The sequence below is a fragment of the Vulpes lagopus genome, chromosome 6, assembly GCF_018345385.1.
Source record: "Vulpes lagopus strain Blue_001 chromosome 6, ASM1834538v1, whole genome shotgun sequence".
In the NCBI taxonomy this organism is placed as follows: Eukaryota; Metazoa; Chordata; class Mammalia; order Carnivora; family Canidae; genus Vulpes; species Vulpes lagopus.
The window spans coordinates 50925657-51047552 of record NC_054829.1 but is presented as its reverse complement, the minus strand read 5'-3'; the positions used below and the strand labels follow the sequence as shown (position 1 = coordinate 51047552).

The 121896-nt window shown below is 36.9% G+C and overlaps 1 protein-coding gene, 1 long non-coding RNA gene and 1 pseudogene across 6 annotated transcripts; 2 read left to right on the top strand and 1 right to left on the bottom strand.

Annotated features, from left to right (window-relative positions):
- Window positions 1–1473: 1473 nt before the first annotated feature.
- On the bottom strand, window positions 1474–48272 carry MIS18BP1 (MIS18 binding protein 1). 5 transcript variants are annotated; one of them, XM_041760042.1, is made up of 17 exons: window positions 48196–48272; window positions 42605–43238; window positions 37976–38101; window positions 37271–37755; window positions 31075–31148; window positions 28433–28563; window positions 26122–26209; window positions 24912–25069; window positions 24151–24302; window positions 23391–23487; window positions 21363–22230; window positions 12613–12785; window positions 11531–11691; window positions 8601–8749; window positions 4267–4354; window positions 2094–2148; window positions 1474–1924 (listed from the first exon to the last, which is right to left on the bottom strand). In XM_041760042.1, the coding sequence occupies exons 2-17, from the start codon at window positions 43143–43145 to the stop codon at window positions 1821–1823; spliced, it is 3450 nt and encodes a 1149-aa protein (XP_041615976.1). In that variant the 5' UTR covers window positions 43146–43238; window positions 48196–48272; the 3' UTR covers window positions 1474–1820. The 5 variants fall into 5 exon arrangements, 3 of the variants coding, with proteins under 3 accessions (XP_041615976.1, XP_041615975.1, XP_041615977.1); XM_041760041.1 differs by lacking the exon at window positions 48196–48272 and adding an exon at window positions 47876–48188; XM_041760043.1 differs by lacking the exon at window positions 48196–48272 and adding an exon at window positions 47876–48188 and having other exon boundaries at window positions 42605–42694.
- On the top strand, window positions 43638–44573 carry LOC121493795 (annotated as a pseudogene).
- A 133-nt stretch (window positions 48273–48405) lies between the features above and the next one.
- LOC121493920 lies at window positions 48406–59330 on the top strand. The gene is made up of 3 exons (XR_005988587.1): window positions 48406–49896; window positions 52996–53041; window positions 59020–59330. It is a non-coding gene; the product is annotated as an uncharacterized LOC121493920 (long non-coding RNA).
- The last annotated feature ends 62566 nt before the right edge of the window (window positions 59331–121896 follow it).

Sequence of the window (121896 nt, the reverse complement as noted above, 5' to 3'; positions counted from 1 at the left end):
AGACACCATTGTGCTCAAATTCTTTGTGTCCAACCACCAAACGAAATATTCCATAAATAAAATGGCATGAGGGACGTAACCTAGAGGATTTTATTTACTTACGCTTGCTGTGTACAGAGCTCAATCCATATTTAAGCTGCAACAGCCCTCTTTATACTCTCATTGGTATCACGTAACTATCAGCACTATTGATTATTAACTCATCTTGGAGCCTACTTTAAGTCTCCTTTGGAGGTTACTTGATAAGCCTTACTAGCTTATCTTATGACCTGATGGGAAGAAATGTGACTAATCAGGAACCTGGCAGGTGGGATACAACAAAATAGACCAGGAAGGACACTGAAGAAGTTCCAGCAGGACACAGGGAATGTGGCGGTGGTGGTGGGAGGCCACATTTTTTGGTTTGTGTTAAGTCTGTGCTATATCAAAATTATCGGTTTCCCATTATGGAATTTAACTACCTTCTAACTAACTCCTTAAAAAAATATCCATTAACATTAAGCAGAATAGTATAAACCCAAGTATTGGCAACTTAAGTTCTACAACAGTATTTGACTCTAAAATAATCCCTTCTTTATTTGTTCCATCCTCCATCTAAATTCTTTGTGGCAGAAACCATTATGATCTAAGTCTAGCTGCAATATTATTTTTAAATCTTGTGTTGCTGTAAATTCTATAGTTCTAGAACTGCTGATTATTACTAAACTCTTAAGAAACATGAACATGTAGTTTTTAGTGAAAGTTCTGGTAATTTTTGAGGCAAGGAGCTGAACCAGTAACAGAATGCATATTTGTTTACTTTCTATGATCCAGTAATCAAACAACAACCAAAATACAAATGTTTCAAAAGTAAACCAAGTTTATTTAAACAATCTAACTGGAGAGAAAGAGTAAGTGTGTATATACACTGTAACCAAAGGAAAAATATTCTATGTCAAATTTCAAAACAGAGTGGTAGAATAGGCTAAAAAAAAGGTTTATTTCTAAAGGAGCTTTCTGAAAGGAAAATAATGTTACTATGACATGGCACGTTAACTTGACTCCTAGTGGTAGATCAACTACTTGAATGTTGAAAGTCTAATCCAGTCCTTTTAACATTGAGACCAAATGTAAACTGCATATGTACATAAGGCATAGTGCAACAAAATTTGTTCTCTGATTTCTACCTAATAAAATATCGAAAAACAACAAATTTACATAGGTTTCAGAGATATGCTAATCACAAGTTTTAAGAAAAAAATCACAAGATAGAGTGTTACATAGTTTTAACAACATGTAATTTAAACATTAGATCAATTCTGGCTTGTATACCAAGTGGTAACAAATGCTGACTTGGAAGTTTTCATGGATTTAGTAGCTGGCAGTACAATCTACTTCTCATTCTCCCTCCCCTACCCCTTGAGGATAGCATTTTCTGGGAAGCTTTTAAAAAAAATGGAACATGATTTTCTTAACATAAACAAACTTGGACGGTTAAGAGATACTTATGTAGAATATTTTAATAATGCAAAACCCAGAAATTCACAAGTATCTATACAAGCAAAACAATTTTCCTTACATTTTAGTAACCTGCAGCAATGAGGAATAGTTACAGAAAGATGTTTTAGATGAATTCAGAGTAAAAAAAAAAAAAAAAAAAAAAAAAAAGAATTCAGAGTAAAACATCCCTCTGTTAACTATTCATCTCCTAAAACCTCTAAGGAGGAATCCACAATTTCGTATGATGGTATATTATGAAGAAAATATATGTATTCCAAAAGAAGATACAAATGTATTATCTGCTTCTTGATAAGAATCCTGAAAATATTTTCTCATTTTTACTAAGAAGAATCAGAGTCTGAAAAATAATAATCTTTCTCTTCTTCATCTAAAGACTCCATAGCATTAGCAAAAAGTTTTCCAATACCAGAGTTTTCTCCTAATTCTGTAAAAAGAAGTTTAATAAAAGATTAATATACTTCTAAAAGTAATTTCAATGAAATTGAAAAGAACTGAGAAATAGATCTGCCTGCTTCAGAGCAGTTAATTTTAGTACCATGTTAATACAGAGACTAACTTATAATAGACTGAGTTACAAAAGAAAAATAAATTACCTTTGTTAAACAGGGTTTTTTTCCTTGATGTTGGAGTTGAAAAATCAGTTTCAACCTGCAAGAGAATTCATGTTAATAGCTAAATAGTACCTCCTATGAGTTCTGCCTCAAACACAGACAAAATAAGTATGCTTCATCCTGAGTACCTTGAACACATGCCTATAATGATACCTAATCACATTATGATTATCTGTGAAATGTCTAATTCTTTTTTCACAGTTGAATCTATCTAGGGTAAGAACACTTCTTCAATGTTGTTTCCCACCGCTGGCAAACATGACTATAAGAAAATATTACCAATTAATGCTACAGGGGTGAAAGCATAGTCTATGGGCCTCTGACAGTTACCAAAATCTAAGTACTCATGCTATTCCATTACACTAGCAAAATTTCAATTGTCTAAAATAGTAATTTATATCACAAAGTTTAAGTGTAAAATACATATTTATTACATCAATGCTTTTTAAAACTTTTGGCCATGCCTGGCTATCTTTAAAAAATGAAAAGGAATAGAAAGGAAATATGACAGGGTATATAGTATAGTGGTGTACTAAGGGTAAAAATAGAGTTCAAACTCTTGAGATACAAACTCTTGTTCAGATTGTGACATAACTGTACTTTTTCTTGTGAAATGAGTTAAAAACATTATTCTATCATTCAGCTCTCAAAATCATTCAGCAACATTAAACCAGTATCATGATTCCCACATTGATACCATACATGAATAAAATGAGACTAGAAAGCCCAAGTAGCTTGTCTTATAAAGCTGGTATGAGGAGTTAGGGCTTGAAATCAGAACTTTTAACACTAAATCCTTTGTTCTTTCTATCCTCACACACGACAAAATATTAGTCTATGAAAAAGAACTAAATCACAAGGATATTATATAGTTCAGGAGACTGCTAAAATTATGACCCATTAAGAAAAACAGAAGTCCAGTAGTGTTTAGGATGATGCCAGAAATACAAAGAAACAAATATTCTTAATAGGAAGTGTCCTTATTAGATCTGTCCACGTGAATTTTTCATCGCTGTGCAGAGAACAGAATGAGTGGATTAGGGTCTTGCTACTAACTCAGTATGGTCCATGGACAGCAACACAGGCATTAGCACCTGAAGCCTGTTAGAAATGCAGAAATCGGGCAGCCCGGGTGGCTCAGCAGTTTACCACCACCTTCAGCCCAGGGCGTGATCCTGAAGACCCAGGATCAAGTCCCGCGTCGGATTCCCTGCATGGAGCCTGCTTCTCCCTCTGCTGTGTCTCTGCCTCTTTCTTGTGTCTCTCATGAATAAATAAAATCTTAAAAAAAAAAAAAACAGAAATCTCAAATCTACTGGGTCAGAATCTGGTGTTTAACAAGATCACTAGGTGATGCCTTTGCACATTCAAGTTTGTGAAACAATCGTCAAAGCAACCAACTTTCACAGGCAAAATAGGGACTAGAAGCCAACCAAATCCTTCTTGCTATGTTGATTCCGGGTCCTCTGCAACAAACTAAAATTTCATTCTCATAAAGAATGTGGGACTGGGAAAAGGGAATCTAAGAAATAGTTTGTCTACACCTTCAATTTTGGAGATATCCTTTAAAGAGTTTAGTCTCCAGGTTGATTTTTAAACCTGTGTCCAGAAGTATCTACCATTTCCTGTGGACAAATGAAAAAGTATCTACCATTTCCTGTGGACAAATAAAAATTGGATGTGATTATGTAATCCCCATGTTTTAGAAATTCTCTGAGAAGAATTATACTCTAGGAAGTATGCAATATAAATATTTCAACATGCCTAAGGGAAGAAGATATTGCCGTAGTCTGGTGAGAAGGAATATACAATCAGGTGATAAGGTGGTCCTCCATAAATTGTCATTCTCTAAGATTAACTACTTTGAGGGCAAGAACTTTTTTTTTTTTTTTTAATTTATGATAGTCACACACAGAGAGAGAAAGAGAGAGGCAGAGACACAGGCAGAAGGAGAAGCAGGCTCCATGCACCGGGCCCGACGTGGGATTCAATCCTGGGTCTCCAAGACCCGCCCTAGGCCAAAGGCAGGCGCCAAACCGCTGCGCCACCCAGGGATCCCAAGAACTTTTTTATATAACTTGTAACTGCCACAATCTGCCATGTATTACAGTTGTTCAATAGACATGATGAATAAATGAAGAATAAATATACTTACTGTTTTTTTCTTGATATTGCCCCAGACAATGCCACCTTTACTTTTATGGTTTTTTTGCATACGAAAAACATATTTATCACAATCATTCCTGTTTGAATACAAAATTTTAAGTCAATAGTTAATTACCATATTTCTATCCACAGCTTGAATAGCAACTGACAAAAATAATTTTAAATGTGTCTCAACCTTTAAGAAGTATATTTTCTGGGAAAAGGTTAAGAAGTATATTTTCTGGGAAAAGGTGTATTTTCTGGGAAGTATATATATATACATATATATATATAAATTTTTTTTTTCTGGGAAGCAAAAGCAAAACTAAACTTTTGGGGCTACATCAAAATAAACAGCTTCTGCACAGGGAAGGAAAACAATCCACACAAGTAAAAGGCAGCCTATGGAATGGGAGAAGATATTTGCAAATGACATAGCTGATTAAAGGGTTAGCATTCAAAATATAAAAATAACTTACACAACTCAACACCCCCCCAAAAAAAATCCAATTAAAAAAAGGCAGAAGACATGAATAGACATTTCTCCAAAGACATCCAGATAGCCAATAGACACTTGAAAAGATGCTCAACATCACTGATCATCAGGGAAATATATCAAAACTACAATGAGATATCACCTTCCACCTGTCAGAATGGTTAAAGTCAACAATACAAACAATGGGTGTTGGTGGGGATGTGAAGAAAGGGGAATCCTCTTGCACAGTTGGCAGGAATGCAAACTGGTACAGCCTCTGTGGAAAACAGTATGGAGGTTCCACAAAAAGTTAAAAATAGAACTACCCTATGATCCAGCAATTGTACCACTAGGTATTTACCCAAAGAACACAAAAATACAAATTCAAAGGGATATGTGCACCCCAATGTTTAGAGCAGCATTATTTAATACAAGTGCACATATATATATATATATATACATATATATATGTGTGTGTGTAAATATACTAGGTATTTAATATATTTTATATAATATATAAACAAATCTACTATACATACACACACATACTGGAATATTACTCTACCATATAAAAGATCGAATCTTGCTGTTTGCAATAACATGGATGTAACAAGAAAGTAGAATGTTAAGAAAACTAAGTCAGAAAAAGACATATCAGACTCAAAAACAAGTCTATTTGTCTTTTCCACTTTGTAAAAAAGATTTTATTTATTTATGAGAGAGAGAGAAAGAGAGAGAGGTAGAGACACAGGCAGAGGGAGAAGCAGGCTCCATGCAGGGAGCACGACATGGGACTCGACCCCGGGTCTCCAGGATCAGGCCCTGGGCTGAAGGTGGCGCTAAACCGCTGAGCCCCCCGGGCTGCCCACGTCTTTTCCATTTTTTATTTTTTATTTTTATTTATTTATTTTTTTTAATTTTATTTATTTATGATAGGCACACAGTGAGAGAGAGAGAAGCAGAGACACAGGCAGAGGGAGAAGCAGGCTCCATGCACCGGGAGCCCGACGTGGGATTCGATCCCGAGTCTCCAGGATCGCGCCCCGGGGCCAAAGGCAGGCGCCAAACCGCTGCGCCACCCAGGGATCCCTTTTCCATTTTTTAAAAAACAATGGTGTACTCATGGAAATGGACAAAATATTTCAACTTAACATTTTAAAGGAACATTAAATAAGAATAGGAAATTATAGTTTTGCTCATTGTTCAGTGCTCTTTCTGATCACTATCTTGCTGCCTCTCTTTTCCAAAATTCACTGTGACTTCTACCTGGACTCCCTTTTATTAGACCTCTTACTCCTTTCTGTTTACTTGCTTTCCTGTCTACATCAAATAGTTAACCACTTTAAGGATATACCTGGTGATGAAAACCCTCAATTTATAGCTTCCAACTAACTCCTGAGTCATTTCTTTTTAGCTTATTTTCTCCCCCTCTCATTCTTAGCAAATAGGCTTGGCTCATTTTACAGACACAAATGGAAGCCACAGAGAATGGCTATTCTTTTTTTTTTTTTTTTTAAAGATTTTATTTATTCATAAGAGACATAGAGAGAGGTAGAGACATAGGCAGAGGGAGAAGGAGGCTCCCTACACGGAGCCTGGGGGCCAAGATCACGTCCTGAGGCCAAGGCAGATGCTCAACCGCTGAGCCACCCAGGTGTCTCAAGAATGGCTATTCTCATTTCCCCCTACAATTCCTAGTCCTTATGACAGTAAATACCAGCTGAACACCAATTGTAATTCTCTCTTAGCTTCAAGATCCTTTATGATCAATTATCCGTTCCTTTATGAAAACTTGGGAGCAACCTTAAAGGTATAACATATTTCTAAAGGTGTGACTGTATTAAGATATTAATGTGAACCACAAGCACTGCTGCATAGCTAGTGAATAAGCCTAGCCAGCTATTCAAGGATCAGCACCTCATGAGTCCGTTGCCCTGTATGAAATAAATGTTTTAGGAAATATAGTCATGATATAAATGAATCTACCATGTGTTCTATTGGGGAGGAGGGGAAAGTATATTTCCATCATTGCAAAAGTGATATTTAAAAAAACACCACCACCAAAACTCACTTCACTATAATTCTACAACCTAGAGATAATGGCTATGATGTTTATAGTCAAGAAATTTCCTTTCTGAATATGTATTATGTAAACTGGGATATTGTTCATAATTTAACTCTTAGCTTTTAAAATCTATTGTCAACTGAACATTATTCTTGGTTGTTAAAAATTCTTGAAGGTATGATTTTTAATTGTTATATCCTATAATGTGGACAAATCCTCATTTCTTAACTTTCTTTATTGGACATTTAGGTCATTTCCATATCTTCAGTATTATGTTTCATGACAAACATCTTTGTCCATACAAATGTACATACATACTTGCCCAAATGTATTTCCTTATAAGTGACTAAGAAAATTCAAGGGCCAAAGGGATGAATATTTTAAAGCTTTTGATGATTTGGCCAAAGTACTTATCAAAAGCTTTGCCCAAAATTATATTCTTAGTATACTTTCACCTGCAATGAATACTAAATCAAAAATAATCTGCAGATTTCTGGGGAAAAATTATGAAAATTATGTTTTTACCAAATAAACGCAAATTAAAATTTCACCAACCCTCAGGAGAGGACTGAATACTTTTTTCTCAGTCATTATTACTTGGCTTCTGCCTCACAACCCACAGAATTACTCTTAATAAAAGTCCTGCTTGATTGCCAAATGGAATGACTTATTTTCAGGCCTCATTTTTATTTCTTTCCTTCTTTTCTCTGTCATTCAACTGCTGGTTGTCCCTGATTTTTCTTAGTTTTATTTATATTTCAAGTATCTATATTCACATAGTTCAAAATTCAAAAAGTTTCCCTCTCTCATCTCCAAGTAATCTAGGTCCTCTTTGTAGTGATCAGTAGTGTTTTCAGTTTCTTATATATTCTTTCAGATATTTAATCAAAGGAAAGCAATTAGGTATATATACATGTATATATGCAAATATACACAAGTATACACACAGCCCGTTTACACAAATTTTACACAATTTACATTTACACAAATGTTAACACATTATTCACTGCATCTATTTTCACTTACTAGATCTTGAACATTTTACCATAATAGTACATTAAGACTTTCTTCATTAATTTCTATGGCTACATAATGTACCAGTTTGATTAGTCCCTTACTGATAGGCAGGAGCTGTTTCCAGACTTTTGCTATTATAAGCAATACTCTAATAAGCTGTATATTCACTATGTGAGAAGCAGGACTGACAGGTCAAATATGTGTATTTATAATTTTGATAGATATTGACAAATTGCTGCCCACAGAGACTGTACTAATTTACCTTCTCACTAGTGATGCATGAGAATCCCTTTCCTTTCCTCTTAATCCATAGGAGTGCTGCGTTAGGAAAATTAGCCTTTTCCTTTGATGAGTTCCATATATTCTTTTGTCAGATCACTGTTTATCTTTTTATTGCTTATAGTGGTTGGGTAAAACTTTTTATCTGGTTGACTTTATGATTCCTTTTGTTAGTGTATTCTGAGTCTAGCATCATAGTGTGAAAAGACTTTCACTTATCAATGATTATAAAATAATCCTCCAAGGTTTCTTTAGGTATATTTTATAGTTTAATTTGTTATGTGAAAAGATTTGATCCATTTAGAATTTATCCTGATGTAAAGTGTAAGTTGGGTCCCTACACTACTGAACAATATTCTCTACTATTGAAACTGTCCATCCTGAACTTCTAGGAACTATTCTTGATTTTTTTGTTTAATGATGATTCTTCTCATTATTGACATCTACTCTCTGACTCATGAAATGTTAAATGTTGATGCAGAGAATTACAGTCTATATGCATATTTACCTATTTATAGAAGCTAGCATGCCAGGACTGACATGCTGACACTGAGGAGTTTTTGCCAATGGAAAGACAACTGATGATGGAGTTGTTGGATTTTTGTCCATACTCAGCAGAATATCATCTTCTTCTGCACTGTCTTGGAGACTTGGCAACTAGAAAACAAATAATTGTTACCAGCCAGCAGGCAACCCTAACATGGAATTTCTCATTGTCACTAAATATTCTTAGGTGGGCTGATAAGTTGTTTTCCTCCTTATAATTTTCCAGCTGAGATCTCTAAACACATTAGTAGTTAACAGAGCCTCAGCCTCTAAAAAAAACTTTGGTTCTATTGTGTTAAGTGGAGACAATGACACCTATTTCTAAAAGTTGTGGAAAGACCAGGGGTCAGCAAATGTTTTCTGTCAAGGGTCAAATAGTATATTTTAGGCTTTATGGTCCATACAGTATCTGTCCCAAATATTCAACTCTGCCATGAAAGCAGACATAGCTATGTAAACAATAAATATGTCTCTGTTCTAATAAAATTTTGTTATATCAAATATGGTCTGCCTGGTTTGACCCATGGGTTATGGTTTCCTTACTTCTGGGTAAACAGAACAAAACAGAACTAATTCACTGATTACTATGCTTGGCACTTAATAGGAACCAAAGCAGTATTAAACTTTTGTGTATACACATTTCCAATAAATAATTCAATCCTTCATTAAGATTTTGCCTATCTTTACATTAAAGCCTTAGAGAAAGTGGATTTATGCTACAGAAAATGAACTTACTTCACTACTTGTTTTATTATTTTTGTCTTTAAAATGTTGCTACTATTGCATCTAAGCCAAAAAATATATAAAACCTAAAATGATGGTAGAATTATGTAAAGGATATAACCCCTAAATGACCATGGCTGTTATGTAGTTGGAACACAGTAAAAGCCTCAGATGGCTCCCTTAAAATACTATTTTTATTTATTTATTTATTTATTTATTTATTTATTTAAAGATTTTACTTATTTATTCATGAGAGACACACACACACACACAGAGAGGCAGAGACACAGACAGAGGGAGAAGCAGGCTCCATGCAGGGATGTGGGACTCGATCCCAGGACTCCAGAATCGCACCCTGGGGCTGAAAGCAAGCGCGCTAAACCACTGAGCCACCCAGGGATCCCCTTAAAATACTTTTTATATAAAATCCTTTATAATCTGTATAGGTAAAAAGAGCCCAGATAATGATTACTAAATTCTTAAAGCATTGTATAGCCCTTTAATATTGGAGACGTATAACAATATTAAAAAAATGAATAAAAATATTATTCTTGAAGTTAAGCTCACTAAACTCCTTGAACTTTTACACCTCTATCATTGTCTATATCCATTTTGCATTAATCTTAATATTCTTAACATTTATATTTATATTCTAGAAATAGTTTCAAATTTGCACTTTCTATTGTATCTGTTTATGAAGAATATCCTTCTTGGACATAACATTCCTTCCAGTTTCCTGCTGTGAAGAGAAATCTGTGCGACTATCTGTGTCAGGAGTTTGGCTTCTTTTGAATTTCTTAGGATAAATTCCAATGAATAGAACTGATCTAATGGTTCTTGAAAATGGCCATGCTTTCCAAAAGGTATGATTCATTTTACATCCACTGATGTATGACTACATCAGTATCTCCACTGCTTTTTGTTAGTAGATAATTTAACTTATTTTGTAAAAGATTCTGTAACTTAGAATATATACATATGATTTATTTATTTTTCCTTTGATTATCAGCTAACATAACCACTTCCCTCAGTATTCACTCAGCCTTCGGAATTTTTTCTTGCCCACTTTACCCCTGTGATCGTGACAATTTTTTTAAAAAGATTTTATTTATTTATTTGAGAGCGAGCGGGCAGGAGTGGGGAAGGAGGGGCAGAGGGAGAAGCAGACTTCCCACTGAGCATGAAACCTGATTTGGGGTTCAATCCCAAGACCCTGAGATTATGACCTGAACTGCAGTCAGACACTTAACTGACTGAGCCACCCAGGCACCCCCTGACAATTTTTATTCTAGTAATATGTGAATTAGTTCTTCATATTATCAACATTACTGGCTTTATTTGTTGTAAATATTTTTTCCCAATTGCTGAAGTTTTTAGTTATACAATTTTTCATACTACAAAAATTCTTTTATACATTCAAATGTCAACTTTGTGCTGTCATTTAATACCTCCACTAAATTTACTATACAGTAGGTAATAATTTCATCACTTTTTTTTTAAGTTTACCTCATTGCATATGAAATTTTAAATATAGGGACACCTGGGTAGCCCAGTGGTCAAGTGTCTGCCTTTGGCTCAGGTCATGATCCTGGGGTCCTGGAATCAAGTCCTGCATCAGACTCCCCACTGGGAGCCTGCTTCTCCCTCTGCCTATGTCTCTGCCTCTCTCTGTGTGTGTCTCATAAATGGATAATATCTTTTTAAAAAAAATTTAAATATGGGCAGCCTGGGTGGCTCAGCAGTTTGGCGCCGCCTGCAGCCCAGGGTGTGATCCTGGAGACCCAGGATCGAGTCCCACGTCAGGCTCCCTGCATGGAGTCAGTTTCTCCCTCTGCCTGTGTCTGTGCCTCTCTCTCTCTCTCTCTCTCTCTCATAAATAAAAAAAATCTTAAAAAAAAATTTAAATATATACATTTAGCCTAATTAAACATTTCTGGGTTTTCAATTTGCCTCTACAACCATTATCTATGAAACTCACTGAAGGGTAGACTCTGGACACTGATAAGAATAGCATGTACTGGCAGGCTACTTCCTATATTTTGGGTCATGTTTGTGGAACTATCAATCCTTGGCCTAAACATTAGGGATGAACACTAACCAGACATAAAAATGAAAAATGTTAAAGTCAGTATTAAGAAAGCAATGATTTCACACATTTAAGACTCTTACCAGTACTCTTTGATTCTGCACAGGTGTTGTACTGAAAAAATCATCATGATCATCTTTTGGCAATTGTTCCAGAAAATCCCTCATTTGTTGCTTCCTTTTAAGAGTTCCCACTTTGGCAGTTATCTTAATAATTTGCTTCTTATCAGCATCACCTATCTTGCCTTAGGAGTCAGCAAAACATTTTAATAAGGATTTGGTTATTTATAGTAACTGCTCTAAATTTAACAGACTTTGTAAAATATAAATTGTCTATTTATATTAAGTAAATGCATCCTCTATTAATAAGTCTCCTACATAACAAAAGATTCTTTCTATACTGGGATCTATGCAATATAATTAGCTCATAAGATACTCATGAAAAAACTACATCAGATTAGCCAAGGTGAGAGGGAAAAGGTCTTCACCCTCTCACATTCTCCTTGCTGAATGCCTAATTTGTTGATTTTCTAAAAATATAAACCTTATTGAATCAGGACAGGGATAGGATACTCCCAAAGGTTAGTCAGTATAAGCTCTGTCATAAACCCTGAGCAGGAATGTATACTCGGGAGGAATACAAAAACTAAATTTATTTAGAATTTTACTATGAATTTCTATGAGGCTCTACCCAAATGGCTTCAAATTAAATTACTTTAAGGGGCAGCCCCAGTGGCTCAGCAGTTTAGCGCCACCTTCAGCCCGGGGCCTGATCCTGGAGACCCGGGATGGAGTCCCATGTCTGGCTCCCTGCATGGGGCCTGCTTCTCCCTCTGCCTGTGTCTCTGCCTCTCTATTTCTCTCTGTGTCTCTCATGAATAAAAAAAGAAAATCTTTTTTAAAAAAATGAGACTTTTAATAATCCAGATACTGAAATCTTTGGATTTAGCCACAGATTTCCTGGAACAAACTCAAGCACAAGTTTGCTCAGGCTATTACTGATGTACTTGATATCTAGATTAAAAATTGAACAGATGATCTTTAAAATACTTTCTAGCTTTAAATTTTGTAGAAAACACCTTTATAAAACCACGACAAATGGAAAAATATATTTAGCAAGTAGAAATCAATACTGAGAACTAGGAAAAACAATTTACAAAGGTTACCATTTTGGCCTTTGGGATTGACTGTTTGTTTCTTAGTGACAGGTTTCTGGGTTCCTTTTCCTCTGGGATCTTCCAGGTATTTCCTCTGGCACTCTTCAGCAGATCGAGAACCTACAGCCATAGCTACATCTGACCAGAAACCAGGTTTGTGCTTTGGAAGAGATGCAAAAGCACTATGGAAGACCAAAACCAGTTAAAGACCAAGAAATTCAAATCAATAAACACAACTTCCTGAATGCGTACCACTGTATCAATGAGATTTATCGAGCTAAAGGAATTTTAACCAAAATCATTCTAGATAAAAGGGAAGAAAAAAATTCTTCCCTCCACACACAGTAACTTACTTGAGTGCTTAAAATATGAAGATGTAATTTGACGTATCTAGTACGTATCTTCTATTTTTTTGTATTCTATGAAACCTGAAAAATCATCTCAGGTCTTTCAACATCTTTTTCCTAAGTCCAACCATCAGTGATTTGATCTTTTGGGGTGATTCTAGCATGACTAACTTTTCAACACTGTTGTTCAAATCTTATTGGTGCTAAGTATATTGGAAAATGAGTTCTTAGTTCCTATATATTCTTGGTTATAAATTCTTACTATAAAGTGTTATTCTTGTTCTCGTTCTCGTTCTATCATAATTTATAGAATGCAAGATTTTATATATATTGAGGGAAATGAAAATTGGAAGAGAAAATAACCTGACAATATAATCACCCAATTTAATATATGAGTTACATTCTGAAAGTTTACTTGTAAATATTTAGAAACTGGTACACATTTCTGCTTCCCTCACTCCCCAGATTTTACATGTTGTAATTTAGCTGACCGTTCAGCCAGAAAGGATCTATTTAACTCACCAATTAACCTATGAAGTATTATGCTGATAAATTTTTTTTTTAAGATTTTATTTATTCATGAGAGACAGAGAGAGACAGGCAGAGGGAGAAGCAAGCTCCATGCAGGGAGCCCGATGTGGGGACTCAATCTTGTGTCTCCAGGATCACACCCGGGGCTGAAGGCGGCACTAAACCACGGAGCCACCCAGGCTGCCTGTATGCTGATAAATTTTAAAAACCGGCTCCCTGGGGTTAAAAAAGTCCTTATTTGTAGTGTTTGTCACTTTCCATACTGTAAATACCTCTATGATGGCCGGTTTCAGGCTACCAATGTGATTCCCTGAATGTGGAGTAAGAAATGTGTGAAAGGACACAATTATACAGAAATTCCCACCATACAGATAAACTTGATATAAAGAATCTTAAGGCATAGATAATAATAATAAAATATATTAAAGTAATTAGGAAGTGAAGAGTTTAGGGTATTAATAAATTTATTTAATTGTAAATCTATATGAATTAGCTTTTGTGAACAGGTACAAGTTGACTACAGAATACCGCTCACTCCATGTAGAAGAAGAAGAAGAGTACAGGCATTAAACACTAACAAATTCTCTACTTTTTTGCATAATCATTCCACAGATGTTCTAAAGTGGAGAACTAAAAGGATTTGGAGGCTCAAGCTTCCCTATTTGTGTACACCATTAATTTGCAAGTGTAGAACTACCAACAGGACTATTTCTCATAATAAAAATACTTAATTCATTTAATAAATTAGTCTGTAATTAACCCATCTCTAGTTTATCCTAGATAATAAAAGGGCAAATATAATGTCACTCCAATCCTACTTAAAACTTGCTTTTACAGGTAACAGAGGGAGAAAAAAAAAAACTTGCTTTTATAACTCACTAGCATAAAATCCAAAGTATTTAATATGACTTACATTTTTCTTGTCTCTCTAATCTCCTCCTGTACCGTTCTTCCTTCATTTTCTGTACTCGTTATTTTGATTTTCTATTATTTTGGTCTTCCTTCGGCATTTTTAAATATGCTTTCTTACTTCTACTTTTATATATGCCATTTTATTTAAAATGAACTTATAAAATTTGGCTTAAATATTTTTTATTTGTCCTTTAGATCTTAGTTCAAGTATCTGCTTAAGCTAAGTTAGATCTCAGAAACCTCTTAATTATTTGCTAACTAGGTTACAAGCATGATGAGTACAAAACAGTGAGATGCAACTAAGAATCACTTGAGGAGCTTACATCAAATGTACAAGCAAGCAGATGGGTTATTAAAATAAGCTATTAGACTACCCCTGTAGATTTTAATTTAGTAGGCTTGCAGTAGGAACACTTTGAATTTTTCAAAAGCTCCTCAGGTGGTTCTTCTGTATAGTCAGGATTGGAATTGCTTTATATTCCAAGAAGCATTAAGTATCATATCTAATTAAGAAAGAAGCATTATAACTAAGTGGATAGTAGGAAGAGGTGATGACAAAGAAAGGTTACAGGGAGGAGGTGATTGACATGTGAGATAAAATGTGAAGGATGGATAAAATGTAACAGGTGAAAATGAGGCAATGGCATTGGCAAAAAAAAAAAAAAAAAGAAGAAGATGGAGAAAAGGCCTAAGGTTAGAGAACAGGAAGTACTTCATATTTGTAGTATGGTAAATTTCAAAGGCATGGCTGCAGGTTAGAGCTTTGAAAAAACTAGAAAAAAAGCAGAGCCTAAACCCAAGCCTGCTGTATCTAAATATTTTAATAGTATGCAGTCTAGGCAACTTAACATTCTTTTAAAGTTAACATATAGTAAGATTGTCTTTTTTGGGTATGGTTCTATGAATCTTAATGGATATGCAGATTTGTATAGCCAGGATCACAACTGGGATACATAACAGTTCCATTACACTGAAAAAATTCCTAGTGCTCCCTCTTTGTTGTCCAACACTATAACCGTTGGCAATCACTGATTTGTTTTCTTAGTTTGTCTTTCCAGAGTGTGATATAAATGGAATCATACAGTATATAAACTTTTTTTTTTTTTAAAGATTTTATTTATTTATTCATGAGAGACAGAGAGAGAGGCAGAGACACAGGCAGAGGGAGAAGCAGGCTCCATGCAGGAAGCCCGATGTGGAACTCGATCCCGGGTCTCCAGGATCCCGCACTGGGCTGAGTGCGGTGCCAAACCGCTAAGCTACCCAGGCTGCCCTAGTATATGACCTTTTGAACTGGCTTTTTTTTTTTTGTTTCACTCAGCATAATGCCTTTGAAATTCAATCATGTTGTTACATGTATCAACAATTCTTTTTTATTACTCAGTAGTCCATTCATTCTAATTCTGATTTATTTATGTAGAAAGTTCCATAGAAATCAAGATATAAACTCTATAAAACTACCCTGTAAAGTTGTTTGTGAACTTCTGTGCTCACACCACAAATTTTGATAAATCTTCATTTCTGTCCAGTTATCTTTTCTCCCACGACTTCTTCCTCTTTGACTTATGGATTATTCACAAGAGTGTTATTTAATTTTCAGCTGGTTGGAAACATTCCTGTTAGCTTTCTTTATTGATTTGTAGTTTAATTCAACTATGGTTAGAAAACAAACACCCTATGCATGACTTTAGCGATCTTATATTTAAGATTTATGACCTGGTTAGTGTTCTACCTGGTAAATGATCCATGTATTCTTGGAAAAAAATGTATTTTTCCCCCTATTGGGTGAACTGTTCCACAAATGTCAATTAGATGGTTGGTTGATGGTGTTGTTCAGTTCTTCTACAAATTCAAATCTTCAAATCTTCCTGCTGATTTTTTACCAATTACAGGAAAAAGCACTGAAGTTTCCAACTATAAAAGTGCTTTTACCTCTCTTTTCAGTTCAGTCATTTCCTTCTAGTTCTTTCAGATTTTGATTCATGTATTTTGAGGGGTTTTTTGTTAGGTGCATATACATTTAGGATTATTGTCTTCCTGGAGAACAGACATTTCTATCATTTTTTAATGTTCTTTATCCTTGATAATTTTCCTGGTACTGAAATCTTTGACAGCTTTTAGTAACAGCTACTTCAGCTATGAGTTTTCAAGGTATGTTTTTATCCTATTTTTAACCTATCATATTTGAAGCTTCTCTTACATGGCACTAAGCAGGAATGTTTTTAAATTCATTCTGACAATCTGTTTTTTAAATGCTGCATTCAGACCACTAATAATTTTACTTGCTTTCTGCTTTGTTCTGATCTCCATTTCTCTGTTTCTCCTTTTCTGTCTTCTTTTTGGTTAAAAAATTTAAAAATATTTATCTATTATAAATTTAAAAATATCTCTGGTTTCTTAGTAGTTGCTCTAGAGATTGCTACAAACATACTTAATTACCTACTTAGAATCAGTATTTTACTGCTTCAATGCAGGAATGCAAAATTTGCCAGAAGTCTGTTCATCCTTCCTCTTTATATTGTAGTTGTTTTATGTATTAAATTTACATATATTGAAAACATCATACAAGGTAATATTTGCTATCAACCATTAAAAATTGTAAAGAACTGAAGTCTGCTGTATTTATCCAGGTGGTTACTATTTCTCCTTATTCCTTCATTCCTGATATTGACAGCCTCCTTCGTCATTTCCATTGTTATTGAGCCTTTCTAGTAAGTTCATTTATTTTCTCAGTTCTAAAATTATTTGATCCTTCTTTTGATCTCTTATATCTGAGATTTTCTAAATTTCTGTTCAAGAATATTTGCTTTCTGGGGTACCTGGGTGGCTCAGCTGGTTATTAAGCATCTGCCTTGGCGTATGCTTAGGTACTGGGGTCATGAGCAGTCATGATCCTGAGGTCCTGCTATGGAGCCCCTCAGCAGGCAGACTGCTTCTCCCTCTCCCTCTCCCTGCCACTCCACCTACTTATGCTCTGTCAAATACATTAATTAATTAATTAAAATCTCCAAAAAAAGTTTGCTCTCCGTTCCTGGAGGTTTTTTTTTTTTTTTTTTTTTTTGACTAGCGACGTCTGTTCAGCCTTTATTGGCAGAACACACTACATAAGAGGGTTGAAGTGGGAGGAGTGGGTAGCCCAGATGCCAGGCCTGCTTCACAGGTGGTGAAAAACTTGTCCAGGTAGCGGCCAATCATCTCCAGCTTGATTTCCATCTGGTTCAAAGTCTTGCCATTTAGACACCCACCTTACTGCCCACTATCTTGGACATGATGATCATGTCCCCCAGGTGCTCCTTAACCCCCCGAGATTTCTCCACAGGGGCAAGCTCCTTGGCCTTCCACAGATGCTCTTGCAGTGAGTGCAGATTCCTCAGCAAACCCCGGTTCAGCCTCTGCTGCCGCTGGGTGCTGTATAGCTTCATCATTGCTTGTGAAACTGTTCAGCAGCTGGTCAGCGTCTGTGTTACATTAGGTGAACTTGTAGAAGAAGGTATGCTGCTTCTGCTCCACTTCGGCCATCTCGTCAGCTATTTGGAAAGTCTCCTAGAGCATTTTTATATACCTGCTTCAGAACTTGTCAGATAATTACAACATCTGTGCCATCTCAGCATTAGCATGTTTCCCACCCCCCCAGGAGTTGAAATTTTCCTGTTTCTTTGTATACTAATTCTGGATTATTTCCTAGGCATTTTGAAATACTGTAAAACTCAGTCATGTTTATCTATGCAGAATGTCCCAATGTTTTTGTTTTAGCAGGCAGTCAATCTGACTATAACCTGAGCTATAAAATCCAATCTGTTTGGTGGTTGCAGTTTCAGTAGTTCTATTTTTAAAATTTTCCAGTGCTATTAAAATATCCTGTGACTGGCTTGGAGACTGGGTGGCAGTCTGCCTTAGTCCAGTTCTCAGTCTTTGGTAGGCTGTGTAGGATCAGATCCTCACATGCAGTTCGGGGTGAGCCCAGAAGTTCATAAACAACTTTATATGGGGTTACTTTCCCTAGCTCCTCCCCTTTGGAATTTTTAGTGCCCCAGGGTTCCTGTTTTTTGGTTCTCTGGCAGAAATCTAGGTCTTTAGTTACCCAGCTCTGCATACACTTCATACAGCTGCATCTTTCTGCAGTACTAAGCGGAAAGAGGACAGAAAGGACAGAAAGAGAAAAATGCAACATAGGTTGCCCTACCCCCATTTTATAGAAAAAGATTTTATTTGAGAGAAACAGAGTGTGTATGCGTGGGAGCGGGGAGAAGGGGTAGAGGGAGAGGGAGAAGCAGACTCTTTATGGAGCATGGAGTCCAAGTTGGGGCTTGATCCCAGGATCTGGGATCATGACCTGAACTGAAGGGAGATGCTTAACCAACTGAGACACCCAGGCACCCCAGCTGCCCTATATGTAATTAGAAGAAGGTTCCCTATTTTCAGAGTTTTAAGTACACGTGCGCCCCATATCTGCTGTGATTTTCACCCTTGCAGGTTTACATGAAGACTGTGGTGTAAGAGGAAGGAGCAAAGAAAAAGAGAACTCAGGGACTTCTGTTTTAAGTTTTATAGTCCCCTTCCTTCCCCTCAAATCAGAAGTGGAGGGCTTTTCTCTGAACTTAGTCCTCCCCCAGTGCCCACTTCTAGGTTTTAAGTGACCTTAATCTAGGTTAAGGAACACCAAAGGGAAAACTAGAAATATGCCCCCACTTCAGTGGTACTTAAAATTCTGGTCTTTTCCAATCAGCCTGTAACTATTTACCTTCCTGAATCAACAGAAAGCTCTCCATGCATCCTGTCCAGGTTTCATAGCTGCACAGGAAAAAAAGACTAGAATGTGCTTTCCTTGTCTTACTGGGAAACTAGAATCTTAAGTTCAGGCATTAAAATAATCATAGACAATAAGGATATACAGTAAAGGTTGAGAATATTTACTATAACAAAATGAGGGGATATACAGCTGGAAAGGATACTAAGGTTAAAGTATTGTATACTGTCAATGCAAGGCAGAAGGACCTCTATATAATTTCAAGATTAGTAAGGATGCAGTAAATGCTTTTGATGTCAGAAGCACAACTATACATTAAAACTAATCTGGATATATATAAAACAGATTACACAGATGATAACAACGAAGTAAAAATAAAAGGCTACTTCCAAAGTTCAGGTAGGTATCAGAAGTCTGAAAAAGAATAATGTGAAGAGAAAGGGTACAGATGGAATGATCTTGTGGAAAAATCTAGAGCTCCTTGGGAATTACTTTGATTTAAAACCAAAATCAGTAATGCTAAGATTTAAACCTAGTTAACTGAAAGAAATTACACTTTCAGAATCAGAAATGTCAGGCCAAGCAGATTGGCAGGGGAAAATAAGTTTAGTTTTTGACATATTAAGTTAGAATCTCTGTAAGTGAGATCATGAAGAAATGTCCAACAGGCAAAGAGAAATACAATTTTTTTTTTAAAAGATTTTATTTATGACAGAGAGAAAGCACTGGGTGGAGGGCAGAGGGAGAGGGAGAAACAGGCTCCTACTGAGTGGGGAGACTGACCTGGGGGCTTTATCCCAGGACTCTGAGATCATGATGCATACCTGAATGACCCACCCATTTATTCCCATGGGAAATACAAATCTAAATACAAAAATTCAAGACTAGAAATATAGATTTGGAAATCCCTGTTCAAAGAGTGAAGTTAGATCTTGGAAGGAATACATCAGTGAGGACTACATTATCATAGCAAGAAAGCACCCAAAACCAAGAACTTTGGAAAAGGAAAATTCTCTGTCTTAAAAATAAGACAGAGAAAGAACATTTAGGAAAATGAACAAGAACAGAGTGGCACAGAAATTTCAAGAAGAGTGTTTCAAGAAGGTAGATCTGAAAATGAATTCCAAGTGTTATAAAGTTAGGGAGTACCCAAGCAAATGAATCACTGAACGTGGTTTCTATCTTCTTTCTTATCAATCACATCTTTTCTTTCCATGAGATCATTTCCATCAGCACACCACCATACTCTGACTAGAGTCCTCTTATAAACAAGTAAGCAATCAAACATACATCTTCCCTTACCTTCACACTTTTCTATTACCTATCCACTTTTTTGTTCCCTATCACTGCCAATTTCTTGTGCTGTCCATCTAGGTCTTTACTGTTTCATTCACTCTCATTGCTCACTATGCTCTAGCTTCCAATGCTACTGCACTATTCAAATTACTTGTCCAGTCTATGCAGGCAAATCCAATTCTTGTCATACTTGGTTTATCAGCAGCACTAACCATGAAACCTTGGATGTATCACCTAATTTTTGAAGCTATTTCTAGTCTAGAAATGTAGGGAGAAAGGCCGTATTAAGTAATCTGCAGGTATGAATTCAGTTTTAAGGTTTCATAATAGTAAATTTAACTATAAAATATTTCTTAAAATATGATGATCTGAGACATCATGATCATAATATAGACAGCAGCATTTGTCTATATTAAAATTTTTTTCTCCACCTTAATTGAGGTATAATTGTCCAATAAAATTATATAAACCATACATGGGATCACTTGATATACATGTACAATATGAAATGACAACCAAAATCCAGTTAAATATCACATCCATCCCCTCACCCTTTTCTTGAGGGGGAGGGTAGCTCTCTTATAACATTAAATGGGAAGAAAGGAAGATTAACTTTTCCTTTTACTCATATGCAAGCTGTAGAGACGGCCACAAAGTACACAAAGTACACAAAGTACTTTCCTTTTACTCATATGCAAAGCTGTAGAGATGGCCACAAAGTACACAAACTACTTAGAAGTTATCTGTATTCTCCCTCATTCTTTGTATAGATTGTTATTTTTCTCCAAAAGTTTTGGGTTATCTTCCATATTAATGATTAGAGGTCACTAAATCAGCTCTTCATTGGTATTTTTAGGTTTTCAACTGTTTGGTGACGACTCTTGATATTTCGGAGTGGTCTACTACTTACCAATCTTACTACTTACCAATGAAGTTTCTGTAATTCTTTCTCATTCCATTCTTCATCCTGAATTAGACCAGAAAAGCATTCAAAGGAATGCCTATTCATCTCATCAGTTACTCTTGCCTCAATAATTGGAGACTCATTCCTAATACCAGATTTCTGAAGACTGTCTTTAACAGAACATCTAGCTTTCTTTTGTTTGATATAAAATTCACTTTCACTTTCTTCAGTTTCAGATTCAGAAATCACTGAGATTTTCCTTGTGGCAGCTCTTGTGCTTTTCCTCAGGTGAACCACTGTTTCTTTGGTATTTCTTGCTCTGGTTGTCTTAGCAATTCCAGATTTCTTTCTAAATCCCTTTTCTGTTTCACTTTCTTCACTAGGCAAATCTGATGAGGACTGATGCTTGTGAAATGACACAGTTGTATTTTTTATTTTCTTCAATTTTGGTAACAACCTTGTATTTTTCTTAGAGTCAGAGGTGACTGTTTGTTTCTTTTTAGGACTAGGTATTTTCATTTTCTGGTTGACAGTGAGTAAATCACATTCATTGCAATCTTCCTTGTTTTTACTTTTATGATCCACACTATACTCAAATGCATTTTTAAAGGTCTTTGTGGGCTTACTGATCAAATTTGTAGTTCCATTTAAATGTGATTTGCTTTCTTTTTGATGCTTTGGCACTGCAAAATCTGTTACTGCTTTAATGGTATCACAGGACAGATCATACTGCATGCATTTTTGTTCTATTATTTTTTTAGATTTAAGAGGTGTCACTAAAACACAAACTTCCTTCTGATTAAGAGTCCGACATTTCCTTTCTTCATCTGAGAAAAACAGTTGCCTTGAGGTTAGAATGTCAATGGATACATTCGACTCTTCAGTTCTTTCTTTTCATAAGACAAAACCAAAGATCAAAATCTCAAATTAGCTACAATAAAATAGAGCACAGAAATTTTTTTCTAAAATAAAATATATTGGTTTCCCCCCATAAACTCCTTTGTAAACACTACTGTCATTATTAGTCTTCCTGAAGCACCAGTCTGTTCAATTGTAAACATAATTTTTTATGCCAACCAGACTAAGTATTCTTATGGTCTACTTAGTGTACACATAAACCCTGTCTGGCCTTAAACATAGTTCTAATCTCTCACAGTAGTCAAATCTGAACAGTATTCTATATCTACTAGACCACTATTTCTCCAATTTTCTTGATTCTCAATTTTTACTAATATCATTCTACTTGGAAAGTTTTCTTCATTCAAACTAAATCACTACCTGTTTCAATTCCATTTTCTAATCAGCGTAGTCCACAAACTTTGTCCTGATTCCCTCAACTAAATGAAAGTTCTCCTTCAAATTTCAAGAATACTTTTAAATAATGCCATGTTTGACAATGTGCCCTTCATTATAAATACAGACTTGTCTTATCTTTGAATAGAGGAAAAAAATCCTTAAGTGTAAGAATTTTGTCTTCATTTTTTTGGATTTTTGTTGTAGTTGTTGGAGTTAGTACAGAACCTTTCACATGTACAGCAAATTATAAATCCAGTAAAGATGTATCACCTTAAGTATTTGAAAAAGCGTATTTAAAATGATGTATAGTTTTGTGATTTAAAAAAAATTAGGGGTGCCTGGCTGGCTCAGTTGATAGAACATGTGATTCCTGTTCTTGGGGTTGTCAGTTTGAGCCCCATGTTGGGTATATAGTTTACTTTAAAAAAAAAAAAAAGGTTAAAAATATAAAAATTATTTAGTACCTAGATAAGGCAGGCAAACCTACAAGTAAATATGATATGTAAAGTAATGCTTATTATACAAATCATGTTATATACAAAAACCTGAAAGTAATAACACTGTATGTTAATTATGCTTCAATTAAAGAAAAAAAGGTATTCTTAAAAAGAAAAAAAACAAAAAAGAAAAAAACCCCGACATTTATAATCATTGAAATTCTTGGTTGCCATTTTAGATTTGGAAATTTAATCACTTTTATTAAAAACATTTCAAATAAGAGCTGTTTCTTACAAAACCAATAAAGATATATCACCTTGCTTCTGACTTGTAATTATCCTTTCATTTGTTCTTTCACAATATTCAAGTTTCTCTGAAAACAAGTTTTCATATTCTTTCTTTCCAATTAATTCCTTCAAAACAAAAAGATAGCTTTTTACTTTAATAACGACTACCTATAAACATTACCTCATGTATTTTCACAGTATATATTAAGCATATAAATATCTATAGGTACTTTTAGTTCATACTTTATTCATGGAGGGATTCAGAAACTCATTTGCCAGAGCTTCAGCTTTGGAAGCACCATGTGGGTATCTACTATCTTAGAGATTTCCTTTATTGATTTAATACCTGTGATATGTCAAGTGTATATATCTACACACTCTTTATCTAACTTAAGCCTTACTCTAAAAGCTAAACTTTCTGTTATTATTGACTGCACTCTTCCTTTTTAAAAGAATGTTATCTATTTATTCATGAGAGACACAGAGAGAGGCAGAGACATAGGCAGAGGGAGAAGCAGGCTCCCTTTGGGGAGCCTGATGTATGACTTGATCCCAGAACCCGGGATCATGCCCTGAGCTGAAGGTAGATGCTCAACTGTTGAGCCACTCAGGCACCCTTGACTGCACTCTTCCAATGAGACACTGAGAAAATAAGTATCAAGACATTGCCAAGACTAACAAAAGGCTGATATTTACCAAAAAGAATTCATGATTTCTGACTTGGTCCCAAACATTTTTAGTAGCATTATACTACCACTCTACATACCACAATGTACAGTAAAAGCTTACCTGATTAGGTAAGTCATTTCTTTCTCCATTTTGGAAAGTATTATCTATTTGATCATCTGGAAGCCTTCCTGGTAGCTTATTTTGGCAATTACCATGGCACACGTTTAATTTTATGGTTCTTGGCAACCTACTGTGCTTACCATTTTTCAGTTCTATGAGTACAAAGAAGAAGATTTCAACAAATTATTATACAGAAGATAAGCTGCCTTTCCACGTTAATGAATTCATTTTCAAAACATGTTATCTAGAAAGAGCAGTAAGTTAATGTTCATATTTTTTTCCAGCAGAGGGGAGAGTGGGATGTGAGGCAGATTATAGTTTTGACAGAGTTGACACAACAGTTCTGCCAGCTATCTTTATAGCAATGATCATTCAAAAAACATGCCATTCCCTCCATGAAAGCAAACTGGTTTGTCTATTAACAAAAATGTAATTTAGTATAAAAATATAGGTATCTATAATACAGGTCTAAGCTACGTTGGTAGCCTAAATACCTTAAATCTAGGAAACTGAAATAACAATCATTTTTTCACTGACATGTTTATCAGTGTTCTTGGTACTCTAATTACCTAAAAGGTAATATTTAAAGAAGTAAGCTGAATGCTAAGAGCAGACTGTACTGCACTTTTTCAAGTATTAAAAAATAAGAATTTTAGGGCAGTGGTAAGTCAAAAACTCAATACAGAATAAACTATAAACAGATAAATGTGGAGCTCACGTACGAATCTACCACTATACCAGGAGGAAAAAAGCAAACATACCCAAATGACAACAATCAACGTCATAAGTAGTTCTGGCTCTTTGGAGAACATCCGTTTGGTTTTCTCTTGCATTGCTTTTGGATGATTTTTGTACGTCAGGGTCAAATCTTCCAGATTTCTGTTTTTGTCTGGCCTTTTGCTTTTTCTTTTCACAAGCCCTAAAAACAAGTGTAGTATTCTTCCTCTAGTATTTTTTTCTCAAAAAACAAAAACACTAAACATACAAATAAAGTCCCTCTGATAAAGCTTTTCTCCCCTCCGCAAAGATTACCTTTACTCTTACATTATTTAAGCCTTTATGGCTTCTACCCTATCCCCCACAAAGAACTGAAGGGTAACACCTTAAGTCAAAACAATCAAATAAAACCTGTGTTTACTACTCTATGCTTCTATTTTCTACCTAAGCTAATATTCTAAGAAAATTATAGGACAAATCCTGCCAGTTGCCTATTTTTGGAAATAAGTTTTACTGAAATACCACCATATTCATTCATTTAAGAACTGTCTCTGACTTGACGGGATGAGCACTGGCTGTTATGCTACATGTTGGCAAACTGAACTCCAATAAAAAAAATACCAAAAAAAATAAAATAAAATAAAAAGAACTGTCTCTGGTTGTTCTTCCATTACAAAGGCAGAGCTGAATAGTTGATAGAGGTAGCATGCCCATAAAAATACTTCCTATCTGGCTCTTTACAGGAAAAAACTGCTCACCCTTGCATTATAAGTTATTACAATTGTATTGTCATTAGTTAATTTAGATCACTTTATCTCTTATGAGTTCCTTTAACTCAAGAGTTAACCAAATTTTCTTTGCTTTTCCTGTGGCAACACAGTGTCTGCCAAGTAACTGACAGTAACTACTGAAGGAATGAATGAAAAAAAAAAGGACCAAGAACTTTATATTCATGTTTAACAGCCTCTTAAAGGGTGGGTGAATGTGGATGATCTGTAAAATGTCAACAGTGTTTTTTTCCTTTTAGATTTATTCCACACGACAGAAATTCTAGTAAAGTATTACTGCTTTATAAAAATCCAAGATCAGAGAACTTAGAAACTAGCATTCCCCCCACAAAAGAAATTAAAACCAAAATGAACAGATACATTTATAAAAGCTCCTCAAATTTTATACCTAAAATGGGTACATCTTATCATATGTAAACAATACCTCAATAAAATTGCTTTTTAAAAAAGTTAAGAAGTACTTTACCTTAATTGTTCTAGAAAATTATCAATATGCTCTTTCCATTTTTCTGGAAAGCCAAACATAAACTTCCTTATGAGATAATATGGATATCCTATTTAACAATAAACAAACAAAAAATTATCTAAAAGCTGATAATTTTAAAGACATGTCATTGGTTCATTAGATCACTGAAAAAATATATACTTATTGCTTACTTTGTGCTCAGGCACTGCCACAGATACTAAGGATTCAGCAGTTAACAAAACAAAATAAAACAAAACTTCTTGCCTTCATAGAACTTGCCTTTTAGTGTGAAACAGAAAGCAAACCAATTAGTAAAAACATCCTGTTTGTTAGTTGGTCATCAATGCTATGGAGAAAAATTATGCTGTCAAACGGCAACAGGATAGTAGTGTATTTTTACTGGGGGAGGAGAAAGGGAACAGGTAGCATTTTTATAAAGACAGAGAGGTTCTCACTGAAACAGTATCATCTGAGTAAGCTTTGAAGGACATCAGGGAGTGAATCATGTGGCAATATGGGATTAAAATACCAGAAGCAGAAGGAACAAAGTCAAAGGTATGAAGTAAGAGTGTGCTTGGCTTGTTTGAAAAATTAGTATGAGGAACATGGAAGATGATAAGGCTTTGGGGTCATTTTATGGACCTAGTCTTTTACTTTGGATGACATGGGAAGCTACAGAGAGATAGCAGGGGAGCCACAGGTTTTGACTTACTTTAACAAGACTGTATTAGCTGCTATTTTGAGAAGTTTATGGAAATACAAGTGATAAAATAATGATACCAGTTAGGATTCTGCAATGATTCAGACAAAAGATAAGGAGGTCTGGACCACAGAGGTCAGCAGAGGCCTGGCTTCCAGAGAAATTATGGAGATAATGTCAAAAGGGTAGATGTGGGTGTGAGAGAGAGACTGTAGATTCAAGAGGTCTCCAAGGCTTCTGGCTAGCCACTGGAAACAAGAGAAGAGGGGGAAGACTGTTACCTATACAGATTTCAGGGTAAAGACCAGGTTTTAAACATGTGAAGTCTGAGATGCCTGCAGGCATCCTAGTGGAGATGTCAAATTGGCAGATGGAAAATGAGTTGAATGGCTTGTGGAGTTTTTTTGGTAAGAGATATAAATTTGGCATTTGTCACCATACAGATGAGATTTAAAGCCTAAAAGAAATCAGCACAGCATTGAGTGTATACAAAGAGCCATAGTCTACCCCATTATTTAAAGGCAAAGAAGAAAGAGCAAAATAAGCAAATAAACTAAGAAGGAGTAGGGAATCAGGCAGCATGAAAATCTGAATAAGGTATTCCAGAAGGCAAATAAACAAGTATTTTAAGGAGGTAAGTATGACTAACTGTGATAAGCATATACTAGGTTTAGCGATGTGGAGGACACTGGTAGCCCCGATAATGGCCGTTTGGTAAAGAACTGGAGTTTAAGGCATGATTAAAGAGGATCTTTTAAAAATGGGAAAAGAATTCAAGGAATTAGAATCTTCTGAGCTATTTTTGTTGTAGATACTGGCTGAAATAAATGAGGTTAAAAGGGTTTTTGTTTTTGTCTTGACAGGATAAGGAAGAATTAATGGAGTGAGATCCTTAAGTGAAAGAGGGAAAATAGGAAGGAGAGTACAAATGGAGAGGTTGACATAGACAGGAACATGGACAGTTCATTCATAACAAAAGCAGGTACAAATGCAAGCACGTCAGATGTGACAGTGAGGTTCTCATCTGATTATTTCTATCGCTCAGGTGCTCCCCTCCTTCTCCCTAGCACCTCTCCTCTGAGAGGAAAAAAGGAGGTATTGAAAGTCTGTAAAAATAAAATAGTCATCAAGGAGGATGGGAGAGTGAATGCAATAGGGAAACATGGTAGGATACCAAGTGGCACTAAGAGACCACAACTTGTTGCTGGTAATCACAAACTTAAAGTAGAATACTCAGGTGTGTTTTTCTTCAGTCACATTCTTGTGTACAAGGCATAGGCAGAAAATTAGATTATAACAGGACTGGGGTTATGTTGGGCACGTTCAACAAATGAGAGAAATTATAGCCCTATAAAGCAATTCCTCATATAACAACATTTCACTTGAATAATTTAAAAAACCACTGGACTTATTTAAACTGTCAATAAGAGTGATTAAATCAGAGAAAAATAACACAAAAAAATAATCAACACATATAAAATAGTTTTACATAACGTGGTCAATTGTTTTAATTCATATTTTTTAAACACCTAATTAATAGTAAAAAATATACATCACCGTTAGAAATATGGTTAATTGCTTTACTTAATTTCTAATAATCAGAGTTATTACCTGCTTCTTTCATGGAAATCCGGTCTATCATTCCTTTTAATATATAAATATTGCCTGATAAAGTCCTAAGTGTGTTGTGTGCAATCCGTTCTATAATGACATTACTGTGCCAATATACGTTAGTGATGTCTCTAGGAGAAAATAGCTTAGTTAAGGCCAAAATATTCACATTTTACCAGTAATCACAATGGACATATGTGAGTATACAAACTTATAACAGAAAGTAATAAATTCACATTCCAGCTACATTAGTAATACTATTCATCTAATCAGAAAACATCTGAGGGCCAAACATTGCATCAGAACTCAACTGCCTGGCTTATGTGATCCATTAGAGTATGTACCAAGAAACTGTACGGTGGCCAAACCAAACCACTAATATAAAATTTATCAGCAGGGAAGCTAGGGGCTTATCTAAATAACTGGTGCTGACAATGCTTGCAACTTCATCTTATCTGATGCCATTCCAAAGAATGATTTTGCCGTCCACCTCCTCATAGTCTATACCTATGACTGTGTTAGCTTTCATCCAGTTACATAGTTTGGATCCCTCAATCTGTGTTTTTTTTTTAACCCTCACTAGACACCCAAATACTTTTACCTTCCTCTTTGAAAAGTACCAAAGAGATTCTAATTGGGAAAAAGACAAACTGCAAGATCAAATCATTAACCCATAGATCCACTCTTCATATTTTCTTAAATGAAGCTAAGAACATAAACAGAAGAGGGCACCTGGGTGTCTCAGTTGGTTAAGCATCTGCCTTTGGCTCAGGTCATGATCCCAAGGTTCTGGCATCAAGCCCCACATTGGGATCCCTGCTCAGGGAGGAGTTTACTTCTCCCTCTGCCCACCTCTCCCTGCCCCAGCTCATGTTTTCTTTCTCTCATGCTCACTTGCTTTCTCTCAAATAAATAAATAAATAAATAATCTTAAGGAAAAAAAATAAAGATATATTAAATGTTGAACATTCCCAATTCATCAATTAGTAACAAACACACTAAATATAAGCATAATATGACTGTTTGGTCAAATGGGATTAAACTCATACATACTTTAAGACAGTCATCTGTGCTTTTTTTTTATTTAATATTTATTTATTTTTTTTTTTAATTTTTTTTTTTAAATTTTTTTTTTAATTTTTTTTTATTTATTTATGATAGTCACAGAGAGATAGAGAGAGGCAGAGACACAGGCAGAGGGAGAAGCAGGCTCCATGCACCGGGAGCCCGACGTGGGATTCGATCCCGGGTCTCCAGGATCGCGCCCCGGGCCAAAGGCAGGCGCCAAACCGCTGCGCCACCCAGGGATCCCTTATTTAATATTTAAATAGCACTCCAAAAGCACTGTTCTGAAGTCTTAAAAATATCAACTACTTTAATATTCAAAATAACCCAAGTAATAGGTAATATCATTATTACCATCGTGCAGATGAAGAAACTAAGAGTGAAAAAGTAATAGCTTGCCCACACCATATAATTGGTAAGGCAGAGCAATGGTATTACAACAAAGGCAACACAAACTGCCTCTCTCATATTAAGGAAATGCACACAAGACAATAAGATATTCAGTGGGCAAAACAGATTTTATTCATTTATTTTTTAATTTTAATTTTATTTTTTTAAAGATTCTATTTATTTATTCATGAGAGACACAGAGAGAGAGAGAGGCAGAGACACAGGCAGAGGGAGAAGCAGGCTCCATGTAGGGAGCCTGATGTGGGACTCAATCCCGGGACTCCAGGATCACGCCCCGGGCTGAAGGCAGGCACTAAACCGCTGAGCCACCCAGGGATCCCAAGACTGATTTTAAATAGTCAACTTATAAACTTCTGGGTAAGTACGCTGAACAGTGATATCCTATATTATTACAACCTTTTATAACATTTTTTTTAACCACTAAGAAACTGGTTTTGAAAAAGAGAAAATGGTGCAAACAGAATAGCAGAATTAGGCAAAGCCCACTTACCTGATGATGCTTTCACTTTAGGGAGAACCAGAGAGTGCCAAGGATTACTTAACATGTAGCTGTATGGCAAAGTTTTAAATAATTCTGATTCCTTTTCTGGATCAGTAATTTAGATCTGGTTGTCCCAGTTTAGATGTGAGAATCTGGACTGAAATGCATGTAGTAAATATTAACTAACCATATATAATTAAGCAGAGAATACCAGTCCACTTATTAGTACCTCTGCAAAAAATAAAGCACTCTATATACAAATTTGAGCTGTTACTCTTTAAAAAAAAAATTATTTATTTGTTCATGAGAAACAGAGAGAGAGAGAGGGGGTGGGTGGGAGGCAGAGACAAAGGCAGAGGGAGAAGCAGGCTCCATGCAGGGAGCCCGACCTGGGACTCGATCCTGGGTCTCAAGGATCATACCCCAGGCTGAAGATGGCGCTAAAGCGCTGAGCCACCGGGGGTGCCTGAGCTGTTACTATTCTAAAAGTAACTTAAACAGGTGAAAACAAGAAATCTGGTCACAAGCAACATGGCCAGCTTCTGCACAGGTCTTTTACTTTTCTGGCTTAAGTTTGTAACCTTGTTACAAAGTCTTTGTTTTGTAATAAGATGCATCTCTTTTTACCTCTTATGCACAAGTTTTTGTTACAAATTTTATTAGGATGCCGAAATGTTATACTTACGTCAATTTTCCTTCGACACATACAGCAGTATTATTATTAATGATTTTAATCATCCATTCCTGTAGCTGGACCACCTAATCAGCATAAAATGAAGTGTTTACTGTGTTACTTGTAGCAAAAATTACAAAAATCTATTTATATTAAAAAACTCATATAAGTAATCCAAATGATTCTTTAGTGCTCATCTCTATATATACATTCTATTTTAAATAGCATTTAGGTAAAAAAAACTCTTGTATACAATGAATAGAAAAGAGAGAGATTGAATGGAGGTTATACTGCACAATTTGTTCTCCAATCCAGAATCAGTTATACTTCAAATATTCTTCTAACAAATACTTCAGCCATTGGAGAGAAAAAAAAATCACCTAAAATTCTAGGGTATCATTAAAGACCTAACTTAAAGAGTCAGTTGTATAGTACACACTTCACCATCATTCTTATCCCTAGCATAGCATTTTTCTTCCTTTCTTTTTTTTTTTGCAAAGTTGATTTGAAGTTGCATTCAATTTTTTTTTAAACTACAAACGTGATTGCTAATAATCCATATTTAACAGCATCCTATTCCAAAGCAAACATCTAAACAGCTCAGAGAATGTTTTAGGACAGAATCCTATTGTAGAGGAAAATTTCTATGAATGTGTTGAGAAATTGATTCTATTGAGTAAAACTTAATACTGAACTATTTCTGATGAGAAATTCAGCAAAAGCCATAAAATAATTTGAGTAGCCATTTACTTTACATACAAAAAATTATAATTTTATAAGGAGAAATTCTTCAGTGGTAGTTTTATGCTGGGCCAGAAAAAGATGCTAAAATGGAAGGTGCTCTTTGTTATTGCACTTCTCCCCAATTATGTTTATTTTTATTTTTTCCTTAATCATGTTCATCTTTAATATCATAGGTAGTGGAACAAACAATGAAATGCCTTTCTTTTTAAAAAATATTTTCATATTTGGAACTATCTAAGGTAGATAAAGAACAGTCACATGGAAATGAGTAAAATAATAATACAAAGCAATGTTCCAAGCCTCTTAAGATTCAAATGACTCATGTTATCCTGTAACACTAGGAGGCAGATAATATCCCATCTTCATTTTATAGATAAAGAAACTTTAAAGTCCAGTTAAATAATTTGCCCATGTCACACATAGCTAGTTAGGGGCACAAATTGATTACAAATCTGGGAATTGTGGCTCCGGAATCTTGTACCATCCTGCTTACATAAAATATCAAATAGCAGATTTTTTGAGCTCTGCTATGTGCCAAGCCCTGTTTTAGGCAGTGGATTCAGCAAGAAACAAAATGGCTGCCCTATTAGAGCAAACGTGTGTGTGTGTGTATGCTCTCGTGCACTCATAGGGGTTGGGGGGTAGATGTGTAGAAGCAAGTGGAGTGGTGGTGGTTATAATCAAACAAATGGACGAATAATGTATGGCAGTGATAATTATAAAAAATAAGGCATGCTTACTCAGATATGACAGGGAAGGTCTTGGAACATAGAACCAAATAAAGTAAGGGTAAGACATGGGTTAACTGGGAGTTGATTCTTCCAGGCAGAGGGAACAGGTACAAAGGACCTAAATAGATAGCACAGAAGGCACAGTAGTAGTAAGCAAGAAAGCAAGGTGGGGAAGGGTTGTAAGAGATGAGGTTAGGCACGTCAAGGACTGAATTAGGTAGAGTCTTGTAAACAAACTACGGTAAAGGCTTAGGGTTTTCTCTTGAGATGTTATTGGAGGATTCTGAGCAGAGTAGCCAGATGACTTAATGAGTTGATGGGTAGACATTGAGACTATATAAAAGATTCTAGCAGGGCACTTGGGAGGCTCAGTTAGTTAAATGTCAAACTCTTGATTTCAGCCCAGGTCATAACCTCAGGGTAATGGGATCCAGCCCCACACAAGGCCTGCTCCATGGGGAGTCTGCTTAAGATTCTCTCTTCCTCTGCCCCTTCTGCTCATGTATAATTTTTTTTTTTTTAAATTTATGATAGTCACAGAGAGAGAGAGAGAGAGGCAGAGACATAGGCAGAGGGAGAAGCAGGCTCCATGCACCGGGAGCCCGATGTGGGATTCGATCCCGGGTCTCCAGGATCACGCCCTGGGCCAAAGGCAGGCGCCAAACCGCTGCGCCACCCAGGGATCCCCCTGCTCATGTATATACTCTTTTCCTCTATGGTAAATAAATAAAATCTTAAATAAAAAAAAAAAGAAAAGAAGAAGATTCTGGGTTCTGTCTGGAAAACAAAATGAAGGAGAAAGAGGCAACAGAGAAAGCAAGGAAATAATTAGGCTATTGTAGTTATCCAAGAGATTATGGTGCTCTGGACTAGTAGGCACTGGTTGAATAGTGAAAAGTAGACAGATTCAGGATAGCAGAGCCATCAGGATTTCCTCATGGTTTGGATGTGGATTATGATAGAAAAACAAGAGTCTCAAATGAAATTTTTAACCTAAGTATCTGGGGAAATGGTATTACTATGTACCATTAGGGGACCCAACAGAGAGAAGTTTTGGGGGAAGAAATCAAGAGTTTAGTTTTGGACATATTAAACCTGAGATGGCTATTAGATATCAATGGAGAAGTCATATAGAGAATTGATTATGTGAGTAGAAGGTTTAGGAGAATGTTCTGGACTGGAGATATATATTTGGGAACTATCAGTAGAGAAATGGAAAAAAAGAAAGAAAGAAATGGAATTCAAAGCTACAGCACTGGATAATACAGTTTTACAGAGTGTGTATGGGTACTAGAGAATCAGTTTCAAGGGCTGATGCTGGGGAATTCCAACATTATAGGTTATGACAAGAGGAAGCAGCAAAGGGGAATGAGAAGAATGGCCAGTGAGATAGTAGAAAATTAAGAGTGTGATATGGAATTCAAAAGGAAAAGAAATACAATGTTTTAAGAAGGATATTTTGATTCACTGTGTTAAACCCTTGGAAGCAACAGAATAGTAAGAAATAGTTAATTATTGGGTTTGGTGATACGGAGATCACTGTGAACCTGAAAAGGGCAATCTTCATGGAATGATTTATGAATGTCCAAAGTAGAACATATTTAAGAGGGAGTAAGAAGAAGCAAAAACTGTGAATACATATACTTCTTTCAAGGTTTTTTGCAGGAAGCGAAAACAAAAAAAATGGGGTGATAGAAGGAATGGGACAGGGAGTAAAAGGAAGGTGGACCTTTTTTTTCATTTTTTAAAATGCAGGCCATGTTTCAGCACATTTATACACTATGAGAGAAAATTACGGGGATAATTAGAGGGACAAAGTCCTTTAGGTAGTAAGAGGAAATGAATTGGCTTTGAAAAGGGAACACAAATTGTTCATCCATTATAAGAAAAAGGAAAGCAGAATTATGTGGATAGAGCAGCAAGTAGATTGGCAGATTTGGTAATGGGAATATGAGGTTCTTAATACACTGAGAATAAGGAAGAAGAGAGATGTGATTTGGAGGTTTTAAGAGAGAAAAGCATGACATACTATTCTGGGAAGGTCAGAGTATAGGATGGATTGACAAGTGAAGTGTAGCAGGACTGATATGCCATACTGAGAGCCTACTTAATGTTTGCTGTCAAATTTATTTTTTTTTAAAGATTTTATTTAAAAAAAAAAGATTTTATTTATTTATTCATGGGAGACACAGAGAGAGGCAGAGACATAGGCAGAGAGAGAAGCAGGCTCCATGCAGGAAGGCGGATGTGAGACTCAATCCCGAACTCCAGGATCACGCCCTGAGCCAAAGGCAGACGCTCAACCACTTAGCCGCCCAGGCGTCCCTGTTTGCTGTCAAACTTAAAATGAGACCAGTTGGTGTGGCTGTGCATTTTGGTTCCAGTCACATGTTACCTTTTAAAAAAATATATTTTAGAGAGAAAGGACTGGAGAGAGGGAGAAGGAGAAAGAATTTTAAGAACTTTGTGCTGAGCACAGAGCCTGACTCAGGGCTCAATCTCATAACCCTGAGATCACAACTTGAGCTGAAACTAAGAGCTGGATGGTCAACCAACTATGCTACCCAGGTGCCCCTACCTGTTGCTTCTTAGGTATATGAGTGAAATTTAACTAGGGTCACAACTTTTTTGAAAGTGAACAGAGGGAAAAGCTATAGACACCTGAGAGTTAAATCAAGGGAATGGTTATAATGATAAGACTGTGCAATCTGTATGATAAAGATGGAGATGAGGACAGGAGAGCACTGAGGGGACTAAAGGGTTGCCTTAGTAAGGTGGAGTATTGATTGTGGGGGAAAGGGAAGAGTGCTAGGGGTAGAATGATCTGGAAAGGCAGGAGTTGGTGAGAGCAGGATGCTTAAAAGAATCTGGTGCATGTACAGGCAAAGACAAGGTATGAGTTATGACTAGGGTAGAGAGTAATGGTAAGGAAAAGGTCATTTAAAATCAAGAATTCAAGAAGGCTGGATGGATCATCTATATAGATGTTAGTGTCACCAAAGCTGATGACAGAAGTAGTAACAGGTGTTAAACACTTCAATGGTAATGCAAAGTCATGTAATGGAAGGTCATGACTAGCAGGTTGTATTACATGTGACTACAAGACGGAACAGGGAGTGATAAAATCCTAAGACACTGCCTTCAAAGAAGCTGGAAGGGGGGTTATATTAAAGAGAAGGAAGGGGGATGCCCAGGTGGCTCAGTGGTTGAGCTTCTGCTTTCAGCTCAGGGTGTGATCCTGAAGTCCTGGGATCAAGTCCCACATTGGGCTCCCTGCATGGAGCCTGCTTCTCTCTCTGCCTGTGTCTTTGCCTCTCTCTTTCTGTGTCTCTCACGAATGAATAAATAAAATCTTTAAAAAATAAAATAAAGAGAAGTAAGGAAAATGACCTGAAATAGTAACGAGGAACAAAAGAGATACTTTATATCACCTCTAGGTCCAACAATGTGGGATATGGGAGAAAATAAAGAGTCACCACTTAAGAAAAGCCATATTTTGGTTAGAGCAAAGTTAAGGAATGTTCACAGAAAACTGAGAATGTAACATTTTGCTGAGAGTGTACCGTGAGTTCAAGAGGATACAATAGAATGTTTGGAGAACTGGGGGAGAGACAGATTGGGTCAGAACTAGGGGATGTACAGAACTGTATAGAGATAACAGTCTTGGGGGGCTTGTTCTTCTTGTAGTAGGATAAATAACATCGGAGCAGTGACAAAATTAGTGCTGTGGGATCTCCCATTATAGTTGTCTTCAAACTTTTTTCCTCAACTATCTCACACATTCTTAAAGTAACATCTAAAAATTTTCATCCTGTTAAGTCTAAATATTTGCAAATAATGCAATTTCCAAAGAATGCATTGAGATATAAAACTCTCTTATGGGGTCCCTAGGTGGCTCAGTTGGTTGAGCATCTGACTCTTGATTTAGGCTCAGGTCATGATCTTGGGGTCCTAGGATCCCTCGGATCAAGCCCTGTATTGGGCTCCACACTCAGCTAGGAGTTGGCTTGAGGATTCTCTCCTTCTCCCTCTGCACCACTCCCCTGTCCCTCACTCATGCATTCTGTCTCTCTAAAATAAAAATAAGTAAATCCTAAAAAAAACCCAAACCCATATCTGTTACATCACATTTCCAATGTGGGGCTTGAATTTACAACCCCAAGATCAAGAGTCGTAAGCTTTACTGACCCAGCCAGGCACTCCTCAAATTTAGATGGAATTTAAATATCACTATCATCCTTTTAAAAATTTATGAACAAACTTTTAACAATTGGAAAATTTACACTGTATCTTTCTCCTTGAACTTGTATTCTATTCCACTCCATTCAGAGAATTTATCCTAATGCAACATAGTATGATGGCCTAAAGTGTTTTCTTGATCACTCAACAGGAAAAATTCTCAAGTCTTCGGATGCTATAATCCCGTTCTCTTTTAATTGCTGTTAATAGTAACTCAAGAATCAGAACAAAAAATTAAGAACAGAAATGAACTCCGTGTTCATCCCTAAAGGGAGTAAATTGTTGAAGATTATATAAATTAGTAATGGAGTAAGATTAAGACTTAACATTGGATTCTCTTACTTTCAACCCACTGTTCTTTTCGCTGGCCCACAATGCCTCTGCACTGAATAATAACACACACAAGAACGAAGCTATTGTTAATGAGAGCATAAGAGTTCAGCTCTTGAATGAGGGTAAAAACATAAATGTAAATCTGCCTGACATTGTCCTACCTTATTTTCTTTAACTCCATTTGTAAGAGTTTGAAGTGTACTTGGAGGAAAATGATTTGAAGCATTTCTTTTTGATTTCCGAGGTATTGCTATATGAAATCTTGGACTTGCAAGCACAATTTTACATGTATCATTCAAGGAACCCAGAAGATCAGTCTCTCTGGGGATTGTGTTCTCATTTCCTTCCTTAATTTCCTGTTGTGAAGTCTTTCTCGTTGTCACCTTACTATCAGAAACCATTAATAGACCATCATTTTTAACAGGAACACAGTTAGTATTGAGAGTTTCAACAGTAGTATTTTGGGATTTTTCAATGACAGAATCAACACCTTCTAAAACAAAGGTGTCCTTTTTAGACTTAGTAGTTACAAACGTATTCTCCCCTGAATGAAGAATTTGTTTAGCCAACTGAGCTCTAGGTAATGCCTTGTTTGAGAATTCTGCAGTTGAACCATTTTCCTGTTTTTCGTTCAGAAATTGAACTTCTGCAAAAAATACAAAACCAAACAAAATTTAGAGAAAAATTATATGAAATTAAAAGAGAGAAAAATAATAATATAAAACTATTTATATTAAAAAGAAGTGCTCAGGTTAGGAATGCTCCACCCTTCTTCCCAGTTTTTCTCTGAAAAGGACTGCCTACACAGGAAGTACAATTATCTAGAAGATTCAACTACATATTCAACAAAACAAAAAGCACTTTACCATAAGTTAAATTATGCAGAGGTGCTTTCTTTTCCTGCAGAGGTGCTTTCTTTTCCTGCTGACATTGAATCTTTTTCTTTATTGGAAGGAAAGTACTATTTGATGATTCCAGAGGAACTTCTTGCACTGAGGTTGAGTGTTTTTTTTTTTTTAAAGAAAAGAGGAAATTGATCAGATCAATATAGTATACTTCTGTAACATACGTTTCCCCTTATCTTCTCATGCTTTCATCCCATTCTCTATATCTACATTATCCTAAGGAAGCATTTAAAAAAATATTCTACATGCTATAATTGGTCAGCTCTAGACAGAAGTCTATTACTGGACTTAGACTGGAATAAAATTCTGGTGCTGCCACCAATCAGAAAAGTATATCTTAAGATTATATACAAAGTACCACAGTCCTGAAAATACTGATTCTGCTTCTGGTTGCTGTAAATTTCTAAAATGTGAAAGAACAGTTGGAGAGTACGTGTAGCTTATATGTTAAAAGTTGCAGTGTTGTGACTCAATAGCAGACCGCAACCATAATTTATACCCCTTGGACATCTCTTTAATAGACCTTCAAAGGCAAAAATCGAGTAGGCTTATCAATTAGACAAGTACAGACTAATAATATTTCTTACATATTATTCTACTTTATATCCTAGCTGGTTCAAGTTTTGTTTCTTGAAGGTAGAAATGAGTTTCTTTCATACAAAAAGGGGAATGTAATAGACATAATTAGAAGAAAAACTGAATTATTTCATACTTTTTAAGATTTTATTTATTCATAGACACAGAGAGAGAGAGAGGCAGAGACACAGGCAGAGGGAGAGGGAGAAGCAGGCTCCATGCAGGGAGCCCGACGTGGGACCCGATCGCAGGTCTCCAGGATCACATCCCAGGCTGCAGGTGGCGCCAAACTGCTGCGCCACCAGGGCTGCCCATTTCATACATTTAATTTCAAGTAGTATAACTGACAAAAATTACAGTTTTAGCCTTAGGAATCTTAATATAAAAATTTTATTATAATGACGTGTATCATAAAAGAAGGATAAGTTTCTATTTCTTTAACTCATTCTACTAAAAATGGCATGGTAGTGCAGTAAAGACAAGGTAGTAATTCAATCAGATACAACATAACGTAGAATCTAGGTCACTTATTTTAGAGTACAAAGTCCATGCAGATTCTCCAAAAGGTCTCTGAAATTACACACAAAATTTGTATTTCTATATATGTGAATTTTCTGGGGAAAAGAGCCATCAGATTCTCTAAGTTATTTCTTCCTAATTCTACTTGGCAAATAAAACATGCTTTAATGTGCATTATTTCATTTGCTTCTCCCCTTTCTCCTATTGTATAAAACATAGATTTTGTGCACTCCCCTACCTCCATCCTAAACTCCCTTAGAAACTGCTTTTTGTGTCAAAATATATCACTGTCTGAAATGCAATATATCCACCGTCTACTGTGCAGTAAAGACATGGGCTTTCAAATAGGTACCTGTATTAATTCTCAGCACATCACTTATTAACTTTGAGACATGCAGACATAACCTCTTGTAAGCCCCATTTCTTTGACTATTAAAATGAGCATCTACCCATAGTGCCCGCTGAAAGGATTTTATGATAGTGCATGTAAAATCTGTTTATCAATTACTGCACCTTATTAAAATTTCAACTTCAAATGTACCAAATTCTAATCATTCTATCTTTCCTAATCATTCTCTCAAATTCAATGATGATCCTAACACCACCTATTACTTCACACTTCCTCATCCTTCAGGTGTTTTCTGTGTAACTAACTTAAATTTCATGGTTTCCTTAAACACACACCTCAACTTCTTTATCCTCTTCATCCTATTTGATAAAAATTATAATTCTGATAAAATACAACTCCCTGCTTATTCCTCAGCAGCACCTATTCAGCTAAATAAGGCTAGAGAAAAACTCATAAATAACCATATTGACTGCCCTTATTTAAGTTCATGCTCACAAGTCTCAAGTAGGTCCTTAATGTTACATAAGAAATCAAATTTAGGCTAGCCTACACTGTTTACTCTTCCATCCTCCTGCATTATTTAAACCTCCACCTCCTCAAACTTTAATACCAGCTTCCCAAGCTCACTCTCAGCTGATGACTTTATTGCCCACTTCAGATTATTTAATATAACACTGCCTATCTTCTTGTTTGATTTATCATCTGTTTATGTTCTTAGCTAAGGCCAAAACCATCACTTTTAGATTCTGTTCCCTCTCAACTACTCAGTGGTACCACACTACCAATTTTAGATTTTCTTTCCCTACCTGGATCATTCCCAATAGCATACAAAAATGTCCTTTCGCCACACACACACACACACACACACACATTTATATACTTTTTTTTTTTTTTAAAGTAGGCTCCATGCCCAACATGGGGCCTGAACTCAACCACCCTGGTCAAGAGTCGCATACTCTACAGACTGAGCCAGCCAGCCACCCCAAAACAATAAAATACTTTGAAATTATACTTCTGGGCAGCCCTGGTGGCCCAGCGGTTTAGCGCTGCCTTAGGCCCCGGGGCTGATCCTGGAGACCCAGGATCGAGTCCCACGTTGGGCTCCCTGCATGGATCCTGCTTCTCCCTCTGCCTGTGTCTCTGCCTCTCTCTCTCTGTGCCTCTCATGAATAAATAAAAATTAAAAAAAATTTTTTTAAATGTAAAATTATACTTCCCATATTTCTTTGCTCTCTTCAAAGAGTTGTCTATATTTACCATCATCAATTTCTCTCCTTCATATTTTCTCTTCAACTGTCTTGAATCACTTTTTTATCCTGTCACTCCACCAAATCCCTTCATCAAAGCCACCAATGACCTCCACATTGCTAAATCCAATCTCAGCCTTCATCTTACTTGATTTATAGCAGCATTAGATACAGTGAAGGACTCTTTCCTTAAAGCATTTTGTTCTTTTGGCTTCCAAAGTATCACTCCTGGTTTTTCTTCCTCATCTTCTTGTGGTTCATTTATTCTTAACTTCTAAATTTTGGGGTCCTCCAGGACTCATCTTTAAATGCTTTCTCTTTCTACACTTACTGCTTGATGATCTATTTTTCTCACCTGGACCACTTCCCTAAATTCCAGCTAATTTTTTCTCAGTAGCCCAATCACATCTACACTTCAATTTTTAATAGATCAAAAGTAACATACAAAAAACTTAATTACTAAGTACCTCCCCACCCTGCCTATCCCATTTCAGTTAAATCATTCCATCTTTACAGTTACTCAAAGAAACCCAGAACCAAACAAACGAAAAGAACACCCTAGAGCCATCCTTTATATCTTTTATATTCCAAACCCAGTCTATGAGCTCTTCCTTCAAAAAACACCCAGAATCCAAACACTTATTATTTTCACTGCTACCACCTAAACCAAACCAATATCTTACCTCACTTAGATTACTGCGCTATTTCAAATTGACAGCAGGTGATACTTTAAAATATAAGTCAGATCCATGTCACTTCTCTGCTCAGAGCCCTCCAATGACTCCTTAATTTGCTCACATAAAACCCCAAACTCTCAGGGATCCCTGGGTGGCGCAGCGGTTTGGCGCCTGCTTTTGGCCCGGGGCGCGATCCTGGAGACCCGGGATCGAGTCCCACGTCGGGCTCCCGGTGCATGGAGCCTGCTTCTCCCTCTGCCTGTGTCTCTGCCTCTCTCTCTATCTCTGTGACTATCTAAATAAATAAAAATTTAAAAAAAAAAATTGTCAAACCCCAAACTCTTATGTTCACCTATAAAAGCTCCACATTTTTTAACTGTATCTGTCTCCTTCTCTCTACTTCTTTCCACTCACTCTATGATATACTAATCTCATAGCTCGTCCTTGAATTTGTGGAGGAATGCTATTTCAGAGCATTTGTACTAGTTATTACCTTGTCTGGATCATCCTTCCCAATTTTTCCAATATTTTTTTTTTAAGATTTATTTATTTATTCATGAGAGACACACAGAGAGAGAGGCAGAGACAGGCAGAGGGAGAAGCAGGCTCCATGCAGGGAGCCTGACACAGGACTTGATCCCAGGACTCCAGGATCACACCCTGGGCTGAAGGTGGCGCTAAACCGCTGAGCCACCAGGGCTGCCCTTTTCCCAATATTCTATCTGTATCTATCACCTCCCTCAATTTTTTTTGACTCAAATGGCATCTTCTCATTGAACTATACTCTGACCACCGCATGGAAAATTACAACCCACTCCAACTCTATTATCCTTATTCCGTTCTTCTTTCCATAGCACTTCTCCTATATTGTACCTTTTTTTTTTTTTTTTTAAAGATTTATTTATTCATGAGAGAGAGGCAGAGACACAGGCAGAGGGAGAAGCAGGCTCCATGCAGGGAACCTGAGGTGGGAGTCAATCCCGGGTCTCCATGGTCACACCCTGGGCTGATGGCAGTGCTAAACTGCTGAGCCACCAGGGCTGCCCTATATTGTACCATTGTTATTTAAATTGTCTCTCCTACTACCTGAATGTGAGCTAATACACAAAGGCTGGGGTATTTGTCCACTTTGTTCACTCCTCTATCCTGAGTACCTAAAACAGTATCAGACCAATAAACACAACATATCATAGCTTTTCAACCAACACATAATAAAACTAACCTCTTGGTGAACTGTTATCTGACTGGAATGATTTGTTGCTTTCCTTTTCTTCATAGACATAGGTACGCTGCAATACTCTTTTCTCAGCTCCTTTAGGAGTAAAAATTTTCTTTTTATTTTTTGATGGTTCCAACAAACTATTGTTTCCTGATGCTTGTTCTTGCTTGTCACGCAGTACTTTTTCTTTCATTCTTTGAAATATTTTTCCCGGTGATTCATAGTTTGCTTTATTTTTTAATCTGTCCTTGTTGGGCTTTATAGCACTGATATCAAGAGAGCTGTTAGAGGTGGTAGCCCCTGCTAGCATGGTGGAATGAAATCTATTTTTATTATTAAAATCTGTCATGTCTAGGCAATGAGTCCTTTTATGGTCATTCAATGTTAAAGAGGGGTTCTGATATTTTGCCAAGTCTTTTACAGGAGTAAGTGTTCCTTCAGGAATGGTGTCAAAAAAGATTGCATGCATGGGCATTTTCCTTCTTTTAGAAGGTGTCTCTGAAGACAAATCAATTCCTGGATGTTTCAAAGGTGTTGCAATCATCTTGAAAAACAGTAGCAACAAGTTTTCTCTAACAGACGATTCACTTAAACACAATTTTCAGGAAAGTAGACTTCTGCAGGGGCCCGGAGGAACCTGTAGTTCAATGTGAAATCAACCTTTATCATGCTTTGGTGCAAAAAAAAGTTTATTTGCTTTCCATAACACAAATGTGAAGCTCTATATTTTTGTTAAACACTCATTATTATTTTATTTTATTTTTTTATTTTTATTTATTTATTTTTTACACTCATTATTATTTTAGATGAGAAGTTTGGTCTTACATACTTGAACCTCAAGTCCTGGAGGTTCCAATCTAATATTTGCATCAAAAAGCATTGTAGGACATCTGCATACGGCACTATATTACACTATAAAAGATTAAATTCACAAACATCACTTTTCCTTTTAGGCACTTAAATTTTAAGGCAGCAGGTATGATGATACATTCTAATGAAAGCTGAAAGATTCGAGCAGGGGAAGATGGCGGCGAAGATGGCGGCGGCCGTTCCACAGCGGGCCTGGACCGTGGAGCAGCTGCGCAGCTAGCAACTACCCAAGAAGGACATTATCGAGTTTCTAGAGGACCACGGTTCAGATTCGTTTCTTGCAGAACATAAGTTATTAGGAAACATTAAAAATGTGGCCAAGACAGCTAACAAGGACCATTTGGTTACAGCCTACAACCATCTTTTTGAAAGTAAGCGTTTCAAAGGCACTGAAAGTATAAGTGTCTGAGCAGGTGAAAAATGTGAAGCTTAATGAATATAAACCCAAAGAAACCAAGTGTTGTGAAGACTCTGGATGAGGGTCCACCAAAATATACAAAACCTGTCCTTAGAAAAGGAGATAAAACCAACTTTCCCAAAAAGGGAGATGCTGTTCACTGCTGGTATACAGGAACACTACAGGATGGGACTGTTTATGATACTAATATTCAAACCAGTTCAAAGAAGAAAAATGCCAAGCCTTTAAGTTTTAAGGTTGGAATAGGCAAAGTTATCAGAGGATGGGATGAAGCACTCTTAACTATGAGTAAAGGAGAAAAGGCTCGACTAGAGATTGAACCAGAATGGGCTAATGGAAAGAAAGGACAGCCTGACACCAAAATTCCACCAAATGGAAAACTAATTTTTGAAGTGGAATTAGTGGATATTGATTGAAATAGCAATGCTTCAGATATAAAGACATTAGCAACAATAAAACATGGCCTTGAAGAAACTTATGTAACTAGAACTGGTTACTATTGTAAGGGGAGAGTCAACTGGAAAATTCAAGAACTCAGATATTGTTTACCCAATCCCCAACTTTTAATATATGTAATCCATCATAATTCCTTAAAGTCTGAGATATTTTACTACAGCTGTGTAAAATATTAGTTAAGGTGAAGTGACTTTCCTTTTACGTCATGTTGTAAACTAAAAGGCTCAATAAAAACGTATTCAGTGTCTTGAAAAAAAAAAGAAAGCTGAAAGATTCATTCAATTTTTTAGTTAAATAATTGCCAATCCTAATTGAACACCAATAAAAAATAAATTTATTTAAAAAAAAAAGAAAAAAAAATAATCGCCAATCCTGATTTTGTTATACCGCTGAACATTTTAACCATGCAGTTTTAATTGAAAAACATTCAAATCGAAAGTAAATTATATTCATTTTTAAAAAATTAATGCAATTTAGAATTTTTAGAGGAAATCATGTACTTGAGCACACGTCTTAGACTTGTTTTAACTTGCTTTTATAAATATATTTTGTATCCCACACCTATAAATCAAGATTCTAAGTGATGAACCATACATTTTGTAATATTTGGCAAATAAATAAAACATTTCCACCTAAGGAGCTTGGAACTTACCAGTTTCAACTTACTGCATCTCTTATTGCTGAATTTATAACTATTCTAATCAATCTTTGACATCATATAAACACAAAAAGCATACCACAGAAAATACTAATGCAGTCAAATCAAAGATATCAAGTATCTTTATCTAAATAACTTCCATGAGAAGTATGCAAGTTAAGAATTCATACACAAATAGTACCTTATCCAATACTTTATTAAGAGAAAAAAAGGAAATATTCCTTTCTAACAAGGACTGACAAAGAAGGCTAACTTGGCAATCTGGTCCTGTGACATGAAACAACTGAATTCTTCCACAGAGTGTTAATTTAGTAAATATGTACTAATGCATAGATTTATGTGTTTGGCAATGTGCTAGTGATAGGAATCCTGTGTTGCGAGTTAAAATGCTTACTAGTGGTTCACTTTAAACTCTCAAAATAAAAAATGAATGGGGACAACTGCACACAAAAGAAGGGCTAAGTATATACAAGCTTACACAATCTCAATTCCTCACAAACTAATGAAATGCTCCACAGGAAGTATAAAATGCAAATAAACTAGTGGAACTGAAAACAGGCCCAATCTTAGTAGACATATATTACTGTTTTCTAAAGGCAGGTTATTATGGCCCAACTGAAAGGCTCAAAGAACAAACATACACGTCCTTTTTCATGTTGCCCAACCTCTGCCCTCCCAATTCAAACACGTAGCAGGATGGGAGTGAGTGGTCAAGATTCTGGAAAACCTCAAATTCTAAACCCCACCTCCAAAAAAGACACAGAAGATTCCTAGGAGCCCCTCTTTCCCATTATATGATAAATAGTAACTCAATAGAAGCCAAAAGAGTTGGCAATAGTTGTCTGTGGCTTCAGTGTGGTTGGTGAGGATGTAGAGGAAAAAAAAGTTACCTAGGATTTTCTGACCAGAGAGGCTTTGCAGAATAGATACAGAATAAAAACAGGAAATCACCAGGTCGAGACTAAATGCTCAAAGCCCCATTCTCCTCCTAGTTAATAGAAGAGCAAAGCTAAGAAAACAGGTTATGATGCTCAGACTCTGATAGAAGAGGCTGATGTTAGAGGACAGGGATTCAGTAATAGGCATTCCTCAAGTTGAGGAAAAGAGTAGCCTGAAGGCCAAGCACACTCAACCTAACAGAGGGAGGTCACTAACAAGTTCCTTCTTGGACTAGAGAAGAGAAGGTGAATTCTAAAATGGTATATGCTTCTGCTTCACTAACTGCTTAAAACTATTTGGAAAATCTAACTGTTGCCATTTATTCTGAAAACTGACAAGTGCTGATATACTAAGAAAAAAATTGCTATTTATGTAAAAGATTTGGGTATGAGAAAACCATCATATGAAAAAGCTAGCTATGAGCACTTTATAGGTATGTAAATATATACGTAAAGCTAAACAACTGTTTTTTTATCATGGATATGATGCTGAATTTAACTGTTACTCTTCTTCCCAAAATTACATGAAAAGTTCTTCTAGGGATTTACTGTAGTGGTAGCAATAGTAACAGTAACAATTATTATAATGGAAAGGGTCAAAAATCCCAAAGCACACTAATTAAAACTGGGAGGTGGAAATAGAAAAAAATGAGAGGAATTTTAAGTTAACTGGTAAATGATACACTGGGGGGGGGGGGGGGACGACCCAAAAACAAACTTGGTATACAAAGGAATTGATTCAATTACTATAAATAACATTCAAAGTCACCAAGTGGATCAATTTTTAAAAATGAGCAACACAGAAAACGACCAAAAGGTATGAAAGGCAACTGATAAAGAATACAGAAAACTACTCAGTGAGTCAAATGACATTTCCTCTTACTAATAATTGAAGAGCTGCAAATTAAAACAATGGGGCTTCTTGTTTATCAGATTTGAAAAGATCAATTTCAAAATATAGGTGTGCATGCTGTCGATCAAGAAATTCCATTTCTAAATTTTTTTCTTATGGAAACAACTACATTAAGAATACAAATATGTAAATGGTAAGAACAGTCAATACTTATTGCACATATGTCAAGGACTACATAACCTTACAGCAATTCTTAAAAGTTTTGAAGATGGGGAAACTAAGGCACAGGTGGTTAAATAATCTGCCCAAAGTCCCACAATGATTAGAGCAGGACCTAAGTCAAGGCCCAAATGCTATACAGGGACGTTCATTGAAGTACTGGACAAACTATAAACAATGTAGATCTCCACCACTATGGTACGAAATTCTGCTATATTCATACAACTGAATTCTATGTATTCAATAAAAAGATATATTCCTGTATATGAACTGACATAGAAAACAGCGAGGATATATTCAATAAAAAAGGAAGGAGTCGAAGAGGACGTACAGTTGCATTTTTATACAACACATGAGCATAAGCATAGGGAAAAAAAATCTGGAATTGTACCAAATTGTAAATAGCGTCTGACTTTGAAGAGTAGGATGAGAGGGTCCTCCATTTGCTAAATAATTTTTATTACCATCTAAGTGTGTTTGCAAACAATGTGTAATTGAACCAGAAGAAATTATAAGCTCGATGGATCAAGTGCGTCTATAGCGCTGTGGATCTTGGGGTCCAAGGGCAGTGATGCACACAAATCATTCTAACGTAAAGGTTTTTTTGGGGTTGTTTTTTTTTTTTTTTAACCAGAAATGATTTTAGAACAAAGTCCTAGAGCGTTCATCACTGAAACGAATCTGAACCACAGCAGGCACGCAACAAATACGTACACAACGAATAAATAGTTATGAAACCCCTACCGACGCCGAAAGTGTAGAAAAGCCCACGGCGGGCCAAGAATGCTGATGGGTGGGGACCCTCAGCGCCAGCGGGGGGGCGAGCGCAGGAGGGGAGGGGAGCGGGGCAAGGAGTTCATACCTTGGGTGAAGGGCTTCATAGGGCTAGAAGCCGGCAGTCCGGGCTTGGCTTCGCGAAGGGTGGGCGGGCGATCCCAGGGCTCGCGCCACTGGCCCCGCAGCCCAAGCCCAGGCAACCCTTACCCCCTCGCGAGGTTCCCAGGTACCCACAACAGTTGGGGAATTCAAATTCGAAGAGCCCGCCCTCCGGCCAGCCCCGCATTGGCGCGCTCAGGAAGTGCGTCACCGTGCGACTCGAGAAAACTCGGGGTGGCCCCGAAGCGCGAGGGCTATATTCTTTCTACAAAAGCGGGGTAACCCCGAGTTGCCAAGAGTACCTACAGGGCCACTCTAGTCTTTTGAAGAACTCGTTTCCTTTCCGGACGGCCGGCGCCCCCAGCACGTTTCGCGGCTCCTCCCGTTAGGCTCTGCGGCCGGAAGGCCTACGTCCGACGTCGCTTGCGTCCTCGTGCGCTACTGCGGGTTTTTAAGTTTGGCCCTTCTGAGCCACCGTCCTCCCGTACTGGTTGGGCAGCGGGGGGCGTCTAGCCCTCGGGTTGCTCAGCTGTCTGAAGAATCCGCTTTCCGAGCGCTCGTTTGACAGAGCTTTCAGTTTTCCCTGGCCGCGGTTATTTGAGAATGAGAAAGAACGTTTTGCTCTTGAGACGAAAACAGACTGAATGCAAAGTTAGCGATACTTGCAATGGGATGTTTAATTTGAGCTATTTTGCCAAGGAGTGTGATGTTTTTTGAACCTGATTGTATCGAATCCCAAAAGCTTTGATATTGAGGACTCTGGGTTGCGAAGCGGTTTGCGGCAGCGCAGTGAGACTGAGCCCTGCCTTAGGTCGCGCGCAGTGGTGCTCTAACCAGCGCGGGTTCGGGGGGCGCCCTTCAACTCCAGGCCCTGGCGAGACGCGTCCGCTGGCTGGAAGCACTGTTTCAGTGTTGTGGGCGGAGAAGGAGGAGCCAGAGGACTAACAAATGTTTTCAACCCCAAACCCCTTCCAGATCCTATCCTGCGTCTTCTGCCCACGAACCCCAGCCCCCTCCCAACAAGTCACCCGGGGGCAGGAAGAGTCTCTTTTGCCCTCATCCAAGAAAATTCCTCAGCATCCTAAAAACATGTTAATCGCATTTCTCCGTTAACACTGGACTGGTTGTAATGGATTGTTTAAAGTGACTTTTGCAGTCCCCTCGTCTAAATCCTGTTTTCACTAAATCTTGCGCACCCCGAATATTAAGAGTCCGAAATATAAACTTGAAACATGCAAATGAATGCAAGTAAGGAGGAGAAAACAGTTGAGATGAGGAGAGGAGAGGAAAGCAAATCTACATAGATAAAATGAAGTTTCTGTCTGTGCAGCGTAATGAGAAAATGACTGGACATGAACCAGATTTGTGGGAAAAGCTAGACGTTGAGGTACCTATTAAGTGACATGTATGAAAGCATATGAAATGCGCTTCGTGTGCCAGAGACTTCGAGGATTTGGGAATTCATATTCCAAAGCATCTGAAATAGAAGTAGGAGAGATTTCTGTGCCTGACATGGAGATGGCCGTGGCTCACACATTCAGCCAGAATAAGAATCTTAAAATATAAAGGATAGACACTCAGAAATATAGACATTTCTTTTTTTTAAATAACCTCTTTTCATCTGAGAAACTGCTAGTATATAGCATGCTCCAGGGTGAACAGCAGCAGGGATCCACCTACGGATGACTAATGATTTTCCGAACAAAATGAGAGAAAACAGTTTGTGGATGAAAGTGTGATGAGAAGGCATACAGGCAAAGGGACAGTGTTCATCTGTCCATTGGGACATCAACATACTGCCCTGGATGGGCCTTCCTTTAAGTTTCAGTCAGCCAACTGGGATAATCTGTCCAGGCTTAAGTCTGTAACTCCTGGGAACACATGCAGACCCACTTAGGGCCCAAAGGACAGACATAGGAAGAAGGGGATGGAAGCTTCACATTGTATGGGAGCTGCTGCCAAGGCATCTGGGTCTGCTTAACCTGGAGGAATATTCCCAGGACAATGGTAAGTTCCAGCAGGATACCAATTGACCATATAGCATTTTGGATTTTGGGGAGAGTTAGAAAAAAAAAAGGCCTTTCTTCAAGGCCAGTAGTTCTCAACCAGGGGTGATTTTGCACCTCCCGGTAGGAGGGGGGTATTTGAAAATGTCTGGAGACATTTACATCATAAATGTCACAATGGAGAGGGATGCCACTGGTGCCTAGTGAATAGGGGACAGCAATGCTACTAAAATCCTACAGTGTGCAGGAAAGTGCCTCCACTGCAAAGAATTATCCAATCTAAAATGTCAATAATGCCAAGGGCTGAGAAATCCTACACTTTTAAGATGAAGCCCTGAAACAGGATTTTAGACCTTCCACTCTCTCAACGGTGTTTCCCCTATATAAAGTGCAACTATCCATCATTACTGCTGTGTCTGGGCCTAGAGGAGAGATGGAGATGCAGTCTAAAGGGAAGTTATCCAGGCTATGGGAAGGGAGAACCTCTCAGTTTAAAAAGCAGTCAGGGATTGCTGTGTAATAGAGACAGTATTATAAACATATAACCATATCTTTACGAATTATAGTAAGTGCTATAAAGATATATCAGATTAGATCCTGCAAGAAGCTGATGGTAAAATGGAGTTAGGAATACCAGAGGTTTGTTGGGAGATAAGGCCTGTGAAGGTTAAGGAGAAGAAAGAAGGATTAGGCCTCATAAATCTTCAGACTTTGACACAGATCTGTGAAAGAAAACAGCGAAAGGAAGCAAAATCAGGCAGAGGGACCCTAAGATTGCAATGTAGATTTGACAAAGTATTGGCTAACCTAGCAGAGAGACTTGGGGTAACCCATCAGGGGTGTCCTGGAGTGGCTAGAAATGGACAGATCCTAGAATCCATAATGGTGTAGGCTGCCTGAGAAGAAGATGGCCTTGACTCAAAGGCTTAAACAAACTTTTTTTTTTTTTTTTTTTTTTTTAGGGGATCATGGCTGGCTTAGTTGGTAGAGCTTGTGACTCTTGATCTCAGGGTTGTGAGTGTAAGCCCCACATTGGGTGTAGAGATTACTCAAAAATAAAATCTTTTAAGAAACCAATTTTTTTAATTAAAATTTTTTGGGATTGAGATATAATTGTTTATAACAGTATATTAGGGTCAGATGTACAACTTAATGATTTGATATATGTATACCAAATGTATTTTTTGTATATTACAAAATGAACACAATTATATCTAGTGCACATCTATCAGCACACAATTACATGAGAACTTTTAAGATCTACTCTATTAGCAACTTTCAAATATACAGTACTAACTATAGTCACCATGCTGTACATTATATGCTCAGGACTTGTTTATTTTGTAACTGGAAGTTTGTACCTTTTGACCACCTTCACCCATTTTATCCATACCCACCCCTGCCTCTGGCAACTGCCAGTCTGTTCTCTGTTCTGAGTTTTCTTTTGTTTTGTTTTTAGATTTCACATAAAAGTAAAATCATATAGTTTTTGTACTTCTCTGTTTATTTCACTAAGCCTAATGCCTTCAAGGTCCATCCGTGTTGTTGCAAATTCAAGATTTTCTTCTCTTTTTATGGCTAATTAATATTATATTGTATAGGGCAGTCTCGGTGGCTCAGCGATTTAGTGCTGCTTTCAGCCCAGGGTGTGATCCTGGAGACCCGGGATCAAGTCCCACACGTCAGGCTGCCTGCATGGAGACTACTTCTCCCTCTGCCTGTGTCTGTGCTTCTCTCTCTCTGTGTGTCTCTCATGAATAAATAAATAAAATCTTTGAAAATATATATTATATCGTATATATAAACCACATCTTCTTTACCCATTGATCCTCAATGGACACTTAGGTTGTTTCCATATCTTGGCTATTGTTAATAATGCTGCAGTGGACATAGAGGTACATATATCTTTTTGAGATAGTGATATCATTTCCTTCAGATATATACACAGCGGTAGAATTGCTGGATCATATGGTAGTTCTAGTTTTAATTTTTGGAGCTATCTCCAAAGATAGGAAGAGTATATTTTCAGTGGCTTTTGATTTTTTTTTGCAACCCACAATAAGAAATATGTTTTATATTATACCTAATACATGCATAAATACATATAACTAAAGCAAGAGTTTTTCAAACATTACTTATCCTTATTGTGTGCAATCATGCTAATAATTTGGGGAGAGTTAGAAAAAAGATACACGAGGGGATCCCTGGGTGGCGCAGCGGTTTGGCGCCTGCCTTTGGCCCAGGGCGCGATCCTGGAGACGCGGGATCGAATCCCACATCAGGCTCCCGGTGCATGGAGCCTGCTTCTTCCTCCGCCTGTGTCTCTGCCTCTCTCTCTCTCTCTCTGTGACTATCATAAATAAATTAAAAAAAAAAAAAGAAGAAAAAAGATACACGTAATTTCCATATTTCCTGGTTTTTAGTGCTTGTGTATAACTGTAGGACATTGTGAATATTTTCATGTTCCTACATGGTGAACACATTTTTTTCTTTTTAAAAAAATTATGTTGAAATTCACATAACTTAAAATTAATCATTTTAAAGTATAAATCCAGTGGCTCTGTCCCCTTTTATGTTACTATTATAAGTTATGTTTTTGTACATTGTATACCCATTATTGTAGATTTATAATTTTTTATGAATTTCTTTTAAATTATATGGAAAAAAACAAGCTAAAACCCCAAAACACAATAACACTGGATTTTATATGTATCTGTATAGCTACATTTATCTGAGTTCTTGATTTCTTCTTGTTTTGCATTGTTGTCTAGTGTCCCCTCATTTCAGCTTCAAAGGCTCTCCCTTTAGCGTATCATATAGAGCAGATCTTCTAGTGACAAGCTCCTCCACCTTTTGTTTATCTGGGAATGTCTACTTTCTCCATTATTAGAGGATAGTTTTGGCAGATATAGAATTCTTATTAGTCTTTTTCTTTCAGCACTTTTTAGTATGTCATCTTACTGCTATTTGGCCTTCATTGTTCCTCACAAGAAATTAGATGTAAATGTCATTAATTTACATTGTTATTGGTTTCTTGTATGTGACAATTCTATGCTCTCACAGCTTTCATGATTATCTTTTTGTTTTTGTCTTTTGACAGTTTGATTATCATGTGTCTTGATGTGACATCTTTGTGTTTATCCTTGGTAAGTTTTTGAACTTTTTGTATATGCATATATCTATCTTTTATTAAATTTGATAAGTTTCTGACTATTTATTGAAATATTCTTTCTTTGCCTTTCTTTCTTGGCCCCCAGGAATGAATATGTTAGTATATTTACTTGATGGTTCCTATAGCTATCTTAGGCTTATTTTTCTTCATTCTTTATGCTCTTCAAACTGAATTTTTAAAAAAAGATTGTATTTATTTATTCGTGAGAGGCACAGAAAGAGAGGCAGAGGGAAAAGCAGGCTCAATCCTAGGACCCCAAGATCATGGCCTGAGCCAAAGGCAGACGCTCAACCACTGAGCCACCCAGCTATCCCACATTGAATACTTTCCATTGATCTATCTTTAGGCTTGCTGATTCTCTCCTCTGCCTGCTCAGATCTGCTATTGTGACCCTCTAGTGAATTTTTCATTTTAGTTATTACACTATCCAGATTCACAATTTATTTTCATTCCTTTTCAAAATTTCTATCTCTTTATTGATATTTTCTGGAAGAGTTTAGGAATGGCAATTGCAAATGCCTCTCATAAAGTTTTGCTATTTTAAATTGCCTCTTTTTTGATTTGGCATTTTCTTGGATGCTATAAACTTTTTACTATTTTCCAGAGTACTGACTAAGCCGATTCAAACAGTTTTTGTTTGATTGTTTGATGTGAAAAAATGGACTCTTGGAATTACCTGATTTGCCATTTTTACTTGATCAGGCTGTCTGAGTAAAGAAAATCGTCTTATAATAAAGATGAAGAATGTCTCCTTTTACCAGATTCATTTACTCCTCACATTTTAAGGGAGTGCAATACAGAGCCATCTGTTTATATTCCACATGATTTGTTTACCTTAGGTAGATAAGATTTTTTCCTTTTCTCAGGAGATGGGGGTGTAGTGGTATAAGCAGTTGTTATATAAGCACTCAGATTCATAATTTCAGGTCTCCTCTCCTATTGTGTGAGAACCTCCTTCGTAAACATTTAGGCATAACCACCTGGTTCTTATCATAGCACCCCATACAGGGAGAATGGGGCTTGGGACTCCAATGTAGGTATTGCTCTAAGTAATAATAGTAAGTCCTAATCTGAAAACATTGTGTTAGCCATCAGGACAGGAGAAATAAATGTAAGATTAAAATTTTATTTACCACTAAAATGGTTTCACATCCCACAGCAGTATGGGAACCATATTACAGGTTGTTCTATTACATTAATGGATCAAGGTGGCCTTCTGTTAGACAATAATATTTAAGCTGAGGCCTAAAGAATGTTAGGAGTTAGCTAGGTGAAAGAAGGGAAAAATTCCTGGCAGAGCTTTCATCTGGGATGATCACATTGAGATGGAAAGAGTGCAGTGGTTTTTTAGAAGACTTAAAGGATGAAACTTAGCAGAAGAATGGTGATGGATGATGTTACAGAGAGAATTAAGAGTATGATCATTTTGAAGAAACACATTAAGAACTCTAAGGAAAAAGGAAAGACATTAAATGATTTTAAGTAAGAGAATGACAAGGCCAGATTTGTTTTTAAAGAGATTACTTTGGCTGCAGTGTGGAGATGATCATTTTCAGATGCAGGAAATAAAAACTTAAAAAAATATTGATGGAAATAGAAGAGGCATGACTCAATGAAGTCCTTTAGCAAATAACAGAAAAGAGACCAACTTTATTTTTAATTTTTTTCCCATTTTATTTTATTTTTTTAAATTTTTATTTAAATTCAGTTAATTAACATAAAATGTATTATTGGTTTCAGAGGTAGAGGTCAGTGATTCATCAGTCTTATATAATACCAGTGCTCATTATATCATGTGCCTTCCTTAATGCTCATCACCCAGTTACCCCATTGCCCCACGCCATTCCCCTCCAGGCACCCTCAGTCTGTTTCCTATGATTAAGAGTCTCCTATGGTTTGTCTGTCTCTGATTTCAAAGATGTTTTATTTTTTATTTTATTGTTTTATTTTTTCCTCTCTCCCCCTATGCTCCTCTATTTTGTTTCTTAAATTCCACATGAGTGAGATCATATGACAGTTGTTTTTCTCTGGTTGACTTATTTCACTTAGCATAATATCCTCTAGTTCCATCTATGTCATTGCAAATGGTAAGATTTCATTGTTTTGGATGGCTGAGTAGTATTCCATTGTGTGTGTGTGTATATATATATATATATATTTATTTATAATATTTATATTATATTTATTATATTATGTATTATATTTATTTATATTTATTATATTATATATTATGTTATATTTATATATAAAACATATTTATATACATATACATATATATACACACATATATATATACACACATATATATATATATCCATGACACATCTTCTTTATCCATTCATCTGTTGATGGACATCTGGGCTCTTTCCATAGTTTGGCTACTGTGGACATTGCTGCTATAAACACTGGGGTGCAGGTGCCTCTTTGGATACATTGCATACCTAGTAGTGCAATTGCTGAAAGAGACCAACTTTAAACAGATAGGATGACTTAAGTATACTCTGCCTATAATTGGGGACAAATTAGATATTGTAATCACCTAATTTTCTTCTTTCGACTTATTGAAAGCTTGAATTTCTATTTTAGTTTGATTTTAGCTTTTCATTTAAAAATAACTAGAGATTGTTAGGAAGTTGCAAAGATAGTGTAGAAAGCCCTTGAGTAGCCGTCATCTTTTTTTTTATTTATTTAAATTTTTGGTCGTTAACATGCAGTGCAATTTGATTTTGAGGGTAGAATCCAGTCATTTGTTACTTACATACGACACCCAGTGCTCACCATAACAAGTGCCCTCCTTAATACCCATCACCATTGTAGACCATCCTCCACCCACCCTCTTCATTTATTTTCCTCCAGCGGTTACATCTTATATAATTATAAGTATACTACAATATCAAAAATAGAAACTTGACCTTGTTGCAACATGTATATAGCTCTCTGTCCATTTATCATATCTGTGGTTTTGTGTAACTACCACTACAAAGTAACAAAACTATTTCATTACCAGGAAGATCATCCTCATTCTAATATGTATAGTCACCCAAACCTGCCCCTATAACTTCCCTGTCCAACAAACCTAATGTTAGTGGTTCCCTGACATCATTAGTATGTTTTCTGTTTCAATAATTTTGTCATTTCAAGAGTGTATATTAACAGATTCATCATACAACACGTTACCTTTTAATATTGACTTTTTTTCCCCCAACTCAACATAATGCTTTTGGATCTGTCCAAGTTGTATCAATAGTTTGTTCACTTTTATTTATAGATGCACCCACAGTTTGTTTATCCATTCATTTATTAGTGGAGATCTGATTGTTTCCAGTTTTTTTGTATTACAAATAAAGCTGTTATAGGAGTGCCTGGGTGGCTCCGTCAGTGAAGTGTCAGTGAATCTTAGGTCATGACCTCAGGATCCTGGGATGGAGCCCTATGTCAGGCTCCCTACTCAGCAAGGAGTCTGCTTCTCCCTCTCCTGTAACCCTCCTCTCTGCTTGTGCTCTTGCTTGCTCTCTCTCTCAAATAAATAATTTTAAAAATTTTTCAAAAAAAAAAGCTTTTATAAGCAATCATTTATACATTTTTGAGGGATTTAGTTTTCATTTTTCTGGGATAAATGCCCAGGAGTATAATTTCTAGGTCATATGGTAAGTGCATGTTTAGCTTTTTAAGAAATTGCAAATTATTTTCCAGAGTGGCCGTACCATTTTATAATCCCACCAGCAGTGTATAAGTGATTGGATTTCTAAACATTCTTACTAGCATTTGAATTTTAGAATGACCACTTTGGCTCTGTATGGGGAATTGATTAGAATGGGATGACGTTGTAGATGGGAAAACCATTTCAGAAGATTTTGTAGCGGTCAAGGTAAGACATGATAGAGCCAAACACCAAACTTTGGAAGTGAGGATGGACAGATTGAAGAGAGATTAAAGGAGTCTAGTTGATAGAAGTCAATGGCCATTTTAATGTGGGACCTAGGAAATGGAAAATTTTAAAACAAAACTTTCTTGTGTCTGGTTTGGGCAATTTGATGGATAATGGCACCATTCATAGAAGTAGATAATAGCAGAAAAAGTATTGCTCTTGTGCTAAGAAAATATATTTAGTTTTGGGCTTGGTGATACTGAAGTTCCTGTGTAGCATCCATGTGGGATTGGCCAGGAGACAGCATGCTATATAGGTCTGAAAATAGCATATTCCTTGAGAGAATGGATTTTGGAGTCAGATAAACCTTGATAGTAAATCTGAGTTCTTTCTTTTACTCTTTCTGTATCTGCTGGCAAGTTATTTTACCTCCATTTTCTTGTTTATGAAATGTGATTATTGTAAGGATTAAATAAGGTAATATGTATAAAATAGCATAGGGGCCGGCATATCAGGAAATGGTAGTTGCTATTAGTTTTATAGATTTATGATTTGAATAGTGTTCTCTCTAATGTCAAGTGCTGTCCCAAAGACAAATGTGATACGGGTGAAGTGCAGTCTTTGGATTTAGCAACAATGGGACCCTGGAGGACAACAGGGCTTCAGGAGGGCAGAAGCTCAGTTATAGTAGGTTAGGGAAAAATTGAGAAGAAAATGCATGGGGATAGTCACAGAGCCTCCTCCCCTCTCTTCACCCAAAAAACCATATAAAGAGGGGCACCTGGATGACTCAGTGTTGGAGCGTCTGCCTTTGGTTCAGGTCATGATCCTGGGGTCCTGGGATGGAGTCCTGCATCAGGCTCCCCAGAGGGAGCCTACTTTTCCCTCTGCCTATGTCTCTGCCTCTCTCCGTGTCTCTCCCGAATAAATAAATGGAATCTTTAAAACAAAACAAAATGTATAAAGAAAAGAAAGTGATAGCAAGAAGTTAGAACATCTAGGGTTAAGGAAATGTTTTCTCCTCAAGATTGGAAAGACTTGACTTTGATTAAGTGGGATTTATTTTCTTGTAGTTAATGTTGATGAATTATTAGCCTGATACCAATGGAGGAACATTTCTTTTAGAATAAATAGCTGGGAGAAGAGAGGAGTGATTGATAAGAGATACATGTGGGTTTTTAGGTAAGGAATAGTTTTAAATTTGAAATCTTCTCATGGCTTTATTTTTGTCTGTGATGTGAGAAGAGAGATCATGGGTTAAAAGTGAGTTAGGAGGTATTGAGGTATTTAATCTTCACCATAATTCCTCTGTGAGAAGAGTGAATATATTTTAGAACAACACTAATGGAAAATGTGAGGGCTAATGAGAGAAAGAACGATTGCTGGAGCATATTGAGCATCAGGCTAAAGTTGGAATCAGGATTTGTAGTAGCACCAATCTGCAGTATTGGCAAATCTTGTTTCTAACAAATTTGGTAAGAATAAAGGAAGAATCTACATAAAGCTACATAGAAGCTATGATGAAGGATCCCTGGGTGGCGCAGCGGTTTGGCGCCTGCCTTTGGCCCAGGGCGCGATCCTGGAGACCCCGGATCGAATCCCACGTCGGGCTCCCGGTGCATGGAGCCTGCTTCTCCCTCTGCCTGTGTCTCTGCCTCTCTCTCTCTCTGTGTGACTATCATAAATAAAAAAAAAAAAAAAAGAAGCTATGATGAAGCCAACTTGAAGTCAAGGATTTGAAATGGAACTAGTTTATTAAAGAGTCTCCAGTTAGGAAGTTACCAGGAAATGGTTTGATTTTCCCAATTCCTTTTTCCAATTGAGGTCTGTCAAATATCTCTTTCTCTAAATAGTTGCCACCTTGAAAACATCTTGGCCTAATTCAGCCACCTGAAAATCCTTGCCACTCAAAGAAACCATAATATACCATCTTCTTCCCAATTTGGGCACATATGCCTAAAATCTTACTGTAGTCTTGCTGCCTCCATTTGTACCAAAATGATTCCTAAGAAATAGATTAGGAATGAAGGAATGAGATGCTGACTGATTTGGTTTCTTTTTTACTGACTCATCTAATTCCACAGTGAGTGTCTACAAGGGCCAAGATGGCATGAGGCCCAGATCTAATATTTAGCCTGGGGGTACCTGTAACTTTTCAACAATCAACTGGAGTGAACCCTGGAGTCCTGCTTGGTGATACATAAACTGGTCAGTGTCTTCTTTCTTGTTTCTGACTATTATGCCAATTGACCTAACTTCTTGGCCAGCTTTTATAAATTATAGTTTGTCTTTGAAGACTCAGACCTGTCTCATAGCCCCTAAGGTCCAATGTAAACAGATACCTGCATAACTCTTGAGTTCCTTCAATTATCTGTTCATCACACACTATCTTCCCAGCTCCTAGACCATAGTGGAGCGTATATAATTTGTTTTAGAATATTCCCAAGTTTGTCTTCAGCCATATATGCCAGTGAGTAGATCTTTGCAAATAAAATCTATAGACACTGTAAGTGATGGCTCAGCTGCACTGAAGGCGGCTCTAAGGTTGTCCTATAGTTTGACTCCACCTTGTGGTTAAATGGGTGGCTGCACTTAGAACCTCTTAATGCTGGTATTGTCTGTTGCCAGTAGGTCTTGTAAGTTGATTAAACGCAATTTTGCTCAGCCACCCCCCCCAACCGCCCCACCCCGTGGATCTGGATCTGGTTTACACTGACTAGGTTGGTTCAATAAGTTAAAGGGAAACTCTTTCCCTATGCCTCAAGGAAGATTTCACTTTGATTTCCCACAGATATTTCAAATTCAACATCTTCAGAATACAACATTGCATCATTCTGCCTACCCTCACCCCTCTATACCTCCTCCCCACCCTCACCCCCTTTCCTTCTGTAAATGCCACTCTTAAACTCTCTCCTCCTCTGGTCTTTATCTCAGTGAAATACAGAGTATCCATTGCTGAAAATTAGAGGCTTAAGAGCAATTCTGATTTTTTTCTCCTCTCCCATTCATTTCTTTATTCTGCCTCTCAATTCAAAATGGCCTTGAATTTTCTTTTTCCTCATTCTTCTGCTACTGTCAGAGTTATGACTTTTAGTACTTTTGACGCAAACTACTGCAGTTGTTTGTCTCTATCATTTTGCCCATTTTATTGCCTTGCTGATATCAAATTTTCCCTTCATGTTGTCTTCGCTTTGATCTGAAACTCATACTTGAAATACTTTAGTATCTCTGCAGAGCTTACAGGGTAAAGTCCAAGATCCTTGAGGTGGCTTAAAAAGTACCCTGTGAGTTGGCATTTGTCTACTTCTGAGCCTCCTCTTCAATCACTCCTCACTTCACCCTTCTAGTATAGTTCTTAGAATACAGTGAGCGTTTTGTTTCATGCTTCTGGGCACCCATTCATGCTGTTCCCTTTTGTTTAGGAACAAACATCTGTAGATCTTTCTCTTAGGCTTGTTCAGGTTCACTAGAGGCTTCCGGAAAATTTCCACAGGGTATGTATCTGTTTGGGCCTCCAGGAAGCAGTTGGATCACTCCACCTGCAGTGCATAATGGAAGGGTGCCTTGAGGAGAATTTAATGAGAGGAATATTTACAAACAGGACCCTTCAAGGGATGGTGAAATACCCAAAGACGAAAAACAGAGATAAAGGTTTTATCTCCCCCAGGCCTAAAGATGCAAGGAAGAAAGAACAGTGTTACTGGAACCTGGAGAGATCTGTAACTGGATATGAGAGGACAACCAATGGTTGCTGTGTTTGAAAACAGAGGAACGCAGCCACTGTCAAAAGTGTGTGGTGGTGTTGGGGGACAGAGTAGAATACATAACCCAACCCCTCTCTCCTTCCACCTTTTTTTATTCTGCTGGAGCCTCTCTTTGGCTGATTTTAAGTCAAAGCCAAAGGCATAAGAAGCCTTTAGATATCCTCCCAGAGTAAGGCAGAGAAGGGTGGAGAGCTAAACAGAGAACAGTCAGCATTGAGTATAAACTTGCCTGCTATTGGTCTGTGAGAGGACCATGGGGGGAGGGCTAGGGAATAATTCACCTTTCAATATGAAGACTTTCAGTTCATCTGTTTTTGGAGGCAAGTAATCCCTTAGCTTTAACGGGTGTCCCCAAGTCTTAGGCTGGGAAGGTAAGGGAAGCTTTTTTTTTTTTTTTTAATGTAGATTCTCAACCATTTTTTCCTGTTTTCAGCTCAGTTCAACACTTTGCCTTCAGATATACCTGGAGCATTATTATAATTCCTGAAATTTTTTGAGATTTACAATATAAATCAGCTTGATTCTTACTAGCTTCCTTAGTAGGTTAGGTTAGGTCTCTGTTATCTCTTGTCTACTAGGTCAGTTCTCACTGAAACATTTCACTAAAGACATTAGCTTTCTTATTTTGGGTCAGGAAACAAAACTGCCATCTACTCTAGAGGGAGACATCATTTCTATCTTTCAAAACTGTTTTCTATACAAACATTCTTGAATAGATATGCTGGAACAAAAGCTGTCAATGCCTCTTTACAACACATGCAGAAACACAAGGGATTGCTAGTAAATTGTCTTTCAGCAGTAAGCAGGAAAGAGTCAATTCATGGATTGGCCACTTTTGAAAAGGAATACTTTTCTAAATTTCTGGTTGGTAGAGACCTCATATCTCTTCAGAAACTGTGGTAAAGTATGCATTATTTTCTTACTCCTTTTCAGGCCATCTGTTTCATGATCAGAATTTAAGTGCTTTCCCTCATGGAAATTCCATCTGTCTCATAGTACAATTTCTCTCAGACTCCAGCATTGAAATGCTCATCTGTCGTAGTTTTTGGTATTGATGTGATTTTGTGTGTGTGTGAGTGTATGTGTGTTTGTGTGTATAGGTGACTTCTTAAGGTATTTAATTAGAAATTTGGGAAAGGCTATATAGAAAGAATAAGTAAAAGGTTAGGAAAACCTTTCTCTTTCTTTGTGGCCAAATTTCACTTTGGATTAGCTTTCTTATTATGTTTTGCTGGAAACCTGTTAAGGTAGGATGTCAGCTGTGTGACCAGCAGTGTTATTTTCAGTAAAAATGACTCTGATTGGTGAATTCACCTAGACTAGCAAAGTTGTGAACTATAAATTTCTGGAGTGAACCCAAAACTTTGGGCTTTTCTAAATAACTCATTGTCTTTTGGGGGGTTCCTAGAAGTTATGTTCATGAATATTTGTTCCTACTGGGACATGGGAGTTTCTAACCCAGGATGACCATTGTACATGTCCATGTGGATCTCATTCTCTTCCACTTGAACTGTTAATTGGTAGTGGTCAATGAAGACAAGCTCCTGGACTGACAGATTGCTTTGAGGATTCCTATTTGAAGGCAATGTCTGATATTACATTTCTGACATGCTTTTTGTCCTTGTATCCTTTGGTTCCAAGTGTAAGCTACTCTGGTCTTATGAGTCTAAATATCTAGATGAACTCAGAGGTGAGCAAAAGGGAGTACTGCTGAGCATTTCTAAAAAAGATATAGTTTTAAAAGAGAAGTCTGATCTTAGTTTGTAGTGTACTTTAGAACCACCATACTACAATGGAATATTACTCAGCCATTAGAAATGACAAATACCCACCATTTGCTTCGACATGGATGGAACTGGAGGGTATTATGCTGAGTGAAATAAGTCAATCGGAGAAGGACAAACATTATATGGTCTCATTCATTTGGGGAATATAAAAAATAGTGAAAGGGAATAAAGGGGAAAGGAGAAAAATAAGTGGGAAATATCAGAAAGGGAGACCGAACATGAAAGACTCCTAACTCTGGGAAACGAACTAGGGGTGGTGGAAGGGGAGGAGGGCGGGGGTGGGGGTGGGGGTGAATGGGTGACGGGCACTGAGGGGGGCACTTGACGGGATGAGCACTGTGTGTTATTCTGTATGTTGACAAATTGAACACCAATAAAAAATAAATTTATTAAAAAAAAAAAAGAACCACCATACTGATCCAAGGACAAGATTCCCTTCTATTAATCATTATCTGCAGAGAAAATTCACAAATTTCTTTTTTTAATAATAAATTTATTTTTTATTGGTGTTCAATTTGCCAACATACAGAATAACACCCAGTGCTCATCCTGTCAAGTGCCCCCCTCAGTGCCCGTCACCCATTCACCCCCACCCCCCGCCTTCTTCCTCTTCCACCACCCCTAGTTCGTTTCCCAGAGTTAGGAGTCTTCATGTTCTGTCTCCCTTTCTGATATTTCCTTCCCACTTCTTCTCCCTTCCCTCTATTCCCTTTCACTATTATTTATATTCCCCAAATGAATGAGAACATATAATGTTTGTCCTTCTCCGATTGACTTATTTCACTCAGTATAATACCCTCCAGTTCTATCCACATCAAAGCAAATGGTGGGTATTTGTCATTTCTAATGGCTGAGTAATATTCCATTGTATACATAAACCACATCTTCTTTATCCATTCATCTTTCGATGGACACCGAGGCTCCTTCCACAGTTTGGCTATTGTGGACATTGCTGCTAGAAACATCGGGGTGCGGGTGTCCCGGCAGAAAATTTCCAAATTTCAAACAACTTTTATTTGTTGGAGTTGCTCCTCGGGAAGATCAGGAAAACACTAGAGTAATACTAATTTCTCAACAGGACATTTGACATGGACTTCTTAAATTTGAGAACATGGGATGATAATGCATAATTTCTGAAATAACTGGCTGAATGATGACCACTAGTGGTTGTTTTTTTTTTTTTAATTTTTATTTATTTATGATAGTCACAGAGAGATAGAGAGAGAGGCAGAGACACAGGCAGAGGGAGAAGCAGGCTCCATGCACCGGGAGCCCGACGTGGGATTCGATCCCGGGTCTCCAGGATCGCGCCCTGGGCCAAAGGCAGGTGCCAAACCGCTACGCCACCCAGGGATCCCTCTCTAGTGGTTGTTTTGACAGCTTTCTCTGCTCCAACCTGTGAGACTTAATATTAATAAAATCCCCCCCTGTTTTATTGAGAAATAATTGACATTACTGTATAAATTTAAGGCATACAGTACAATGATTTGATTTACATGTGTTGTAAAAATTATTACATAATAAGTTCAGCTGGCATCTATCATCTCATATAGATAAAAAGAAACGCAGGAAGAAAAGGAAAAAAATTTCCTTCTGATGAGAACTTTTAGGATTAACTCTCAACAACTTTTCAACATGTCATACAGCAGTATTAACTGCAGTCACCATTTTGTTCATTATATCATAATACTTATCTATCTAATTTTTTAAAGATTTTATTGATTTATTCATGAGAGACACAGGCGGAGGGAGAAGCAGGCTCCATGCAGGGAGCCCGTTGTGGGACTTGATCCCGGGACTCCAGGATCACACCCTTGGCTGAAGGCAGGCACTAAACCTCTGAGTCACTGAGGCATCCCTACTTACCTATCTTATAACTGGAAGTTTGTAACTTGACTGCCTTCCTCCAGTTCCCTCCTTCCCTACCCTCCACCTGTAGTGACCATAAGTCTGAACTCTTTTTAATGTAACCTCATAAACTTGTTAAAAAAGATTTTATTCATTTATTCATAAGAGATACACAGAGAGAGGCAGAAACATAGGCAGAGCGAGAAGCAGGCTCCCTGCAGATAGCCTGATGCACAACTCGATCACAGGACCCCGGGATCACCACCTGAGCCAAAGGCAGATGCTCAATCACTGAGCCACCCAGGTTCCGAACTCATAAACTTTTATGTAAACTTTTAGATTCCAATTGTAAATAAGATGATATAGTATTTGTCTTTCTCTGACTTACTTCATTTAGCATAATGCCTTCAAGGTCCATCTATATTGCTACAAGTGGTAGGATTTCCTCATTTTTAAGTGACTGAGATATTTATTTATTTATTTATTCATTTATTCATTCATTCATTCATTCATTCATTCATTCTTTATCCACTCATATCCACTCAATGGACACTCAAGTTTTCTCATGTCTTGGCTACTGTAAATAATGCTGCTATGAACATGAGGGTGCAAATATTTTTTCAAGCTAATGTTTTCATTTCTTTTGGATATAGTCCCAGCAGTGGAATTGCTGGATCATATGGTAGTTCTATTTTTAATTTTTTGAGGACTTTTCTAAAATGGCTGTACTAACTTACAATCCCTGCAGTAGTACACAAGTGTTCTCTTTTCTCTACATCCATGCCAGTATTTGTTATTGCTTGTCTTTTTGATAATGGCCATTGTAACAGGCAAGAGGTGATGTACCGCACTGTGGTTTAAATATACATTTCCCCATCAAGATAAGAAGCTTTTGCACAGCAAAGGATACAGTCAACAAATCTAAAAGACAGCCTACAGAATGGGAGAAGATATTTGCAAATGACATATCAGATAAAGGGCTAGTTTCCAAAATCTATAAAGAACTTATTAAACTCAACACCAAAGAAACAAACAATCCAATCATGAAATGGGCAAAAGACATGAAGAGAAATCTCACAGAGGAAGACATGGACATGGCCAACATGCACATGAGAAAATGCTCTGCATCACTTGCCATCAGGGAAATACAAATCAAAACCACAATGAGATACCACCTCACACCAGTGAGAATGGGGAAAATTAACAAGGCAGGAAACCACAAATGTTGGAGAGGATGCGGAGAAAAGGGAACCCTCTTACACTGTTGGTGGGAATGTGAACTGGTGCAGCCACTCTGGACAACTGTGTGGAGGTTCCTCAAAGAGTTAAAAATAGACCTGCCCTACGACCCAGCAATTGCACTGTTGGGGATTTACCCCAAAGATTCAGATGCAATGAAACGTCGGGACACCTGCACCCCGATGTTTCTAGCAGCAATGTCCACAATAGCCAAACTGTGGAAGGAACCTCAGTGTCCATCGAAAGATGAATGGATAAAGAAGATGTGGTTTATGTATACAATGGAATATTACTCAGCCATTAGAAACGACAAATACCCACCATTTGCTTCGACGTGGATGGAACTGGAGGGTATTATGCTGAGTGAAGTGAGTCAATCGGAGAAGGACAGTGTATGTTCTCATTCATTTGGGGAATATAAATAATAGTGAAAGGGAATATAAAGGAAGGGAAAAGAAATGTTGGGAAATATTAGGAAGGGAGACAGAACATAAAGACTCCTAACTCGGGGAAACGAACTAGGGGTGGTGGAAGGGGAGGAGGACGGGTGTTGGAGGGGAATGGGTGACGGGCACTGAGGTGGACACTTGACGGGATGAGCACTGGGTGTTTTTCTGCATGTTGGTAAATTGAACACCAATAAAAATTAATTGAAAAAAAATACACATTTCCCTAATGACTTGTACATCTTTTCATGTACCTGTTGGCCTTTTTTGTATCTTTTTTGGAAAATATCTATTGCCCATTTTTAATTGGGTTTTGTTTTTTGCTATTAAGTTGTATGAAGTTTTTTAAATATATATTTTGAATATTAACCCTTATCAGATGTATGGTTGCAATTTTTTTGTTGTTGTTCTATGGGTTGTATTTTCACTTTGTTGATGGTTTCTGTTGCTTTACAAAAGCTTTTTAGCTTGATGTAGTACTACTTGTTTGTTTTTTTATTTTTTAAAGATTTTATTTATTCATGAGAGACACAGAGACACAGGCAGAGGGGGAAGCAGGTTCTATGCAGGGAGCCTGACGTGGGACTTGATCCTGGGTCTCTAGAATCGTACCCCAGGCTGAAGATGGTGCTTATTTTGATTTGATTGTTTATGCTTTAGGTCTCGCATCCAGAAAAATGATTATCAAGACCCATGTCAAGGCTTTTTCCCCATATTTTTTTCTAGGAGCTTTATGGCTTTAGGTCTTCCATATAAGTTTTTAATCCATTTAGAGTTAATTTTTGTGAGCGGTGAAAGATAGAGGTCCAGTTTCATTTTTTTATGTGTGAATATACAGTGGTCCTAGCACAATTTACTGAAGAAACTGTCTTTTTTTTTGAGTATTCTTTGTTCCCTTGTTACATATTAGTTGACCATATTTTTATTAAAGACTTTGATGAGGATGATAAAGAAAGGCAAATCAAATGTGCTACCACTGTAACTCTAGGGTAGAGGGCAAACATATGATAAAATCAGGATTTAAAATGTCTTCAAGACTCTTGAGTATTGGTCCTTGTGTACAGAGCTTTTTTTGGTCACAGAGATAGAAATACATCCCAATATAATTTTGGGGGAAATCCAAGTGTTTCACTTTATGAACTTTAAAACATTATTCTGAGAAGTGGTTTATAAACCTCACCAGACTTCCAAGGTGATATGTTTGGAGATAGGACGTTTAGGAAGTGATAAAGGTTAAATGAGATTATTTGAATGCGATGCTAATCCAAAAGAACTGGTGTCCTTATAAGAGCGGTAAAGAACACCAGAGCCTTTTCTCTCCATGCACCACAGAGGAATGACTATATGAGGATGCAACAAGAATGCGGCCATCTGTAAGTCAGGAAGAGAGCTCTCATCAGAAACTAAATTGACTGGCATATTGATGTAGGACATCTAGACTCCAGAACTGTGAGAAATTTCTGTCATTTAAGCTACCCAGTCTGTGGTATTTTGTTATGGCAGCCTAAGCAGACTAAGGATTAAGAAAGAATAAGAAGAGAAAGAGGAGAAGCATAAAGAGGTGTGCAAAAAATTGGTGGTGGTGGGGTGATGGATATATGTTGATTGTTTTGATTCCATTCAATCTATACACCAACTTGGGGAGAACTGACATGTTAACAATATTGCTTCCAATAGATGAACTTCATACATGCCTGCTTGTTTATATCCTCTTTAATTCTTAATTCTTAATTAGGGCTGTTAGGCTAATTATATCTGTGTTATCTACCCCTACTAAAAGTAACCTGAAAAAAAGGTGGAAGATTCAGTCTTCTTTCCAGGAAGAGTTGGCGATCATGGCCTTAATTTCTTTGTGAAAAATATATCAGGGTTTTGGTTGGCAATTTATTTAGTCAATAATAAATGCAACTATCTGTAGGAGTCATTCATTGATTTGCCTCTCTGGTATCCTTTAACCTCCTTTTGGTAACAATATCTAGAATCTAGTCTTTTTGTTTTTAGAATCTAGTCTTTTCCCACCCTTAGTACAAGATAGTTCTAAATGGTGCTTCACCTCTGGCCCTAGGGATGAAGTAGGTGACCAAGGGTTTCATCAGTCAGTGTATTGCACTGCCTGGTCAGTATTTGGTTCAGAGTGGATTTCAATCTAGTAAAACCCCTTGGCTTCTTAATTATGTGAACTCATTGTCCCTTTACTCCTTAAGCCAGTTTAAATTGGCTTTTGTCACTTAACTCATATGTAACTCAAAAATGCATGTAATATTTGACAGCATTACTGGAAGCATTTGGAATAAATGCAGTGATTGATATCCCTGTCCTGTTCTAGACCCTATATATTAGTCCTGGAGTATTATGTTTGTTACAGAATGCCATTCTCAAAGAAGGAGGTAGAGGAAGAAGAGGAGGAAAAAAGGGGAGAAGAGAAAGAAGATAGTTATAAATGGCCAATGAAAATGAAAATATGTTCAATCTTTCAAACAAATAAGTGAACAAAAACAGCAATGAGGTAGCCCATTTGACAACCATATTGATAAAGATTAAACTGTGATTATGCGCAGTGCTGGTGAGGGCACTTACCTACACAGTTGTTAGAAATAGAAATGTTTACAACTTTTCTAGAGGAAAATTTGATAATAAGTATTAAAGTTTTAAATGTACATATTCTTTGTGCCAACAACCCTACTTTTGGAAATTTATTCTAAATAAATAATTGCACATGTATGCAATAATATATGTACAGGATAAGTGAAATATTGTTTATACCAATTAAATGAAAAATTATCTAAATGTTTTCCATATATAATTGGTTAAATAAAAAAAATGGTGCCTTACACAGATGAATCCTTAGAACTGGTCAGAGAGCCATTAAAACTGATGAGAGATGTAGAGGTTTTTCTGTGGAAAGAAGTCCATGATTATTTTTAAGTTAAGAAGCAAAACAAATTAAATAACAGTAATTGTATTATAATCCCACTTATTTGAACATATTTTTGATGCATTTTAAAATTTTGAAAAGATATTCTTTGAATTAGCCAGTAACTCCTAGGGTGGAAAATTCAACTAAAATTAGTTTATATAGAAAAGGAGATTTGTTGAAAGGACTGAAGTAGCTCACACTAAAAAAAATTACTTTAAGACTACTTAAAAATAAAACTTAAAAAAAAATGAGGAGAGTGGCTGGCTCAGTAGGTGGACTGTGCAACTCCTGATCTCTGGAGATGTCATTTTAGCTCCATATTGTGTGTAGAGATTACTTAAAAATAAAATCTTTTAAAAAAAGAAAAAAAGAATTTGCTTTAAGAAGCAAGGAAATTATAGGGAATTCAGGGACCAGATAATGGAACCTGAATACTTCCAGCCTTCCCCCCACCCCCGTCTTTCATCTCTTTGTTTATCTTATTTTAGCTTCATTCCTTTATTGCAGACAGGATTTCTCCATGTTGTGGGGAACATAGCTGCCAGCTACTTCTACAGATACGCATTGTACAACTCTAAAACCAGAGTGGGGAAAAAAGATTCCTCTTTTGAGCTTCCCAGTTTGAAAATCTCAGGAAAGGATTCTGATTAGCCTTGTATCCTATGCTCACATTTTAAACCAGTGTTACCATGAGGGTGAGAATCTACAATTTGCTAGTGTGTTGTCATGGAAGTAGACTGCTTCCATAGCATGGACGTGGCCACTGAGGTATAGTTGTGAACTGGATAGCCATATCAATTGTGTCTATCATATACATTAAAATCTCAACTATAGTTATTTTGAAGATGTGGAATTAGGAGGGAGGCTTTTACATATATGTTATATACACTATATTAAATTTTTTTATGGTAATAATATATTACTTTCATATGGAGTAAAACAAAGTTATTCTAATTTTTTTTTTTTTATTTATGATAGGCACACAGTGAGAGAGAGAGAGAGAGAGAGAGAGAGAGAGGCAGAGACACAGGCAGAGGGAGAAGCAGGCTCCATGCACCGGGAGCCCAACGTGGGACTCGATCCCGGGTCTCCAGGATCGCGCCCTGGGCCAAAGGCAGGCACTAAACCGTTGCACCACCCAGGGATCCCCTCTTTTTGAAACAAAAAGATTAATGATAAGGACTTACGACTGAACTCTACTGAAAAGAAGATTCAGAGGAACATAATAGTTCTGTTTAAATATTTACTGGCTACCTTGTAGAAACATATTTGTATAGCCCCAAGGAATGATGCATGGCCCTATGGGTTAGAACTAGAAAGAGTGATTGGAGGCCCTGAAGAGGTGTTGGCTACACAAGAATTTTCAAAGTTAGAATTTTCTTTTTTTTTTTTTTTTAAGATTTTATTTATTCATGAGAGACACACAGAGAGAGACAGAGACATAGGCAGAGGGAGAAGCAGGCTTCCTGTGGATAACCTGATGTGGAACTCAATCCCAGAACTTTGGGAGCCCAAATTGAGCCAAAGGCAGATGCTCAACCCCTGAGCCACCTAGGTGCCCTCAAAGTTAGAATTTTCTAAAAATGGAGTGCATTGTCTCAAGAAATACTAACTACATAAACTGCATACACTGCATTATGTAGACTTTCTTGTTCTCTGGCTTCTAGTTGGTTTAGGCAACCAGCAAGAGGTTGTAGGATGTGAGGAGGGAGAGAAGAGAGATCAAAGCATTTCTTCCTTCTCTCTGTCCTTGCCTTAGAGCTGTGTACTGGCTGTGGTTGAAGCTCTACAGCTGTAGGCTTCCATTTTCCCAACTCGTCCTTCACTCCAGCTCCAGCTTGTCCCTTCAGGCCTAGAAGTGTTAACAGTCCCAGAGTGCTCAACATCCCTGTTGAATCTCTTAATTTAACTCTTTTCATACATCTGTGGATAGTCTCTTTTTTAAAATATCTTCAAACCTCAGCTGAGTGTCTTCTGTTTCCTGCTGAGACCTATACTCTAGGAACTAAGGTATATTAGTATACTCTTTCACAGGGAGAGAAGTAGTCACTCACTCTCATTAAAAAAGAAGCTTCCTGACAGATGATATGAAGTGTCAAAGTTTTTTCCTTTGGAAGTCTTTACAAAATAAGAGGAATCTTCTCTTTGGAATGGTTTATGTCTGTTTAATAGGTGAGATTAAAATATGAATAACTGTCATATGCATGCATACTCAAAATAGTTGTTCAATGGTCCTGCTCAGCTGTTTCAGTGCTCTTGTGCAGTTTAAAAGTAAATAAAAATGTTTTTTGCTGTTTTTGTTTTAAAAATGTCTCCTCCTTCTCCCTTTTTATAAAAAAATCTGAGGTCATCTTAAAGAAGAGTCTTGTTGAGGTGTTTCCTTAGGTTTTCTTTACGGTTATCTAATTTTGGCAGTTGAAAAAAGAACAAATGTAAAATTTATTTCAGCTGGGATTTGGGGATTTTCTTCTGCAGGTGTTTTTATTCCTTTGGAAAATAGAAGCCATGGCCGTATGAATGTCCAAGGTTCAAATAGTGAGTGTGTTTTTGTTCAGTGTATATACATATAAAGGTAATTTCATTCTTATCCACATATTACAGAGATGAGTGCACTGATGTATTAAACTGGTGGTTGAACCAACAGAAGTTTTCTTTCATATTTCTGCCTCTGTCCTAGGAGAAAATATGCAATAATGTAGTCTCTCTGCCTTTCATGAAACAGTCTTGAAAATCATCACCCTTGCTCCCTCTTTGACCCAGTCCTAAGTTAGGTGATGAGTAATAAAAAGCTCAACACTTACCATAGTCTAAGTTTACTGTGGTGAGCCTTATATCTATTCTATTAAGATGACTTTTTCAGAGCTAAACTTACTTTTCTGATTCTCTCTTTTTTTTTTTTTTTTTATTTATGATAGTCACAGAGAGAGAGAGAGAGAGGCAGAGACACAGGCAGAGGGAGAAGCAGGCTCCATGCACTGGGAGCCCGATGTGGGATTCGATCCCGGGTCTCCAGGATCGCGCCCTGGGCCAAAGGCAGGCGCCAAACCGCTGCGCCACCCAGGGATCCCTCTGATTCTCTTAAGGATAGGAAAGATGGGAACTAGAGTAGTAAGCCATGGTCTTTCATATACCACATCTAAAGGAACAAATGCCAAGCACTTAAGGATTTGCTACCTTTGGGACAGTAGTTTTTGGCTTTCTTCTAGTTTTACTTTTGCCCACTCTTACTGAACTGAGCCTGGTGGGAGTGTGGGTAGGAGAGGAGATATGGAAGGTTACCAGAGGAAGAAGAATCAGAGAGAGTCTCAAGGGATGTGTGGGGAAGGGAGGAAGGAGCAACTTTGTCTGGAATTGAGCATTATGCATTAGTTTGTCTCAATCAACCAGTGTCTGATTAAACATGGGTACTAACCTCCAATATCTGTGATTCTTGGTTGGGTTTTACCTTTTGGGCCAATATACCCTAAGTATACAGGGCATGGTAGAATTGGAACCCTGAGGAACTACAGGATGTATTTGTATTATTGTAGTCTTGCAGAATACACCATTCCTGTGATTATAGAAATAGTCAGCAGCTATTTCCTGATTTGGTTCCATGAGGCATAAACCCGAGGACGCTTAGATTAGCTCATGAACAAGTGATGTTTCTGGATGTCAATCCATCTTTGTGTCTTACAATCTAGTATCTTAGAATCTAGTGTCTAAGATGGCTTCATTTGGGGTTCCTGTCTGGTAGGTACTATTTAAGATCAGCATGATCTTCTATCTCTAAATGATAACTAGTGCTCCCTACACATGAATGGTAGACTATGATTTTGATCCATCTTGACTTACAGAATGTAGTTAATCTCATGGAACCTTATTTTCTGCCTGCTTCCTTTTCTTTGTTACAGTACAGGATTTCTGGGGTACAGGTGTTGTGGTGAAGCTTATACACCTCCTATAAGACCTAGAGGCTGAGATTTCATGACTTTACCACAGAGTGGTAGGCAGGGACACACACCAGCCACATTTTTGGCAGTGTTAGTTTACTATGGCTGCTGTAACAAACTGTTGGTTTAAAGCCACATAATTTTTTTTTTTTTTTTTTTTTTTACAGTTCTAAAGTCAGAAGTCCAGAGGCTAGTTCCTTCTGGAAGCTCTGAAGGGAGAATCTGTTGCTCTGCCCTTTTCAGTTTCTAGTGGTCATCAGTATTCCTTGGTTTGTGGCCCCTGCCTCCATTGTCAATGTATATTACTGTAATCTTTGCTTCCATCATTATATTGCTTTCTCCTTTGACTCTGACTCCTCTTGCATCTCTTTTCAAAGAACCACCATGATTACACTACTCCTCCAGCTGCTTTCCTCATCCAATAATCTGAGATATTTTCTTCTCTCAAGATCCTCAACTTAATCACATATGTGAAGTCCCTTTCACCATATAGGGTATCATTCACAGGTTCCATTAGAACCTGGGTACATTTGGGGCCATTATTCAACCTGCCAAATCTCTTTCAAGTGTCTGCCTTTACCTAAAGTCACATCCTGTCGGGGCACCTTGCGTTGGGTGACTGAGTGAAAAAGGGTTTAAATGCCTGGCCATTTTGGCCCAGCCCAGGATAGTTTGATAGGCAATATCTGCTTCAGAGCTTCAAGCCAAATTGGCTGAGGCTTTACTAGATGTTTGTCATAATTTCTTTCTCTCCTTGGTCCTGTTTTCTACTCTTTCCTTTCATTGGTGCTAGTCATTAATCAACATCTTGTACCTTAAACTCTGGTCCATCTGGTTATAGAGAACTAAACTGCCAGCAGTTGGTACTGGGAGTAGGCTAAAAAGACTGTTGATAAGATAGGTTTTTAGATCTAGGTTACTCACTCCCTGGCAGCCAACGAAGAGCCCCAAAAGCTTCTGACAACAGTGGTGGTTCATTGTTGAGCTTTTACCCTTAGTCAATTGGGAAGGTAAACTGGCAGAAAGGAATGTACTAGTGGGTGAATATATTAGATATTTGAGATTTATGGAGGAAAGCTCTGTGTATACATATATACCGATAAGATTGACTATTACTAAATACTTGACATGATAACTGTTTTGTGAATAAAATTTAATTGGAATATAGCTATGTTGATTAACTTATATATTGTTTATGGCTACTTTGGCAGAGTACTACAATGGCACTACAATGGCAGAGTTAAATAGTTGCCACAGAGACAGTATGACTCACAGACTCATACACAAAAATATTTACAACCTTTTCTTTTACAGAGAAAGTTTGCCAACTTCTGGTTGGATGCTGGAGTGGTAGTCCCTATCACATCTCCATTTAATTTACCTGGCCCCTGCAGAATCCAATGGATCTTAAAGAATGACTGTAGAAAAATACAGGCTTAGCTAATCACTGTGCCTGATGAGGAACCTTTGCTAGAGTGGATTAGTTTGGCCTTAGGTACGTGGTGAGTGGTTACTGAGTTGGAAAATGCTTCCTTTTCTGTTTCAGTTAGAAAAAGAATAAAAAATAGTTAATATTCATATGGAATGGATAATAATATTAATTTATAGGCTTGTTCCAGGGCTGTTTTAAGTCTCATGTCTTTTGTCATAACATAGTTTAAGTAGATATGGACCATCTTGACATTCTGAACTATATTACTTTAATGATGTCATGTTAATTGCATTGGATTTGCAAGAGATAGCTAGGACAGTGGCGGCGTTGGCAAGACATGTACTCTCTAGAATGAATAGGACAAATCCCATGAAGATTCGAATGCCTACCACATCTATAAATATTTTAGAGGCCTATTGATCAGTGGTATGCCTGGATATCTCCTAGAAGTAAAATACAAATTATTGTATCATGTATCTCCTATATAAAAAGGAAGCACAATACCTGGTGAACCTCTGAGTTCTGGAGGCAGCATAATTCTAGTCCTAGGGATAATTTTCTGGCTCATATACATAAAAGGCTTCCAACTTTAAAGAGGATCTAGAGTAGAAGAGAGCTCAGTGACAGGTCTAGGCTATGGTGTAAGCAGCCCTGTATCTTAGGCCATACAATTTGGCAGAATCCATTATACTAATGGTGTTGGTAAAAAAAAAAAAAAAAAAAAAAAAAAAAAGATAGTGCATGGAGTTTATCACAAGCACCAGTGGACAAATCCTAATGTAAGCCCCTTGAATTCTGGAGCAAGGCCATGACATTTTCCATGGAGATTTATATGCCTTTTGATGTGCTCTTATTCCCTGATGGAGGCATGATGCCTGGCCATGCAGCATCTAGTGCCCATCTGTCTAGAAATTCCCATTATGAACTGAGTCCTATCAGAATTCCCAAATGATAAGGTCAGACAGGACCACAATAGTATATTGCAAGATGGAAGTGGTAGGTTTGGGGGTAAGTACAAGCTTACTCCATGTACAAGTAAGTACATGACCAGGTAGTACAAACAAGTTTTGTGAGCAGGTATTACAGATCTCCATGGCATCATTATATCAGTGCTCTTCCCCTAGCTTATGCCTCTAATTCTATGAGGGATTCTGTATGCTACTTGAAGGGTAACAAGAAATCTCAAGCTTGGTTTATAGATGAGTCAGCTTAGTAAATAGATGAAAGTAAAAAGTAGCCCTACTCAATGGTGGCCTTGAAAGACATTGGCCTGGAAACCATTGTCTACTATATTCTTTGCACACATGCATTTATCCTATCTTACTGGCACATTTCCCCCCCCTAACCATAGTTACTATCTCATTATATTTTAAAACCATTAACCTTTCAAATAATTTTATGGAAATTTCTTACTTGCCTTTTTAAAGAATTATTACCCATAACTTTGTCAAGTTTCCTCATTTTCAGAGAGAAGGAAGCTTATTCAACATGTAGATTAGTTACCTTTAACCCAGGAACTGTATATCAATGCCAAAGCTCATGACCCTACCAGTGTAATTTGTTTCTTGAGGTATGAGTTAGTTTCATGAGACTTAGCTACTTCAGAATTTTATCTCTATGGTGATTACAGGAGTAGTATTAAACTCAAACCAAGAAGTGCTTATTAAACATGACCATCTATTAAGAAAAAAAAGAAAATGTGTTTAAGGTGAATTTTGATGGTAAGAGGAAATAGTTTCTTGAAGGACAAAATAGATTGGAACTTCATGATCAGACTTTTATCCACAAAAAGATAAATGCAAAAAGAAAGAAGGGAGTACTTATAGAGAAACTGGATGCTAAAATCAGATAGAAACCTGGAATCATGAACCTAATTATATTCTTGGCCCTACTACATAGACACTGTGGAAGAAATTCTGAAATTTCCTTTAAAGAGTATGTGTCTTGTACTTTTAATTATTTTCTGTAATTTTCTTTCAAGCCTCATTTGAAAATACTGTAAGATATATGTTATATTGTAAAGCAGATCCTGTTTGATAAGGTGATAATTCAAAGCTGCTACTGCTGAGGATGATGATGATTATTTTGCTCTACCACAGAGAATTTTTTCCCTGTAAATGTGTACAAAAAATTATTAGAAGAAATTTCTTACAAAAGATATAAAATGAGCAATTCACTTGAATCCAAGAACTTGCCAGAACTCAGAAACAGTGCTGGGATTTAGCAGGTTTCCACTAGATGGCAACCCTCCTCTTTCAATTTCTTGGCGTCATCAAACTAAAAAACTGCAGCTATTTCAAACTTATATGTTTGTAAAGACTACTGTACCTGTACCAAAAAATAATTAAGGTCCAATTCACAAACTTAGTCAAATTTAGGATCAATTTATTGAGACGGAAGCAGAATATATATTGTGATGTTCAAAAGTTTTATTTGAAGGATGTATATTCCTTTATTCCTTTTTATTCCTTTGATAAACACTAAGTGCCTTTTTCGTGTTTTTCATACTTTTAGTTACTCCCCTCCCAACAATGATATTAGATGTTTTTATTATTCTCATTTTTTTGGACTGAAATGGCATTCATTCCAAGAATGCAAAGTTGGTTTAATGTTAGAAAACTCAAACAATATATAACATTAAGAAAAGTGAATAGCAATATGATCCTCCTAATAGATGCAGCAGAAGCATTTGACAAAATTCAACATCCTTTCATAATAAAAATCCTCATAAAACTAGGAATAGAAGATAACTTCTTCAAACTGATAAAATGTATCTACACAAAATTTACAACAATACCAAACTTATGATGAAACATGAAATTCTTTTCCCCTAAATTTGGGAGCAAGGCAAGGATGTTCATCCTCATCACTTCAATTCAACATATATATGAAGTGCTTAGGACAAGGCCTGATACATAGATGTTCAGTACATGTTACTAGGTTCTGGGTCACATGAGGTACATGTTCAGCTTTAGTAGATTTTGCCAAATAGTTTCCCAAAGAGGTTGGTGCATACTCTTTTTAAAATGATGATATTTTTCTATTTTTAAAATTTTAAAGAAAAAATTAAATGTAGTCCCCCCATAACAATCATTGTTGATATTTTGTACATTACCTTTCAGTCTTTTTATTGCAGGTTTATTAATTAGCTAGGTTTATGGTTTTTTTTTAAATTATTTATTTATTTATTTATGATAGTCACACACAGAGAGAGAGAGAGAGAGAGAGAGAGACGCAGAGACACAGGCAGAGGGAGAAGCAGGCTCCATGCACCAGGAGCCCGACGTGGGACTCGATCTTGGGTCTTCAGGATCGTGCCCTGGGCCAAAGGCAGGCGCCAAACCGCTGTGCCACTCAGGGATCCCAGGTTTATGGTTTTTATACAGTTTTGTATCACTTTTTATTTATTTATTTATTTTATTTTTTTTATATTTTAAATTTTTATTTATTTATGATAGTCACAGAGAGAGAGAGAGAGAGGCAGAGACACAGGCAGAGGGAGAAGCAGGCTCCATGCACCGGAAGCCTGATGTGGGATTCGATCCCGGGTCTCCAGGATCGCGCCCTGGGCCAAAGGCAGGCGCCAAACCGCTGCGCCACCCAGGGATCCCCCTGTATCACTTTTTAAACTTAATATTAAAAAAATAAATATTTTCCCATACTTCAAAAAATGTAAAAATCACACATGTGTTTTTTTAATAAATCAGGAAACTTTACTTTTATTTACAAATTCTGAAAAAATATTTTGTAGTTTGTCAGATATTTTTAAATGTTATTTATAAAAGTAAATAAGCCATATTTTGTTATGCAATTAATAGCCTACTTTTCTTTAAAAATTTTTTTCCTGGGATGCCTGGGTGGCTCAGCAGTTTAGCACTTGCCTTTGGCCCAGAGCATGGTTCTGGAGACCTGGGATCGAGTCCCACACTGGGCTCCCTGGGTGGAGCCTGCTTCTTTCTCTGCCTGTGTCTCTGCCTCTCTCTCTGTGTCTCACGACCTGAGCCAAAGACAAATGCTCCACCACTGAGCCACCCAGGTACCCCTGCGGATTTCCTTAAATGAAGTCCATATTAGAGTCCATAGACATTGGACTGTAATGTTCTGTAAAACTGCCTGGGTTTCCAAGGTTCCAAGATCTGTTAGTCTCACTTTAGAGATAAGGAAATGGAAGCTTAGGGAGATTAAATAATATATTAGCTCAAGATAAACTTGCTAGGTTCAAGCATAGATCATTTGATCCAGAGCCTGTTCTCCTAACTGCTACATCTTAGTGTTTTCATAAACATAGTAAATTAAAGTATTTAGCACAGTGGTTGACACATAGCAGTGTTTAAAAGTATTAGTTATTATTTTCTTCTCTCTTGTAGACATTAGTAGGGTTAAACCTAGCATGACCTTTGTGAAAAACTGTATAAAGAAATAAAAATGGTTGCAAAACATTATACTAGAGCAAATAATGTCTGGACGGTGTTACCTATTTAAGCATATGCAAGGTGAAAGAAATGGCATAAAACTCTGCAAATTTACAATAGAGAAAGACAAAGATATATCTATATATCTATATATATATCAGATGAGAAAATTGTCTGCAAAAATCATAACTTCAGTAACAGAAACTGTTTCCTTATGAGTGCTTCTTGCTGTAGAATTTTATATGCATGCAAATTCAATAAAATGAAAGTTTAAACGTAAGACTATAAAACAACAGAATGAAATAAAAAGGCAAGTGCACAAGGAAACTCACTGAGATAACATTTTAAATCTAATAAATATATTCAAAGAATAAGAAACAGAAATGATAGTTAAAATTCAAATTAATGTAATAGAAGAAAGGCATACAATCACAGCAAATGCAAAGCAGATGGAGATGAAAGCAATTAAAAAGAGGAAGACAAATGTGGATGATTGACAAAGACAATTGGTATCTCTGAAGTAGACAACAGATGGCAAAAAAAGTATTCAGAGATATAGTAAAGGAAAATTGCTTTAATAAGGAAATGCACACATTTAACAGGAAAATTTGATATTGAATATTAACATTGAGACATGCCCTGGTTATTATTGAGCCTTAAAGATTAAAAAAAAGAAAAAGTTCTTTAGACATCAAGCAGAAAAAGCAACTAACGTACAAAAGGAAAAATTAAAGCTGATGTCAGTCTTTTGCAGAAACATTAAATGTTGGAAGAAATAGGTATGCCTACTACATTCTTAGACAAAGGAATATTTGTCTAAATATTCAAAATATTATATCCACTAATGTTATGATTCAAATATGAAAGATTCAGAGGATGAACATTAAAGAGTTCTCTAAAAAAAAAAGAAAGAAAGAAAGAAAGAAAGAAAGAAAGAAAGAAAGAAAGAAAGAAATCAGCACCAAACTCTCATAAAATGGAGTCCAGTTAATCAAGCTCTTAATAAAAGAGAATCCAGGGGTTCTATGTGGTACAGTTGGTTGAGTTCCCAGCTCTTGGTTTTAACTCAAGTCATAATCTTAGGGTCATGAGACTGAGGCCAGCATCAGGCTCATTGCTCAGTATTGAGTCTGCTTGAGATTCTCTCTCCCTCCGTTCCCTCCCCATGCTTGTGTTCTCTCTCTCTGTCTCTAAAATAAATAAATCTTAAAAAAAAAAAACAAAAAACACTAGAGAATCCAGGAATGGAGACACCCATCTAGTGCTTGCTAGTGTACTAGTTACTGGGTTTAAAAGATGGGTCCAAGGCACTAATGTCCTTAAGGAACTTAGCTTAGTGGAAGAGATCGAGCTGTCAATAAACTTAAATACAACATACTAAGTGCTATTACGTTGGTGGAACAGAAGAAAGACTAATTCTACTAAAACCTGAAATTTGAAGAATATGTATCCGGGAGATAGGGGACAGCAACAGAGGGGACCATTTTAGAAAGGAGGATCCAAGGGCAAAAACTTGGCTGCTTGAGCTGGCAGTCTGGGATAGCTGTATGGTGGGGCATGTGAAAGAGGCAAGATATGGGCCTGGAAAGTCATGAGCAGCTCATGAAGGGGTCTGTGTATTTGCTAAGGGGTTGGGACCACTGGAGGGTTCAATCTGGAAATGATTTTGTTGTTTGCTTGCCTTTTTAAAAAGTCACTGTAGCAATAGTGTAGGGAGGAATTAAAGATGTTCGTTTAGGGGATCCCTGGGTGGCTCAGCAGTTTGGTGCCTGCCTTTGGCCCAGGGCATGATCCTGGAGTCCCGGAATCGAATCCCACATCAGGCTCCATGGAGCCTGCTTCTCCCTCTGCCTGTGTCTTTGCCTCTCTCTCTCTCTCATGAATAAATAAATAAAATCTTAAAAAAAAAAAAAAAGATGTTTGTTTAAAATCCTGACGTTGGGCAGCCCGGGTGGCTCAGTGGTTTAGCGCTGTCTTCAGCCCTGTGCGTGATCCTGGAGTCCCAGGATTGAGTCCCATCTTGGGCTCCCTGCATGGAGCATGCTTCTCCCTCTGCCTGTGTCTCTGCCTCTCTCTCTCTCTCTCTCTCTCTCTCTCTCTCCGTCTCTCATGAATAAATAAATAAAATCTTAAAAAAAATCCTGATATTATCACTTGCTGGAGTTTGTTTAGGAGCAGTTTTGCCCAGAAATGGGACCTGGGTTCTCTCCACAATACGTATGTGGGGCAAGGTGGATGAGAAAGACAAAGGGGAGGATGTTAATAAGATCTACCTCATTATACTCTATATCTGTCACTTCCACAACAATCTGCACAAAAATTTTATTTCCTATTTCAAATGAAACCTTACATATGATATTATAATTTTCTTCTTGCCTTTGTCTTGGAGGTGCTTTTCTGATTTCAGTATAGCTACTTCATTTGATCTTATTTAGTAGCATCCTTTGCAACTTTATAAGCAGTAAAGCATACTGAATGTGTTATCATATCTATCAGATTTGTTTTCCTTGATTAAGTGCAATATTCCTGTAACTCTCATTCTTGCCACCACAATCAGTTAGTTATTTGTTATTTTTACACATTCATAACCAATTTTTTTCCAGTTAATATAAAAGGAATGCAGGACTCAACAATATATCTATTATTAATGTTACTACTATTAATGTTATACTATATTTATTAATGTTACTACTGATCCACAAACCACACTTTCAGTAACAGAGTGCTATGATACAGGTTAAAATACCCATAAATCTCATTTCTGTAATTGTGCAATAAATATTTGTAGTTTAAAAGTTTTCTATTTGACCATACCTTGCAAGTAGTCAATACATCCATCAGGAGGTTCAGGAAATGCTACTGATAGAGTATGCCATTTAAGTTAAAATAAATGGACCATTCCATTCTGAGTACTGAGTTTGCTTTATATGAGTTACGCTAAAGTTAATTCTATTGAGTAAGTCATGTTATTTGTCTCACAATGGCTTGAGGTGATGTCATTCTGGCAGCTGGGGCTTTCTTTTTGGGGGTTAGTCCTCATTACTGATTTAGCCCATGTAGTCACATACTTTTCCAAGGAAAAAAAAAAGCAGTATTTTTACTGAGCTATAGTCATCTCAGGGTATCTACAGATAAACTCTCAGTGTATTGTAAAAATAGAGCCTGATATATGATTTCATCAGGATAGAATTCATTTTTAAGAAAACAAATCACTTGAATTATGTAATAATATTTTAAGTTCAGATTTAATTTATATTCAATTCTTCCAGCTGTCTGGGTTAAATATAAAACTTTCTAAAGCAAATAGAAGGTAGAAAAAGTAGAATTAATTATTGGCAAACATTTTGTTACCCAAGTGAGTAGCAATCACTTTGTTTAAAAATAGCTTTACAGTCATGTTTGGAACCTGTCTTCTGACATGCTTTAATTTAGCATAATTTTAGCTCAGTTTTCTCATCTCTGATAAAAGCGTTTGTTTTGGCTGGAAAGGAGCCACTCTGGTTTTCTTTTCCCCATGCATCTTACACACAGCCTGTGAGTAATAGAAATGAAATTGTGTGGTAGACTACTCACCTGGTTCATAAATGTGGTATATTCTTCCTTTGTCATTTGTGTCTTTTGTCACATTGAAGATGGCATCAGAAAAGGGCAGAGAGTGCATAGTTTCTCCTGAAAGTGTCATGCAGCCCTTCTCTCTTGACACACGTATTAAGATTCAGGCAATAGGAAACTCTTTATGGCGCAAAAGAGTGTTGTTTCAGCCTTGAAAGGGTTTTCTTTTTTGTTTTTTGGCGCTTTTTTTTTTTTTTTTTTTTTTTTGTCTCTGAACATCTGCAACTCCCTCAGGATTCTGGTGCACACTAAAAATAAAACAAGTATAGCTTGTGATTCACCTCATTTTCACTGAGTCAGAGCTGTAGATTCTAGGGAAGATTCAGTGATATAAGAGAGTTATAAAAATGGAAGTAAACTTGCTGAATCCAAAATGAATTTAGAAGATGATCATAGTAACTTATGTATGCCAAAAATCAAGCCTTATATCTGGAAGCTCTAACTTCTTTCAGATTTTACATGAGGAAATCTATTTTAATGTTGTATTGTTACAGCCCTCATGATTACCTGGAACCCTTTGGGATTCTTCATGTGAAGCTGTGTGCCACAGATTTTAGTATGAGAAACAATATGCCTTAGAGTTTATGTTTAAAAGAAATCAGTAGATCATATCTCTCCCAGATCAGTCTCACTCAAGGCGATACTTTTAATAAATTCTCAGCACAATTCAACTACTGTTGTGAAGAGAAGGAATTAAAAACCTAGGCAAGGATGCTATTAGGTAGTATAGGCTTATGAATAGAGAAACAACTACAATAGGACTCTCCTGGCGGAACTCTTTCTCCCATAGCTCTTAAGTTTCATTGTCAGAAATTAATTTCTATTGGCCTTGCAGGTTTTTGGTCTTTTAAAAGTTCCATGCAAAAATATAAACATGCTTTGAAGGCACAGTACATTAAAAACACAGAAATTAGTTTGAAGGCTGTGCTTAAATAGTGCCTAAAATATATCTCTAGAGTCTTTGGCGGTAACATTTTAAAATTATTTTTATTAAAATGACATACTCATTAAACTGGCAAATGATGAAGCTGGAAGGCATAGCTGATATGTCAAATGATAGAATTAAAGTCTAAGTGATTCTGATTAGCTGGAATGGGAGATGGGAGGTTAAATCTAAGAAAATGAAATTTCCTAAAACTGAATATAAAGTGTTTCACTTTGGTGGGAAGCAAAAGACAACAAAAAACCATGTGCAAAATGTGGTACATGTGAAAACATTTTAAAGATATTGTTGACTGTAAAGTTAAAATAAGTTGGCAGCGTGATGTAGTTGCCAAAAAATAAAAAAAGGTAGCAATCCAATAATTGGTCCTATCACAGAGAAATAACACTTTCCCTCCCTCCCCTGTGAAACATGTACGGTGGATTTTGTTTAGCTTTGGGTGTCATATTTTGAAAATGACTTTGACCAACCGGGGTGTATACAGAGAAGAGAGTGAGCTGAAGCCACATCATATAAGGTACTGAGGGAGTGAAAAATGTATACAATGGAGGAGAGAATAATTCCTGCCCATTGGAGCTCATATTTTGGTAGAGGAGACAGAGCTATAGACAAATAATTCACAATACAACATGGTAAGTGCTTTGGCAGTAGATTATAGGCAGTTCACTAGGGACCGGCATTTGGAATAGACTGATCAGTGAGTTTACATACATGTAGCAAACAATTCAGATAATTCAAATAGGCAACAAGGAAACCATGATGATGCCATACTGATTTATTGTCAACTAAACCATATATTCAAGAAAGTCTGTTCTTGAGTTTATGAAAAACACTGGGACATTTTATTTTCTGGGAAGCTCCAAATGTGTGAGTTCATAGTGTGATATGGCAGCCAAAAAAGCCTATACTATTTTTTAAATGTAATAATAGATGTGTAGTAGCTGGAATAATGAAAATAATGGAAGTTACACAAGAGTGTTTCTGACATGTAAAAGTAGCATGACTTAAAGGGAGTATTGACAGTATAAGCAATATCATTTTCCAAATGATATGATATACAATAGAAAGAATGGAGTTGTAATTTTTTTTAGCTCACAAATGATATGACTTATGAAGAGCCTAAACAAATATTTTAATGCTACTTAATGTCATGTGGAAGAATGATTAGAGTTACACAGTCATATCAGAGGATTAACTAAGAACAAACCAGAGAAGTTAAAGAGATGCAAGTTTTGGTTCAGCCTCAAGTATGTATGGTAATTGTAAAGGACTGTCTTTGATATAATAAACTTCCTGTGTATAGTGGCAGTGATGATCTAACTTTTCATATTCTACATCTTTTACTATGTTACTTAGCAGTGCTTCCCACTATGGGCAGTTTGATCTGTCCTGCCCCTTAACTCTGGCTGAACCATGTGATTTGCTTGGCCAATGGGATGTTAACAGATGTGACACAAACAGAGAACTAATGTAGGCTTGCATGTTGGGGTTCATTTTCTCCTGCAGCTTTGCCAGCACCAAGGAACATGCTTGGGCTAGACTGTTGGAAAGTGAGATGCACATGAATCATCCTAGTCTTCCCAGCTGAGGCCCTTATAAATCAGCCGAGGACCAACTGACCCCTAGACATCCAAGCTAAATGCAACTAAGTCCAGAACTACCTAGGCAAGCCCGGTTTAAATTGCTGACCCATTTGTTTATTATAAGCTAAATAAATGGTTATAGTTTTAAGTTACTGTATTTTTAGGTGGTTTGTTATTGTGGCAATAGATAGCTGACACATTCACTATTGGTTGGTCATGTTCAAGAAGGAGATGGATGTGGCTAACAGTCAAGATTGTTATAGAAAAAGATACTTGGCTGGATACTTAGACTAGGTAAGTTCAAAGATGGTTTCCTCCTCGTGGAATACAGTGATAATATTAATATAATAATACTTAATAAATAATTACTATCTGCCAGGTGTAGTTTTAAGGGCTTTACATATATTAGTATTTACTACTCTGAGGTAGTTACTCTCATTATTCCCATTATAATACTATGGAAACAAGTATAGATCATGCAACTGGTAAATGGTGGATCTGGGATTGAACCTGGGCATCCGGTTCTGGATATCACACCTTTTATCAGCACGATGTGCTCACATGAGCTATTCCTAAAGCCCATTGGAAAGTAGGCATAGCTTCATATATTTATTAAGAGTAGGAAAAGTAATCGCTTCTCCAAATGTATTTTTTTTTGGATATAGGAAATATTCAAACATGATATATTTTGGATAACATTTAAAAGGGATTCTTACTGGTAAAATCATCAGCAATCACTCCTTTAAGCAGTCTTCCAACTTTAAGATTCTGTGGTTCTTAGATACAATTTATTCTAGTGTTAATACACAAGGTTTTTTTTTCCCTTCAAAGTAATAATTTAGTGAAAAACATTGCATACAAATTTTCTTAGACCACTCAGTTTATACTAAGTATTTCATAGGACATTTATGAAGAAAACAAATTTGCAGGTGATAGTAGAAATGTTTTGCTTATCTACTAAAAAGATGTGTTACAGCATAAAAAAATTAAAAAGAAAATACACATTAGTCAAACTATGGGTAGCAGCATTGTATTTTAATAAAACCCCTTTATTTTACTGATTGTGTGAGTAGAATTAGCAATAACTTTCAGTTGGTAAATTTAACATGCTATGTCAGTGTTTGGTTATGTAGCTATTTGGGGAAGATGGCTTAATCTTTCATGTCTTACTGGATGCTATTATTAACTATACTATAATGGTAACAAAATCTGTATTTTGATATGTTATCTGAAGGAGAAGATAAATATTGAATAGGATTAAATATGAACTGTTGAAAACATCTTTTGTAAATCTACTGAACTTATATAATATGAATTTAGCAGATAAGCTCTGTTTTGAAATTGTTTTAAAAATTATATTCTCTTCTGCACTGCTTGCTTTTCTAAAATCAAAACAGTACAGTACTGGCAAAAAAAAAAATAGACATATAGATCAATGAAGCAGAATAGAAAACCCAGAAATGAATCCACAGCTATGTGGTCAATTAATTTTTGACAAAGCAGGAAGGAATATCCAATGGAAAAACGATATCTCTTCAACAAATGGTCTTGGGAAAACTGGAAAACAACATGGAAAAAAATGAAACTGGACCACATTCTTACACTATACAAAAAAAATTCAAAATGGATTAAAGACATAAATGTGAGGCAGGAAACTATTAAAATCATACCTATTTTTAAACTAAGGAAGCTGATAGTAGGACTTTTTTGAATGTTTCTTGAAAAAAATCATCACTATTCAAAAACTCTTAATGTAAGTGATCTCCAGCTTTCTTCATACATTTCAAAAAAGGAATAAAAATTATTTCTCAACTATTTGACCTAATTTTTGTACATATATATTTATTTTAAAAATAAACATTAAAAAATAAAAATAAACATTTATTGGGGCACCTGGGTGGCTCAGTTGGTTAAGCATCCAACTCTTGACCTCAGCTCAGGTCTCGACTTCAAGGTTATTAGTTCAAGCCTGGGGTTGGGCTCCATGGTTGATGTGGAGCCTACTTAAAAAACAAAACAAGCCAAAAAACCCCATTTATTGTAATGAACTGTCATCGGTCAGTTGAACCTTCTTGGAAGTGTTGCTTTGGCAGTTTGAAGTGGAATATCCTGGCCCAAGGCTTTTTTAGTAATTTTCTCTGGATTTTTCTTTTACACATGTGAATGGATTTTCTTATCCACATGCAGGCAAACTAAGTGAAAAGCAAAAAAAGAAAAAACAACAAACAAAAAAAAAAACAAAAAACATGGCTATTTCCCCATTCTGGGATCATAGTAGAGAGCAATAATTGATAGCTCTTTTCTGCTGAGTACAGACTCAGATTTGAAAAATCTCATTGATTTCGAAATTCATAAGAAGTTGCTATATTTAAAATTGGCCCCTATCTTTTTAAGCAAATACAATCTTTTCTTGATTTGAAATGATGCTTCATTGATTATTAATACAGTGCTCCAGGAAGCTGCTGCCAATTGATTGCAGCTATAGATAAGTTAAAAACCTGTTTATTATTCTGGAATTACACTGAGTTTAGAAATGTTCAGATAGGAGGAGGGGCAAGACGGTGGAAGAGTAGGGTCCCCAAATCACCTGTCCCCACCTAGATAACCTTCAAACCATCCTGAAAATCTACGAATTCGGCCTGAGATTTAGAGAGAGAACAGCTGGAACGCTACAGTGAGAAGAGTTCGCGCTTCTATCAAGGTAGGAAGACGGGGAAAAAGAAATAAAGACACAAAAGGCCTCCAAGGGGGAGGGGCCCCGCGAGGAGCCGGGCTGAGGCCGGGGCGAGTGTCCCCAGGACAGGAGAGCCCCGTCCCGGAGGAGCAGGAGCTGCACCAACCTTCCCGGGCGGAAAGGCCTCTCAGGGAGTTGGAGCAGGACCCAGGAGGGCGGGGATGCCCTCGGGCTCCCCGGGACACTAACAGGCACCTGCGCCCCGGGAGAGTGCGCCGAGCTCCCTAAGGGCTGCAGCGCGCACGGCGGGACCCGGAGCAGCTCGGAGGGGCTCGGGCGGCGGCTCCGTGGAGGGGGCTGCGGGGCGGGAGCGCGAATCCAACAGCGCAGGCCCCGGAGCACAGGGCGCCGGGACACAGCCCAAGATCCGGCCTCCCCCGGGACAGGCAGAGGCCGGGAGGGCCCAGGACAGCAAGGACACTCCTGCCCCGAGCTGAGCAGATCAGCGGCCCCGCCCCGGAGCCTCCAGGCCCTGCAGACGGAGAGCCCCGGAGTTACTTCAGGGGCTGACTCCAGGGCTCCAGAGCTGGCCCCGCCACTGCGGTTGTTCCTCCTGGGGCCTCACGGGGTGAACAACCCCCACTGAGCCCTGCACCAGGCAGGGGGCAGAGCAGCTCCCCCAAGTGCTAACACCTGAGAATCAGCACAGCAGGCCCCTCCCCCAGAAGACCAGCTAGAGGGACAAGTTCGGGGAAGACAAGGGACTTAAAGTATACAGAATCAGAAGATACTCCTCCGTGTTTTGTTTTGTTTTGGGTTTTTTTTTGCTTTTTGATTTGTTTCCTTCCCCCACCCTTTTTTTTCCTTTCTTTCTTTTTTTCTTCCTTTTTTCTTTTTCTCTTTCCTTTCCTTCTTTCTCTCCTCTCTTTTTCTCCTTTTCCCAATACAATTGCTTTTGGTCACTCTGCACTGAGCAAAACCTCACCTCAAAAGAAAGAATCAGAAACAGTCCTCTCTCCCACAGAGTTACAAAATCTGGATTACAATTCAATGTCAGAAAGCCAATTCAGAAGCACTATTATACAGTTACTGGTGGCTCTAGAAAAAAGCATAAAGGATTCAAGAGACTTCATGACTTCAGAATTTAGAGCTAATCAGGCAGAAATTAAAAATCAATTGAATGAGATGCAATCCAAACTAGAAGTCCTAATGACGAGGGTTAACGAGGTGGAAGAACGAGTGAGTGACATAGAAGACAAGTTGATGGCAAAGAGGGAAACTGAGGAAAAAAGACAAATAATTAAAAGACCATGAAGGTAGATTAAGGGAAATAAACGACAGCCTGAGGAAGAAAAACCTACGTTTAATTGGGATTCCCGAGGGCGCCGAAAGGGACAGAGGGCCAGAATATGTATTTGAACAAATCCTAGCTGAAAATTTTCCTAATCTGGGAAGGGAAACAGGCATTCAGATCCAGGAAATAGAGAGATCCCCCCCTAAGATCAATAAAAACCGTTCAACACCTCGACAATTAATAGTTAAGCTTGCAAATTCCAAAGGTAAAGAGAAGATCCTTAAAGCAGTAAGAGACAAGAAATCCCTGACTTTTATGGGAAGCAGTATTAGGGTAACAGCAGACCTCTCCACAGAGACCTGGCAGGCCAGAAAGGGCTGGCAGGATATATTCAGGGTCCTAAATGAGAAGAACATGCAACCAAGAATACTTTATCCAGCAAGGCTCTCATTCAAAATGGAAGGAGAGATAAAGAGCTTCCAAGACAGGCAGGAACTGAAAGAATATGTGACCTCCAAACCAGCTCTGCAAGAAATTTTAAGGGGGACTCTTAAAATTCCCGTTTAAGAAGAAGTTCAGTGGAACAATCCACAAAAACAAGGACTGAATAGATATCATGATGACACTAAACTTATATCTGTCAATAGTAACTCTGAATGTGAACGGGCTTAATGACCCCATCAACAGGCACAGGGTTTCAGACTGGATAAAAAAGCAGGACCCATCTATTTGCTGTCTACAAGAGACTCATTTTAGACAGAAGGACACCTACAACCTGAAAATAAAAGGTTGGAGAACCATTTACCATTCAAATGGTCCTCAAAAGAAAGCAGGGGTAGCCATCCTTATATCAGATAAACTAAAATTTACCCCGAAGACTGTGGTGAGAGGTGAAGAGGGACACTATATCATACTCAAAGGATCTATCCAACAAGAGGACTTAACAATCCTCAATATATATGCCCCGAATGTGGGAGCTGCCAAATATTTAATCCAATTAATAACCAAAGTGAAGAAATACTTTGATAATAATACACTTCTACTTGGTGACTTCAGTCTAGCTCTTTCTACCCTCGATAGGACTTCTAAGCACAACATATCCAAAGAAACGAGAGCTTTAAATGATACAATGGACCAGATGGATTTCACAGATATCTACAGAACTTTACATCCAAACTCAACTGAATACACATCCTTCTCAAGTGCACATGGAACTTTCTCCAGAATAGACCACATACTGGGTCACAAATCGGGTCTGAACCGATACCAAAAGATTGGGACCGTCCTCTGCATATGCTCAGACCATAATGCCTTGAAATTAGAACTAAATCACAACAAGAAGTTTGGAAGGACCTCAAATACGTGGAGGTTAAGGACCATCCTGCTAAAAGATGAAAGGGTCAACCAGGAAATTAAGGAAGAATTAAAAAGATTCATGGAAACTAATGAGAATGAAGATACAACCATTCAAAATCTTTGGGATGCAGCAAAAGCAGTCCTGAGGGGGAAATACATCGCAATACAAGTATCCCTTCAAAAACTGGAAAAAACTCAAATACAAAAGCTAACCTTACACATAAAGGAGCTAGAGAAAAAACAGCAAATAGATCCTACACCCAGCAGAAGAAGAGAGTTCATAAAGATTTGAGCAGAACTCAACGAAATTGAGACCAGAATTGTGGAACAGATCAACAGAACCAGGAGTTGGTTCTTTGAAAGAATTAATAAGATAGATAAACCATTAGCCAGCCTTATTAAAAAGAAGAGAGAGAAGACTCATTAATAAAATCATGAATGAGAAAGGAGATATCACTACCAACACCAAGGAAATACAAACGATTTTAAAAACATATTTTGAACAGCTATACGCCAATAAATTAGGCAATCTAGAAGAAATGGACACATTCCTGGAAAGCCACAAACTACCAAAACTGGAACAGGAAGAAATAGAAAACCTGAACAGGCCAATAACCAGGGAGGAAATTGAAGCAGTCATCAAAAACCTCCCAAGACACAAAAACCCAGGGCCAGATGGCTTCCCAGTGGAATGCTATCAAATGTTTAAAGAAGAAACCATACCTATTCTACTAAAGCTGTTTGGAAAGATAGAAAGAGATGGAGTACTTCCAAATTTGTTCTATGAGGCCAGCATCACCTTAATTCCAAAACCAGACAAAGACCCCACCAAAAAGGAGAATTACAGACCAATATCCCTGATGAACATGGATGCAAAAATTCTCAACAAGATACTAGCCAATAGGATCCAACAATACATTAAGAAAATTATTCAGCATGACCAAGTAGGATTTATTCCCGGGACACAAGGCTGGTTCAACACTCGTAAAACCATCAATGTGATTCATCATATCAGCAAGAGAAAAACCAAGAACCATATGATCCTCTCATTAGATGCAGAGAAAGCATTTGACAAAATACAGCATCCATTCCTGATCAAAACTCTTCAGAGTGGAAGGCTAGAGGGAACATTCCTCAACATCTTAAAAGCCATTTACGAAAAGCCCACAGCAAATATCATTCTCAATGGGGAAGCACTGGGAGCCTTTCCCCTAAGATCAGGAACAAGACAGGGATGTCCACTCTCACCACTGCTATTCAACATAGTACTGGAAGTCCTAGCCTCAGCAATCAGACAACAAAAAGACATTAAAGGCATTCAAATTGGCAAGAGGAAGTCAAACTCTTCCTCTTTGCCGATGACATGATACTCTACATAGAAAACCCAAAAGCCTCCACCCCAAGATTGCTAGAACTCATACAGCAATTTGGTAGCGTGGCAGGATACAAAATCAATGCCCAGAAATCAATGGCATTTCTATACACTAACAATGAGACTGAAGAAAGAGAAATTAAGGAGTCAATCCCATTTACAATGGCACCCAAAAGCATAAGATACCTAGGAATAAACCTAACCAAAGAGGTAAAGGATCTATACCCTAAAAACTACAAAACACTTCTGAAAGAAATTGAGGAGGATACAAATAGATGGAAAAATATCCCATGCTTGTGGATTGGCAGAATTAATATTGTGAAAATGTCAATGTTACCCAGGGCAATTTACACGTTTAATGCAATCCCTATGAAAATACCATGGACTTTCTTCAGAGAGTTAGAACAAATTATTTTAAGATTTGTGTGGAATCAGAAAAGACCCCGAATAGCTAGGGGAATTTTAAAAAAGAAAACCATATCTGGGGCATCACAATGCCAGATTTCAGGTTGTACTACAAAGCTGCGGTCATCAAGACAGTGTGGTCCTGGCACAAAAACGGACACATAGATCAATGGAACAGAATAGAGAACCCAGAAGTGGACCCTGAACTTCATGGTCAACTAATATTCGATAATGGAGGAAAGACTATCCATTGGAAGAAAGACAGTCTCTTCAATAAATGGTGCTGGGAAAATTGGACATCCAAGTGCAGAAGAATATAACTAGACCATTCTCTTGCACCATACACAAAGATAAACTCAAAATGGATGAAAGAACTAAATGTGAGACAAGATTCCATCAAAATCCTACAGGAGAACACAGGCAACACCCTTTTTGAACTTGGCCACAGTATCTTCTTGCAAGATACATCCACGAAGGCAAAAGAAACAAAAGCAAAAATGAGCTATTGGGACTTCATCAAGATAAGAAGCTTTTGCACAGCAAAGGATACAGTCAACAAAACTAAAAGACAACCTACAGAATGGGAGAAGATATTTGCAAATGACCTATCAGATAAAGGGCTAGTTTCCAAAATCTATAAAGAACTTATTAAACTCAACAGCAAAGAAACAAACAATCCAATCATGAAGTGGGAAAAAGACATGAAGAAAAATCTCACAGAGGAAGGCATACACATGGCCAACATGCACATGAGAAAATGCTCTGCATCACTTGCCATCAGGGAAATACAAATCAAAACCACAATGAGATACCACCTCACACCAGTGAGAATGGGGAAAATTAACAAGGCAGGAAACAACAAATGTTGGAGAGGATGCGGAGAAAAGGGAACCCTCTTACACTGTTGGTGGGAATGTGAACTGGTGCAGCCACTCTGGACAACTGTGTGGAGGTTCCTCAAAGAGTTAAAAATAGACCTGCCCTACCACCCAGCAATTGCACTGTTGGGGATTTACCCCAAAGATTCAGATGCAATGAAACGTCGGGACACCTGCACCCCGATGTTTCTAGCAGCAATGTCCACAATAGCCAAACTGTGGAAGGAACCTCAGTGTCCATCGAAAGATGAATGGATAAAGAAGATGTGGTTTATGTATACAATGGAATATTACTCAGCCATTAGAAATGACAAATACCCACCGTTTGCTTCAACGTGGATGGAACTGGAGGGTATTATGCTGAGTGAAGTAAGTCAGTCGGAGAAGGACAAACATTATATGTTCTCATTCATTTGGGGAATATAATTAATAGTGAAAGGGAATATAAGGGAAGGGAGAAGAAATGTGTGGGAAATATCAGAAAGGGAGACAGAACATAAAGACTCCTAACTCTGGGAAACGATCTAGGGGTGGTGGAAGGGGAGGAGGGCGGAGGGTGGTGGTGAATGGGTGACAGGTACTGAGGGGGGCACTTGACGGGATGAGCACTGGGTGTTATTCTGTATGTTGGTAAATTGAACACCAATAAAAAATAAATTTTTTAAAAAAAGAAATGTTTTGATAATTGATCAGAGTTGTAATGTAATAAATAATATACAAGTAAATAATAAATAAATGTAATAGAAAATAGCTACTGATCATTCCCTAGGGACCAAGCACTGGATTCACTGTTACACCTGCATTATTCATAATTCTCACAGGGATCTCTCTGATGGGAGGTATTATTATTATCCCCATTTTACATATGATAAGACTGAGATTTAAAGGGATTAAGTAACTTGCCCAACGTCATAGAGCCAGTAAGTTTGTGGTCAGTGTTTAGATTAGTGACTTCATAGCTCAGACTCTTTTTTAAAAAAGATTTTATTGGGCAGCCCAGGTGGCTCAGTGGTTTAGCACCACCTTCAGCCCATGGTCTGATCCTGGAGACCTGGGATCCAGTCCCACGTCTGGTTCCCTGCATGGAGCTTGCTTCTCCCTCTGCCTGTGTTCTACCCGTGTCTCTGCCTCTCTCTCTCTCTCTCTCTCATGAATAAATAAATAAAATCTTAAAAAATAAAATAAAAAAGATTTTATTTATTATATTTATTTATTTTATTTATTTGAGAGAGAGAGAGAGAGCAAGTGAGAGAAAGAGAGAGCATGGTAGGAGGAGAGGGAGAAGTAGACTGCACTGATCAGGAAGCCTCACATGGGGCTCCATCCCAGCATCTTGGGATCATGATCTGAGCTGAAGGCAGATGCTCAACCAACTGAGCCACCCAGATGTCCCCATGGCTCAGGCTCTTAACCGTTATTTGCTATCCGTTCTTTTCATTTAAATTTTGGTGATGTATAAAGAATACTGTTTGAGGCTACCTCCATACTGTGATGATTACACTTTTATGCAGAGCAGGCTTGTTCTCAGGAAGTGGGGTGGAGGACTTATTGCTCTTTGTGAAGGAAAGAAATGAGCCAGAAAGCACATTATGGTAATAATTTCTTATAGCATAGCATTAGGAATTTGGAACATCTTGTTGATTTTGAAATTATGAAAGAAATTATTCTACTATATTAAAAATATCCTTCTTTGAAATGAAACAAGTGAATTTCCTTTCATCGATTATGAAAGGTAGCTTAGAATTAAACACGACACTTTAACATGGGTTGAGAAATGAAACCAAAAACCTAAATAGTGTCCTAAAGCATCTATTAGAGAACTGACAGTGTATGCAGTCCTGGAAAATATTAATTCATAAAGAATAATAGATGTTAATGCTCTGCTTAGCATTTCAATGTCACAATTAAAAATTCTACAGGATAGTTAATTGAATATTTTATGCTTCTAGAAAGGGCTTTGATCCTCAGAATTGCATACTAATTCTCAAATTTCTTTTATATAATACAGAATCCCTTTAGGGAATTAAAAATTCATTTATATCTCAGATGAGGACATTATATATTTTTACCAACTTTTTAATGAAGGAAATATCTAGAATTAATATGTTAACTACAAATTTTGTGTTTAAGCCAGACTTTTGAAGCCTAAGCTATTCATGCAAATTATCATAATTCTCCCATGTAATGGAGCTCCCTTTATACGAGCAATAATTATTATTTTTCTTATTGTAATGTCATTGAGTTGTCAGATGAGGATGCAAAACATTACATGCCCCAATTTTCACTTATTAATAATCTTATTTGGCCCTTTCCCTTTCCCATTCTGAGGTTTTTTTAGTCTAGTCTTTATTTTTCTCCTGATGCTAATTAATGAAATTCTGGTACTAGCAATAAAACTGTAGGGACTTCTAACTGCTGACGAAAATCTCAGCAAGAAAGATAAGAAGGATAAAATATTCGCTCTTCCTTTATATCTGTGAAAACACACACAATTTTATTTTTTGTCATAAAACCATCCTTGCAAATTTTATTTCTAGCAAAGAAGTCATGTAAGAGGCTTGGATTTCATACATTGTTGCTATGTCCTGGAATAGTAACCTGTAACCTCTAAATATTCTACAATTCTGTTGCTCATCTTACATGATAATATGTTGTTCTGAAAATAATATTTAAAGCAACATTTCTGTTTTCTGAAAGGTAAAAATATTCCAAAGTTGAAAAGCTTAAAAAGGTTAGGTTGGAAGGGAATTTCTAGTACTTCCTTTATTTCTCATATGTGGAGAGGGAAAAGATAAAACCTGTTGGATTCCTTATTTGAACATAATTTTTGAAAGTCTAATCTGTTTGATTAAAACTGTTAAATTTATGATTGTGTCTTACTGAGAGAGGTTGAAAATCTCTTATGAAATTATTATAGCAAATGTCACACCATGCCAGATTTTCCTTATTGGAAGAAGTGGGACTGCTATGTAGTAAAACATCAGCCCAGCTCTGCTCAGGTGGGAAGACAAATGGCTGTGGCACTGAGTTAGTCAGGCTCAAGTCAGGGCTCAGGCACCCCATGCAGGCAGGGCTCTGGGTTATTGCTTCATTGCTGACCAAGCAGGCTTTTCATGCACAATAGCCTTGAGAAGAGCTGAACAATTGGAGGAGTATTCTTTGGAATTAGGGCTTCCCTTTCTCTCTTCCCTTCTTGATTTAAGATGAATTTATATTAATCTGACCTTGACCTAGAGAAGTAGGAAAGCTTTTAAGGAATTCTGAATTTTCCCATCTTCTCATGAAATGTTCCCTCTCATTCTGATGTATAAGTTCTTTCTCTACCTTTCCCCTAAGCCATTGGGAAAGCAGAATATAAAGCGTAAAAATCAGCCTCTCTCTAAACCACTGAGGACCTTCCCTGAGGAAGAGATTGATAACCAATTCCCTTTTCCTTCTATTGTTTCTCATCCCCTCACTGGAAATAACCAGTGAAGAAAATGAGTGGCTGTAGCTGGTCCCCCCCTTTTTTTTTGAGACTTTTAGTTAATGAGGCTGTGGATAGGTTAGAATCTTACTTTACCTAAGCCTGATGAGAGCAACTTTCTAAGCTGAGCCTTCTATTTTTTTTTTAAGATTTTATTTATTTATGAGAGACACACAGAGAGAACCAGAGACATAGGAAGAGGGAGGACAAGCGGGCTCCATGCAGGGAGACTGATGTGGGACTTGATTCTGGGACTCTGGTACCAGCACCCTGAGCCAAAGGCAGACACTCAACCACTGAGCCACCCAGGCGTCCTGAAGCTGAGCCTTCTAAATCAGAGAAGCTTGCATGCACATCGTTATAGCATATGCTAATCTAGAAATGCTAAGCAATTTTCAGTATGTGTAAGTCTCAGTCTTAGTTCACTTATGGTAACACTGTGTTACTGAATGATAGACTTAGGTCAGAAAGAAAGAGTGGGGTATCTTAGACCATTAGGTTGTACCTTTTCATACCAAGTTAGGTTGTCAGTTTTTAGTTGTTGTGAGGAATACTGCCTATGAGAACCAGACTATAGTTGTTGGAGTCCTTATTGCATCTGTAATGTACTTACTGAACCCCCTGCAGTGAGCAATAATGAGATAGATCAAGATAGTCATATGATGTTTTCAGCCATTTTAACATGAAATGTTGATGAACCTACAGTCAGCCCTATTTGCAGTATCATGTTTAGTTGTGAGTATGAAACTTCAAAATGATGTATTCCAGTTATGAATAAAGCCAACATGAAACATGAAATGAAGTTTTAACTTTACGCATTGCTACAAATATTTCACAAAAAGGTTTACCACAGGTTTAACTTCAGGTATTGTGTTTCTAATTCATTTTAAATGATTAAAATAGAAGATTTTAAAAATTAAATTAAATTTACCAACATATAGTATAACACCCAGTGCTCATCACATCACATGCCCTCCTTAATGCTTGTCACCTAGTTACTGCATCTCTCCACCACCTCCCCTTCAGCAACTCTCAGTTTGGTTCCCAGAGTTAAGAGTCTCTCAAGGTCTATTGTCTTCTTCAATTTTCCCCATTCAGTTTCCTCTCCTTCTCTATGGTTCCTTTCACTACTTCTTATATTCCACATATGAGTGAAACCATATATAATTGTCTTTCTTCAATTGACTTATTTTCTCAGCATAATACCTTCTGGTTCTATATATATTGATGTAAATGGTAAGTATTCATCCTTTCTGATGGCTAAGTAATATTCATATATATATGTATATATACACACACATACATACCTATTTCTCATGAGAAGACTTTTTTTTTAAAGATGTTACTTATTTATTCATGAGAGACACACAGAGAGAAGCAGAGGGAGAAGCAGACTCTACACAAGGAGCCCCATGTGGGACTTGATCCTGGGATTCCAGGATCACACCCTGGTCTGAAGGCTGGTGCTGAACCACTGAGCTACCCAGGGATCCCCAGAAGACTTGTTTTGAATGCACAATAAAAAATTTTCAAACAATAGCACTTACTTCTGTTAAAGACTAAATAGTATTACAGGATGAAGAATCAGGAATATGGTAAAAAATATTGTAAGATAGAAATATGGTAAGGAAGAAAAGATGAAGCCTTTGTTAATTGCAATGATAGGTATGATTTACTCTTTGATGTCTCTTTGATATTTTTATTTTTGGATCTTGATTATTTTGAATTTGAATTTGGGTTAGGTTGTGTGTATATGCGTGTGTATATGTGTGTGTGTGTGTGTGTGTATTATATGTAATCTCATTGTGTTATCCTTGGGAAATTGTTTCCATTACTAAACTTTATTGTGTAGAGTTCTAGTTGTAAAAAACTAAATAGCAACAACAAACGTAAACAAGCAAACAAAAGACTCCACAAAAAACCTTGCCCCAAAATGAGATAACTGAACCCTTCGTTGATATTACCTATTGAATCAGGGCAAGAGGTGATTCAGAGTTGTTCTTTCTGCAACCCTATGGGGATATGAGTGGTCCTAATTAGGAACTTTTAGTTCTGAGTTCTATTTGTAGCCTATTGCTTTAGGGAAGAAAGCAAGAGAGGGGGAAGAAGGAGAACATTAAGACAAGATATCAAATACAATAATTGTCCTTTTGCTAGGGGCCTGGACTGCAAGCAAGGTCTCTGAAGCTCTACCACTATTACTATTTTTGTGGTAGGTGGGCAGGTACAGTCTTGCACGTTAGAGATGTTCAATAAATTCTTTTCAAATAAAATGCTGTATCTGTCAAAGTGATTTTCTCCTTCTAATAGCTTAATATCTTTTCCTTTTAAAAAGTTTTACTTAAATTCCAGTTAGTTAATATGCAGTGTAACATTAGTTTCAGGTGTACAATATAGTGATTCAACACTTCCATACTTCCCTTGCTTAATAGCTTAATATCTTTCCATCACTTTCTTGGACATAGGAGATTGGGAAAGATTGAGTTGATAGAGAAGCTGTTTCTTTTTGCATCTATACTGATTTTCCTAGCAAACACCTCCATGTAAGTGGGGGAAACATCCCAGGATGACCTTATTGGGTTCTTTGGTTATGTTGCATTTATATTTTGTATGTAGAATAAATATGACAACATTTCCTGATTTTCACCCTAAATTTTGAGTATTATATCTTAGGTTCAGATACAGAAACTAGGTTTGCTATGAGAGAATGGGAGCAAGTAGAGTATTTGCTTTGTTCTAGACAGTTATTGCTGTTGCTTTGGATGACTATGGAACATGATAATTAGTAGTAGAGACTTATGACTATATCAAATAGAGGGTTGTGTTGGGATTGAGATGATATACCACCCTACATATTAAAATTTTTTTAAAAAGATTTTATTTATTTGGGAGAGAGAGAGGGAGAGAGAAAGAGAGCACAAATGGGCAGAGGGGCAGAAGGAGAGGGAGAAGCAGACTCCCACTGAGTGGGGAGTCCATCTGGGGCTCCATCCCAGGATCTCAGAATCCTGGGATCACAACCTGAGCTGAAGGCAGACGCCTAACTGACTGAGTCAATCAGGTTCCCCCTGCCCCTCAATTTTTTTAATTTTTAATTTTATTTATTTATTTATTTTTCAATTTTTAAAAAATGATTTTAACTCATCCTTTCTGAATAAGCCTCAAGCATCATGAATCAGTAGAGAAGCAGTGTGATAGATGGAAGGATCAGATGATGGACTCTGTTTGAATCTTGGCTTTGTTTTTACCTTTCAGAGCTTCCATTCCTTATTTGAAAAATGAAGATGAATTATATTTTCTACAGCATCAAAATGTAGTCTGTATTAAATATTATAACGTATATGTAAGTGCTTTTGTAAAATTGCCATGAGCTATGACAATGGCATTTAATAGTACTCCCACCAGCCTCTCCTCCCTCATGCATTTCTTTTTCCTATTTATGTCAGTTCTACATAAGGTAATGGCCATATTTGGGGATAAAGAGGTGAGACTAAAGTGAAATTGATTTATTCTGCTCTGTGGGAAGTTCTCTATGCTTCCTTTAGACTTTTCATTTCTTTTAGATTTAGAGTTTGTATGGATGAAAAATGTGTGGGTGAGAAAATGATCTTCTCATGATGATGTTCAAATAACTTTATACACATTAGCCTGGAAGTGTAGCAAATAACCAATGTTCTGAATTTGTGAGTTAGCATTTATAGCATATAACATATAATGCACATCATCTAAAAAAGAAGATAAAGAGAAATGATAAAGATAATGAGCAGTAATGGTGATGAAGGCAACTGCTCCACCTATGCCTGGATTAATATTCAGGGCAGTTTTGGCATCGGTGGGGCTGACCTTTCCAGTGGTGCATAAGCAAGAAACAGCAGGATAGGAATAAACAAAGAAGCCATTTCACACATACAATGGTCTGTGTTTCTTGTCAGCTGTCCTATTGACCACCTGACCATAGGCCTTTGCTCAGTGCTTACAGACAACTTATCATAACTTGCAGTTCGTTTCTTTAGGGCATTCTCCCCCCCATCCTCTAAGATAATTGCCTTACATGTGTTCTATCAGATAAAGTCTCCCTAACAAATTTTATTATGGATAGGTCTAGTATGGCCCATCTTAACCAGAAATACCATTTTACACTTACATATTTTGTTCATATACACATAAACTCTTCAGCACCCATAGGCATATATACCTTTATTTATAGACCTGGGAAATGACAACCATTACATGATAAATACTGAGGAAGAGTGTATCCAATATGTAAGTCTGGAATCCTCTCCAGATCCTTCCACAAGAAGAAGCAAGTTGAACTATCATAATAATAATTGACACTGTTATGGTATTATAAGGATATCTGACAGATCACATGACCTATCCTCTCCCCTGATCTGCTGGAAATTATGGCAACATAGCATTGTATAGGTAGGGGTCAAAATAGTGTATTTCCTTTGTTCTTCTCATTCCCTCTTAATAGGTTAGACCAGTGTTTTTCAAATATTTTGACTTGTGACTCACGCTAAAAAAGTATTTTATGTCATGACCCAAATACAAATATATAATGTAATTAAAAATGGATTTTATGATCTACTAAACAATTGCAAACCACAATTTGAAAACACTTCACTAACTGAAAACCAGTTACCTGAGATATGGAGGCTAATTTTCTGATGATCGGTTATTGCTCCTTCTGAAAACAAGGCTAAGGTAGGATTGATGAAGACTGATTTCCTTCATTTATTCCTTTATACATTTAAGATTTGTGAGGTCAAATCTCTATCAAGATTCTCCTTCTCTATGGTTCCTTTCACTACTTCTTATATTCCACATATGAGTGAAACCATATATAATTGTCTTTCTTGAATTGACTTATTTCCTCAGCATAATATCTTCTGGTTCTATCTATATTGACGTAAATGGTAAGTATTCATCCTTTCTGATGGCTAAGTAATATTCATATATATACATATGTATATATACACACACACACACACTATATATCGATTTCTCATGAGAAGACTTTTTTTTTTAAGATGTTATTTATTTATTCATGAGAGACACACAGAGAGAGAGAAGCAGAGGGAGAAGCAGACTCCACACAGGGAGCCCCCTGGGTGGCTCAATCTGTTAAGTGTCTGTCTTTGGCTCAGGTCATGATCTCAGGGTCCTGGATTGAGCCCCACCTTCAGCTCCCTCCCTGCTCAGTGGGGAGTCTGCTTCTCCCCACTCCTCTTAAATAAATAGATTTTAAAGAAAGCTTTAAAAAAAAAAAGATTTGTGAGGCTTGTCTCGAGGGATTGTTTTGTCAGAGGCTATTTGAAAGATCACAGAATGGGTTAAGCCATTGAGCCAGATCAGTTAGAAACCTCTTAGAATGTTTATAGCAGCAATGTGTACAATAGCCAAACTGTGGAAGGAGCCTCGGTGTCCATCAAAAGGTGAATGGATAGAGAAGATGTGGTTTATGTATACAATGAAATATTACTCAGCCATTCGAAATGACAAATACCCACCATTTGCTTTGACGTGGATGGAACTGGAGGGTATTATGCTGAGTGAAATAAGTCAGTCAGAAAAGGACAAACATTATATGGTCTCATTCATTTGGAGAATATAAAAATTAGTGAAAGGGAATAAAGGGAAATGAGTGAAAATATCAGTGAGGGTGACAAAACATGAGAGACACCTAACTCTGGGAAATGAACAAGAGGTAGTGGAAGGGAGGTGGGCGGGGTGTGTGTGTGACTGGGTGATGGGCACTGATGGGGGCACTTGGCGGGATGAGCACTGGGTGTTATGCTATATGTTGGCAAATTGAGCTCCAATAAAAAAAAAAATTAAAAAAAGAAAGAAACGTCTTAGAAAAAAGCAAGCTTTCTTTCCTGACAGGATACCCTCTCCTCTTCTTCTTCCTCCCTTCTCCATGTTACATGGCTGTAGGTATTATATTGATGGGGGGAGCACTGTGAAACTTATAAAGTTATTGAAATGTAGGGACTTAGGAAATACTCATGAAATTTCTATGTCAGGCTGAGACCATAACTTTGATCTCTGTAGTTGCCAATAAAATCTCAGATTCTATCAATCTAATTATCTCTGATTTTATTATGTTACCCCAAGACCTTGGAGCTATTGCTCCTGGGGAGTATTGCATGGGGCCAGAGATGGGTTCCTGTAGCCTCAATAAAGTAAAGCCTAAACGTTAGTGGTGTATACTGTTTATTTCAGACAATTTAGTTTTTTGGTATATGCTGTCTGATATAGTCTCTATTCTATTATTATCAATTGTGTTTCTTCCAGGGAATTTCTTGAGAAAACTTTCTATCTATTATATATTCATCCTTTGCATAGCCCTAGGTATCTACTACACTGCCCAAATATTTATTAATTTATTTAGTGGAAGGGGAAGAAGGAGTCCTAGGTACTGCTGTTTTACCTTTAAGCTAGGCTCCATCTTTGCTGTATGTCCATGAGCAGAATATTATCGACTTTACAGTGGGTATTCTTTCTTCTGCTTATTTTTAAAAAACTTATACTACTCACATGTTTTCCTAAATCTCCACTCCTCATTCCCTATGTCTTTCTCTCAAACCTACCCTCAGATCTTTTTAGTCTAGTATAAATAACTAACAATAAATTATAGTGTTACACCCAGAGGTATTTAGACACTTTCGAACTAAAGGAAGAATTGTAATCATCAGCCAGCAATAGTAGCCAAGATTTATTAAGGATTTACTATATTTTATGCACTACTGTTATCACTGCATGTAGATTAATTCATTTAATTTTCACAGCACTATCAGGTAGGTGCTATTGTTATATTTACCTTATAGATGGGGAAACTAAACCACAAAGAAATTAGGTAATTTGCCTTACGTGAGCCTATAAAAATGGTGGCGCTGGGAGCTGAAACAGGGTGATTTGGTCTAAGCACTCTCATGTTGTCAACCACATTATGTTTACCTATATCATTATTGAGTTATTTCTTTGGAAAATTGATTGTTCTAGTCCCATGAAATCATATATTGACTAAAAAACATTCCAGGCAGACTCTGCTTCCAACTCAAGGCAAGCCATTTCACTACATTTAAATCTATGGTGGGCTCCTATTTTTGCTCTATGCCTTCTTGTAGCTAGGATTTGGCACTTTGCCCTTTGTCAGAATTCATCTTTAGAAACAATTTGATTATAAGAAAAACAGTTAAGATATAGTCTTCCTAGTGAAAATTTTAATTAATTGGTGTGCCAACTATTTAGCCATTATTTTTTAGCTCCAAATTGACCCTCTGTTGCCCCAGCATTGCAACTTATCTGAGTATCCAGAATATTGTCTTTGAGCACAAAATTTAAGGAGGCTGACCTTGTTTTTGCAGGAGATAAGAGAGTACTTTCTTAAATTTTGTGCCCTAGGCACCCACTTGCCTTATTCTACTACTACTACTAGTGTCTCATTAGAGTCTTTCATAAAATGCACTTTTTGAACAACTGTGTATTTTCTCTGTTCATTTGATATTTACATAAGTGTTCTCTCACATTAATATTTTAATGAGTATATTCAATAGCTGTCTTAGAACCTATCATGTAAATATTCATATAATCATTACAAGCCCTATCATACACATCATCTCATTTCAGTTCTCACAATTTTGTGAGGTGAGTGGACAGATATTATTGATTTTTACAAATAGAAAAACTGAGGGTTTGAAAGGTTAAATGTCTTGCTCAAGATCATAAAATTACTGCATAGCAAAAAAATCAGGTTTTAATAATTGCTAATTGTTGCTATTAATAATAACAATCAACAGTATTCATTGACGGTCTGCTATTGTCACAGCTGAATTCTTATTTCCTCTCAAAGACTGTACTTTTCACTCTACCATTTTGCCTCATTAAATCAGGACACATTGGAATCATGTGGCATAGACTTTTCTTTATAGGAATGCAGAGGAAAGGAATGCTCAGGGAGGCCTTTCTAAAGGTCAGACTTAAATTAGACCTGAAATGGTGAATGGGAACTAAGGAAAGAGGAAGAGAGAATAGGGAATAAGTGAGAGAACAGAGTAGAAGCAGGAATGGAGGGGAGTATGGAAGGGATGGGAGGAGTGGGAGTTCATCTAAACAAAGGAGCCGCTGCAAACAAAAACACGGAAGAATAAATATATCCTAAGAAACTGTGAAGCCTGACTCCTTTTTTTTAAAAATTGGAGTTCAATTTGCCAACATATAGCATAACACCCAGTGCTCATCCTACCAAGTGCCCCCATCAGTGAGCCTGACTCCTTTAGTGTGACTGATGCATGTTTGGAAGTAAGGCCAACTAAGATTATTGATGTTGTTTTTATGGCCTTATAATTGGAATGATCTTTTAGAAAGTTTACTTTCACATGGAATTTGTATCTGTCTGTAGCTGTGGTGGAAGATGAGAGCAACTCTTTCTGTTGAGTTTAATTTCTCTTTTGATTTTTCAGTTTACTCTTAAAGATATACAACATTCGCCCTTTCCTCATTCTATGTACTCAAAAATTATCACCCTGGAACAGACCAGGAGTCTTATAGAGTAGGGTGAAATCCCTTAGTAATTCACTTGATCACATTTGTAGTAGTATTCCTCCAGGAGTGGAGGGTAATTTCATTTAGATCCCAGCTAGAAGTCAGCTTATTCATTAAAGCCTCAGGATTGAGACCCTCTGTATAATTTTAATAAGAAAAATACATTATAAGAAACTCATGCCTTGACAAAGGGACAAATCAGACAGACATCTAACTTCCATAAAGTTCTTTCCATAGTGACAGACTGATGCATAAAGTTTTATTTCTAAGATATCTTTTATGTTAAGCATTTAAAAAATCACTTGAATGATCAAATAAAAAAATCGATAAATAGGAAAAATTTGCTGAGTATATTATGTGCTCAGAGTAGGCTATTGTGTGTAATTTTTTGTTATATGTGGCTGAACTCTTCACTGGTTTGCTAGTCTTTTAAAAATTCTGTTTTTAAAAAAAAATCTTAAATCACCTTAATTATATGGTTATTTAAAATTACATAGTAGATGGCCTCCACATATAGAAAAATAAATGTGTCAAATAGGATTCTTTGGGTTGCAAGTAACACAAGCCCTAACTTAACTAACCTAAACAATAAGGGAATTTATTATCTCAATTTATTATTATCCAGAAGTTCAGTAGGCTATAGATTTAACTGCTTTAGTGATACACTAATATCATTGGGACATAGGCCCTTTCTGTTTTGCCATTATGCTGTCAGTAGTATTAGGTTTCAAACCAAGGCTGATTCCCTTGTGATTTTTAACTGGCTACAATCTGGGTTTTATATGTTTTCTTATTCATTTCCAGCCTGTAGAGAGCTACCAGATTTTTTTTCTTTTTTGCCACTGACTTAGAAGGAAAGAGTAATCTTTCTAAAAGTTTCTTGCATTTCTCTTGTCACATATAATTGATAATAGTTGTGTCACATACTCATTCCTGAACCAACCATTGGCAAATTTGAGCTTAAATATGTTTCTGAAGTTACAATTTATATTATTCAGTGGAAGAATGGGAGAGTAAATATTGAGTTATTTTTTATAAGGGTCACCACAATGATTTTATTAAGTGGTTCTGGAGTTATCTGCTGTACTTTATGGCTCACATTATAATCTTTCTTATTGTGTCATTATTATATACAGCACAATATAGTACAAAGTGTCTGCTATAAAGGCTTTTATTAGATATAAAATATCTTTCTTTCATATTTTGAATGGCTAAATTGCCTGCTTGAATAAATTTCATATGTGTTGGAATCCAAAAGTTAAAATACTTCTCTCTTGCACTGCTATCCTAAGTCAGGAAGGGTTCCTGAGGAAGGGAACAGAGTGCTAATACTCGATTCTTGGATATAATGTTAAAATTCCATAGAACAAAAGGTGAATCAAGCAATGGAAATAAAATACAAAATAGAGTGTGGTAAGCATGAATTTGGCAGTAACTACAGAATATTCTCTTCCAGAATCTTCTATGCTATCTACTTTAAATATCTTTTCATTGTGTATAGTCTTTGAGTCTGTGTTTTGAGGAGAGATAGGCTTACGTTTACATGTGCTGATACATGTGTATTGGGAGAGGGAGAGTATTTGTTCCTTTTACAATAGGATTACTATAGAAAAAGATAGCCAGTTAATTATTCAGAATGCTAGTCCTAAGCCTAGTTACACTGAGTAATAGCAAAACATTGCTCCACAATACGCTTTGGAAAATATGTTGCTCTGATAATTTGAGGAGAAACCAAATGCTAAGGTATTTGTTGCTGAATGTAGTAATTCCTTTATCTTTAGTTGCTGTCAGTAACTTGGGACTTTGGCTGTTCCAAACTTTTGCTGTATCAAATATTTGTGAAAGAAGAAACAGACTTGGGATTGATAGTGTGTTTCTCAGTTGGAATGGGTTCGTTTGTTTATGTGATGAATATTTATTTAAATATTCCAGTGGGTCAGACACTATGCTAGGTGCTGAGGATATGTTGGTGAACAAAATAAACCTATCTCTGCCTTTCTGATCCTTACAATCTAGTAGAATATAGTTAGAAGCTGGGGGATAGGTTTGTTGGTGATGTAGATTGCTGAATATGAAGAATGGAAAGAACCTCATAGTTATTTGGGTCCATACTTAAATGTGAGAGTAAGAGACAAAGTCTAGACAAGTTTAATTGTATGACTGGGGCCAAATCAAGTCAATGGCAGATCCAGAAAAAGAACCAGAAATAGAATTAATATCTCAGCTCACTTACCCCCAGCATGCTTTTTGATGATACTGTATTTTTTCATACTGGTGAAGTGTTGGACCATGATACAACACAATGCCTCTGAGAGTCACAGACTATTCCATTTTACTCTTGGAACTCCACTTCACCCCTAAGTCAGGTCTTAAGTTGTGAGACGGACACCCCCTGGACATTATCTCATTTTTAAACTCCAAAAAAGTATATTTGCATCACATTATCCTACAAAAACAAACATTTAGAATGCAAAGTAGCCATTAGATGATTATTATTTTTTAAATAAATGAGCTAGTTTAATAGATAAGGCATATACCCCAACAGTACAGATGATACATCTTTGTAATCATTCTTCATTGTTTCAGCTCGTTGTGAGAGAACTGCCAAAGAAGTTGAAAGAATTAGGTTTCATGAATTATTCATTGGATTCAGTTTAACACTCTCATTATTTATAGTGCTTCAGGTTTGTCTGACTATTTGCCTTAATAAGGATGGGAATAATGACTTGGCAGTGTATCTGTTTGCATTAGTGTGTGTTATTGTTTGCTGAAATAAAGCCCAAGGTATTTTCAGAAATATGCCTCTTTAAAAATAGTCATGGCTGAGAAATATTGCATTTCATACCTCGGGGCCTAAAAACTTGTATGAAATATTTTATCCCTTAATGAATATGATTAATACAAGGAGCTGCATTCTTATTTAGGGTATCGTTGTGTATTGTTCAGCTAATACATGGTGGGGTTGTATAAATCTTGCTAAGCCTGGTTTATTTTGGAATTAAAGAAAAGTACCTAAAGAGGCAAACTAGAACTAGTGAGATTGAAGTTAGTTTGTATACTACTGCTCTGCTATTTGAATTCCAATGATGGGTATTTATTTTAGATGGGAAAGTTACTTTGTAGATTAGATCATAGCAATTATTTCCCAATTATTTGTTAGATTAAGTTTATGTATATGTTATGTTCAATGAGTAAAACATACCTGATGGACAAATTATTTTTTTTCTAATGCTGTTATTTAAATTCCAGTTAGTTGACATATGGAGTCATATTAGTTTTTGCTGTAGAATCTAATGATTCATTGCTTATATATAATGGCCTATCGCAAGTGTGATGAGCCGGTTCAGAAGAATGCAGTTTACTACATATAAGTGTGAAGGAAGGTAATTTTTGTTTATTTTTGAGATAATCCCACTAGGCTCTATTAATAATTGCCTATTAAAAGAATAAGAGAGACTAGAAGAGGATGGAAAGGTATCTAGATGGAAAAGCAAGAAATAATAAATCATTAATGATATCCAGAAAACATTTCTAACAATTTCCTATACTATTAGATTGGTTGGCCTTTTAAAGCTAGCTTTAAAAAAACATAGCTTATAGCTCTATACAATGATTGGAGGATTAGTCTGACTTTTTTTGGACAAACTATTTTCCATATTTTTGTAATGTAAAGCACTGTGCTTCTCTTCAATTAAACTTGCCAATTTTAATCATCAAGCTGTGATTAGACCACAGTACAAACAACTTAGTCTTAATTTGAAGTATGATCCAAAGCTACTTTGTGAAACTTTGCCAACAGGTACTCCTGTAGCTCACCTCTACTTTGGAGAAAATTCACAGATTGGTTACATAAAAAATTCATGATCTCTGAAATTAACTGGGCTCTCAGTGCTACTTGAAATCCTTCTATGTTTCTCTGGTCATCTGTTTCCTATTTTCTATGGAAGCTATGTAAAATTTCTTTTTTTTCCCTTGATTTAAAAAAATGTATATTTAAAACTTTTTAAAGAGTTTTAATTTAAATTCCAGTTAGATAAAACAAGTGTAATATTAGTTTCAAGTGTACAATACAATATAGTGATTCAGCATTTCCACACAACACCCAAGTGCTTATCACAAGTGCACTTCTTAATCTTCATCCTCTTCAAACTTTAGACCTCTCCTACCTTCTTCATCCCTCTTACCAGATTACCCCACTTTCTCCTAACAGAAAAAACCGAGAATATTAGATGCATGCTTCTTCATCCCCTGCCACTGACCAACAGCTCTGACCTCAAACACCCATCCTTTTATTTCCCTTCTATGAAACGGGACACCCCTACCCCCCCTTTCTTTAAAATCTGAAGCTGATCATTTCACTTAGGGAAAACATTCTTTTCCTGCCTGCTCAGACACCTTGCATATTGATGATTTCCTTCTTCTTTTGTATTTTTAACCTCTCCTTTTAAATACTATAACCTTTTATATTAGTTATCTATTGCTGATAACAATTTACCAGCTTAAAACAATACACATTTATTATCCTTCGGTTTCTGTAGATCAGGAATGTGGGAGATTTTGGCTCAGAATCTCTCATGAGGTTGCAGTCAAGATGTCAGCCTCAGGCGACAATCATCTGAATGCTTGATTGGGGTTGGAAAATCTGTTTCAGATGGCTCACTTACATGGCTATTGGCAGGAGGCCTCAGTTTCTTGCTAGCTGTGAGCAGGATGAGTGTTCCTTGCCACATGGACCTCTCCATAGGGCTGCGTTAGTGTCTTCACAAGATGACAGCTGGCTTCCTCCAGAACTAGTGATTCAAGAAAGCAAAGCAGAAGTAATAATGTCTTTTATCATTTAGCTTAGGAATCACACACCATTATTTCTACACATTCCCATTACTTGCACAGATCTGTACTATTCAGTGTGTGTCTGGGGATTGCTACGTGAATACCAGGAGGCAGAGATCACTGGAGTTGTCTCTGTGGTTGGCTACAATGTTCTCCCACAAGCATTTAAACATATCCAGTTTTCACCTATCTTAAAAACAAACGCAAACAACAAAAAACAACTAACTAAACAACAAAACAAAGGAAAAATTACATCAATAAAATCTCCCTTCTAATCTTGTCTTGTTTTTCTCCCTTTTTTCCTTTTCTTAACATTTGAAACTCTTGAAACTGTTGTCTGTATTCCGTGTTTTTTTCCAGTTCTGTCCCCTCCATTCAATTCTTCATCTTTTGCCATATAGACTCCTTTCATTTCACTAAACTACCCCTGTCAAGGTCCTGACTTCATTGTTCTGAGTCCAATGGATATTTTTCAGTTCTTTTTATTTTTACTTGGATTATCAGTAATATTCGACACTGATAACCCAATGTTGACCCAATGTCACACTCAACTCCTTTCTGAAAACTCCCTTTTTCCCTAGTTGGCTCTGATACATCACTCTCCCATTTTTCATCATTTCTCTGTCTTGCTTTTTCTCATATCTTTGACCAAACTTCAACATTCCTTAGGCAATCCTCAAAGTTTTATTATACATCTTTTCTTACTGTACACATTTTCTTGGGTGCTATTCAGCATTATCATGGCTTTAAGAATTACATCTATGCTGCTGACTCCCAAATCTACATTTCCAAAACACAACTCTCTCTGAATTCAAACCCCACCCAACCACTTGTGTATCATATAGTTATCTTACTCTAAAGCCATCTCAAAACCCTAATGAATATCTTCCTTCCAAACTCTCTTCTACTCCTATTACGTTTCCAGTCTCTGTGAATGACATTATATCTACCAGATGGTAAATTTTGGAAGCTTAACTCCATTCTTGCTGCTTTCTTCTCTCTTACCTCCATCATCTCATCAACTTGCAAGTTATGATGATTCTAATTTTTAAGATATTTCTTGGAGATATGAAGGATGAATAAGAATTAGTGAATCAAAGAACATATGGATGAATGCTTTAGAAAGAGCAATAGGGGAAAGAGATTGAACTCAACTCTACTGGAACAAAGAGTAGAAGAGTTTTTTAAAGTGTTGAGGTGAACTAGTGGAAAAGTACTGGAGAACATTAGGGAGAAATTGGTCAATGGGATTAGGCTATCTGCTAATTGACACTTATTGAAGTTAGGCTCCTACCCTCCCAGAGAGACTGGGAGAAAGGGACACTATCTTTCTTGATGATTATATTTCAAAGTAATGGCTCTTAAATCCTGGGTTATAAAACTGGCAATAGGCTGGGAGAAGAGTTACATCTAAAGGGGCAGAGAAAGAATTTACAGTTTAAGTTTTCTAAAGTAAGTGCTCTAAGAAAAGGGGAAGTCAGGGACTTAAATTCAGGAAGAAACTTAAGTTTTAGTCAAGCTGAGGGGAACATTAAGACTGTCTTGTTCACATTAAAAATAAAATTAGATATTAAGTGTTGCTAATTTTGAGACTAAGTTCTTACTCTTTACAGAGCTGGGGTCACTGAATTTCTGTAACAAATTATCTGTATTGCAAGGAAAAGTTTTCAAACCTTTTAAATAGTCAGCTTAGGTGTAATATGTCTTTTTATTTTTATGGTAATACGAAACTGTCTTCTATTTGAGGAGTTATTGTTTTTATTTTTTTTTATTTTTTATTTTTGGAGTTATTGTTTTTAGATTTTATGGAAAATTTTTATCTTTTCAAGTTAATCTTCCATATCACTGCAGAGATAATTTTTCTAAATGAGAAATTTGATGTCACAAGTTTTCTTAAGATCTTTTCTCTTCAATTTTAGAATAAAATGAAAACTCTCCAGTATGATATAGTCAGTCTTTTAAAAAAAACATAAATCCTACTTGCTTTTCTAGCCTTTACTTTCATCTTTTAGAATTTCTTCAGCCCTTTATTTTAAAATTTTCATGAAGTTTTTTTCAGTATAAACTGCCTTTGTATCCTTTGTTAAGATAACTCTCTTCTTTCAACTGGCATGGCTGAAATCTGTCTTGAAACCTATCAAGTTGTATTAATTTTCTTTCTCCTCCCTTAGACTCTGAGCTCCTTGAAGGCAGGGACTATAACTTTCATCTATTTCCCCAAGCTAAGTAGAGTGCCTGACAAGTATTTAATATAAACATTTGTTGTACAAATGAGTGAATGAAGGTGGGCAATTAATTCCTTTATGACCATGACTATTGGGTGACTTACTGAGTTATTGTTAATAGAATAAAGGAATTTCTTGCTAACCATTTACTAGTAACTTCACAACTTTGTTCTTCCTACTCATCTAAAAAAGAAGACATGCTAGCACTTAAACGCTGATAGTTAAATTAAAATATTACTTATTATTTTTCTGGAGAGAGCATCTGTTTTCAAATGGGTTAAGGAAGAAAATATATTGGCAAATCAGGATTTCTACTTCTAGTAAAGGAGCAAATATGAGGTATCATTCCTGAATTTTTAAAAATAGATAAGTGGCTCTATGGATAGAAAAACTTTAGAAAGATTGGAGAGTGTCCAATTCTAATGAAGTAGTGTTCCGTCTGTTTAATTAAAAAAACAGATGGATTATCTGGCCTGCTGATGGCTAGAAGCTTTGTGAGGATGATACTTATTTTTACTCAGAAGGAAATGGAAGAGAAGACTCTTATTGAATGGGTTTTGTGTTTTTATCAATCTCCTTACAGTCTGTTCTCAGCATTTTTAAAAAGATGAAAATAGGAATTAGAGAGGATTAAGGGAGGGCCACTTAAAATATGGTAAAAATCTGCCACATTGCTTAGATTACATAAAATCTTAAGTGTACCATTTCAGAGATCACTTCTAATTATATTTTATGTTTATTTGTGTATTTTCTTGTGTTTATTTATTTATTTGACTGAGAGAGAGAGAGAGCACAAGTAGGGGGAGCAGTAGACAGCAGAGGGAGAAGCAGGCTCCACATTGAGCAGGGAACCCAATGCAGGGCTCGATTCCAGGACCCTGGGATCATGACCTGAGCTGAAGGCAGATGCTTAACTGACTGAGCCACCCAGGTGCCCATTTTCTTGTACTTTGTATATTGACATTTCATGACAACTTATCCATTTCAATTGTACTCATGGCATTGGGGAGCAATTTTTCTGGAATTGTTGCTATATAAGTAAAAATTATCTGTTGTTCTCTAAGGCCTTTACAGAATTCTTGAAGATTTCAGTAAGCATGCTATTTATTAATTTATGAATTAAACAAATATATATTATGTAGATACAGGTCCTGTTTATATTGAACTTATGGTCTGGGAGAAAATAATTTATTTATTTATAATAATCTTATAAATAAATTTAAAATTCCAGTCATGATTGTGCCATAGAAAATATATGCATTAATTTCCTGAGGGCACATCTGAAGGATGGATAGAAATTAGTTATGCAACTGTGAAAATGGTGGTACGAGTGGTAGGAAGTACTGGAAGAGTGTTCAAACCTACAGGAGCATTATGTGCAAAGGGCCAGTGGTGGAGGGCATATGTAAGGTTAAAATTACTGAAGGAGGCGGTTGTGGCTGAAGGACAGCAATGGCTCCATGTAATGGGGGGAACATGATAGAGATGATGCTTAGACCTGACCCTGCAGAGTTTTGAAGACCATGTTATGGATATCGGTTTATATTTTAAGAGAAAATGAAAGTCATTATAATATTAAAAGTAGGAGGGTTGACATAGCAGGATCTGCATTTTGATGAGATCACTCTCGTTGTCAGTAGAGAATGGAAGGAAAGGAATCATCCCTGGTTAGGCAACAGTAAGAATTTAGACTAAAGTAGATGGTTTAGTCTACTACAGTTGTGTGGAAAATGCACTGCACAAAAGCTTTGTGTTCCACTTGTCCAGAGGTTTTGTCTAATCACAGGGAAGTGGCAGTTGGTGATAGATGAGAAATGTGGATTAAGAGACATAAAAATCAAATTTGATTCTGGAGTTATTGACTAAGCCACTGGATAGATGATGTCATTCAGTATATATGCTTGGATTTCTGATTTTAAGGATATTTTTCTATAGATGTATAAGGCTTTATGCTATCTTTTAAAAAATTATTTATTTATTTATTAGAGAGAGCACTTTTGGGGGGAAGGAGCAGAGAGAGAGGGGGAGAAAGAATCTCAAGCAGACTCTGAGCTCAATATCACAATACTGAGATCATGACCATTTATGCCATCTTTACCCAAATAAACTCTCTAGCCCCATCACATGACATTTATCTGGATTATAGCACAGCCTAGCCATAGGAATGACAAGGAATCCTTTTCATGCTCCTATACCTTTGCTAATGCTATTTTCCCTGGCTAGTTTTGAATAGATTTTCCCTATTGTTCTGACAGAGAAACCACTAAACATTTAAAAACAACTTAAAACCTTTAAAAATTTAAGGTTCTAACCAAAGAAGACTGAATCTGTGTAGCTTCTTTACAACCTCTTTCTGCCCAAAGAGGAATGAATGTACCTCCTTATGTTTCCCCCAAACATTTTGTACATGCTTCTAATACTACTTAACCAATTACAGTGGGATGTCTCCCATTAAATTGTGGAACCCTTGAGAGCAACTGCCTTTTCTTTCTTTATAAAGATTAATTTTCTTTTTTAAGAAAAGAAGATTTTATTTATTTATTCATGAGACACATACACACACACACACACACACACACACACACACAGAGGCAGAGACAGAGGCAAAGTTGAGAAGCAGGTTCCATGTAGGGAGCCCGATGTGGGACTCGATCTCAGGACTGTGGGATCATGCTCTGAGCCAGAGGCAGATGCTCAACCGCTGAACCACCCAGGCATTCCTTCTTTTTGTTTTTAATCATATGATCTAAAAAGTCAAGTAGTCAAAAGTCAAATAGTAAACCAAGGCTTGTTTCAAAAAGGAACAGACTCTCCTGTCCTCTTGTTTTCCAGCCACTTTCCTAGGCATCCATTTTCAACAACTTAACTATTTTCCTTTGATCATTTATTGCCAAATAAATAATATATTATTCTCAATTTTTTAGTTTTAGGCATTATCCTTGACTCCTTCCTGTGAGAGATGATAGCTTTTTATTTATTATTTTTTAAAAGATTTTATTTATTGATTCATGAGAGACATAGTGAGAGAGACAGACATAGGCAGAGAGAGAGGCAGGCTCTATGCAGGAAGCCTGATGTGGGACTCTATCTGATATCCCAGGATCATCCCCTGAACCAAAAGCAAATGCTCAGCCTCTGAGCCACCCAGGCATCCCTGATAGCTTTTTAAATGAAGGATTTAATTTTTTTTTTCCACACGCCACCTTCAGCACACACATTACTTAATATGTGTGTATACTCCTGTGTTGCCTCTTGTCCTTTATCTTCTCAATAGTGCTAAATTGCAATTTTGGCTAGTTCAAAATCTGGTGTTTACATTGCTGTTGAAAGCTGATCCATACAGTAGACATATATATGTACAACTTTTTGTTTTCCTTGAGGTTATAATTGTCATTTTTTGGTTTGTTTTGTTTTCTACATTCTTATTTATCTCTTTGCAATATGTTCAAACATATCAGGTATTCTATCAATTTCATCTTCTTAAGATGCACAAAAAGAAATGAAAATATTTTCTATCTTCATATCTAATTTATAGTTTGGCTTTACAAAATTCTAGCAAATAATTTTAGGAAATAATTTTGAAGACATGGTGTCACTGATCTTTTAGTGTCCAGTGTGGCATGTGAAAAGTTTGGGTTTATTCTGAGTCTTGCTTCTTTTTTTTTCTTTTTGTATAAAACTTCTCTTGAGAGCCTCATAAAAGATGGACCTGCAGTAGTCAGAGTTATTCTTGTATTGTATTTCAATATACAGACAGGCATGGTGACATTCTGGAGAGGGCATGAATTAGACAAACTTGGTTCAAATCCTGATTCTGTCCATTACTAGCTGAGAAACAGCAGATAAGTCCCTTTAGAACCCTGAGCCTTAGTTTCCTAAGCTGAAAATGGAAGGAATGATACCCATCATTTGGGGTTGAGTGAACATCAGAAAATGAGACCTAGAGTAGGTATCTTACCAGTGATCATCAATATTCTTTGTGGATTACCATGAAAAGATAATCAGTAACTTAAAACATTTTGCTGAATTTTGAGTAGCAGCACAGAGATAAATCATGAACTTTCAACCAGGCAGGATTTTGTCTTTGTTTTCTAGCAGATTTTTTTGTTTTTCTGAGGTGAGTGCTTCTCCAAAGTCCTTAGAGTTAAAATTTAAATATCTTTGATTTTTTCTGATTATAAAAGTAAAATATGCTCATTGTAAAATACCTAACTATTAGGGGAGCAGAAGGAATTAGCAACTCACCTGTTACTTTATTGGTTTATTCCTACTTAATGTTGACACATAAGAAGAGAGAAGATGACCTGGAGGGTAAACAGCTGCATATGCATATCATGAATAGGACTTGTATTCATGTCCTACGGATTAATACTCTAGTATATTGAACCCTTGGTTAATGCATTTCATAAAAACAGGATAGGATATATTTGGATAGAGCAAAAATAATTTGAGAGGGTACTAAATTGAGTATAAAGGGGGAAGAAAAATAGTCAGATAAACTAGTGAAAACTAGTGCCTAATGATGACACCATATATAAGTTGGAGCAAAGAGTGAAAGAAGATGCTTCATACAGATGATATAACAATTAGGAAGAGGTCAATAATGCTACTTATATCCTAGAATTTCTCCTTATAATAATAAGTATGTGTAATCAACAAAGTAAACTTAGGAAACATTGGTGGTTTAAAACTCAGGACTGAAATATTGTCAGGTAACAGACTGTGTTATTCAGAGGAATAGACAAGTTAAGAAGTGGAAGAAGAATATTGCTGTGAACAATTACAAATGCCCATGAGAAAACCCATGGGAAAAAAGGGAGAAGAGAGAATATTACAGTGGAATTTCATTATCAGTCACATTGCCAAATGGGAGAATGGATGGTAAGTTTGTATGATCAGATCACAGAAATTTCCATTTTAAAGGCAAACTAAGGTAGTGATGGACATTTTAAGCTATCTAGAACATTCTAAATCTTTTTTTAAAAGATTTATTTATTTATTTATGATAGACACACACACAGAATGAGAGAGAGAGAGAGAGAGGGAGAGAGAGAGAGAGAAGCAGGCTCCATGCCGGGAGCCCGATGCGGGACTCGATCCCGGGACTCCAGGATCAGGCCCTTGGCCAAAGGCAGGCGCCAAACCGCTGAGCCACCCAGGGATCCCCGAACATTCTAAATCTTGAATAAACTAAAATACTTGACATGTTCTTCACTTGTTTTACTGATAATTTCATCTAATAGTTAAGAGATTTGCTACTTGGAACTTAATTCTGACCAATAAGAGAAATGTTCGGGTTATGAGTAAGGGAGGATATTTGTCAGATAACATGGCAGTCATTTTTTGTAGATTATATTTCTTTTCACTCAGTAATTTTATTTATTTTTTAAAGATTTTATTTATTTATTTATGAGAGAAACAGAGGGAGAGAGAGAGAGAGGCAGAGACACAGGCAGAGGGAGAAGCAGTCTCCATGCAGGGAGCCCGACGTGGGACTCGATCCCAGGTCTCCAGGATCATGCCCTGGGCTGAAGGTGGTGCTAAACCGCTGAGCTACCTGGGCTGCCCTTCACTCAGTAATTTATGAAGTAAGTATTAGAATCTTAGCATCACTTCCGGTTGTGAAATTGGGGCTCCGAGAAGTTATATAACTGATCTCCATGGTTGAATTATGGATGAAATATGGGATTACAATCCAGACTTTATGATTCTTAGCCTCTTGTCTGTGACTGCATGACTGTGTACTAAATGGTAACCAGTGAGAGGAAGACTGGGCATAATAAACAGCCTAGATTTTAGGAAGGCAGACTTTACAAAGTTGAGAAGAGAAAAATAAGCATAATTACATGGCATGAGTCTCTGAAAGAGAAATGAGCTAAAGGTTTAGAATATTATCAAAGAGGCCATTCTTACCACATGATTACAAATGAAGGAGAAGAGGAAGAAGGACCCAAATAAATCATCATGGATAACATATTGAGGATTCCTAATGAGCTCAGATTTTAAAAGCTATGACCAAAGATAGAAAGAAGAACACATGACAGAGGATGGATGTGGAACTGTCATAGACTTTTAAGAATAGAATAAGAAGGATTATATTTTCAGATGAGTTGAGTCTTGTAAAAAGTATGGTGCAGTTAGGACAGTTTTTAGGAAATTTAGATTATAACAATGTCAGAGAAGTGCCATGTTCTGTTCAGACTAATGGAAAAGCCACTGGGTGAAAAAGGGAAGAAATGAACCAAACCAATTCTGCTTCTGTCTTCTCTGTGGAAAAAAAAAAAAAAAGATCTTAAAATTGGTAAGGGTAGAACAAATATTTGAAAGAGGAATCTAAGGCTCTAAAAAAGTGAAGAGGTTTTAACAGGACACCTACTGTCTTCAAGTGAATAAAGTCTCCAAAGTAACCTCTGAGGAGATAAAGAATTGAGCTGCTACTTGTGTTTTGGTATCTTAATTCACTAGCGCTGGTTACCCTAGAGTCAGGAGGACTGATTCAATAAGTTAAAGAGGAGGTACCACTGTAGTATAAGCAATCAAATGGGTTGGGTAGATTCAGTCATAAGCATCAAGCAAAAGACACAACAACAAATGTAAAAGGAAGAGAGGCTGTAAAGATTTGACCTACAGTAGTGACAGTCATGGATGCATGGTATCAGTCGTGCAGATAACTGCATGAGTGATAGATTTTATGTGATCTTGGAGGTGGGATGGTGAATGGGAAAATAAGCTTACCTTGAAGAGCATAGATAGATGCTGAGATACACTAAAAACGACAGACCAAAAGAAACTTAAACACCTAAAGTTGTCAAGATTGGGAGATTGGAACATGGAAGCTAATGTGGGGCTGAGTCAAATAATTATCTAGGATTGTTTTAAAGGGCTGATCCTGGGATGCCTGGGTAGCTCAGTGGTTGAGCATCTGCCTTTGGCTCAGGGCATGATCCCAGGATCCTGGGATCGAGCTCTAAACTGGGCTCCCCAGAGCCTTTTTCTCCCTCTGTCTGTGTCTCTGCTTTTCTCTCTGTGTCTCTGAAGAATAAAGTAAAAAAAAAAAAAAAAGGCTTATCCTTTTTGACCCAATGGCGACTTTAAAAAATTTCTCACAATTTTTAGCACAGTTTAAAAATCTTTTGAAATTTGCCATTTTACAATGTTCATTATTAGAATAAATAATATCGTAAGCAAAAACTCATTTTAAGGGGCACCTGGGTGGCTCAGTTGATTAAGTGGCCAGCTCTTGATTTCAGCTCAAGTCATGATCTCAGTGTCCTGGGATAGAGCCCCAGGTTGGGCTCCATGCTCAGCAGGGAGTTGGCTTGAGGATTCTCTCTCTCCTCTCCTTCTCCCTCGCCCCTGTTCACGTGCTCTATCTCTCCCTCTCTCAAAAAAATAAATAAATCTTTTAAAAAAACTTCCTTTTAAGAAATACATTTCAAGTCTCAAAGATCATAAACTGAGATTGTCTATGGCTCAAATGTAAGCAAATTTCCTCTGAAGACTATATTAGAAAAAAGAAATATTTGTCAAAAATAACTGATAATGTTAAATAAAGACATGAAAGGTGATGTCTTTCTTTTCCCCGTTTAGCGATACCTATGATATGGATTCCTGGGTTGTCATAATAAATTTCAAATATAGCAATATCAAATTGTACTTTAATTTCTCCAGATCTTAACTTCCTTATCAATAAGAGGTATAGACATTAATTATTTTTCTCTGTATTTCTCTGTCTTAGTCTCTTTATCACATTCTGTAGTTTTCTTCGGTGACTCAGAAATCAAAGCATTTTATCAGAATGTTTACCCTGTGACATCTTAAACTCTCTTGCTAGCAGTTGTCAGAGTCTGTTGCAAGCCCCTAAGTGAGATTGTCATGTCACAAAGAGGGAAACCAGTGGCCAGGGTTAGACAAAGAGTGAGGATCAAAGAGAAGAGGTCACAAGTATGTCTGGAGATTAATGGGTCCAGTTTATCTCAGTTTTTACTATTTCAGTAGCTTATTATTTATTACTTTCCTTTTATAAGCTACTGGTTTTTTCCTTTGTCAGATAATTGTATATTATATTCCTTCTTGGCTCCCCAATTCCTAAATTTAAACTTCTGTGTTGCTCTTTAAGCTCTGAAGTCTCCATTTCCTCTTCTTGCTTCATTTTGGAATCTTGGTTCTAGCATCCTGGAAATGGTTCCAAGAGCATCTTTTTTGTCATCATTCAATATTAAACTTTCTTGAAGTAATAATAACAAAAGCAACAAATTCCAACGTATCTCCAGGGGAATGCAAGAGAACCTACAAAGTATAGTATACTCAGTATCAGAACTATGAAGGTCTAAGGTTTTACCCTGTTTGCAAATTCACAAGGTACTCTGCACAGTTTCACCAATGCTGGCAGACAGGATTTCTGAGTCAGATATGAAGGACATTGTTACTCATAGCATAGTAGGTAGCCTGAGCTTCACGTTTCCCTCAGTTCCCTGTACTCCCTAAGTCCCCACAGGGTTACTTACATAATGCAGGCCCATGTGGGTGCTGCACAGACAGTGCTTTGCATCAGAGCGAAGGAGTCTGAGTTTAGAAACCCTAATCTTTTGTAAGGAGCTGCAAGCAAACCTGCACAAAGTTTGCCCCAGAGGGAGATCACTTTATTTTACTGGACAGCATTTTGGCTCTTATAGACATCCTTGAAAAGGTAGTCCAGAGCAAACACTGTCAGTGCCTCTGCTCACAATTAATGCAAAAGACCATGGAGAATTGTCTCTCACTGCTCAGTTTCAGACAGTTCCTGCACACTGAATAAAGATAATAATGAAAGACAATATAAGACAAACATTGGCTTTCAAGTTTTGTTTAATGTCTTTTCCTAGTTTTTAAAATTTATATTCCATTATTTGATTTTTTTCTAGAAAATATATATGTGTATTACATATATGTATAATTGTAACAAATGTCATATCTTCAAAGTCATATTCTGTGGTAATTGCATGATCACCTACTGGAAAAAGCAGAAAATAATATTTAAAGGATGAAATTACATAAAAGAGTCAAATATAACAATGATTTTATTCCATTTTAAGTTTGGAGCACAGGGTAAACAAGTCCCAGCAGTAAAAAGTTTTGTCTTCTCATTTCTATGATATTTTTTACCTGTAGTTGATATTAAAATATTTTCATGCAAAAAAAATATTTTCATGCTAAAGAAGTCTTAAGTAGAATACCTTTGTAGTCCTCTTTAACAAATCACTATATATTAGAAAAGGGCTGTGGAGGGTGGTCGGAGTGGTAGTGTCATACTCAGAAGCCACAGCCTTGAGCCAACATTCCAGAATGGGATAACAGAGAGAAAAAAATATATATACTTCAAAAGTTTTAGCTTCTGGGAAGAACATTTTGATACCCCTGTTTGTAGGCATATTACTGTCAAGTCATACCCTCTCTTAGCTCTTTCTGTTGGGTGTAAATCAGGCCCTGTCAAAACTATCTTTCCCTGAAATGGAGATGTTGGTAATTTAAAATAAACATATTTATGCCAAGTTTAGTCTAATTTTCTTAAGACCATTGCAATTTGGTGTACAAGGGAATGTCAACCATCCTGGAAATGATTAAATGTAGAGACTCACTGTCCCTCACACCTAGACTAAATATCTAATCAACCCATCTGGTCAGGCTCCATATTATACCACATAGACCTAATCCAAGCAGAATTTCAAAAGTTTGTTTTTACTCTTAGCGAAGGGAATATATATTTATACAATACCATGTAATATGCATTTATATGTTCAATGAAGAAAATTCTGAAACTAGGCACATGTAAACCAATTAGTTTTTAGTACGATCTCAGAGACTTGGAGAAAGATTTGGCGCCTATGTTTTTTTTTTTTTAATTAATTTTTATTAGTGTTCAATTTACCAACATACAGAAAAACACCCAGTGCTCATCCCGTCAAGTGTCCACCTCAGTGCCCGTCACCCATTCCCCTCCAACACCCGCCCTCCTCC

What these genes read in the sequence shown, in the direction of transcription:
- MIS18BP1 (XM_041760042.1), bottom strand. Translation starts at nt 43,145, where the DNA reads ATGATTGCAACACCTTTGAAACATCCAGGAATTGATTTGTCTTCAGAG. An exon ending in GATTTCCATGAAAGAAGCAG is followed by an intron (nt 26,210 to 28,432) that starts GTAATAACTCTG and finishes ATTGTTAAATAG; the next exon opens with GATATCCATATTATCTCATA. An exon ending in GAATTACAGAAACTTCATTG is followed by an intron (nt 12,786 to 21,362) that starts GTAAGTAGTAAG and finishes GGTCTTCCATAG; the next exon opens with TGCTTTTGCATCTCTTCCAA.